Below are 132,341 nucleotides of genomic sequence, written 5' to 3'. Positions count from 1 at the left end.
TCCTCCGGCCGGGTTGCCGGGGCTCCGGGTGATCCGAGCAAACAGGGTCCGACCTCAAACAGGTGGGCTCCAGGCTCGTGCTCGGGGCTCTCGCCACTTCTGCTTGAGGCCTCAACACTTGTCCAAGATAGTAGTTTGTCCTCTGCTCAGTCCTCTTGCCCAGAGAGACGGGCTCGGTGATGCTGCCGCTGCCACCGGTGGATATGTGAAGTTTGACCGCCCCTTTACGCATCTGTGCGTATTTCCATTCAGCGACAGAGGCAAACAGAGAGAGAGAGAGACAGAGAGAGAGAGAGAGAGAGAGAGAGAGAGAGAGAGAGAGAGTTGAGGGAGATGTGGTGAAAAAGCAGGGGAGGAGGGGGTGAGGTAACAAAAGCCCCTGAGTGAGGAGGAGCCAACGAAAAAGAGGGATGAGAGGGAGAGAAAAGGGAGAGGAGATGAGGAGGGGGCATCATCATACCTGAGCAGGAGACCTCCCTCTGCTTCTCTCTCTGTGTGTGTGTGTGTGTGTGTGTGTGTGTGTGTGTGTGTGTGTGTGTGTCTGTGTGTGTGCGCTTGTGTGTGTGTGTGTGTGTGTGGACAGAGAGACAGGGGGTGTGAGGGAGGGGAGGCTTATGTCGCCTCAGTGACGGGCAGTGTTAATAAAAGCCGGGCAGTGGGGCTGAATAGGGCTCTTTTCTGTCTCATTCAAATACCGCCAGAAAGCACTTTCATTCTGCTGATAAAGTAGAGAGTGTGTGTGTGTTTGTGTGTGTGTGTGTATGGTGGCGCGGTGGCGCGAGGGAATGTGTGTGTGCGTGTTTGAGTGTGTGTCCATCTGCATCTGCATGTATTTGCCCTCCCTGTCTCTCCCTCTGTCTCTTTCACTGGCATTTACACTGCGAACAGCCAGACAAACAGACGGCTGGGTGTGCGGCCTGACCGACAGACGGTAAATACTGTTGAAGCCCCCAAAGTCGCACGACAGAGTAGAGATAACAAAGAAAAGAAGAGGAGAAGACAATCCAAATCAAGCAATAATGAAAGGAAGAGAAGAAAAACAAATCAAGCTATAAGTGTGCAAAAGATGAAGGGGGATACAGGTGAATAAGTCAGAGAGGAGATGAGGAGAGACAGCAAAAAGAGGGATAAAGATAGAGAATAATGGTTCTTGGCACCTCCTCTCAGAGATGGAGGAGGGGAAGGACCCCAAAATGTCTCTAGACAAAACATAGAGAGACACAGAAAGATGAGAGATGAAGGTGAAAACAAAAAGAGGACAGGACAAGAAAGAGAGTATTTGGGAGAAACACTTCACAGGGATAAAGTGGAAATACTTGCTCTCAACCGCCCCTTCCTCCTCCTCTTCCTCCTCCTCCTCCTGTTCTCAGGGGCTCGGCTGGAGTTGCATTCCAACGCGTCGCTCTCAATCCCCGTTACTCCCGGCAACACAGTTCCTTGATCTGGTCCCACGTCAGGCTGGGCAGAGGAGGAGGAGGAGGAGGAAGAGGGAAGGAGGAGGTGTAGGTGGGAGCCTCAGGGGGAGACTGGGAGACAGGATGGATGGTACAAGTGGGTTAGAAGAAGGAGAGGGAGGTAACGGGGGTAAGGAGAGATGAGAGGAAGGAGATGAGAGGGAGGTGAAGAGGGGAAGGTGCAGGGAGGAAGGAGTGCAAGGAGGAAAAGACAGTTAAGACAGAAGGGGAGGATAGTAGAAGAAGAGGGGGGAGAAGGAAGAGGAGAAGTGAGAGGAGGCGAAGGAGGTGACAGAGGACACAAGAGGGGAAGGAGAAAGAAGAGGAATGATGGTGCAGGAATAGGAGGAAGAAAGAGAGGCAGATGAGAGAGAGCAAGATATGAAAGAAGATAGGAGCTGGTGAGAGTGAGGGATGGAGGGGTGAGAAAAAGGAGGAGTGAATATGTGTGGGAGGAAAAACTAAGAAAAGGAGATGCAAAAGAGAGAGAAAATTAAGTATCCCCTTTGGTCCTCATTCCTGATTACGAAATTAAAAGTAAAATCACTGTTAAGGATCATTTGCTTCTCTGGAGGCCATTAAAGTCAGATGGGTTTGTTCTGAACTCCCCGGTTTAATCATGTTTTAAAAACCAGAGTTAAATAGAGTGAAAGAGAAAGATGGATAGGATAATAAAGAAGAATGAGAGATGACACAGCACACACAGCTCAAATTATATTTGTGAAGTTTGTTTTAAAATGTTTGCAATACCAGACAGATGGGATGCCAACCGATACGACCCCCCTGAGTGTTTTAGATGATCTGAGGCAGGTCAGAATCGTGTTTTACATCTTAGCTGGGATGACATTGAATGCGAGAGTTGAAAATATATCTACAGTATATCACTTTTTTGCAGAGATTACTATGAATGAATTTAAGGTGTTATTTATAAAATGATCTATAACTCCCTCATTTCATAATCCTCATAAATTTGGATAACTGGTCATTTCCAACCCCGGCTGTCTGAAATCCAACAGTATAGTATTCTTTTAAAAATGTGCGTCATACATAAAAGACCTTTTTTAGCCATGACATCGCTGTGGTTCCACGGATGTCTGCTACTCATTCCACCACTTTGGCCCAGACTGGAATATCTCAAAATCTAATGGATGTATTGGCACAACATTTAGTACAAACATTCATGGTGCCCAGACGATGCACACTAATGACTTTGGTGATCCTTTGGAATTTCCTCCAGTGCCACCATGAGGCTCATTTGTGGTTTTGAGTGAAATGTCTCAACAACTATTGGATGAATTTGGCATGAAATTTGGTACACATATTCATGTCCCTCTCAGCATGAATTGTAATAACAAAATGTTATGACTATAACTTCTGTTCCCTGAAGGAGAGGAATGAGGTACGACACACATATAATATGGGATATCCCGCCCCTGCGTGGCCTGACTGAAGACACCTCTATTGACGCCTTTAAGGCAGATGACCTGTGGTGTGAGGTCCTGCCTGCATATACTGTATATACTCCTGTCACCACAGTCGTCCCTCAGTTTGATAGCTGCTCTTCACTGAGCCTAGCTGTGAGGCGGGGCAACATGGTGTTGTACCTTGTTCCTCTCCTTCAAGGAACAGAAGTTATAATCATAACATTTTGTTCCCTTTAAGTAGACTCACTCACTCACCGAACCGGAGTAAAACCTCCAGTACTCTAGTGCATCATAAACCCAGCAGAAAGGACAGAATGAGCTGACGATGGGGCTGTCACATCCAAACGGTAAAACCATAAATGGTGAAGACCAACTGGTTGCAGCATAGATAACACTCACAGATACCTCTTTAAACAAAGCCCAAGATGTTGCCATGCCCCTGGTCGAATCGCCCTCACACCATGAGGCAACGGAAGTCCTTTGCTTTTGTAAGCCATGGAGATAGCCTCCACAATCCAGTGAGAAAGCTGCTGCTTAGACAGGGCTTTGCCTCTGGCTGGATTGGCCATACAGACAAACAACTAGTCACTTAAACGTAAACTCTGAGTACGGTCTATGTAGGCACGTAGCACACGCATAGGACACAGGGAATGCAACCTCCTCTGCTCCTCAGATGTAAAAGGAGGGGGACAAACGCTCAAGAGCTCAAAAGCCATAGAGTTATAGGCTGCAGGGATAACCTTAGGCTAATACGCCACATTTGGGTGTAACGTAACCTTGGAGCCGTCTGAACTGAATTGGGTATAAGAGGGATGCACAGACAAAGCATGGGGGTCGCTCATCTGCTTTGCAGAGGTCAAAGTGAGAAGCAGGGAAATCTTGTTTGAAAGAAATTTCATATCTATAGACTCAATTGGCTGAAATGGAAGACCACAAAGAGCCTCAAGCACCAACGTCAAATCCCATGAGGAGACGCTGGACTTTAGCAGAAGCCTCAGCAAGCGGACTCCCTTTAAGAAACGCATTGCAAGAGGGTGAGCGCCTGGCATCACTCTATCAAAGCCAACATGACAGGCAGATAGATATTGCTACCGAATAGACCTTAACTGTGGAAAGGGAGAGACTCTTATCCAGCAGCTCCTGAAGGAATGTCAAAACATCCACAATAGAGGACTAAAATGGAAGCACTTTTCAGTCCGTAGTTCGTAGGTATTTGTTCAACACTTGTAGGTCTAGAATAGGACGAGGTCTTCCCCCTTTCTTCAGGGCAATGAAATAACAGCTGTACCTTTGTTGGCCTCCAAGGTGGGAACCACTCATACTGCTCTCTTGTTCAAAAGAGTGTTTATTTCCTCTTTCAGTACTGCTGCTGCCTCGTCTCCAACAACTGTGTTGACTATGGTGGGGCAACATGGTGGTCTCGCCCGGAACTGTGACCAGTAACCGGTGGTAACGGTTCTCTCTACCCATGGTGAGGCTGCGCATGTGCGCCATTGAGGAAGCGAACAGCTAGCCAACTGACCTGCAGCACTGTAGAAGAAGGGCTACAGGTCAGTCTTTTAATTTTATGAAGTTCTTTCCGAACCCAGATCTTTCTGATACATTGAAAAGATAAGAACATTTGACCCTATTAAAGGCCTTTTTGGTGTCTTATGATAGAAGTGCTGTATCTGGTATTTCTTTGTTAGAATGAATAATATTCAATACTATTCTGACATTGTGGAAACCTTGCCTTCCCATTATAAATCCATTTTGATCTTTATTAATGGTATTTGGCAATACTTTTGGTAAACATTTCGCTAAAAACTTACATATTATCTTAAATTCAGAATTTAACTTATGGGTCTCATGTTCTCACATTTGTTAGAGTGTATATATGGTTTTGGCAGTAAAATAATTAAAGCAGTGTTCATAGAGGATGGAAGACTCAGGTGACCAAGTGACTCAGGTCATTCCGAAATGCAATTAAAGCAATTTATTCTTTATTTTCTTATACAGATCAATTGGAAGACCATTTGTTCCCGCCCTTTTTCCTGATTTCATATTATCGATGGCGTGCCCAGTTTCTTCTTTGTTAATTTCTAGCTCCAGATCTTCTTTATATTCATTTGGGATACATGGTATAGGGAGTTCATCCAAAAAACTATTTAGGTTTTGTAAATTAATTAGTTGTATCATATAATTCTTTATATGAACCTCAAAGGCATCATTAATTTCTATAGGATCTACAACAACATGCTTGTGATTGATGCTTTAGTTTCTAAGTGTTTAATATCCCATGCTAATGATTTGCCCGATTTATTGCCCTGTTCATAAAATAAAAGACAAGAAGCAGCTCTGAGACTAGACAACATATTCAGCTCTCAAAATCAGTAAATTGTTTTCCATTTGTGAGTTACTTTTCTCATAAACTTTTTCTTGGAGAGTCTTATATTTTAGATTCCAAACGTAATCTCTCCTCAAACGCCCTTTTTTAATTGAGCCTATATAACTAATAATATGTCCTCTGAGAAAAGCTTTTAATTTATTCCCACTCTCTATGGATGTTGGTGAAGTATTAATTTCAAATAACTCATCTATCTGTTTTCCTTTATATTTTACAAATTCTTCATCTTGTAACCATTTGTGCTGAAAATGCCATCTAGGTGGGTCAATTTTTTATCCACGTATACTGGACAACATGACACATGATCCAGGACCACAATATTATACTAGGGTTTAATGTGCAATTAAAATCCCCTGCTGTTATGTATTGTCCTGCAAATGTTGAGAGAGTAAGGAACAGATCTATAAAAAAGTTAGGATCATCTACAAGTTTACTAAATTAAAATTTTCTGATAATAGAGAACATTGGACTATTAAATATCTCCCTATTGTGTATTTGACTACATTTTTCACTTGAAATGGGACGGTTTTATGAAGAACAGTCATAATTCCTCCAGCCCGGGATGAGACTGGTGCTGTGAATACACTACCCAGCCACCTCCTCCTAATCTTTTTATTGTCCTTATCCAAAGGATGACTTTCTTGTAGGAATACAATTTTGGAGTCTATTTCCTTTATTTTATTCATGACTTGTTCAACTTTTCTAAGCTGTTGCAGACCTCTGCAGTTCCAAGAAACAAAATTAAGATTGGAGACATCTCCAACAAAGAATATTAGAGTACCTTGCAACATGGAAATAAACTTACAGAGAAACATGACAAACCTGGATGTTAGAACCCACATCAACACACTGAACATGAACCCTTTTCTCACTTTCATGGGTGCCACCCAAAAGAATATGCTGCTACCCTTACTTTGACATCAAATAACACTCATCTGCAACATGTGTGATAGGTTTGCTCTAAATCTTTACTTCATGATAGTTTTAACTATTTTGTCCCACATTAAGTACAAAATTTGCATGAAGTGTATGTTTAAGAGCTTGATGTGTAGTATTTTTAGTGTGTGTGTTTTTGCATGCATATTTATACCTTAGAATAGATGTATGTGCTTGATATATTTTGACCCACATGTAAATTACTGCATTAGCATAAAGTGTATATTTAACAGCTTAATATGTGTAGTGTTTAGTATGTGTTTTTCCATCTGTATGTCTGTCTGTTAATATATGTGTGTGCATAATATATTTTTTGTCCCACATGTTAATTAAAACACCAGTATAAAGTGTATGTTTAATATTTCAGTGTGTATATTGTGTATGTTTTTGCATGTATATGTGTATGCATGTCTGCCTATGCATGGATGAGTATGTGTGTGAAAATACTATATGACTGATGTTGCTTCCATGGTGCTAATATATGCAAATTCAAAACACTGGTTTAATAGATTTCGTAATAGTCATTTGTGTTAGCACTGTTTTTCAGGTCACATATATTGCCATGTTCAAATGTTCTACTGTTTTATTGTATGTATTAAGCACCCACTGGCGTATTTGTGAATCTTCTTAATAAACTCTTGTACTTTGATTGGGGTTGTGAAAGTGTAGGTTTGTTCTTTATATGTTACCAACAGTCTTGCAGAGTGAATGACTCCATATCAGATCCCTACATTGCACAGTTCCTGGTGGACGGGGTCAAATTGTTTCCTCAGATGTCCTCAGGTGTATTCCTGCAGCTAAGTCAGAGTAAAACCATGCTTGCTGGTCCTTGACCTGATTGTCTTTTTTAGCCCATGTAGCAGCAATGACTGCCAGCTTGTCCTTGTAGTTGAGAAACGTCATTATTAGTGTTCTCGGTGGTGCCCTGGTGTCCCTCATCGGTCCAATTTGGTGTGCCCTTTCTAAAACAACTGAGGATTGTGGAGTTGCAGCATCCAGTACTTCTGGAATCCATTTTTCCAAAAAAGGACATGGATCCCATTCTTCAGTACCCTCCGGAAGGTTTACCAGTCTCAGGTTGTTCAGTCAAGATGTGGTTTCCAAGTCCAGGAGCTTATCCTCCAGAGTTTTACTTTTTGACTCCAGCTTGTGTACTTTAGCTCGCAGGTTAGCTACCTCATCTTTAGTGCTTGATATTTGTAATTCCACCTGCAACACTCATTCTATGCAACCTCATGGCGTGGAGTTTGACCTGGTGGTTGCTGCTTCACTGGCTGGGAACTCGAGCTTGCAGACAGTGCTGCCCTCTTTAGGGGAGGCAGTGGTTGGTGTCACTGTCTTGTGAGTGCTAGCAGGCTGCTTTGATTTTGCATAAGGTCTGGGAAGGCATCTGTCTGCTTCTTCCTCAGCTAAAACTTTGCTTGAATGGCGTTGAGTGACTAACCAAACAAACCCTCAGCAGACACTGGCTCATCCATGTACATGGCCCTGTCCCTATCTGGAATATTGGAGAGAGTCAGCCAGAGATGCCTCTGCACCATCACCGTGGATGATATCCCTCTGCCAAGGGAGAGCACCACACAGTGAGAAACGCGAGAGAATGTAATCCATGGCAATTCTGACCTTGTTGAGAAGTGCTGCCAGCGGACTGTCAGGGGGCATCAATTTCTCAAGCTCCACCAGACACATGGCTATGTCTGAAGCATGGTGACGGAGCTCAGCGCACGGGTGGTACCTGCCCACACTCAGTAAGTCTTCTCCAGCTGAGTTGCAGAAAACCTGCAGTGACTGGATGGGCGGACTGTGGGGTCACCCACATCATGGTTGTGGGAGGGGGCAAGATAAGCTGCCAAAGACTGCTCAGCTCCATAGGCGGAGGATTGACCAAACCAACTTTTTCAGCTCCATCCAGATCCACATACTGTCCATAGCCGGGCACAGTGATATGGGTAGTTTGTTCCATGTCAAACTTCGAGACAAAGTCAGTGAACATTGGTGGTCTGGTCATTGGCTTGAGGGGAAGGAAAAACCCTGTGAACCAGAACAACTTCTGAGCTGGGGGAGGAGAGGGCCACTCCACCTCCAATCCCTCAGCTGCACGGCGGTACAGAGAGAAAAGGATGTGTCATTGTCCTTTCTTACCAACAGAGCAGTGGCGGTACACTGGCCCAACGGTAAAGCCCCCAGTTCATCCTCTGATAAATCATGCATGTCCACCATCACTGTTGAACTCTGACTCAGACTCAGAATACAGGCAGGGCCTGCACATATATAGACAGGTCATCTGCCTTAAAGGCGTGAATAGAGGTGTCTTCAGTCAGGCCACGTGGGGGGATGATATCCCACTATTTGTACTGGTGATTTGATCAGGTGATTACCTGAAAGGGGACTTTAGTTATCCCTTAGCTTTTCATCTGGCATCATCATCTTCAGGTCAAAATTTTAATTTGTGTAATGCTTTGGTTTATGACCTGCATGTTAGCACGCTGACATCAGCATTTAGCTCAACAGAGCATAGCATAGCATAGCCTTGTTATTTAAAAACATTTATGAGGATGTTGAACAAGCCTAACATTCAACAAGAGCAAACAGTCTGCAGCAGGTTTTCAACCCAATCACAGACTGCACACACTGATTAGCACTCCTTCAAGTAGAGGGGAAGAACTCATCAGTTGTAATGAAAACTTGCAGACTGTAGACTCTTGATGGAACATGGTTACCCTTGTCCTAAGGTCTGTCAAAAATGAGGCAGCTCTCCAAGGAACATCACTGTGTTTGGATGTTGCCACTATAATGTGGGCCATTAAAGCCTCATTTATGGTTCTCCGAAGATACACGTAAACATCTATGCAAACCTACACAGAGAATGGTGTTATGGGTAACTGTAGGTTGCAGAGGTGGTCAACATGCAACCTGCCAAATCTCAACAACGTGGACCCGCCTGTCAAGCAAGTTGGTTGCTGAGTTCAATTGCTGTTGGGAGGCAGGTCTTAAACAGATGAAAACAACCATAAATGTGCTACATACAAGTATAAAAGAAACATCCACATGAAGTTCTCTGAGTGACCCCTGTGCATGTTCTGCAGCCTGGAGAACCATAATTCCAGCTTAAGATGTTGAAAAAAATACAGCAGCAGCTTTGATTGAAAGCATGGCTTCTGCCCAAGGAAATGGACACAGTTTGCTCTGAGAAATTTAAAGCAATAAACAGTTTTAAGCTAGAGAAACAGCTACATTAGGTTGAGTTGGAATCACAAGTATTAACTCTTTGCTTTCAAGCATGTAGAAACATAAAAGAGGATATTTTCACAAAAGGTTGTGTCAGACTATATACAAAATTACTGGCATCCACCTTAACGACCAGTTTTGGGCTACATAATGACCATGATGGGTGATCTAGATTTAAGTTGTGGATGTTGTATGCTTCTGGTGGGGATTGTAATGTGGTAAACCATCTATCTGGTACTCCAAGAGGGTTATAGCAAACAGGATTATTGCGAATAGTATTTATTGATCCACATGTGAGAAGAGTGAGGGAGATAAGAAGGGATTATATGAGATGAGAACTAAGGTTAAGGATTGACTCATCTGGGTTTCGAAGGTCAATATACCAATTCCCTGACTTTAAATTTTATCATGATTGTGCCACAAACAATGACAAGTGTTCAGGCTTACTCTTTCAGAGCTTAAAAAACAGAATTTAAACCATATCATGACACTAAAACTCCCTTGAAACCCAGACTAATAATAGCTCTTTAAGGCACTGTGGCTGACATGTAATATTTAATAACAGGCCCCATATGGTCTATCTGACACATTGCTCAAATTGTGAAAGAGAGTATAATAGAGGAAGAAAAGAGAAGATGGGTGTAGTGAGGATGGAGTTAGGGAATAGAAGATGGGAGAGGGAAAGTATAAGAGCTATGGGGTATGGAGGACAAACTGCAAAGATAGAGTAAGAAAAACAGGAGAGATATCTTGGGTAGGAGAGTTTTAAAAACAAGAAGCAGGTGTGTAAAGACAAGATCAGATGAGGGTTTCATGTTGATGACAGCCACTCAGGTCCAAATGTCAAATGATGTCACTACGTCTATCCAGATCTTATTTTATATCTAAGACACACCCACAGTTTTGTGCGTTTAACCTACTTTATAACCTAAAACAAGTTTTAATCCACAAACAGCCCTTTGAAGAATTAAGAACAGATAAAAAATTCCACACTCTCCAAAGATGTCCTCACGCTCACAAAGACGCACAGTTACTGAAACTACTGATATTGTGTTAAATCACAGATAACTAGGCTTTCTCCAAATTAAATGTATCATGGTGTCTGACATATTGAGTTCTGAATTGGTGAATAAATAGCTTCTCAGTTGCTGTTACAAGCAGAAATATTTATGCGTACAGCATTAAGGGTATAACTCCATATCACTGAAAGGCTGCGAGCAAATTCCATTTCTCTCACATCTTAAATGTCTCTTTAGAGCAGTAATGGACACGCTGGAGTGCCCTTTGCCTGGGTTCATCACAACAAATAGCTTGGTCGCCCTTCACGGATCAAGTGCAAATAGGAGGAATATGGCAGACATAAGATTTAATCACTGTAATGGTCCAATTGTGATTATTTGTAATATCAAACAAGCAGTTGGTAGTGATACTGGCTGTTTTGCTACCCTAATAACCAGCTGGTGACAGCAACACGGATTCAATCTTTTATAATTGAAGGCCTGGTGTTAGGTAGGTGTTTCTGAAAAACACTTTATGGTGCACAGCAAGTGAAGAGTTTTATGTTTAAGGAAATGACAACAGCAGCTTGTTTGGAAGAGACAGAATAACTGGGAAGTTAGCATGAGTAGTGGTAGCAAACATGGATGAAAAGAGAAAGAAATCTTATATCATCAGGCAGTCTGTTCCAGAGAGTGGGCCCATAATGACTGAATGCACCTTCACCAGATTTACTTCTGATCATGGGTACGCTTAGGAGACTAGAGTCTGATGATCAGAGGGTTCTGGAGGGTTTGTAAGCAGTGAGCAGGTCAGAGATGTATTTAGGAGCTAGACCATTAAGTGATTTATAAACAGTGAGCATTATTCTGAAATCTATGCTGTATTTTATTGGAAACCAGTGAAGTGATCTAATTATAGGAGTAATATGTTCATCTTTTCTTATCCCAGTGAGTACTCTGGTTGCAACATTCTGGATGAGCTGAAGCCGTCCCACAGTCTTTTTTGGGAAGTCCGGCAAAAAGGCCATTACATTAGCCTAGGCTACAGGAGATGAATGCATGAACCAAATTTTCAGTATCTGACTGAGACAAGATGGATTTAACATTGATAATATTTTTAGGTGGTAAAATGCTGTCCTAATTACACTTGTAATGTGGCTTGTGAAGATGAGTTCTGAATCCAAGATAACACCTAGATTTCTAACCTGCTCACTGGGTTTCAGAGACAGTGAGATCAGTTTGGAATTGTTCTTCTCTCTCTGACCTCTTGTCTTTGTTTAATTGCAGAAAGTTTTTGGATATTAATATTTTAATGTCACTGATACAGTTTACAAGTTCATTTATAGGGCTGAGGTTATCATGAGAAAGTGAAATATACAATTGTGTATCATCGGCATATGAATGGTAATCCATTATGCTTCTGTATGATGGAACTAAGTGGGAGCATATACAGATTAAACAGTAATGGACCTAGAACTGAGCCTTGTGGGACCCCATAACAGATGTTGAAGTTGCCAGATTTAAAGTTGCCAAGAGACACAAGCCCTGTTTACACCTGGTATTAACATGCATCTCGGGTGATCCAATCACAAGTGGACAGCTTTAAGTATGTCTTTTTACAACTGGCATTAAAATGCGTCTCCACATGTGCCCTGAGTGACATCTTGTGATCGGATCTCACTTCCCTGCTCTATATGCAAATAAACACGGACATCATTGCTGTTCGCAAAGACCAAATTCATTTGTTAATAACCGGCAGGAGGACTGGGTGTCCACTCCGTCCAAAGCTGTGTTCAACAAAAATCAAAAGCCCATCCTATTGATTTGCTCTAGTGCCGCATCGGAATATATATCTATAATTATATATATCTATATCTCTCTATATATATATACATATACAGAGAGAGAGAGGGTTATGTGCAGCGATCTCCCCGCAGCTGCGTCTCTCCATTGAGAGACGTTATACACATTTACGCACGAGACACAGCAGCATAACTTCATTGATTATTTAAATCTCTGACAGGCCGACAGGATCGGTCAGGATCTAATGTTAATAATGTTCTGTTTTCTTCTACACATCCAATAGGTCAGCTGTTACACACAGTCAAGGTTCATACCGTTTGTAGTAAAGCAGCGTCCTCCTGATAAATCCTGAGCTCATTATGTCGAGCAGTGCAGCAAAACTAAAAACTGTCGTTATCAATTTTACAGGACGGAAGAAACTATCCAGTAACGTTAAGCTTCTGAAATGTTTTTTTAGTTAGTTTCTGGTTTTGGTTTAATTTCTATTCTAATTGTCGATTTGAAGAGGGAAACCGGTTAGGGGATAATTTGTTTATCCTGTTATCAAACAAGCTGAACACAGCTTTGGACTAGGAGGCAGCAGTGCAATTCCTGTGCCTAGTCTGCTGGAAAATAGAGGACGTCAGTAGGCGGTCCTTCAATGTGGTTCAGGACACATTGCGTTTACACTACTAAAAGAATGTGGCCAAATGTGGCCCAGACCACCTCCGAATGTGGTCTGAGTGATCGGTTGTCAATCTGTCCTCAATGCGTCTTGGGTGCATTTACACCTGTATTTAGAACTGTCCACTTGTGATCGGATCACCTGAGACAGATGTTAATACCAGGTGTAAACTGGGCCACAGTGAATGTCCTGCCTGTTAGACAGGAGGGGAGCCAGTAAATGACACGACCAGATAACCCAACTGACTTGTCTAATCTACTGAGTAAAATGTCGTGATTGACGGTGTCGAAGGCTGCACTCTGTTCTAATAATACTAAAATGGAAAGTTTGTTTGCAGCACTGTTGGTCTTCAGATCGTTGACTATTTTAATAAGTGCTGCGGTTAGTCCTAAAACCAGATTGATACACATCATACAGATTGCGGAGTGATAGGTAACTATGCAACTGTTTGTAGACAGCCTTTTCAAGTATTTTACTGAGAAAGGGGATATTGGAGATTGGTCTGTAATTGCTAATCAAGGATAGGCCTAAGTTGTTCTTTCTTAGTAATGGTGTAATAATAGTGCAGTTGAGGGAAGACTCTGATTGTAAAGAACTGTTAATATAGTCAATACATCAGGTGACAGGCAGTGGATTACACTTTTCAAAAATTTTGTGGGAACTGGGTCAAGGGGGCAGGTGGAGGAGTTTAGTTGCTCTGTCACCACTTCTAGATCATTATTCAAAATTATACATTGTTCCCACAGTGGTATGATAATATAGGGACAGGGACTGGCCAGATCCATCAGTATATTAAATTGTTAGATTTTTTCTAGTATCAGAAACTTTTTCCTGAAAGAAGGTGGAAAATTCATGGCATTTAATTGGAGAGAAAAGCTCAGCAGGAATTAATCTTGTTGGGTTCAGCAGTTTGTCAATAGTGGAGAATAGAAAATGAGCATTGTTTTGGTTATCATGTATTATCTGAGAAATGTAGGATTGTCTAGAAAGTTTAATTTCTTTTTTATAGCTCTTATAAAAAAGAAATTGGCAGGTTCTCTTTAGCATTGTTATTCTTACCACTTTTCTCCAAGGAGCTTTTGGTGATACAGATACCTTTTGGTTTTTATGGGTGCAATCCTGTCAATAAACATCACATGAAGCCAGGGTAGGAGGCACCATGACAGCATACTGATTGATAAACATACTTATTGCATTTTCATGGAAAAAAACAATTATTTACGGCTCTGATGGCACTGACATGCTTAGGGAGCCAGGTCATACTAAAAACATACAGAAATGGTCTGAGATTGCAACATCTAGAATGGATGTAATTGTAATATTCAAACCCTTTGAGATAACCAGGTCAAGTATGTGGCTTTTTTTGTGAGTAGCTCCTGTAACATGCTGTGAGAATTCAAAAGGCTCTAGCAGATCAGTGAACTGTTTTCTTTTTGGATTATTGGGGTTATCTGTATGGATGTTGAAGTCCCCTGAGATGACAATGCAGTCGAATTCAATTGAAATTTTGGATAGTAGCTCACTAAATTCTTCTAAGAAGCTATGCTTAGGCTTAGGAGGGTGATACAGTATAACTAATAGGGTAGGGGATACAAATTTAAAGATGACAGCAACATATTCAAAGGATGAGAAAGTGCCAAAAGAAATATTATTTGAGGTTAGGTGATCAGCATAGAGGGTAGCAATCCCCATGCCATTTTTATTGTATCTGTGGAAATGTACAAAATTGAAATTTTCAGGTGTTTCTATCAGTTCTTTGTCACCAGTCTCATCCAGCCAGGTCTCAGTGAGCATAATACAATCAAGTTTGTTGGTACATATAATGTCATTAACAATGAAGGTTTTGTTAGATAAGGATCTGACATTTAGCAGTGCCAGCTTTAGAGTGCAGGTGGCCACAGCTGCAGCTGGAAATGACATAGCAGGTTTAATATGAACAAGATTCTCCAAGTGAGGAACCTGATGGCTGATTGGTCTAGGTTACTGCAGTTATGTCTGTTGTATGCATGTGTGGGATTTTCAGGCTTAGAATATGGACTCACTGACCGTTGGATCGTGAATGCCTTGCAGGAGTACAGAGTTCAATGTTCATAGATAAAAGAGGAGATCCTGCATGATCTGGATGGAGGTGATCATGTTGGAAAAGACCTGTCCTGTTGTAGAAGGTGGTGAAGTTGTCCACATAGACGATGTCTCTGTCACAGCAGTAGCCTTTAAGCCAGATGTGCAGTTGCCTTAGTTGGCTAAACTTTACGTTGCCAAAAAGGGGGGAGGTCAGTGGGCCCAATATTATGCACTGTTTGTTAGTGTTCAATATACTGTCTATGAGGTGGACAAAATCTTTTTTAAGTTTCTCTGACTGCTGCATCTTAAGGTCATTGGTGCCCACATGCACCACAACAGCAGAGACAGAAGGGTGATGACGAAGCAGCTGCGGGACAGTAATATTAATGCCCTCAACAAGAGCACCTGGATGGCAGGAAGCGCAGCACCTGTTGATCTGAACATGACAGACCATGGATGACCCAACGACAAGCACAGGGGAAGAGTTAGTATGATTCTCCTCAACAGTACTGTGCAAAAACATCACAACAATTACTGCTTCAAACCAAAGATTGTATATAAAGATGGATATAGCAAGGTGTGACATCACCCATTGTTTATGGTAGGCGCCATCTTTTCCGTTTGGAGCCAGAACCTTCCAAATAAGGAGCGCAGGGTATTTCCCGTCAGGCACTGGAAACACGTCCTGATACCTCGGACTGAAAAGAACGCTAACTTAATGGGAACACTGAGCGGTGCACACTTGGGATAACATTAGCAACTTTAGCTATATTGTGCTAACAGGGCAGGCATCATAATCAAGTAATTAAACTTAAAGAAATATTATGACAGTAATTCAACTCAGTGTGATTCCCGAAGCCAGGGAAAGCAGCAGGTGAGCGAGCTGTCAACTCGATACAGCTGTCAATCAGCGCCCCCAAGGCAGACATCCAAACCTATTATAAGTCCTCAAACCTTATTAACGGAGCAATAATTTCCAAAATCTCCAATAGTTCTGCAGGTGTTTCATGATGAACCAAAGACTTGGGCAATTTAAAATTATGACCTGGTGAAAAGTTGAGGGATCACCAAAGTTTTTACAATTACATGGAAATCCACCCAATAGCTGAGATATTTCAGTTTGGACCAAAGTGGTGGACCAACAGATGAACCAACATTTCCTGGAGTGGCTAATAATAAAAAAAACCCTTTGTGGACTGCTACTTTTAGCCAAGCAATCTGAGGGATCAAATATACACAATATAGAGCATGGCTCTATATTGATCTTGTTTTCCCTGTTTTTCTGTTTTGAGTTTATAAACGTCGACGACTCTGAACAAGACTTATTGGTTGGCACACATGCACTGGCAACTGTTGTAAAAAAGACATAATGTGCAGAAGGCAGCTCTGTACTGTGAATACGGATGTGAAGGTGATGCATCAGGCAGCGCTGGAGCATAACCAAGATTTTACAGCTGTAATCAAACACATAGCAGTCAATGTGGAAAGGAAGGGGAATTTTAATTTCTCAGCATCTGCAAAGAAAAATACGTCTTAGCAGAGTTTGAAGAAACAGAATTATGTATGTTATAGATTTTTGCAGAGGAGGAAGGTCAATTCACCTTCTCAGAAAGATACATTTTGACAAAAGTGTCTGTTCTGCTTCATAATGTATAAACTATAAGTAAAATCATTCTGGAACAATTATGTTCTAAACTTATTTTAATGCTGTTTCTAAATGCATTGATCATACAGGTGGAGTCCTACTGCTGCTTGTGAACTGAGAAATAAAATCTGTAGGTGGTGAGGCTTGATGTTTTCATATAATAAATTTATATCTACTGTCAGAAACGGTCGTTAGTGGAAGATAAGAATAATCATGCGAAGAAAAAACTGATCAAATGTCTTTTGATCATTGCCTTGAGTATTTGATCCTTAGAAGAGCAGGGAGAATTAGGTTTTCTTTTCTTTTTTTATTTGTTTATAATGCAATATACAAGTGATCAACATGAAGACACATATGACACAGCACAAGACAAGAGGGAGAACTAGACCGACAAGAGGGAGAACTAGACCGAAACAAAAGGAAAAAAAAGGCAAAACAGCAGCAATAATAATAACAACAACAACAGCAATACAAACAAACAAAAAAAGTATAATGTTTGGCTTAGATTTTTTTTAATTGTAGTACGCATGTGTGTAGGTATGTGTGTGTGTGTTTGTGTGAGTGGGTTTTCTGTGTGAAAAATATAGACGGAAGAGAGAGCATGTGGGGGCGAGACAGTATTAACCAAAAGAAGAAAGAAAGAGAAAAAGGAAAAAAAATGAACACAGCTACAATGCTCTTGGAGGGCATCTGTGGTTGGGCTTTGAGGACAAAAGGTGCCAGGGTGGATCTGGGGCGGGTCAGGTCAGGACAGCTGGGTCAGGGCAGAATTTTATTTATTTATTTATTTTTATTCAATTTTCCTTCCTTTTTCTTCTTTCTTTTTACTTAAGTTTGTTTGCTTGTGTTATCCTTTTTTTATTCTTAATTTTTAGCTCTTTCCCTTTCTCCTCTTCCTTGCTTTATTTGCTCTCGTCTGCGTTAGGTCGCCACCAGACTGGTAGGAGGTGGCTGGACTGTTGCAGGTCAGATCCCCTCTAGAACAGCCCCCAACCCTACAGGAGGGGTCTGTTCAACCGGTGTCTGAGGAGCAGCTTTCTGTTTGGAGAGGGGCTTAGCGGGAATCAAGTCCTCTGACTCCAAACTGTCCCAAACTAGTCCAGTCCCACAAGCACCCCCAGTCATCAGGGCCCAGTCGGAGGTGGTTGAGATGAAAGGATGACAGAATAAAACATAACAAAAGATAGATAAATGAGTATGCGAACAAGTTAATATAAATAAATAAATGATGTTTAATAAAAAAAATGTAAAAAGAAATTGTAAAATAAAAAGAGAGAGAGAAAGTGAGAGTAGAAAGAAAATGGCCTGAACATAAAGATGCTTGTGTATTGCCGCGCTTGTAAAATGGTAGAAATAAAAATAGTTAAGTATGAGAGAATCAGGTTTTCAGGTTTCCTACAAACTGGCTGGCTCTGCCTGACAGTGTCACGCTCTGAGATTACACGCAACACGTTAATGGAGTAAGAGAAGATGAGAGAGGAGAGGAGGAGAAGTAAGAAAAGATTGAAATAGGCAAGAAAAAAAAATACACAGCAGAAAATGAAAAGTGTGAGGCAGAATTGAACACAACAGAAGAGAATAGGCTGCAATAGAAAGACATGAAATATGAATAGGCCGTTGATGATATTCGCACTTTATCTGCCTGTCAGTGGGACGTCATTGATATTCAGGGGAGAGCTCCCCTTCTAGCAGCACATATCAAAAGACAGTGTTATGATCAATAAATATGCCATGGGAATCAAAGCTTTTTTTCTTTGATAGCATTGGTCATTTGCCCAGAAACTGTTTGGAAGTGGGAGCCAGCTTTGAAGGCAGTCTGGTATGAGTCATTGGTTACATTAACAAGAGAGTAGAAAATCAGATTTTTAACCTTTTGTGGGTCAGCTCAGCCACTGATCCTCTTGTCGCCGTCTCAACGGTGGTGAATGAGATGCCGAGTGGCTCGTCCCCTGCTTAGACAGCCTTGAAAAGAGCAGCTGTAAAATAAGAAAGTCGGGATTGATTGTAAGAAATGTCCATAAACAGCTTGTAACCCTCGACATTTTGATTGATAATACTGCAGTAATAACAAACTGTGTGACATTTCTGAGTTAACCTGTGACTGATTGAGTGTTTGGAGCAGCGTGAGACTGCTGTATAAAATGTCAGAGGTAAGACTGAGCAGTTAAAATATTTCCTGGACCTGTTCTGTGTCATGCTCAGGGAAAAATCATATATCAGCAGAAAAAACCTACTAAGCATTTTAAGAATTAAATAATACAGTTTTATCAGGTTTATGGGGTCCAAAGGCATGTGACAAATTTGAATTCAAGACAAAATAGTTTGAAACCACTGTAAATTTTGCCACAACATATTTTTTTTTTTATTGATTTTGGACCTTCCATGCAGCTATTACAGTTCCTTTTTTGTAAAATATGAGACCTGGAACTAGCTTGAGACATCACAATGAACATGAAGTCTGCTTCAGATTTGTGCCAAAGTTACGTTATTTTTGCGCCCTTGCAAACAAACAAGACTGCTTTGAAAATACATGCTTGGTGATGCATTTAAGGAAGAGCTGATATCAGATATGTGGGAGTTGACTGTCAAAAAAGAGCAAAGATTTAAACTTTAGTTCAACAGTCAACTCGGTTGTAGTTTTTTATAGTAGTTCCTGTTTAAAACTGCACTACCAGACAAGGATAATGTAACTGACAGGCCAAATTGTAAGGGATCTTAAGCGAGATTCAAATGTACACAAGCTGACATTTATAATGTACTGTACTGAATGGGAACAAATGGCTACCTCAAACATGTTTCAACATGTGCTTTGGAAAATTGTTGGCAGCGATGTAGCTTTTACATGAGTGCCATTAACTAGGAATAATGTTAAGATGACAAACCTCCATTTCACCCATCCATTTTCCACCACCTTGTCTGGGCTGTGATGGCAGCAGGTCAAGCAAAGCAGCCCAGACGTCGCTCTCCCCAGCAGCCTGTAGCTTGGTCAGGGGCATCCTGAGAGGTTCCCAGGCCAGATGGGATACAGAATCCCAGCAGCGTACTCCAGGTCAACCTTAAAGTCTCCTCTAAGTTGGACAGAATACCTCCACAGGGAGGCGTCTAGAGGCCATCCTGATTAGATGCTCGATCTCCAGTTTACCAACTGGTTCTTTTGAACAGTTCCCCTCTGAGCCCATTTTGGATGTCTGAGCTCCTCATCCTGTCTCTAAGGGTGAGCCCAAACAGCCTGTGAGGGAAGCAGTGTGGAATGGTCCTTTAAACCCAAAAATAGTCAAAGCAACGTAGCTGTTGAGCAGTGTTGTTTTATGGTGATTCATGTTAAGATTACACACTCTGTCTAACTCCAATCTGTGATTTTATCTTAAATAAATGCTTTTTTGTACAGTCATTATTTTGACTTCTCTGAGAGCCCCTGGCCTCCTCCACCTTTTCTTCACAGATGAACTTTCATCGCAGATAAGAAAAAGAAACATCAAAACTGCAATTATGTGTTTTTTTTTTCTTTTTTAACCCACCACTGTGTCGTATTAAAGACCTTCTGATGTCCATTTCTGAAGAAGCGGTCGGCCTCAGCAGCCGCCTGGCTGCTCATCACACTTCTATTAGCACTGGAGCCAAATGCTGCTGCAATTACAATCACTGTCATGGCAAACACAAGTGGCACAATCCGGGTGATTAGAGTCAGTCTTTGACACACTCTCATGGAAATGCAGACACACACACACACACACACTCAGTTGGTAGTTGTAACTTGGCTAAGTGGATGCTCCATTGCTGTGCTACACTCAGCCACCTGCTGCCGTCTCTGTACCTTCGCTTCAGGCAAGAACATAACAGTTCCTGAGACATTAGACATTAGTCATTAATTGAGCTTAATTGTCTCATTGTTTAATTGTCTGAGACCAACCTAATGATTATGCCGAACTCAAGTGCGCAAAACACCTGGCTGCAATAAACTTGAAGCCAGAGTTTCTTAAGCTAAAGGTGGGGACTGGAAACGGGTCACAGGCTCTCCTTTGCTGGGTCCACATGTGATGAGAGCAGGTAACTTTTAATGAGCCCAGGACATGGCTGAACTGAACTTGCACGGACGGTTTAAAACTTTATAAACACAGATTCAGTGCATATGTCAAGTTAGTGTGTGTGAGTGTGTGACAGAAACATTTTCAAGTTTTGTACTGTTGGTATTTCTGCAAAGTGAGGAAATTTCAGCATATGTTTGTGTTAGGACTTAGTTTTATGGTTAAAATTAAAGTAAGGATTAGTGCTTGGATTATCATTAGGGTTTAGGAATGAATACAGGCATTGTAATTGTCCTCACATCTGTAGTAATACAAATGTGTGTGTGTGTTTGTGTTTGTGTAACCTCTTTGGGATTGTTAAAAACATTGACCTTATTGGCACCAGTAGTCCTCATGGGGATAAAAGTCCAGTCCTAATAAGGAAAAACAGAATTTCTGAGGTCCTGGTTAGGGTTAGGGTTAGGGGATTAGGGTTTGGGTTAGGCTGTCCACAATGAATGGAAGTCAATTGTGTCCTAACAAGGATAGCTACACAAACTCCTGAAGTATAGACATTCACACCCTGACAACAGGGCTCATCTGTCATCACACACACACACACACACACACACACACACACACACACAACAGAGGGAGAGAAAATAATGACCAGCGTATATGTGTGGGTGTGTGTGTGTGTGTGTATGTGTGTGACCCTGGAGCAAAACTCCAATTACCACAACTATGACATTCTTGTGTGGCAGGACAGTGACAGTTGGCTAAAATCTCCATGATTGTTTGGTAAGTGTGTGCGCACACATATGCACACATGTATTCCATTGTTTCAGTTGGCCGTCTCCTGATCCAGGAGACTGCAGCAGCCATTGACAGTCAGATCGGATGGACGGCCATGTTGGAGGGCATGTGGCAGGGTGGCGGTGGGGGTTTTGAGGGTTATTGGGTGGACGACTGCCCACCCTTTGTGCTCCAAATCCGGGGGAATCTGCTGGCCATTGTGGCTCCCTGCTTGTTCACCAGCCAGAGAGCTGAGAGAGGGGATTTCAGCTCCACAGAGCCGATGACTATCAGGGTTTTTTTTTAATCGTCCTCTCTGGGTTTCGCTCTTGCTCTTTTATCCTCTCTGTCTTTTCTCGCTGTCTCTCCGCTTTGTTCTGGACGCAGTGCACAGTCAGCCCCGGCCAGCTATAGTATAGTAATCTGTGAGTGACCCAGGATTTAGGTTTTAGGGACAGCACCTGTGCATGCTGTGGAGCTATGTTCTGCAGCTTCTAATGGTTTTTGCAGGCAGTTTAGTGCTACATTTTTATATTTTGTCTTGGTTAACAAGCGAGACAGAAATAGCGTGCATTCATTTAGACCAGGCTATTTTTGTTGAGTCAAAATCCATGCTTATCCTGTTATTACCTGCACAGCACTGTTCCCCCCTAAAATCATCAGTGTGGAGAAGCCTCTAAAACAGCATGTAGACTGTCAGACATCAGACAAGTCTCAGCTGAAACCAATACTAATGAGATTCTTTCAGGTGGGTTGGCAGTGTCTCAAGGCGGAGAGACGCACCCATTCCAGTAGCAGGGAGAACTGCTGTGCAAATATATTTAATATGACACAATGAGCTTCAAATTTGCTCTCTTCTGAGGTAAAATGAAAAATTGAGAGAGTCCACAGCTTACAATGATATTTGTTTGAAAACAAGGCTTTATACAGGACCTACAAACATTACAGAAATCCAACTTTCATCCTTGGGAAAATTGCTTGCTGCAAAGAACTATTTTGAGGCTCCATTAGTTACTGAAATCTACCAGTACCAGTCAAAAGTTTGGACACACTTTCTCATTCAAGGGAAGGGGAAGGTGTGTCCAAACTTTTGACTGGTGCTGTTTATACTGAATAGACTTTTACAGTACTTGTTTTTGCTGCAAATGCCAAAAAATGTAGGCCTACATGTATATGCAGTATTACTAATGCAGGGTATCACTGTGGTTCACGTTACATAAAGATAGTCAGGAGACATTTACCCTGCACAGTTTCAGTTAAATGGAGACAGTGGCTGTGAAAAGCTGGTGTTTCTTAATGTACACCCTGTGTGCCAGACTTTGTAATGTCCTTCACAAATTCTTCACAACAAGCTAGTGAAGCTCTGTAAATAAAAACTGTGTTCCTTCACATGTGCAGTGGCGTCTGCCGTATAAGGAAATACTCTCTGGAGAAGAGAAGATGTGATCGCTGCTCTTTGGAACTGTTTCTAAACAAACTACTGTGATTGTAATCTTCAGGAACATGTCACCCAGTTCAGTGGTGTGGCTCACTGATGTGGTTTTAATTGTTTTTGGACAGCAGCGGAGATATACAGCACAGAGGAATAAGATATATCAGGCTTTGGATGTGCACACAATATTTGTAAGTTGGATGAGTTCATTGTTGGTTTGGCTCTGTGCATGAGAGAAAATATAGAAAGACACCAGGCTTATCCTTTAATGTGTGTGCAGTTTTTGACTGAGAAATTATCATTTTGTAACACTATCAATGTGTTCATTTTGTGATGCTGGATAGCTACTGTGGCTTACCACAAGTTGACCAACAATAGCAGCTCGAGTGACTGTTTCATAATGCAAAGAGTTACTTGATTCACTCTGAGTATCAAAAATATCACTGAATGGAATCAAAGAGCAAAAATCCAGCAAAACAAAATGGGTTTATGGCAGTATCTATTTGTTAATATTTATGCTAGAGTCACGTTTTAACACTCACTGTATTGTTATACATCAAAATATGTGTGGGTGCTTTAACTCCTAAAGTTGTTTGATTGATGCACTGGGGAAACAATGAAATTTAATGCTCAGAACCTGAACACATTTCAACTTTGGCACTACGTTTAGCTTCAAGTCAAGAGGCGAGAGAGAAGCTCCTAGAGGTTGTATGATGGTTTATAGTTGTTACGCATTACATTTGAACACCAGTTGCCTTGTTAAATTGACCTGCTGGTTTGCTAGCTGCTGATAATACTAACATATAGCTATTTAGGGTCACTTAGGTGGCTGAAACCTTAAGCATGTTAAAAAAAGTTCACCACAATGTTGCAACTCAAAGTTGGAAGCAAATGCTTAAAAAATAAAGGAGATTTATGAACTTCAAAGGCTCTGCAGCTAATAGGGGTGTTCACCACAGAGTTAGAGGTCAAAATATCTCCTGGCGGGGGATCTAAAGCATTTATAGCTTATTTAAAACTTTATCCCAATATGTTGGACATGTGGGGAATAATGTCAGTTGTGAGTGAAGCAGAAAAGCATCTCTGGGGGCAACAAGTTAGAAAACAAATGGTGTATCAGTGCAGATATGTGTGTGTGTGTGTGTGTGTGTGTGTGTGTGTGTGTGTGTGTGTGTGTTTGGTTCCAGTCTCGTGCTGGGCTGTCGCGTCTCTCTGCTCCATTTCCTGTCTCTCTGCTCTGTGGGCTGTCGCAGGGCCCGGAGGAGGGGATGTGGATGTGGAGGGAGATGGGATGCCTGCTCTCCTTTAAAACGAAAGAGACGTAACATGAATCAATTGTTTGTGATGAGGGGATGGAGGGGTTCAATGACTCCAGTAAGCGCAGGGACAACAATTCAAAAGTCCAACAGCAGATATAGTTTTTCATTGGGGTTGTAACTTCTTGATAAAATAAAATATAATCCTGGGAAGACTTGGTGCTAATTTATGAATCTTTTCATGCTTTCGGAGAGTAACAATTAAGCCTTGGTAATGTTTTGGTGGAGAAAATGAGGCTAATGTTATCCTGTGAAGACTGTCTTGAAGCTGGGATTCATGCAGCGACACCAAAATTTAAAAAACACAGTAAAAATTTAACCAAATATCTGCCTTTGAAGAAAAGGAACATTTAAAGGACAGAGGAGAGAAAGATGAAAGGAGAGAGGGAAGAAGGGGGGGGAGGGATAAAAGAAGCAGCAGGGATGTAGAGGGGACTTGAGCATTGAGAAATGAAAATAAAAAGTGTATTGATATGTCATGAGAGAAAGAGTCGATGAAAAGGAAAGAAAGTGGGAAATAAGAAATTCATATGCACATTTTTTGCCTAAGCAATTACATTTCATTGTTTTATGAACAATTAGGACATAAGAAACAACAAATTTCAATGCCAACATCAAATGTCCTCACAGGAAATGGGGTGATGTTTAAATAGTGGAACAGGAAGAAGGGTGTAAGCAAACCCGGCTAAAAGTAACAGTTTGTAATATTTGACCCTGACGATGATCACTAGAAGGATCCCTCCTCTGTTGCTCTTCCTCAGGTTTCTTCCATTTTTTCCCCCATTAAAGTGTTTTTTTTTCGAGAGTTTTTTCTTATTCAAATCAAGCGTCTAAGGACATAGATGCAGGATGTAGAGGATGTCACATCACTGTACAGATTGTAAAGCCCCCTGAGGCAAATTTGTGATATTAAGCTATACAAATAAAATTGTTTTACTTGCATACCCTAAATCTTAGGCTATTTTAGTTTTCTTTTACAGATATATACAATATGAACATCTTGTATTATATATAATCAGACTGGATGTTTCAATTAATTGCTAAGTAATTATTAATGTAGCTGACAGTTGCATTTAAATTTAATTTGTAGAACACATTGTAAGAAGTGAAATGCAAAAGAAGGAAGAAAAGAATGAATAAGGACGAAATAGTTAATATGAAGGAGGGAAGGGGTAGAAAAATAATATGAACAGACTATTCTACAATGGAGAAATAGCAAAACTAGTATGATTAAGGAAGGTTGGAGGAGTCATGAAGAGGCAATACAGTACAGGGAAGCAAACAGGCTGAACTGAAAGTCTCAAACAGTGAATCTGACAACAAAGCAAGCAGAGTACAAGTGAAACTGTGAACCAGCACGAGAAGCCAGCAGGCGAAGAGAGGGAGACAACAAGCAGTGATACATTAAACAAAGAACTTTTAACTGGAAACTGGGGGAGCTGAGGCAGCTGAGGTATTGGTTGTGAGATGTAAAGAAAAAAAGAAGAAAATGGAGGGATGAAAGACACGAAACAGGGGAGCAGTAGCGTGCATGTATGTGTGGATGTATATGTGTGTGTGTGTGTGTGTGAGAGATCCTGTATGAGCCGTGTGGAGCGCGGGCTGCATGGCTGAGCAATTCCTGTCCAGTTGGCTGGTTGTGAGTGTGTACGGTAGGGGGTCCCAGGGAGAGCTTTGATCATTACCGAGTGTGACAGAAGAGTTCTGACAGAGAGGTAACCCCCCCCAACCTAACCCAACACACACACACACACACACACACACACACACGCACCAGCAACAACATCACCATGACCACTAATGTTACTCCTATACACAGGCAGCGGCAGAGATGTAGCAGAGGTGAACATAAAGTCACTTCACCTGCCTTTTCAAATGACTGGGAATCCTACTATTTACACAAAATGTTTTCTTTCTCCAAGTCATTTAGGGCTTAAACTAACTAAACTAAGATGTGTCAAATTCAAGGCATGACTTAAATTAACTTAATTAGTCTGAGAAGCCAAAACATCAAAGATTTTTCATTTATACTGATCTGAAAGGGAAAAAGGTTGGCAAATTTTCACATTTCAAAACATGTTTATCATGATAGAAGAAGATGACGTCGAAATACAAACATATGGCCCTTTTTTTTAAGCGTTTCTAATATTTTGTGGAGTTCTGTGGCACAGAAGTGGAGCTCAACTACATGGCCAAAAATATGCGGACACCCAAACATGACACCCATATGTAATTGTTAGGAGTGTAAAGATTAACCGATTCATATCGGAAAATGAATACAAGACTCAAAGATTCAGCTGCATCAATAAACAACCACAGATCCGAGCCAAATTCTGCACAAAATTCGTTTCAGCTGTCAAAAAACAATCATCCCTAAGTCCCCTTTCTGTCTCTCTCTGCACTGTGCCTTTAGCCTATGTGTGTGTGTGTGTGTGTGTGTCTCCTGCTGGCTTGCTACGCTCCCAAACCACACACCTGCTTCAAACCACCCACCACATTCCCACAATGAAAGAAATGATACTGCCTGTCATTTACATTGCATTTGCAGGCTTCAAAATGTGCAGCAGTATCATAAAATATGCCAGGAGAACTACACATCTTGCTATTAATTTATGAAGGTGATGTGTGTGCTTACAGAGTTAACAAAAGTCAACAGAAACTAACGCTAGTGTTAGCTGCTAATGCTACTTCTAACTGATCCATAGCTCCTCCCGCTAGCCATGAGCTATTTTATTTACAAGGATATGCAGGGATATATACAGTGTTACTGAAAATACCAAATTCAGAGGGATGGCACTGACCTAGACACTGAGGTAACAATACACAGTCAGCAGCCTTTCAGTGACAAAATGCCTCAGCTAAAAAGTTATCCAGTGTATCACTGCCCATGTTTACTACCGTTTGTGCGGCAGAAGACACACTTTTCTGGAGTATTTACGTTTTTGCATTTTAAAAACAATATGAAGGAATCAATCATTGTTTATTTATCACACTTATTCAAAAAGTAGAAATATCAATTCCTAATTGCAGCTGAATCGAATTGTATCAAATTGACTGACTGGAGAGATACACACCCCTAGTAATTGTTGAACAGCTCATTCCAAAACCATAAGCATTAATATGCTGCTATAACAACCTCCAAATCCCTGGAAAGACTTTGCACTAGATTTTAGAACCTGGCTGCAGAGATGTGCTCCCATTCAGCCACAAGAGCATCAGTGACATCAGGTCACTGATGATGGGCAATAAGGCCTTTCTCGCAGCCAGCATTCTGACAATGTGACTGATTTTTAGCAATAGTTTGTCTTATGATAACTAACTGAACTTTACCAACCTTACTTCACACTCATGCCACTGCTATCGCCTGTACAACAGTATAACAACAGTACTCACACTTTACAACACACACATACTTCTACACAAAAACCTTGGTATTTTTCAACCTGGACCCTATTTTCCCATCTTTATATGTCTAAGTGAGTAATGGGGACAATAACTCAACTCTCGCGATATTTCAGAATGAGACTTTTACTTGTGCAAGACTTGGTTAGACACAATAACAAATAGACCAGATCAAGCGAAAGGTCATGAAAAACATGTTATTTCTCTGTAAGGTCCTTTCCATAATGTTGCCAGACACTTATAACAACAATCTGAGCCTGTCCTTGGCAAAAACAAGCACTTTTAGTGAACATACAGTAACGTTGCACAATTGCCCAGAAGGATTACATTGCAGTCAATTTCAAAAATAGTTGTCTCCATTAGTCCCTTAGACACAAAAAGATGGGAAAATAGGGTCCAGGTTGAAAAATAATGAAGTTTCCCTTTGAACACAAATATGCTACTATTTCGTCTGCACACTAATGCACATCCACGTACAAAACTGCACTAATGAACACAGCTGACAGATGAATCAAAATAGGCTGAAAGGGTAATGCTCTTTAATATTAATAAATCCTAGATAAATTTAAAAAAGGCGGTGGCAAAAAATGAAACTGCACAGCCTAAAGCATCAGAAAAATGACCTTCTTGTTGCTGTTTACAATTTGCTAAAAAATAATTTAAAATTATTCTCAGCCTCACAAAGTCTGGTGTTTGTTTTCCAGTATGGAGTGGATTATTTCATAGGTCAATAAAACTGCCCCTGAAAAAGACCAAAAGTGACCCTAAAGGCGATCAAATCATCAGACCCTGTGAAAATACCAGCCCACACACACTCTCAGCCCAATAATAGAACATTAATTTCCCAATTTATTTTGTCTCTAGTTGCCAGCCTGCCAGTCCTTCAGGTGTTTTCATTGAGGTTTCTCAGACACTGAACTGGTAATTAGTTTCTCCAGGCTTTCTGTCTCATAGCCTCTGTGTGTGTGTGTGTGTGTGTGTGTGTGTGTGTGTGTGTGTGTGTGTGTGTGTGTGTGTGTGAGTCACATCCAGACAGAAATCAATTTCAGGCGGAGATCTATCAGCTTTTGTAGCCAGCGATCCAATCACCAAATAATGCATCTGATATCACGCTGTGGAGGTGGTCTGTTCAGGGAATGATTCACTCTCTCTCTCACTTTCTCATTCTCTCTCTCTCCGTCCAATTCTTGTCTCCGCCACCCACACACCTGCAGTACCTCACACATTCTGTCACACACACACATACACACACAGTGAGGTGATGGATAGTATTTGGAAACGCAACTTTAACTCAGTATCATCAGAGGAAAAATCCCTCCTTCAGATTATTTTACACTGTTAGATATCATCAGTCTGAGATGTTCATGCTGCTTTGTCTGCTTCTAATTCAGTTTGTGATTTTCTACATTTTCTCAAAATGGATTGATATCACATGTAACTGCTTTATGTAGCCATGGAAAGAGCAGCGGTTCAGAGTAATAGCATTGTAAGAGCAAGAAGGAGGCTTTTTTTACAAGGTGAGAGCTGCGCCTGCTCTCATTTAAAAGACACACGTTGCTGCTGCATTAAAGCAACTGTCAGCGCAGTTCGTCAATATCTACCTCTCTTGTGAAGGATTTCTCCCAGCCACGGTGTTTGATTTTGTAAGATTGACGTTAAAGGATAACTAGTTTATTGCAACTTGGATCTTATTTTCATCTTACTTTTGATCTTTATTCTTAAAGTAATAATTTTGTAGTCACCAAGTCATTTGCAAAGATCTGGAAACATTTGCTAAAAAGAAATTAGATAGGGAAACAAGCACAATCAGGTTATCCGAACTTATATAGAAAAGAGAAAAGAACATAAACAGTAATATTATTTTCCAAACCGTGAGAAACATCCAGTACAGCTTACAGACCAACTTTCAGGTCCAACTTTGACCTTCCATCATTTCTATTTCTGTAATTGTGCACAGCTTTCCTTTGCAATGAGGGATTATTACCAACATTTAAGGTGCACTCACTTTTGGTTTTACCTCCAAATAAAGTAGCTCAGACCTGGATTAATTGTTAGCTCATCTGACTGCTTGTATTTTTTTCTCCATCAGAGTTTTTTGTTGTGATGCCACTGTGTTCCTATTACTGTGTTCCTATTACTGTGTTCCTGTTACTGTGTTCCTGTTACTGTGGTTATTACAACGTTATCAAAACTGATAGAAATTATTGACAAAACTACAAAAATATGACCTAAGGTGTGATAAAACCATAATTATCCAGTCCATTGGTTCAATATTTTTCTCCGATGAAAAATATCCAAATAGCTACAAAATGGATTGCCATAAAATTTTGTACAGATATTCATGGTCAGAGAATAAATCCTAATGACTGTGGTGATCCCCTGATTTTCATCTAATGCCACAAACAAGTTGAAATTCCTACTTTTTCAACATTTGTGACAACCGTGTGAAAAAACACTGGCTGAATTCATGCTTAGCTGTATCTGATATTCATATAAACACACAATGCTGATATTAATATGCTAACATGCTTAATATTACATGCTAATACTAAGATTTAAATATTGTGAAATTGGGAATTTTAAAAATATTTTTAACAACTGTCTCTTGAACACAGACAGTCTGGTTTGTGTAACACTGATGCAGGTCCACATACAAATTAAAAATATCTGTAAAATGATTTTCTATTATTGAAACAAAAACAATTTTGAAGATTGATGTATGCACTAATGAAATACGTTCTGAAAAAAATAAAAATAAAAAAATAAACCAAAAACTGCGCACTCTTTATGTACACACACCAACAGTATTACCACTCTGCAATGTGTACTTCAGAAACCAGAATGCTTCACTGTGAGAGTGTTAACAGGTTTTCTTCCTGTTCCACTTGAGTGTATATGCATCTTAATGTGTGTGTGTGTGTGTGTGTGTGTGTGTGTGTGTGTGTGTGTGTGAAGGTAAGAGCAGTGTGTGTTTCACCACTTCAGGCTGCTGGAGAGCCACACACATGCATCATGTGTGTATTTTTATGTAAATGCACAGTTTGTGTGTGTAGCCAAGCAGCAACTATGTGTGTGTTTACCAGCTGCATTCACTAACAGTGTGAGTATGTTTGCCATATATAGTGTGTGTGTGCATGTATGTGTGTGTGTGTGTGTGTGTGTGTTAAACACTGATGTCATAATGCATTGAGACAGACAGCCTCTCCCACTGTGACGTCGTCATGGTTACCACATGAAGACACAATGCTGTAAATATCTCTATTTACCATCAGTTCACCACACACACAAATCGTAGACATATGGCATGCACACACACGTACAATTACAGCCACCTTTTTCATTTTCTCACTCACACATTTCACCAAGTGTGACCCACAACATGTATAAACACACAAACACTTTCACACATACAGTCAAAAACAGAATCCGACACAAACACGCACACACACACTTCATCCCTATCCCAACATACTTTATATGTATGCACATCTCTGTCTTACAACAGACACACGATTATCTTTCTATCCCAGTAAGTTATCATTCCCCCCATTTACACACATCGTTACCTCTCTCGCTTCGTTTGCTGCCTGTCTCTCTCTCTCTCTCCTTCAGGAGAAAGGTCAGCTCTCACCAGGAGACCCACTGGCCTGTCAGAGAGAGAGAGAGAGAGGAGAGGGGGAAGCAAGAAGGAGCGCAGTCCTTACTCAGCCGGCTAAATTTGAAAATGCCTTTTACATATGAATATGACGTGTGGTTTCAGACTGTTTTCATGGCAACCGTGGCTCAGGAGGTAGAGCGGACGATCTGCTAATTTCAGGGTTGCCGGTTCAATTCTTGGCTCCTCCTGTGCACATGTCGAAGTGTGAGCAAGATACTGAACTCCAAATTACACCCAATGGTTAGGCCAACGCCTTGCATGGTAGCTCGCTGTAATTGGTGTGTGAGAATGGGTGAATAAGAGGCAAAATTGTGAAGCACTTTGGATAAAAGTGCTAAATAAATGCTGTCTATTTACCTTAAAGATCTCCTACCACACTGACTGCAATGTCTAAACAAAAGGAAAATGGCTGAATCTCTTGTTTTCTGGTTAACAGGCTTGGTAGTTCTACTAGTTAGTAGTGGTAATCACTGTTGTACTGTATCCTCATGATGTGTTTGAGATGGTCTGACATTTCAAATGAGTAGTCATGAAGTGGGTTAGAGGAGACAGAAAGTTGCCCCTGACCATATCTGAACAGGCTTATGTCATCATTTACAAAAGCTCTGTTGTCCTCATCTATACTAAAACAAGAGACAATCATTTTCAGATATATATCCTGGACATTTTTCTCAGGAAACCTTAGTTTTTGGGTGTGAAAATTGCCGGCTTAGTGTGGACGGAGGGCTAAATTTATCCAGAGTGGTGTGTTAGTCACAGAGCAAGGAATGAAAAGAAGTGAATCAGAGGAAGAGCAGCTCTCACATGTTTTAATTACTTTTTTTATCTGTAGAGATTACAGCAGAAATCACCAATCCCCCGGTTACAAGTGTTTGCCACTCTTAAACCAAGACTCGCTTTATTGGAATCTGATCATTTGGCTTACAGTGATAATTTGTCAATTTCTTGTTGTTGTTATACTTTAAATTTGGTGACAGCTTTGGTACCAAGTAGTCATTGCAGTGGCATTTTTGCAATGCACCTCTAATGATCACCTTTCAATCAAATAATGATTGATGAATGAATGATAATGATTATTTTCCTGGATTTTCTGATGATGAATATGAGTTGTTTCTTGATACTCGAAAACTACTGCAAAATACATAATTTCTTGTGCCCAACTTCCCTTAAAATTTAAGGAAAACCTTTTCAGGAAAGCTTACAAAGACATGCTGCTGTATAAATGAATATCATCCATCATTTTAAATGAGACGACTATGATCATTTTACTCAACATGACTTTACCATATACAGACACTAATTGCCAGTTGTAAAGGTTTGATGCTTGTGCGTCACTGCTGACTTCACATGTGATTCATACATCGTTCTTTGCCAATTCCCGTACTGCTCTTTAATTTAATTCCTCAAAAATAAATGAGGTATTTTATGCATAGAGAATCTGATGAAAACCAAAGACAGAATGGAAAACCGTAGAGTGAATAGTAATGCATATGTGGCAATATAATCTAAGCTCACAGGTCTACTTACAAGCTTTTGACCACATCTCATAGTCTTCATTCAGTTTCATCGTGTAACCTGAGTGTGGAACTTTGGTCACATGATGTGAGAGGACGGCTGAAGAAAGATCAAGACCGTCCGAGACATTATCTCCCCCTTATGTACAGTACAACCACCTGTCACCATGAAACAGACGTCCTCACTTATTTTATTGCATATTTTCATAGCACCTTCAACAGTTGCATCTAACTGAGAAGCAATACTGTTCAAGGTAAAAAAGGTTGTCGGAGTTATGTTACTTGTATACATCACCTTTTGTTTTGCCTCTCTACTGCCAACGGAAGTATGTAACGGTGCTTCCTAATGGAAAAAATAAAATAATTCAATAATACTAGTGATACCCTCTAAAGCTGCAAGCATCCTTGACTGTCCTCCACGAAAACTAGACAGGATTTTCCTCTTTTGTCATCCTGCCTTTTCTCCTTTCTCTTACATTTCACCTTGTCCCTGTCTGTTGTGTCATCTGCCTTTAATGAGATGTCTTCAGGAAACACTTAGACAGATAATACTGTTTTGTGTCAATGTGTAGAAACTGAACGCCTGTCTCCTGAATATGCTTTATTTATGTGAGCATTTTTTCATACTTGTGTGTCTGTGTAAACAACAGAATCTGAAGAAAATCTACACAGGCCATTACACTTACTTACTCATCCAAACACACTACAGGGAAGAAAAGAATAGAGAAAAGAATAAGACCTTGAGTCGAAGAGGGAATAAGAAGAATAAAAAGATGAATTTGAAGGTGGATTCGATTCCCTCAGACAACTCCAAGGAGACTGACACAGGTGGAATATGAATGAGGAAGGAGTGTGCAATTGTGTGTGTTGTGTGTAGGTGTGTGTTAGAGGTGATGGGATGTGGGGGGGGGGGGGCGGCCGTGAGGAAACTGAGCGGTGGTCGAGAGACCCGGGGAGTGAGAGAAAGGGACGGCAAGAGAGAGAGAGAAATGTCAATGACAGAGGAAGCGAGGGAAAAGGAACAGAATGGAAACAGAGAAAGTGAAGAGAAAAGAGTGGAAGGGAGGTCAAAGAGCCTGAAAGAAAAACCGATGGAAGGGTGGAGAGTCACACTCGTAAGCTAATGCTGGGAGACAATAAGAGAGAGACAAAAGGAAATTATAGATAAGGGGTAAAGAAAGGGTGCTGGCATTTATGAGAGAGGAGAGTAAGGGAGAGAATTAAAAACTATGAGACAAAAACGGTGGGAAGGTCGTAGAAGGAAAGTCAGACGATGGACGGGAACTTGAAGACCATGTACACAGTAATGCAGAAAATACTCTCCGAAAGTGGTTTAATCTGACAGTGCTGGTGTTTTGGGCTGGAAAAACTGAGCTTTTGGAAAATTCTGACCAATGACTGTCATATGATAAACAGTCATGGCCTTTCTGCTTTTTTGCCAGCAATGTTTAAAAGCCAAATTTCTGTCGCCTCTGATGAGAGACGGAAAAGTTCAACGTAGCGTAATGGAGAAAGTCAGATGGAAAAGCATTGGTTGAAGAGGATGAAAGAAAAGTGGAAGGGTCAAAGAAGGGAAGAAAGAGGGACAGGAAGGGATGGCAAATAAAAGGAGAAAAGAGAAATTGGGGGAAGGTTGGATTAAAGAAAAGAAAATGGGTATCAGAATGGACAAAAAAAAAAGAGGAGAAAGGTCAGAAGAGGAGGAAAAGACATGTAAGGTGACAGGGAACAAAGGAAAAAGACAGAGTGAGAAAAAGGCAGCCAGATGAGAATAAGAATGAGAGAGAGAGAGAGAGAGAGAGAGAGAGAGAGAGAGAGACAGAGAGAGAGAGAGAAAAAGGCAGACAATCAAGAATAGAGCGAGACTGACAGATCGACGGGAGGGAAGGAGGAGGGCGTTGGTCTGGGGATCAAACCGGTCTCAGAGATCATTTGACAGGAGATGAAAAAAGGAGGTGATGAGAAGCGAAACGGTGCAGATGAACAGACAGGGAAGATGAATGCAGACGAGGAGTGGGGGTGATGTGATGAAAGAAAGACAGAAAGAAAGAAAAAAACAGCGGTGGAAGACTTAAGTACCTGTGGTGTCACCTCTGTTGGTGCATGACGCCACTGCTCTGCAATAATATGAACGGAGACAGCGTGGGCCGCGTCAAATCCCCCAAATTTCACCTGTTCTATTTATAACGATATGTGGTTTATTTTTCATGGTGTTTTTGGGCTTTATTAAAGGCTCAGTTTTAGTGCGGAGAGACTGACAAAGCGAGACAGAGACAGGGAGAGAGACAGAAGCCAATGGTGTTCAGAACAACGCAGAGGCAACATTTCCCCACACATTACTAATGAGATTATTTGACCTAAAAATGAGCAAAAAAAACCCCAAAAAACTGGTGTGACAAAACTTTTTGTGACATCTCTTTGCTCAACAGGTTTTCATTCGCATCTTCTTTAACTTTGATTTTCAGTGGTGCCAGTGTCATTTTCAGTGGTGCCACCATCGACAGCAACATCAGTTAGAAAATTATAAATTCATGCTGCATTTTTGAATTATAGATTGATTAGAATAAATTTGGTTAGATTCGGAAGAAAATGTGATTTGGTCATGAAACAATCAAAAGGCAAAGCTTTTAATTTCCTGCAACAGCAGATAGTGAAAATCTTGTCTTGTCTCAAACTTGACAAGAGCAATGACGGTGAGAGTTTTAAGGTGCAAAAGAAGCAACAACAGACTGCACAGGCTGTATTGTCAGTAAAGTAACCCCTTTGTTTGTGTTGGGACATTTTTTGAAGCCTTGAGTTTACCACATCAAACGTTAGGAGACAGAAAATCTATATTTTGGGTAATGGAGCGGAACCTGAGCAGAACTGAGGTGGCACAAGCACAAACAAGCAACCAGGACAGCTGAGTGTGATGAGACAGCTGTCTATCAATGTGCAATTAAGTCTTGTTTCCCTACAATATTCTTAAAAATTTCCATTGAGACACACATCAAAAGCAGTTAAATAAGTGGAGACACTGACTTTGTATTGAAATAATTTATTGACATTCTCGTATTCAAGAGTTTGGGTTTTTTTTCTCCACTGATTTCAACACTGTCACAGTTTTTTAGAGGCCAATAGAAGAGCTGGTGAACTTTTTAACCACAGCAGTTGATTGGATGAAATGGCTTTTATGGGAATTCTGGACTAATTAAGCCTGATACAAGCTCCCAGTCATCTACACCACCATCGTTGTGTAAAGAAATTACACTAATGTGGTACAATCAATTGATCATCATGAAAAAACGATACATGATAAGGAATAATAACAATGCAATTTGTCATGTTTGTTTGCACTTCATATTTTGATGGCAGCACCACTAGTCTCTTATCTACTGAATGTAGAATTTATTGAATGCTACTTACACATTATTTTAGAAATTTTCATTGAGGTGAGAATTTGCAAATGCCTAAATTCTCACTTAAAGATGATTGAAGACTTTTTTTGGTAATTTCTCTTTAGTTCACCTCACACTCTAGTGCTTGTCACAGCTAACTATAGTCAGGTTTCCATCCAAATAGCAAAAACTATTAATGACTTTCCAGAAAATTGACAATGGAAAATGCTAATTAATGCATGTTTCCATCCATTACTGTCATGCAAATATTAGAAGTTGGGCATCGACGAGTGGCACTAATTCTCCAGTTGGGTGCCATTAACCGTTGCAGAAGAGAGTGCAACAAGATGGTGTCATTAAATGAGCACCAGTCAAACCTCAAATGAAGGTAAACCATACCAAAAGCATGATGAAAATATGGTATTTACGTTTTCTTTGTGTATTATTTTAAGGAACATTACAGTCTCCTTATTGATCCACAGATGTGTTGTTTCCATCTGCCTCCTCTTCAGTGGAGAATGTGGATTAAAACAGGTGGATGGAAATGTACTTTCTGTTGACCGAGGCAACCCACAACCCAACCAGTCAATTGGAGTTGCTAGTGCAGTGAAAAGGGTGTGATCCCTCACCTATATCCCACCCGTGAATGCTGCCGGCTGGACATGACTGGCTGCTTGGAGCGGACATGCATGTAACTGCAGTTTCTGGTGTTTTGTTTTCTTGTGATCATAAAATTTCCTGTTTCAACTGCTCGTTACATAAAGGTTGTGGGATGATTATTTGCAATGTCAACATTAAAAAAGGTTTCTCTTTATGTGTTTGCCATAGTGCTGCTTTGCATATATTTATGTTTTAAAATGTATGCCTTCTGTGTGAGTGCAGTGAATGTTGAGTAAACAAAAAAGAGACAAAAAAACAAATACACATCAAAAGCAACAATTTCGAGCAGAAAAATGAGCTGAGACAGTAGAAATGGGCTGGTATCAGACCTGTGGTCTTGTGACGACATGGCACTGGCCTTGAACCATCGACCTACTCTGGTTTGTACAAGGCTTGTTCACTTTTTGACACATTTAATTTCATCTTCACACTGCCATAAAGGTGTGAAGGATGTGTCAATGTCAGCAGAGATTAAGACAGCATGTGTCACTGAGAGCTTAACATACACAGTCAAAATGGACTTTCAACAGATATATGTCTCTAATTAGGCACAATAAATCCTCTGTGATTGAACTCACTTCTGTTGACATGTGTTAGAAGCAGCAACATGAACTGCTCAAACAACAAAAGGTAAACAACGTTTAAATAAAGTTTAATAAAGAACAGTTTATTCTGCCTTTCTTCAGAAGGTGAAAACAGGTTGCTGCTGTTGTGGGAAAAAAAACGTCACATTACAGATTTTAAGGTTTTTCTTCGATCTGAATTTTGTGTGTGTGTGTGATGTTTTATAGCTAGAGCAAGTTTTCTGACCTTAAGGGCTACAAAATCCATTCAGTATCCTTAATAAGATTTCAAAGATCCATGGTCATCAATCTTGAAATAAGCCTGCCTTTCTAAATTTCAGAAAAATTGACTTTTTGAAAGTGCAGCGAACAGCAAGTGAAAAGAGAAGGGGTTCACCTCTGCAGACACACAAAGGAATAGCTCATCACTCTTCTTACCAATTCAATTTAGGGGACAGCTGAGGAAAGACTTCTCTTACTCCCCATTTATTTAACATTTGCTAAGGATGAAATTTGCTGATAACTATGTGATTATGAGCCACCCTCAACTGTCTGCCCTGTCTGTGCTGTAACAGACCTCCAGGACATCCTGTCTGAGACCACTGAGTGAAGGTCAGACGTTACCACCCACAAAACTCGGATCATTCACATTAATCTGTAGAGGCCAGGAAGCAGTGATTCAAGAAGTAGTGACAGCTAAGTGTGGGTGGACTGGTTGTGTACCTGTGCAGGCAAAATAGCAACAAAATGCCCTTTAGTGCAATACAATTACATTTCAGTAACATATAATGTTGCCACTGTCATGGAGGCAATGTTTACAGTGTTGGTTGTTAGTTATCAGGACATATTGAGAATGTGTTTATATATTTGAAGACAGTTTCATCCATGTGCTACAGAGCAAGTGATTAGTTCAAAACAGCCTTGGCAGAGATACAGATGGGTGGAAAATAAAAGGAAAAAACATCAAGTGTCTAGTAGTCTGTTGGCTCAGCGGTGGTGCCAATACAGAGGGCTCCAGCAAAAAATATGCAGCGTTGTCCAGTAAAAAAGTTGAACCAGACTCAACTTTTGCTGCAAAGCAGCTTAAGACCATCTGGCACACATTCCTGGTGGATTACTTTGTAAACTGAACGTAGTATTTCTACTGTTTACTTCGCAAGTTAACCTCGACTGTTGGATATATAGTATAGTATACTATATGATATAGTATGATGACTGTATGATATAGTTGCAATATCCTGATTCTGAGAATTATAAACTCCTCTGTTGCCTTTTAACATCTGATAAGCCTTTAAATTCATGTTACTCAAGCTGGACTCTCTGGATTGTATTTTATGTCTCCTGTGTTGTTATAATGCAGCGCTAACTCCACTATAGAATAATCCCCTGTTTTATACTGGCAAAAACAGCATTTTTATTTTCACAATGGAAGAGAGAGGAGGAGCCAGCCTGGGACATCTTTTAATGGCTTGCCATGACCTCTGACCAACTACAGGACACGTGCAACATCAATGTTCCACTTCTGCTCTCTACCAACAACTATATACATCCAACTAAATTGATAAATATACAAAATTCTCTTCTCACAACACACCTCAGTCTCACTGCCTTCAGACAAATGGAACAAAGATCTGTGTACAGCACTCTGTTGACAACTATCAAAAACTACAGTAATATCTGCTCCACGGCATGCAACTCTAAAACTCAACTGATAGAGTACCAACTTCTGCTTACTACCCACAAACTCTATCAAAAGGGCTTCTCTGACACCAACACATGCACACATTGCATTAGATGAGTATTGACTTCAACATCCTCCTCTGTTCCTCTGGTTTGCTCCAATAGGACAAATGCTGACACAACTGCAACCCTTTATGCTTGTAGCTTTAACTGCTGCAAAGAAGACCATACTGTTGAAATGGAAAGACAGGATGAAAATGTTCTTAACATACTAACAGAACATTCCTGTCTTGAAGAATTATAATCTTATCTCACGCTGTCAGCTCTACAGCAGTGTTGCCAGATCTTGCAAGAGAAACAAGCAGGTCTATGGAAACAAGCCCAAAAGAAGCAACTTGGCTCACCAAAAAAAAAGAGCCCAAAACAGGAGACCTTATCTATATGTATGAATTTATTTTGCTTTTCATAAGCAACCATTTGAATACTAATGTAACCTGTAATTTTACATTTTTCTTTTTAACTCTAAAGACGAACAAAACCAACTGGCTGACAAAAAATGAGGAATGAATAAATGAATGAATGAATGAAAATGAAAGTTAAGAAGTTGCATATAAAGAACTGGCCAAGTGATTATATCAGTGAAGTTAAAAAATATATATCTTGTTGGCCTTTTAAACAATTAAATTACAAATAATGGAAAAAAATCACACATAATGGGCCTTTGATTGGCCATCTCAATTAATGTACGAAAAAACTTGTGTCTTGTCCTTGTCCTATAATAAAAAAAGTACAGTAACAGCAATTCCGTTTTTTTACATCTTCACTTTATTAGACAGGTACAGTGGAGAGAGACAGGATGGGATATAGACAGAGGGGATGACATGCAGCAAAGGGTCTGGGTCAGAATCAAACCCGGGCCGCTTGGCAAACACGGCAATTGTGCCCTACAGTATAACACATTCGAAACTGTAAATCTTTGTACAAGACAATGTGCCACAATCTCTATCTCATTTGGACATTTTATATCTGAAATAACCAGCTTTATCACCTGTGTACCCAGTCCCTGTGTTGTCCTAGTGACGGTGCTGTTATTGTTCCCCTTGGTGTGTTTATTTACTTCTGTTCTCCTCATGTTGTAATTGATTTGTCCTTTTATGTATATTTTGTGTATTTTGATAAAAAATAAACAAAATAAAATAATAAAGAGGAGAGAAAAAGAAGGAAGAGACATGTGAGAAACAGTTAAGGGGAGGAGGTGGAGAGGAAGACAAGAGGATGAGAGTGATGGAGAGTCCACCTGATCGTCTTTTGAGGACCGACTGATATCATTGGTGAACGGAGAGAGAGAGAGAGCGGGGTGGGGTGGAGGGGAGAAGGGAGCAAGAGAGGGGAGGAGGGCGAGTAAAGGGAGTAACGGTTGTCTCCATGGTGAAGCAGTGGTCGTCATGGTTACCCACAGAGCCCGGGTCAGCGGCTCCAGGAATGTGCATGCTGTTTGCACACACACGCACGCACACAAACGCACGCGCACACACACACACACATACACTGGTCATTATTTTCTCTCCCTCTGTTGTATGTGTGTGTGTGTGATGACAGATGAGCCCTGTTGTCAGAGTCACCAAGGGGTGTGAATGTCTACAGGAGGTAAGAAAAGAGGTGTGTGTTTTTAGTGTGTGTCAGAATGAAAAAGAGGCATAGAGTGTGTATTATTTAATCTTTTTTTACTTCCTTTGAAGACTACAAATACATGTTTGCATCTGGTGAATGTGGTTGAGTGTGTGTTTTGTTTGTGTAGGTGTGTGTGGCCGGGTCAAATAGGTTCATAGCAAGGAGGGGTGACAAGACAACTGTGACTCAACTGAAGCTGCCACATGCAGGCGCCTTGCTGTTTGTGTATGTTTTCGTGAGTGTGTGTGTGTGTGTGTGTTAAACACAGCACGGAGCACGAGTTAACCAACATGCACTGCTGTGCTGCCATTTCTGTATCAAAAAACATCCAAATCTTCTTGCGAATGGTGGTTTAACACATGCAGACATACACACACACAACCTTACACACATGTCTCCGCCTCCAGACACGCTCACCCGAGCACAAAATCAGAAGTTCAAGCAAGAAATTCACTCACTATTTTCCCAGCGTCTTTCCACTACATTTAGGTTTCAACCACGATTCACATGGTTACCATGACACGCAGACATGCCACCAACATTTCACACCACACTGCTCTAACGTGCTCTAATGTGTTTGGATGCATGTGCATGTTTGTATCTTATTGATGTGCCTCCCGTTTGAAATAGTAGTTACCTGGATGTAATTCCAGTTCTATGAGTACCTGCACAGCCCTCTAACAGGCTTTGCTATTGGTTTACCCTCCGAGGCTCCGCCTCGACACCCTGAGAAAAGATCTTTACTCACTGCCCAATCAGGGGCTAGCAGGCGCATAGCGCCCTCCCTCTACAAAACCCTAGCACACTTGCTGCTCAGCTCCCTTTGAAACTCAGCAGCAAAGAACTGGGGCCAGCTTGGCTTGTAGTTAGAGGGCTACACATGTACTCATTGAACTGGAGTTACATCCAGATAACTACCATTTCTTTGTCATACGTGCGCCGCCCTCTAATGGGCTTCACTATTTGTTAAAATCTAAGGTGAACGCTGTTAGGGATCAGATGTACTGGGCCAAAACTAATATTAGTCTGAACCCAGCCACACCAAGAAACAGCAGCAGTTCAACGGTCAAGCACCGCCTGCTGGAGGGTCTCACGTTGGACTGCAAAAGCCAGTAAGAGCAGGACATTATCAAAAGCACCACAGTAGTCTGCTCCAGATGAGTTCCCCCTGACAGTGCACCAAGCACTGAATGAGAAATCGAACCAGCAGTCATGTCCCTGAGACACAACTGCACAAAGGTCAAAGTTGAAGACCAGAAGGCAGCCAAACAGATGTCCTCACTCAGACACCCCTGAACCACACCATTGAGGATGCAACGCCCCCAGTGGATTATGCCCTCAAGCCTGCTGGGGGAGGGTGATCCACTGCTTCATCACTCCAGCAGATCACATCACAGACATGTGGCAGACCAATAGCTGGTCGGACTTCCTGAAAACCACTGTGTGCTCCACATAACAGCTGAGCGTGTGCACAGAGCACAGATTATGAAGACGCTCCTCCTTCCCATTGACATGAGGAGGGGGGAAGAAAGCCCTCAGGCGAATAACCCCCGACCTGAGAAGATGACAACCTTAGCCTGATGGACAGATTTGGGCGAAGTTCCACCAACCCCCAAATTATCACTGATAGACATGCAAGAGGGATGCACAGACAAGGCACACAAGTCACCCACCCTCTTGGTCAAAGCAGGGCTAAGAGGGGTGCTGTCTTGAGTGACAGTGCCTCCAGGTTCGCCTGACCCAGTGGCTCAAAAGATGGACCCACTAGGCTGTCCAGCACCATCTGAAAGTCCTATTGGGTAACAAAACAATGAGTGGGAGACCTCAGCCTATAGGTACCCCACAGAAAGTGCTTCACCTGGCTCCTGGCCATGAAGTGGTCGAGACCGTCATGTCCTGCTGTAATCGCTGCTGCAAATACCCCCAAAGTGGATGCAGCATGACCCTTATCGAATAAACCCCTTAGGAAATCTAGGATAACCTGTAGGGGGCACTAACATGTCTCGAGGCCCCTGGCTTTGCGCCAGTCAGCAAAGGATCACCAACATGCCATGAAAACCCTTGAGGTGGATGGAGCAGATGCGTTTTGAATTGTAGAGACCACAGCGGCCGGGAGAACGAAGCCACTCTGTCTCACCCTTTCAACCTCCAAGCCATGAGGCACCATCCCAGACTTGGGCACAAGAGGACAGTGCTCCCTGCTTGATGTAGAGCCATGGGCAGGTCCAGTACCGGCCACGGAACTGCCATCACTATTCGAGCCAGGTCCAGGAACCATCTGGCACCCAGGCTCTCCGGTGAAACAACTATCATGGGCAGATGCGGAGTCTGAACCTTGTGGACCAGTTGCATCATCAAATGCAGGGGTGGGAAGGCATACAGCAGGTCAGAGGGCCAAATCAGGTCGACTAACGCATCCACCCCCAATGGGGAGGGCATCGGTCACCCTCAGGGAGAACCAGAGGATGTTCTCCTTGCTTGTGAGTGGGTCAGACACCGGCCACCCAAACCAACACCAAATCTGTGCAACTATGCCTCCACACACTCCTCTGATAGGCGTGCAGTCATGGTGTGTGAGTCCAAGAGCAGCCCGAGGTAGGGCATTGGTGGTTGGGCTGCAGGGCACTCTTGCTGTGGTTGATGGTGAAGCCTGGCTGTGTGATATGCTGGATTACCAGTGCTGTGTGGGCTTCTGCCTCCTGCCTGGATGTGGTGACAATCAGCCAGTCATCTACACTCACCAGCCACTTTATTAAGTACAGCTGTTCAACTTTTCGTTAACGCAAATATCTAAGGAGAATGGCAGGACTGGTTTGAGCTGATAGAAACACACCAAGCGCCACTCCTGTCAGCTAAGAACAAGAAAGTGAGGCTACAATTTGCACAGACTCACCAAAATTGGATGATAGAGGATTGGAAAAGTGTTGCCTGGTCTGATGAGTCTCGATTTCTGCTGCAACATTCAGATAGTCGGGTCAGAATTTGGCGTAAAATACATGAAAGCATGGACCCATCCTGACTTGTATAAATGGTTCAGGCTGGTGGTGGTGGTGTAGTGGTGTGGGTCTGATATTTTCTTGGCACACTTTGGGTCCCTTAGTATCAAGTGAGCATTGTTTAAATGCCACAACCTACCTGAGTATTGTTGCTGACCATGTCCATCCCTTTATGACCACATTGTACCCATCTCCTATACTTCCAGCAGGATAACACTATGCTATGTCACAAAGCTCAGATCATCTCAAAGTGATTTCTTGAAAATGACAATGGGTTCACTGTAATCAAATGGCCTCCATAGTCACCAGATCTCAATCCAACAGAGGACCTTTGGGATGTGGTATAACAGGAGATTTGCATGATGGATGTACAGCCAACAAATCTGCAGCAAATGCCCAATGCTATCATGTCAAAATGGACCAAAATCTCAGAGGAATGTTTCCAGCACCTTGTTGAATCTATGCCACAAAGAATTAAGACAGTTCTGACGGCAAAAGGGTGTCCTACCCAGTACTAGCAAGGTGTACCTAATAAAGTGGCCAATGAGTGTATGTAGGTCAGGATTCTCACGCCTTTTGCCCTGAGCAGCACCAGCACCGTCTCCACACATTTGGAGAACACGCGTGGCTGGCAGCTCTGTCCTCCCAACGAAGAGCATAGGTTTTTCCTGTGGTGCCCGCAGAATAGAGATGTAGGGGTACGTGTCTGTCAGGTCTAAGGACATCATCTAGCCACCGGCCGGATCCACTCCCACAGCTGTTTGACTGTCAACATGCAAAATGGTCTCTGCACAGTGTGGCTGTTTAAGACATGTACGTCCAGTATCAGTCTCATGCCCACTGATTTCTTGGGCACCAAGAAGTACGGGGAGAAGAAGCCTGTCCATGCCTCCGAGTGGGGGACCACTGAGATGGTCCACTTTTGGAATAGTGCAGCAGGGATGGAGAAAGGCCTGAAGTATGCTGAATGGAGGGGGTTGGTGGCAAATTTGCAAAACATAGCACCTCTGCAGGGTCCTGTCCAGCCAAGTGGAGAGATGGCTGCAGAGAGCTGCATCTACGCAAGCAGCAGGGCAATGGGTTCGGCCAGAATAGCTAAAGTGGCCAAACCCATCACCCTTCCGAAAAGGGCTGGGAAGTAACTAGTGCTAGCAGCGATGCCACCGCATCCCTCAGTTCGTCCCCCAGTGAGCCTTACCCAAGATACTTAAATCATTGTTTGGCTGCCAGTAATAAAATTAAATCATGTCATGAAATTACATTTTCTCATTTGTGTGTACATGTGACAAAAAACTACAACTTCAAAATACAACTTGCACATTTGAAAATGCATAATTACTGCCGGAATTGATTCTATTGTTAATTCTAATGTTGTCATCACCATATGCACACCAATCAAAAATTAAATTTGAAGTCATTTCATTTTAATATGGTCAGTAACTGACTTCCATATCTTACAGGCTGTGACACAGATAACATACAGAGAACACATCAAAATGTGCTGCTGGTATTATGTGTCAATACTTGAAAATATCGGAAATATGAAAATACACACTTTTAAGCCAAACCATGACCTTTCCCTAACCCTAACCAAGTGTTTTTTTGTGCCTAAACCTAACTAGTTTTCACACCATAACACATAATTATTTTTTAACAAGCATGTCAAAATACACTAAGATATTAAGGGAAAAAGTCGACAGAGGTAGCCTAATCTGAACACCTAACCATAAATAATGGCAGTGTGTCATTATTGGTGATCAGACACTGATAATGTTTATTACCTGAGTCGGACTGGCCATCGGGAACACTTGGAGAAATCCCAGTGGGCCAGATGCTATGTAGGCTGCTTGAGCAGCCCATTATACAAAAACAAGAGCGTTGTTGGCCCAGCAACAGCACACCCCCAACCTCCTACCCACCTTTCTCTGACAGTAGGAAATGGTTGAATATTGTTATTATTTATATTATATAGTCTTTGTTTAGGAGTCATACAAAGTCGTATGTATGTGTGCTAGCTTGCTTGACAATTTAACTCGAACTAGAGCTTGCTAGCTAGCTTAATGTAACAGTTAGCTACCAAAGATTTTAGGGAATCTGCCGCAAACTATCTTGTGTTAAAGCTATAGTATCATTTTGTAAAATCAAAACATTGTTTAAGCAGTCTCCCTCCCTACCATCCACCTCACTCTGCCATCTGTACTGTCTGACTGACTGACAAGTGGTCGCTGATCTGCTAGGTAGCTTTTGAGGAAACCCCTTGACACAAAAATGGGAAACCCTGTGAAAGCTCTGATTCTCGCAAGTTCTTACATTACCTCATTTAGGCCTATGTTCTCTACAGCAACAAAGAAAAGGTGTTTTACTCATTGTTTGAATTATTTAGACAGAGAAAAATGTAAAAATACATATACTGTTGAAGATGTGCGAAGTTAAGCATCTCCTGATGACCTATGTCAATTTAACTTCCACGTACAACTGACACTGATAAAAGCTGAGCCAAGTTTGACTATTTAGAGCTGAGCCTGACAAGCTAGAGTCTAGAGCTAAGTCTTAAAATGGCCACCGTATAGAGGATTAACTGTTTTGATTTAAGTAACAACATGGCTGTTTCTCTGGCGCTCAGGCCAAACTTAAACTTTTTCGTAAGAATCTAAGATTGCACAGCCCTCCCTTTAATTTTGATTTTGGGCTATATAATCAAAATGTACTTGACTGGATTCACCGATTGAAGTCACAGTGACAATAGCAGCAGTCTCATTGCAGTAGACCTGTTCAAAATAATGTAGAACGTTAGCTTTGTTTTCCACACAGCAGCCATTAAACCTATAAACCAAGGGGTTACTGTGTTCTTTGATAATATTGTACAATGGATTATTCTTACAAAACCCATGCAGGGCAACTGCAGAATAGTTGGGTTTAGGCAAAGGTTACTAAATTATTTCATGGTTAAATATTTTTAGAAAAGCCAACACTGACTGCTAGTAGGAGATGGGATGTGAATGAGAATCGTTCATCCACAATCATACTTTTTATTCTGCCATATTAATATCATTACTTCCTGCATTAATTGCAATAAAAGTTGGCGTGTATTGCAGAACTGAACTCATAGAATCACTTAATCTTATGTGGCAAACATAATTATCCCACCCCACACACACACACACACACACACACACACACAGTGTTGTGATCTCAGTCAGCAGTGGCACAGCATCTCTTCCTCTCCTCTGGCGCCATGCGCATGCAGGCAGGTTGACAACCATGGAGGAGCCAAAAGGGAAAAGGAGGAGGAAGTCCAATATTAGGACTTTTTTTTCTCAAAAAGTCTTAAAACCAAGTTGTGAAACAAGTTTTCAACTTTACTTTTAGACGTGTTCTTTGCTAGTTTGCTAACTAATCTTAGAGGTACAGTGTGTAGAATTTAGTGGCATCTTGTGGGACAGACTCAGTAGAAATGTTTTAAAACATTATTATGTTTTAATTAGTGTAATAACCCGAAAATAAGAATTGTTGTATTTTAGTTACCTTAGAATGAGCCCTTCATATCTACAAAGGGAGTGGATCCGCCATGCTGCACCTCCATTTTCCTATAGTAGCCCAGACTGGACAAACCAAACACTGGCTCTAGAGAGGGCTTTTCAGAGTTTTTGTGAGTTTTGCGGCCACCGTAGGTTCTCCTACACACTTGGAAGGGGAGGGTGAGGAGAGGGGTATTCTGCTGGTTGCCATCTGCAACCTCATCACCAGATGCCACTAAATTCTACACACTGGACCTTTAAGGTAATGTTGTCCGCCTATAAAAGTTTGCTAGCTGACTAAGTAGCAGCACACAAGCTAAACCAGCATTAGCTGCGCAGCAGCTGCTCAAAGACAGTCAAAAGAACAGCAGCATGTGATTTGTTGACAGTGTGGGGCATTTGAATTTTAATTTCATCAATTGGTATTTATTTACATATTATAAAGTCATACATCATTGTTAAATAATAGATGTTTTCAATATGAACTCGAATATTTTGGTGCAATTTGAGATTAGAAAAAGTTTATATGCTATTAAGGAAAATTTGTGCATTAGATCTACAACTATGGAATGCATTTATTCAATGCCACAGGGGGCAGGGAGAGTGTGGTTGAAGTGAGTGAAGCAATTAACAGAATTCAAACTACTCAGGGATAAAATGAATAATGACAGTTTAAATCTTGGTAAAATGTGAACTTCATGCAGGAAGTATCAGTCACTGAGGCAGAGAGGTAGAGAGAGGAAGAGAGAGAGGCAGAGGCAGACAAACAGGTAAGAGTTTATATACTACAGTCCGGATTCCCATGGTCATGGAAACAGCTTGACATTTTAAAAATGTTTTCCAGGCCTGGGGATGGTATACATGGAAAAGGGCATACATGTCCATAGTAGATCAACTCAGAATAAAAAAGTAATTTTCAGCTGCAATTGCTTTTTTACAAACATAAAATGAATCCCCCTATTTTGGTGGTATCTGAGATTAGAAAACGTTTTTAGGCTATTAAGGAAAGTTTGTGAGTTAGATCTACAACTATGGAATGGACTGCAGGTTGGACCTCTTTTAACATGCTACTAATCAGCGCTAAATTAATAGGAATTACCGGTGTAGATGCTTTTAGTAGTTGTGGTTTAGATACTGTAAAGTTTTAAGACATTTTTAGGAGTGTTTCTGATATTTTGTATACCCTCTGTGGGTACATTTTATCAATATTTTTCATTTTTTTTTAAAGCCAAACCTTTTGTTGTTGTTGTTGTTTGTTTGTTTGAAAAGATTTGAGTGTCCAATAGAGCCTTACCAGCCACATCCAAGGGAGATAGCCACAAGCGCTGTCCAACAGAGTCTTAAAATTTCAGGAGTAGTTGTTTAAGGACTTTCCATGGTTACATTATGCTCCAATGATTAGAGGGGTTTTGTATTTCCATTATATGACGATCTTTATCAACAAAAGTGCAGTTTTTAATGCAAAGGTGGAACCCGCATTTGTTCATGTAAGATTTTAAAACTGAAAGGAAGCAATAGAAAAGTTCAAAGCCCATGCATTTACCAATGCCTCTTGCCACTCAGTCTCAGTGAGTCCCCATAAAGGGAAATCCATAGAGACAAAGTTGTCAAGTGCATTGCGAAAGCAACAGGAGGACAACAGACAGTGTCTGTGCGAAGCAGTTGGTGCAGTTATATTCTTGGCTGGGCAAGGCACAGCTTTCAAGGGACACGAGACAGAGGAGGGTAATCTCAACCAAATGTTAAAGCATCAATCAGAAACTGACCCCATTCTCTGTAATTGGTTTGAGAAGTGAAGCCTTGATTTTCTCAGCCAACAAACTCTGAATGAATTCTTCAGCTTCTTGGCAATACAGTTGTAAGAGACAGTGTTGCAGCTATGAACGCTCAACAATTAGTGCAGTTCTCCCTATAATTGATGAAACACAGGATGTGTCTGGAAAAGAACAGGAGTTAATCTGCATGAGATATGTAGACCATGATTTGGTCCCACATGAAGAATTTGTTGGTCTGTTTCAAGCAGCATTAACAACTGGAGAAAGCATTTGTGCCGTTGCTTTAGATGTGCTCAAAAGGTTGAACTTGCTATTGTCCAGTTTTAGAGGACAGGCATATGATGGAGCCGCAAATATGGCAGGCAAAAACTTGGGGGCACATACACTTATCAAGAAGCAACAACCATTGGCTTTGTACGTACACTGTGTTAACTTTGCAACTGAGGCTGCTTGCAAATCATTGCCTCTGATTTCGTTCTGATTTTTCTGATGCCTTGCAGTGGATCCATGAATTGGACAATCTTTTCAACCTGTCAGGGAAATTCAAGACAGTATTTGACAACATAACAAAATCATCAGAAACTGCACAATACAAACTCTCAAGCCTTTGTGCCCAACAAGGTGGACAGTAAGTCACAAGGCGATTGCCTCGTTCATTGACTAATATGTTTCTGTCTGACAGTCTAGAGGAGATGGCCTTAGGTGCAGCAGTTACATCAACCAAGGCAAATGGGTTGTTGGACAGGTTTCGTGCAGGAACAGCTGTGCTTGGGTCAGAGGTAACGGGAGAGCTGGAAACCTCAACAGGTCTTTCCAGATGAGGACACAAACAACTGGGGGAATGAGAGCAGTGGTAGTGGTAGTTCCCAAAGCTGTTTGCAAAGGCAGAGGAAATGGTGACTTCCCTTGATATTTGGGAAATTCTGATGCCTTGTTTCCAGAAACCACCAAAGTGCCTTTGTGGTGGAGCAGACATGCATGTCCCAGACAAAGCAATTGATTACTACAAAGCAGTGTACTTAGTCTGGATGTAGAAAGTATGGATGTAATTCAGAAGCTTGAGGGAGTTCTCTTTACAGGTCAAATTGACGCCACTGTAGTAGATCAATACCCAGAGCTGAATCGGCATACCCTTAAAGTTAAGTTGCCTATGTTTTGGGTAAGCTCCTGTGAGGAGGCTGCCAACATCCTACAGCAAGTGCCAGTTGAGGGTTGTAGTTTGTTTTGAGAAGTGGAAGCTCTCGTCAGGTTGCTTCTAGTAATGCCTGTGTCATCCACAGAAGCCAAACGAAGCTTCAGTGCCCTCAGAGGGCTCAAGACGTGGCTTCAGTCCACAACGGGACAGGGTCGACTGAACCATGTGGCTTTATGTAATATTCATAATGCTAAACTCAACCTTGTGGATCACAGAAAAAACTGTGAAGAATACATTTCTTTCAACACAGATATGTGTGACATGTTTTGAATGTGTTTGGTTTATAAATGAATTCAAATGAATTAATTTATCATTGATGTAAATAGGTGCCACATGCAAATTTAAAGAGGTTACCTCCCCAAACAAAAGACACAAAAGAGGACAGAAGAGTAAATCATGCCCATATGTGTGTTGACTCAGCAGGGATAATATTAAATGAGAAAAGTTGATCTACAGGAGAATACGTATTTGAAAGCAGTACAGAAGCCTTACTGCATTATATTCCATTATATTTTTAATTGTCACCTGGTGCCTGAATTTTATGTTTTCATTTACATAAATAAAAATATTTCCACCATAAATTGATGCAGAAATGGCACAAATTGGTGCATAAAAAATAACCAGGAATGCAGGAAATAAAGTGCTTGACGCCAAAATTTCAAGGGAGAGGACCCCCAGATCCCCCACTTAATGTGTCCCCCCAATGTTCAAATGAAACCTACGTCCATGGTTGTTAAAATACACCTCCTTAAGGTAAAAACCTACATTTTTTAGCTCTGAGTACCATATAAACAGCTGAAGTGAAGCAAATGATAAGCAGCAGGGGGAAATAGTGAGCCTGACTATCAAAGGATATTCCCTTGATGAAGACCCTGATGTCTAACCTCTAAGTGGACCGGGCGTTGAAGGAGAAAGGAGAATGTCCCCTTTAATAAATGATCTCGCTATGCTCTTTCTGTACCATGAAAAATCAGTTCATCTACACTAACAGGTTTCATGACCCAGGGGCAAAGCAGACCTATTGAAAAGGCTTTGGAAAAGATCATAAATTCATGGACATCAACAGGGGGAGTGGAGCAGGTTCCCCAGTTCCTGGATAGTCTTATGTAAGTCTAAGGTGTTTTGAAGGTCACTGACAATACACAGCATGCCTGGCTAAACCAGCCAGAGTACAACCAATACTCTACCTCCTGCCCTTTACAGCTCTGACTGAACATTCACGAGGGATTTCTACTCCAGTAATTGTTGAATTGTTCACTCACTTTCACTTCTTTTTCACACATCAGACCCTGGGCGTTATTTGTGTACATAAATACTTCCTGTCCTAATTCCTTGATAAAAAAATATTTTCAGTGTAGAAATCATTATAGCTTCAAATTGCCTTTTCATTTTTACCCGTTTAAAGTCAATGTTCAGTGGAATAAGAGAGATATGTTTTTTGCAATTTGTATCGAAGAGTTCAATGTTTGAAATTCTAGTCTGACTTTGCTAGAGTTACTGTACATTAATCAAAGCAACAAACATCTTGCAGATAAGTTTTGTGTGTTTCGTGCATCAGCAACAACTTACTATGTGTGTGGAACTCGTCTGTGGACACCCAATATATGTAGTATGTACAGAACTGTGTGCACATCTGCAGATTGTTATGAAGGATATCAGTGACTTAACGCTGACAGTAAAAACTGAATGGACTCTCTCTCTTTTTTTTCTTTTTATTTACTACATTTGAATCATATGTGTGCTTGTGATTTTTTGAACACAGAGTTTACTGTTTTACTGATGCTCACAACAGCAGCACTGAAACCTCTGGAGTGTGCGGTTATCTAAAAACTCTAAGTTTAATTTGTCGTACAATTTAATGAGATCTGAATTTTTCTGGGTTTTGATGACAATACATAAAGAACATTTACTTAATTTGGGTTACATGGTCTTGTTGCTGTAACTGTGTATGCTTGGTGAACTTGATTAGTGTAGATATGTTGAAAGAAAATCATTTGACATTTTTTGGTATTATTCTGCTAAAACTATGAGCTGATAGTGATGTAAGTAGAAGATAACCGCAGGTTTGAGACTTAAACTCTCTTTTTTATATTTTTTAAACTTTTGACAGCAAAGTCAAACATAAACTTGAACTCTCTTGATCTTGACCCCACTCTGACACGCGACTCTGTGGCCCTACAAATGACCTTTGACCTTTGCAATATCATTCATCATCAAACTCAAACCCTTGTGCATGTTGTGAAAGGCCTTTGAAAGGACCTGAATGGACCTCCCACTTCACCTTTATTGTCATTCCATTCAGACTTGATCTGGGCTCTCAATGGTACGTCGGGCCCCATCTGTGAATACGTTGGGCAACACTGCATGATAGACACTGAAAGGCATTAAATACATCAACACAGACATCAACAGTCTTTCAGAAAATGCCACTTGAGGCTCCTTCAATTAAATTTTGGACAAGGAACTCAAATCTAATGTGTCTTGTGGCGCCTTGATGGCCCCTCTGCCAGCGTTTTTGTGTTTGTTGGGTCACACCGCCTGTCTTCAGTGACAGATATTGTAAAGTATTAAACATGTCAAGATAGATGTCCACACTCTTTGAAACAAAAAGGCAAATCAGGAATTTTAGTTAAATGTCACTCGTGGCGCCAAGATGACCCTCGCCTGTCCTCACAGAAAGATATAAAAAAGTACATCAATGTTATAGTTGAGAACAAAATCACGTCAATCAAAAATTCAATTTTCATGCCACTTGAAGCCCCAAACACATTCTGTTTGTGGTTAGTGGGTCACATTTTCAGCAGTACATACAGTACTAAAAAGGAGTAAATACACACCAATGTAGATAGTTTAATGTTCCCATTCAAATTTTGTGGTGCCAAAGCTACTCCAGTGTTGGCTGTGTTTATTTAATGGGACTGATCTTTTCATTCTCACAGTGTTTGGCCAAGGCACTGATGACAACACCAACTCTGTGTGCCCAGAATTAGATCTGAATCCATTCTGAAGCTGTCACACTTCGTTTACTTTTGTTTTGTCTGTAAGAAATTGGTATAAAAATCTAATAAATTATTTTTCATCTGAAGGTACCAATGAGATTATTTTACCTCAGCATGTCTCACCCTTCAAGAAAATTACCTGAATCTCAGACTGGAGCTTCTGTATTTTGATCTGTTTTTCTCTGTGGCGGCCTGCTGTGTTTGAGGTAAACAACATTCCAGTCCATTTTCAGCCCTGGGAGGAGGGCATGAACCATTAGCTTCCAGAAGCAAGCCCATTCCTCCACTGTCTGTCGGTCTGAGAGGAGAGAGCTGGCAGGCAGGCAGCCAGGCAGGATAGCTGGCTTCCTGGTTCATTGGCTGGATGGCTGGCTGTTACACTCTGCTGGACAGAGATGCAAAAAAGTGGGCATGGAAAAGCTTTGGAGGGTCAGAGAATAACAAATGATACAAAAAGCGTCCTTGTCATTTAAATGAAATTGTGAGTTTTGTTTTTGGTCAGTCTGAAATATACTGTCGTGTACAATAAAAATAAAGTGAGGTTTGCCTTCAGAAGGTAATGATTTGTGTGTTACGCGTTTGAACTCCACAAATCACTCAAAGATGCAAACATAGTCTAAAAGCTTTGCTTTACTTTTAAAACTCATTATCATTTGTATCAGAGAGATTGTATTAAACAGCAGGGACATTCTCTGTGTTTCATTTTTGTCATGCACAACTTGTCCTCAGCTGCATTAATACAGAGCCAGATCAACTGTTTTTTTAATCAACTGATAGAGACAAGACAGAATTTATACAGGCAATGAGTATGATTTTTAACGCCATGTACCACACATGTGAACACTAACTGCTGTCTAATCAAGGAAACATCAGACTCTGTGTGGCCTGTCTGATGTTGAGCCAGAATGAGTTCAAAAAGACTGACTGGTGCAAACTCTTGATCTTAATCCTGATTGAAATCTCGATCTTTACGCATATTTGTGTCCAGCATCAACATATTTAGGGAGAATCACTCAAAAACATCTAACACTGTTGGAAAAAACAGGTATTGCCAACCTTGTACAGTATGTAGGTCCTTGCAGTAAATCTTGCATTTATGGATACATTTTATGAATTGGTTTTTCTTACTCTTGATAGCTTGTGACATTATTCTCTGACATTTCAACTGCTGTATAGGGACAAATCTAACATAGAAGTGGAACAGAGACCAATATCCCCTTGCATACTACCACACGCAACAACCACACACTGCTGAACTCAGCCAGGTCTGGTGCAGGCTCCTCTATGGACCCAACAAGTTTTGGCTGCAGACATGCAGCATTTTCCTCCATAACATCTCCATGGTGAGATGTGTGGTGCACCAATCAGCCAGCTGGCACACAGACACGAGTTACTGAGCAACATCCACAGAGACTTTGGAGCGAAGATGGCCTCTGTGTAACACTACAAAGGCCAAAGAGTGGGTGCTTACACTGAGTGGCATGATGAGTGCCAGTGCGCATTCTGGCACCAACCAGGACTGTTTGTAATCAGAGAATTGTGGCTCACATTGTGACACCAGGCACTCTCGGCCGAGCAGTAAAGAGCAACAAAGCATTTGAATGCTGCCAAAAGTCCCAGGTGACATTTGCTGCTTCTACACCAGGCTGGAAAGGACCCTCCTTCATGTCTGCAGCTTGACTGTTTACTCGCCAACAAGTTGGTTCAAACAATTTGACACATTTCATCTTCACATTTTCATATCTGTCCAAATCATATCTGTCATAAAGAGCTCTATCACTCCTGCACTCTCTTTTCCTTCTGTATTTTTTAAAATAGAGACAGGATAGGTGGCCTTTAGCCTGTAATTACTCACTGATAGACAGCAGGGAACAGAAAGTACCTACTTGACACTGATAACTGGGAAGAGAAAGCTCTCAGTTACAGCTACAACTAAAAGATAAAGCTTTTATCTACATACAGCTCAAACTCCAAGTGCATAAATGCCTAGTTTCTGTGTGAAACTTGAGGAAAAGTTTATCTACTCTAATTACTATAACACACATTTTCTATGATACTTCCTGTATGTCTCCTGGTTCCTATGAAGAGGGAGTGTCTGTAGTCTGCAGTGTCTCCTGGCTCCATGGGGAGAGGAGTGTTGCTGAGCCATGAATTGGATAACTTACTGTAGACTAGACATGACAAAATAAGGAAAAAAAGATTTGCTGCTCAACATCAATAGCTAGTGATTTCACCTGGAGACTGAGCTGTATGAGTTGAAAGACAAGCCCAAAGAAAAATGTTTTCCAGCAGTCCCGCTGTAGATGCCTCAGGCGTTCATATTGATTTTTAGTCCAGCTTTGGATTTCAGCTGCTGACTGTCATAGCATCACTGCAACAGCAGATGCTGATACATTGTCAGGCAGTGTCGGGTGTTCCTTATGCTCCTGAAGTAGTTGTGTTATTCATTCTTTCATGTACTTTGTGATAGTGTGACATTTGCAGGAAGGGGAAAGTTTGGACTGGAAATGGCTTTGCTAGATCACAAAATACAGCTAACTATCAATACAAAATACAACTGCTAATTATACTGAAAAGACATCTGAACCTTGTTTTAACTTGGCTTCACCCTCCATGTAGTATCTCTGTTGCTCCTGTAGCCCTGATGTGCACTTTCATTTTTGAGGAAGTGCATGTCAGCTGTGGTGGAGCCACAGAGCCTCTGCATGTAGCTGCCATGATGCTAATGCAGATGCATAAAGCCGGCTTTAAAGCTTCTCTGACTTGCAAAACAATGACTTGGTCTCACTTCTGTACTGTTGTGGTAGCAAAGTTTAGATTTGGATATGAATGGAAACAGCTTGGAGGTGGAGCAGCTGTGATTTCAGGAAGTCATACTGTTGGTTCACAGAGCTGAACAGACAGACAACAGTTCAATATTTGCTGCATGTATCGCAGTACGTTAGGAATGAGTGTAGTCTTGATCTATTTTGCACAAGTGCTGCAGGACAAAACATATGCCCAGTTATTCTATTGAAATGACCAAATTTCTATGGCCACTGGCAGTGTAACAAATACAAAACCAACCTGGTGAACCTCAGTCAAGGTGACCTTTGGGTGCTTTAAACCAAATAAAAATCTGTTGTATTGTTCACAGATAAGTGGTTTCTGTCTGACAACAGAGATGGGCACAGTGACCAAAACTGCAAATAGCAATAGAGGCTGGGGAAACTGGCCAAACAGGCACTTTGGGGCTGAGCGCTGCTCAGGCTTCATGCTATGATTGTTTATTTCACCGTGAAGGGAATCACTTTGTGCTAAATTTTACAACCTGCTAAAAATAACACGACATGGTGGTTACCCTTAATGAAAAAGCTTAAAACTGATCTTTGTATTTTTCATTGTAAATTAGTTCAAAAGACAGACACAGTTACTGTAAACAGTCCCCTTCTTAAATTTGTCATTCACTCAGCATACGTCAATGTAAGAACCCTTGAACAAATTACATTAAAGTGCTGCTAGTAAGCAGCATCTGTCAGAAAGTTGTGCCCTGTCTGGTTTTCAATCTACTGTTGCTGAGCCTCTCCATGAAACACACAGATGGGACATCGAGTGCCTCTATCTTCAAGTGCTTGTTTCTTAAAAGCCGAGCCACATCTCAAAAATCTCACGGATCGGCTGCTGTTGAAACTGGTGTTTCTCTTTTTAGCTCATCTCTTCTCTTCCTCTGAAACAGCTCATTTCTGTGTTTGGTGTGAGTAAATTTAAATAGATTTCAGACACCTTATCTCATCCCAAAGTGTCTCAGATCTCAACAACAGAAGGGCATGTAGCAGACAATTAACAATTGTTCAGAAGAATCAAGATTTTCAAAATGATGCAAAATTACTGCTTTATACAGTCTGGAGGGGCAATCACACCTACAGACAACGTGTTTTCTTTGGTCAGAACCACAGTGGATCAGTTCACTTTATTGCATTTGTGTTTGGTTTGTTTAGGCCTAAATACACTATTACAAACCAGCAAGTGTTTTCCACCGTTTATCCAGTGGGATTTCTTCTCCCAGTGGTACACAGCATTTTGAAACAGCCTGTTTTCTTCCATTCATTGGGAGTACTGGGAGTAAAAAACCAATATATCCATGGTGAAAACCCAACAGAGCAGTGATGTGTGGAAACACTACAGTGTTCCCAACAGCAACTGATGTACCGTGGAGCATTTTACACCATTAGGGCAAATATTTGAACCATCACTTTGAAACTTCTCTGAGAGGTTCTTGAAGATGTTGCACACACAACTGCATTCATTTTGGTTTGTCCTAGTTTTTTTTTTAATCAAGCCAAGCTTTCAGATATCAGATGATGTAAAACATACATTTCCTGATACCCACAGTCAAAGGTTTGGACACACCTTCCCATTCCCTTAATAAACATCACAGTTCTCTTTTGCTCCGCAGAAGTTACTAAATCTTTACAGTTAATCTCACAGTATTTAGCATTTTTACATATTTGATGACTGGATCTCTCCACTGAGTACTGTATAGTGTTGATAAAAGAGGTTCATTTCCACTGTAATGTAGACAACAGTGGGCACACAACAGTGGTGTTCTGTTGATGTGTACTGACCAACGGAGGGCTTTAATGGTATTAGAGGTGGCCTGTTAATGGTCACATCGCATTAAAATAATGTGAAGGTATTGCTTGTGTGAATGACAGAAGCTACTGCCTTTACTGAAACATTTTCCAAAGGTTCACACATTTTTTGGTAAATGTTCAAAATATCTTCATGAAAGAGCCTCCAGACTGACATTTTATTTTGATGGCATTGGATGTTTTTATTGAATACACTGATGAATATGTGTTTTCAGCCATTCTGGCAGCATGGCTCTATGAATGGCAACCACATTGGTCAAGAGACTGAAATAAACAGTTGTGTTAATATCATAACAGCTATCAGAAGGATTGCCATATGTAGTAGATATTCATGTCCCCCTGTGGATGCATCTGACTTTTCATCACTAACTAAAAAATGTCATTTGTCCAATTACTTAATCGGACAATGCAAAACTATTTCCATTACCCTGAACTCTACTTCAAGTACTAATTAGCAAGTGTTAGCATGCTAACAGGGTCAGCCCTATGTTCCCTCAGCATCAGAGCTGGCCCTTTCATACGCACAAAACATGTTGTTGGGGTCCCTCAAAGGACGGGGGTTAAGGTCAAGGTTAGGGTCAGTCAGACAGACAGTCAAGCAAACAAACAGACAGGGGTGAAAACATTACCTCATTGGCAGAGGTACTGACCATAGCGCTGAGGGAAGTTAGAGCTGAAATAGCTGAAGTTGAAATAAACCACTTCACATTCACTCCAAACATGCTCGGTGTTAATCCTTTTGCATTTTTACTCTGTGGGCCTGTCTGCATCTCCCTCTGTCTGTCACTTTCTCAATCTAATTTCTCAGCTTGAATTGCTGCACTGGCACGACTGTTAACTAGACGAAACAGTGCCAAAGTGGTTTACGAAATGTAAAATTTCTGCCAGTCGTTCTTTCTCTCCCTCTTTCGCCGTTTTTTCCTCTCCCTCCTGTTTACCCCCTGCCAGCTCTCCCTCCCCTCCTCCTCACCCCCTGCCGTCCCGTCTTGAAGACAGCGTTGCGTTGCGGCTCTGTGCTCCTAAAGAGCTGAAACTGTCGGCCGGGGAAGCGGTGAAATGGAAAAATTTAATCGCATTAAGAGAAAAACCTTCTCTTTTCATTTGTAAATTCCAGGGACACGCTTTTTTTTTCTCCACCCTCTTTTTTTTCCTTGTACACCTACCTCTCTCTCCCTGTCCTTACCCCGACACGGCTGCTGAGCTCAGAAAACATCCGCCTAGGCCTCAATACACACACACACACACGCACACACACACACAGAGTACATGTAAGAACACACACACACTCAAGTCCTCACTTTACTTTAGCCGAGGATTTGACAAACCAGGATGGAGGCCTATTGGATGGGTGCACGCACACACACACACACACACACACACACACACACACACACACACACACACACACACACATACACACACACTAATTCCTTTCCTTTTTCCCCTTAAACGAGAGAGAGATCAAAGACCGTTTCACTGGCTCCTCCTTGTTCCCTCCCTCCATCTTGCTTTCCCTCCTCCAATTCTGTAAATGTACCTTAACGGTTTTTCCTCCCTCCTCTTCCTCCTTCCACCCTTCCTCTTTTTTTCACTTCTACATCTTTTCTTCTTCCTCTCTTTTTTGCCATCTTGCTCTCATTTTCTTTTTTCCTTAATTTCTTTTCCCCCTTTCCTTCTTTTGCTTCCTTTCTTTCTTTTTGAAGAGCTGTGTTCCGGTTTCACGTCGTGTCCACATCCGCCTCCATTGTCATTCAGCTCCACAGCAGCCCTACCTCCATGACAGGGACAGGGACACACATACACTCTCTCTCTCACACACACACACACACATAAAGGCACACAAGTTTGCGTAGCTATCCTTGTTAGGTCATTGCATTGACTTGCATTCATTGTGGACAGCCAAACCCTAACCCTAACCTTACCTTAAGAGGTAACAACAACGCATATGCACACGCACACGCACACGCACACACACACATAAGTGCACACACTGCTTCCATGGGGACGAGCCACCTGAAGAGTGCTGAGGATTAACGGACCAGTTCAAACAGTGTCAAGAGCTTTTTCTCTTTAACTCTTCAGAAGAAACCCCCCCCACCACACACATAATACACAGATTGCACCCTCAGAGTTTACTTACAAGATGAGATGTGACAAAAGAGAGATTTACTGTTACAGCATATATATCCAACAGTAAAATTTAACTCATCAGGGATTAAGAGTTTAAGATATTTGCCTTCGAGTTATCACCTTTCAATCTGCAATCTGTTTTTTTTTTTGCAATTATGGTTTGCAGATTTAATTCAAGTTGAATTAAAAACTAAGCTTTTTGTCCTCCTCAAAACCAATCTTGAATTACTGAAGATTTTAATGGAAAACACACAATCATTTCATTGTGGCAGAAACCTTCAAGCAAAAATATATTCAGCGAGTGTCTCATTTGAAATAAAACCTGCTGCCATGGAACTGTAGTCAGTACAGTTTTTTGTATCGCATCTTGATTCTTGTTGGTTGAGATAAAAACACACAATCTGCAATTTCCAGCCTCCAGTTTCTCTCTTTTCTAGTTTTTTTTTTTTTTTTTTTTTGTACATCGGCTCTAAACTGTGCAGCTGGTGTCCCCGCTGAACTCGCTGGTATCTATTGTGTGTAAAAAGACCAGTTAGCTTCACATTCCTACTCGATACTGTCACACTAAAAAGCACAATAGAGGTGCTTTCACACTGCAAATCTTTTAGTTCAGAGCCGCAACGTCAGCCAAACTGTAATACCACTCACTCTGGTGTGTGTATGTGTGTGTGTGTGTGTGTGTGTGTGTGTGTGTTTGTGTGTGTGTGTGTGTGTGTGTGTCCCTGCTCCTCCATTTGCTCTCTCTGTCCATCAGAGGGCGCTCTCATGCAACCAGATCACTCCATGTGATACACCTGAATGTCATCTCAGAAATGAAATCGTGTGTCTTTACAGTTCTGCAAAATGTATGCATGTAGCAGCCTAAAGGCTCAAGAGTGAGCTGACTTTAAAAACTTCATTTTCAGACCTAGAATCTGCAACAATTCTGGCTCCTTTAGTTAAAATGGCTTACTGGCATTCAAACTGTCTGTGATGGCTCTATGTAAACATGACAAGACCATTATGGACTTAGATGCATAATATTTGGCAGCTAATGCACATGAGGGACTTGCAGCACTGCTGGAAAACAGTGGCGAGATCAAAAATAATGATACAAAAGGAAGAAGAGTGTTTTCTGCTGTCTGACAGTTTGCAACAGTGATGGCTTCAAAACCGCTGCAGTTCAACGACTGTTTATAGCTTAATTAATGACCATCATCAGTATGAGGGACCACCGCTACTCAGAAGTCTCATCAGCATTGCACATCAGTGATAAATTTTCATATCACTGCCATCATTTATGAAATGATACAGAGAATTTTCTGTTCCCTATTAACTGACAATCCAACAGTAACCAAGCATAGTTAAAAATAACAAGATGTTAGGTTGTGACTCTCATTTATTGCATATTTGCTCACATGCTGTATGTACACTATGTATGTTTGCTGGATATTTATACTGTAAGCAGTTGGCATGACTGAAAGCTGAAAGGGTGACTGATAATCTGATGATTATTTTTGGCTTTACAAGGGTTTTTTCATTCTTTTGTGCCACACTGCAAGCAGGAAATAAATAAATGAAAAGACATTTTATACACAGATCTGACATGAGAAGAATCTCCTCTACAACTTTAAATTTCCAATATTTCAGGGATTGTTTAGACTGTTTAGATGATGATGATAAAAGACAAATTTATTTGTTATTTAATTATCTCTGAAAAGGGTGTAAGACTGAAATCTGTGCAGGGAAAGTGGAGTGGAGTGAACAGACTGACCCAATGCAGAGGTTCTCTTTTTAATCAAGTCAGTCAAAAGTTCAGTTTATGTCACATTTTACATACTGTAAGAACCAACATCCAATAATGGCTGAACCAAGAACTGAGGTCTAATAGCTGCGTTTTAGCCCTGCAATCACCTCCCACAACCACTACGCATGAAGTGCCTGCTAATCACTGAACACACTAACACTGCGGTCGTATTGAGCACTACAAAAGTAAGTAACTGAAATAAAAGAGAGCATTCACACTGAGCATAAATTACAGCATACTATTACAATGCTAATAGTAACTTTTAATAGTAATTTTTACTGTAAGTGAATGTGTCTCCATACTGCACTATTTCTGTAAATGCTTTGCTGTTTTGAGCCTCAGGAAACATCCTCTGGGATTTCACCAACTTACTGGAGGCCCACACTTTGTCAAGAACATAGGGGAGGTTCATAAATTTCATAGGAGACTCATAAAGACAATTTTATCCACTGCGTTTTCCCAGAGTGCAGTGCATGGAAATGCCATCGTCCATTGTTGTAAATTTAAAAAGAAAAGTGTCTCCAGATGAGACACAAACACGAGGCTGCACTGCTTCCTGTTTGAGTTGATATTTTCAACATTCTTTACATATTTTATGAACGTCTAATATGTACGTATAGTATGTTTCTGATATGTAGTACAGTGGTGATACATACTGTAGTCTGGACAGGGGGATTTACTTTACATCTACAGTAAAAATAGCTCCAGATACACATCAGTGCACATCATATGATGCAACAGTCTTTCATGTGTTGATGGCGCAAAGGAGACTATTGTTCCCTGACTTTAGCCTGTAAGGCAGTGCTTCCTTCTAGGCAAGTTCCTCATAACACGACACCCAGCCAGAGGAGAGGTGCTGTCTTAAGGACAAACTCGAGGAACAAAGGTCTCTTCAGTTGCTTCACCTTCTTTTCAGTAACTTGCAAGCTTGCAGAGGGAGATGAGTGAGATCGGATGAGTGTTTAAAACATAGTTAGCTAATCGTGCACATGCACAACTACAAATATGAAGCAAACACACACACCGGAAAATTATTAAACTCTGTCGACAAGAAAAAAACTGTCTCACAGGAATGACACTGATGACAGTTACAAGCATCTGTAGCAGGATATGATGAGATGGTTGCAACTAAAGTTAACATTATCGATGTTACGTCAGTGGCCACAGCACTGCAGGTGTGTGTTTATCAGTGGTGGAAGATGAGATCTTTTACTTAAGCACTTTGTGCTTTTATCCAAAGTGCTGTACAATGATCTTCCCATTCACACACACACACAGTGCTTTGGAAGGTGCTGGATCGGGTGCAGTTTCTAGCTCAGTGTCGAGGACACATCGACACGAGGACAAGAGGAGCAGGGATCGCTGAGCCAGTCAGCACTTAAGTAATAATAGTGCCATATAAAAATATTCTGTTACAAGTCAAATTCATACATTTAGCATTTAAAATCTAATTAATATTGTAAGTAAGTAAACTGTAAGTAGAAAGTAAAAGGTATTTCGAATGGGTTATCAAACGTAGAAGTAATGATAATGAAGAAGAATTTCTCCTTTCAGTCATTCACTATTATATATTATTGGATTATTACTGATGAATTGATGTGTATTATTAAGAGGTATGAACATCAAAATGTGGTTAAATATCAAAGGTATATCTGCTTTAGACTGTATTATTAAAGTGAAGTATACATTATATTATTTATTTATATTATTATTACTGATGTATTAACATGTTAGCAGCATTTTAATGTCGCGGCTGATTGAGGTGGAATTCATTTTGATTTTTTAATACACTGTTGACCAATCAAATCTATAACAATGCATCATATTTTATAAGATCAACACATGTTTTGTGCATAAAATCTGAAATCTGTAAAGTTACCAATAACTACAGCTGTCAAAAATGTAAGGGAGTAAAAAGTACAATATTTATTTCTGAATTGTAGTGGAGTAGAAAAGTAAAACACTAAATGTTCTGTATATTGAAGTGGTTTGGGGGATTGAAGGGGGAAACATGGACATGTTGCTTTGAGGCAACCTCACACTGACATGCTGGGGCCGAACAGATCCCTGAAATTGACGTGAAACTGAAACGGAGTCTGTGAGTCTTTATGTTACTACTTTTGATATCACCATCATCATCATCCCCTGCTGATCCATTTCCAGGTAGACATGGTCTCAGACCAAAGCGGATGACCTGAAGGTACTGAATATATTTAATATGACTGGTGCACTAGTGTGTATGTGTGGCTCTAATTGTACATGTGTGTTTAACCTGAAAGTATTATTGGTGACCTCTGTATAATCCGCGTACTCCATGTGCTCCGTCTGCTCCGCCTTGAAGAGGGCAGAAGACCTCCTCACGCCAACATAACACAGATGTGTTCAAAATGCAGTACAAGGAAAAACACCTCTACCAGCAACACAAACACGACCATTTATACACTATTTATACACAAGCAAACCCACAGATTCATGCATGCAAGTTCACACATAAAGATCACCTACAGTATAATGAATAATAACGCAAGTACGGAATGAGTGTTGAATGTTTTCATATGTGAAGGTCACCGCTGGTTTAATCGTCCCTTTCAAAAAAAAGCATTTGTGAAACACATTTCACATATTTATTGAATGTGGAATGTGTTAAAAATCCACATATAGGCACATGTGGTCTTTTATTTCAATTTCACATTGAAATAATCACATTTTACTTGTAAATACCTGAATTTCACGTGTTTCTTTTGTAAGGACCTAACCTCCACCTGCTCCAGTGCAGCTGATCAGTGGCCAGAATATCACACTGTGGCTGTACTGAGCAGCATCCAGGTGTGGATGTGTGAAGCTGTTTGAGTGTGTAGCATTCAGTTTGGTCATTTTACCTGGAAACAGAACTGCAAATAAACCAGATGCTCAAAGGTACACAAAGAGATACATGAAATACATCTGGACTGCAATATAAAACATACTGTACAAAAACACTGATGCGTGCAGAGGAAACTGGAAAACACACACAAGCACACGGATACAACACAAACACAGACATAAAGATATGCAGTATTCATACAGTGTACAGCCACGTGGCATGTGGTGGATGCTTTTTATCATGAACTCCCTGCAGTGCTGTGATGCATTTAATTTTAGTGCAGAAGGCCTCAGTGGGAATAAAATAAGAGGTCATAAAATGATACATGAGCATTAGTCAGATGCGGATACTGTGAGGAATGCACCAAACTCCGAAAAAGTACACACAGATATGAATATTGAACAGCCAGCACGCATGAGGAACAAAGAAAGGATGCTAAATATAAAAGACTACATATGTAACATTTTCACTGTAGTAAACCATTGCCACATTATATTGTTATTATAACCTAAAACAGACAGAGACAGTCACAACAAAGGTCTTAATTTTGAGAAACATAAAATGCTACATGCAGCACAAAGAGAAACAAGACTGTGACAGTAAAAATGTAAAGAAAACACAGCAGTGACAAAAGGGGAAAAAAGGGGGAATTTCTAGAAAAAAAGCACAAGAGCACAGGTGTGATTCTTTGACCATGTTATTAGCTATTGTGTGCAGAGACAGCTCTAATGGAAAAAATGACAAGGAACTTAACGGAGAGAGATTGAATGTGAAAGGTATGGAGACAAAATACAGCACTGGGGTGGAAATATAAGAGACAAAATGAAAAAAGACAAAAACAATGAAGGTAAAGATGATGTAGTGAGGAATAGAATATGGGCAGAAATGAGTGCGGTAGATTGAGAATATAAATGTGTAATTTGTTGTACAGAAGCCAGACATGGTGAAGCTGCATATTTGTATTTTTCTGTATTCATAAGTGTAAGTTTTACCAGCCTCTGAGACAAATATAATGTATGAACAATATTTAAGTTTTACCCAACACAAATATAACATAACACTGTAGAGTTATGCTGAGTGACAGTAGGCCATGAACATGATAAAAGTAAGTAATAAATTATCAGGCACTTCCTCTGTATTGGTGATGGAATAGTGTGTTCTGGTAAAATAAATAAATAAATCACTGATGAATATATTAACAGAGTTTCCTCTTGGTTCATTGAGCAGCACAAAGAGCAGCTTCATTTACTGGAAACATGAAAGTGTTTCCCCAAATCTCACTCTAGAAATGTCTGGAAATACCTCAAGACAGTCTCTGGTTCAAGAATTCTACTAAATATAAAATAGAAGAAGAAAACCTGTTGCTCTGTAATGTGGCCGGCGTTCGGTAGTCAATGTCAATGATCGAAAGCAGCAGGTTTAAATTTAACATAATAAGCAGGGTTTTCTCACTGTAATGGACACGTTTCTCCTCCAGTGCAAAAATCTGACTTTTTAACTCTGTTTGATGATGAGATCAAATCAGAGTCCCAGCAGGTTAAAATAACAGATTTCCTCTCCTTGTGTAATTGGCACAGCGTGGTGGCTGTCATGGGAGAGAAGCAGAAAAACGAACTGTGAGATAAAAATGAAGAGAAAAAAAACCATTAGATTAAAAAAAGATAAAAAATTAGAAATGCTTCTAATTATTAATTAATCCCTTCTTGGCTGAAGGGCATAGTAATGAAATGAATTATGGATACATGTAATTAACATTTTCCTAATTGTGTTAACAATCAACTAAATGTGAACTTAATATTTTTTCTCCTACCTTTTTTTTCATAAACTTTTATTCAATTAACAGATTTTTTAAAAAGTTAACCTCTGAATGAATGTGTAACACAGTGGTTCCCAGCTTTTTTTGGTCTTATTTACCCCTTGAGCTGTTTTGCCATGTCAATAGTACCCCCCTTCTGTTACACTCATAGTAAACTTAACAACTGATTAAATTATTTGAAGAACTCCCCCTTAATACAAAGACATTAACACTTATTGTGAGTGAAAAAATAATATTAAGAGTCGCTCATCATCAATCACCTGTGCTTTAATGAGACATTTGAGCTTGTTTGTCTTCCATAAGCTTTGATAGTTCTGTGGGCAGCGTGGCAACAGCTGTCGCCAGGCTGTTCTCCACATTCAGTCTGTTCCTCTGCTTTGTTTTGATGTGAGTCACAGCTGAGAAGGTCACTTCACAAATATAAGTAATCCAAAAGGCAAAAGTTCATTCAATGCATGTTTTCCCAGCTCAGGATATTCCTTTTCAACATCACACCAAAACTTTGTCAATGACTTTTCAGCATGTGCCATCTTTAGCCCACAGTCGGAGGATAAATCCATCAGATTTTCCTGCAGTCTTCCTCACCTGGGTTCCTCACCCAGTCCAGTTTTTCTGACTTTGCTTCAGTGTCATGGAAGTACTGGTTGAAATTACTGTTGAGTTTGGACAGATGTGCTTTCACCATTTTCACCACAGGACTTCTGTCAACATCAGTGGTGGTAAGATGGGTCTCAAGCAGCGGGAAACAGCTAACATCTCCATCCTCACATTTCCTCTCCCATAATTTGACCTTCTTTATGAATCCATTCACTTTGTCATACATGTTAATGATATGTGAGTCCTTGCCTTGAAGTGATAGGTTGACATCATTCAATTTGGTGAACGCATCAGCAAGATATGCCAGATGCGCAACCCACTATGTGTCCTCAAACACTGCCGCGAGAGGGTGCAGATGCTCCTTCAGGAAAACAAACACCTCGGTCTCAGTAGCATTTTGCAATGAGACAGCCAGTGGACGTCAGTATGAAGCAGTAGCTGCTGTCATGACAAAGAGTTTGAAACAGTCTGTGATTCATAGGCCTGGACTGAATGAAATTAATCACCTTAACTGCATCATCCCACTTAATTCCGGGCTCATTCTCTTCCTGGCGATGCAAGACAGTCCATCCACTTTATGTCGGGGTTTACCATCTTCACACGCCCAAGTAGCCTATTCACTCTCCCTGTCATTGCTGCCACGCCATTGGTACAAATGTGACTGCAGGATTTCCACTCCAGTTTGTTGTCTTTGAAAAAGCTGTCTATAAAGTGAAAAAATTCCTCGCCAGTTGTCTTTCCTGTAAGCTTCTTGCAAAACAAAATATGCTCGTTTATGTCCGACACATCTTTATAACACACAAAGGCCAGGAGCTGAGCCTCTCCGCTAACATCAGTCATTTCATCCAACTGCAAAGCAAACTGACCTGCTTATTTCATTTTATTCACCACTTGTCCAACAATATCAATGGACATATCATCGATCTGACGGGACACTGTGTTGTTTGATAATGGAACTGTCTTGAGTGCGTCGGCTGTTTTCTTGTCAATCAGTTTCAGCCAAAACTATGGCTGCAGGGAGAATGAGATCTTCAACGATAGAGTGAGGCTTTTTTGACTTAGCCACAAGTAGCGACACAGCATAAGACGCCTCCAATGCTTTGCTTGACACATTTGTTGCTTTCTTCAGTGTAGCCTTGCTTGACTTGAATTCTGACAGTTTTCAATTGAAGAAGTCATCAGTTTTACCGAGGCTCCCTGAGTGTTTGGTGCTCTGGTGGCGCTGTAAATGGGCTGGCTTCATTGAATTATTTGTCAGGATTTCACCGTACACTGTGGATGTACAAGTGAATCTGTACAAAATACATTTTTCATTGAACTGCTGGTGTTGGTGGGCTTGGCCTCTTTTTTCCTTTTGTTACTGGGCTCCCCTAAATCTGAATCCAGAGTGCCAACAACTGGACGTTTGAGCCATTTATCCATGTTTGCTAGCTGCTGATAGTTGGTTTGCATGCGTGTGAACATGACCTCTTCACAGAGTAGTGTAACAGTTGACACCTGCCGGGGAGGGATCTAGTTGCAGCGCACACGTACCATTGTAGAAATAGGCTTATAAAGTAACTATATGTTCTCTCATCATTTTGGAAATAAATTGTAAATCCCCAATCTTCCCACGTATCCCCTGCAAGCTGCTCAAGTACCCCTAGGGGTACGCATACCCCCGGTTGGGAACCACTGGTGTAACATACAGGGAGACACATACAGGCTTCCTAATATAATGATGTCTTTATTTGCGGAGCTGTGGAGGCGGTGGGCTCAGGATCAGCCTCTGCCCAGACAGACGAGTAAACACAGACCGGAGGCTTAGTCTGAACAGATTAGTCACCTATCACGTTTACCATTCACTACTACCAGTGTAGTGAGGGATTACATACAGTTTGAGGGATAACAGCTACTGGAATAAAAAGGTAACTGGTAATTAAAGACCAGAAATCAGATTACAGACACTATTAAGAAAATGAAATAACTAACTGGAGATTTAAAATAAGATTTATAGGACTTGGACTTCACATGTTCTCTTCTTCTTTTTGACTTTTGGGATCCAAGTTTTAAAAGCATCATGATATTTTAGAGTAATTGTTCTATGCAACAATAGATTTTGAATGACCTCTTTCTTGTATATTAAAATTTTCTTTGAGGCCAACTTCCATTTCTAACTGAGTGGACAATAACGTTGATTCTCTGCTTAAACATGATGGCAAATACAGAAATAAGATTATAAGCTATAAATCACCTTATTGTACCAATAAGAGCTGAAGTATATGAAATGCATTCTGCCAGTATCAACAGCATTTTTCCCCTTTATTTCGTGCGCATGTGCTTTGTGATCTTCTTAGAAACACAGTGATATTTGCAGGACACTGTGCATTCTGTGACCTTTGACCTCCTTAGTATTAGTGGCTTATAATGTTGGTGATCTGGGAGCTTATTCAGCTGCTCCTGGGAACACACTGTGCATAAGAACATCAGTTCAATGCTTAAAATTAACTGAGGTGGCAGTCTGATGGATGAATGTGAATTTACAGAGTGGAGAAAGTCGTTTTCCTCTTTGAAAACCTCAACAGTCTGGTTGAAGTTGTTAAATGTGGAAGTTGAAGGTGGCAGGTATCTCTAATGTTTTCTGACAGATTTCAGAGGGAATGGGAAAAGTAATCAATATCACTGAAGCTGTGATATAATTAGAGTTAAATAGCTGTTACTGGAGATGACTTATTTATATAGGACTCATCATTACTCTGACATGTTTTATCCCTCTGTCTCTGTGTTTTATCACAAGGCAAATTAACTAAATTTAAACAAACATCTAAATCAAATGATTGTGTGACATGTATATATAATAAATATAACAATGAGTGGGGCCAGTTTACTTCATGAGTACTTTTATTTAAGGAAGACTTTGAATGCAATACTTTTATTTGTTAAGGAGTGTTTTTAAATTTTGGTTTCGCTACTTTTTGAGTGAAAGCAGGTCCAGTCAGGATGAAGTGACTGAGGAGGCTGTTAAAAATAAAATAAGATTCATTGATTTAACCATTCAACATCCTCAGAAAGGCAACACAACAACATAAGGCTGCTGTTTCAAAATTAAAGAATACAGTTCTTATTCTTTATGAATGATTCTCTGTCAAAGTAGAACATGTGTAGAAACAAGCTGTCCACTGTTCTGAATCAACATCAAAGCAACAGTCGCACTTATCTTGGCCAACAATTTTGTTGTTTTTGCCATTTTACTATAGATACACAAAGCTTAAACAGAGGGGGCAAAAAGTACAACTGGGGGGCTATAAGCCCCCTCAAGACTCCTGTGGTACCTGGCAGAGTAAAAGGTCTCAGTACTTCTTCCAAACGGTTCACCTGATGTGACGTCACAAACCTTTTGTCTCAGCTGTGATTGGATGTTGTTTAGTGCTTGTTGACACTTCACCATCCTGTTAGAATCACAATCTCTTTATTTTCTAGGTAATTTTTATATACCAGGTATTTATACTGAGCATCCTATCCTTAGCCATCCTATTATACCGTTATATTATTTATCCATCCTAACTATTTAGGAGCAGTGAGCAGCCACAGTCTGACACCCGAATAGAGGGACACCTAGACATTTTGTCTTTCAGGTGTTGTGGTAATAAAGTGGTAACGTCTAAGCCAGGTATTACGGTCACAGTAAACCAACCATAATAGGACAGTTAGTATTATGGCTGCCAGTTTAGACTAGTTTAAATAATTTGACCAATAATAGTTTTTCGACCAGCGCGAGCAGCACACGGACAGTTTGATATTTTCCTGACCTGAGATGTGTTTTGTCCGTCTGTGTGGTATTGTGGTGCCCTGCGCTCTATGCACGGTGAACTGCCGGGAGGAGACGCGCAAATACGCAGCACAAAGCGAGTTGTTGATGCTTTTGTGGAAAATGTCTCAGAACTGCGTCTGTTTCTGCAGCAAAGTCACTCCGCTGCCACTTGATGATTTTATCAACAAGAGCAAACTAAATACTTGCTGTAAATGTGCTGCAATAACGGATTAATGCTTCAAATATAAATGTTATTTTAATTAAACACTCTCCAACCAAAGTCGGCAAAGAAAATAACGTTTAATGTGGTTAAAATATCTGTATTGATCTGTAAATGAATGTGAGTGATTCTTACAGTATCTGCTGTCAATAGCTGTTTATACAGTATGAGAAGCTTCTTCTTCAGTTCATTAAATCTCTGCAGCATCTGGCGCCAGCAGGACTGATATGTGCGTCAGAGCGCAGTGCCATTACGCACGGCCGTTCACTGTGTTTACCTTCATTAAATCAGCTGAAAACGACACCAGGCTGCTACAGTATAACCACACACACCTCTACACACATCAGACTGGTCGGTAATAACTCGATATTCTTCCTTTTTATGAATGACACGTCGGGTTAGCAGCTCATCAGCCTCTTTTCCAACTTTCTTTTCAGCAAATGTAGCGTCTCGTGTTTTATTCTTGAAACACATTGAAGTGTAAATGTTATTGTGTAACATTAATTAAACTATATTACCGTGTACGAGGCTACATTAGCGTTATGGCTGAAACAGCGACAATCTGATCATGACTTTTACTCCATCCAAAACTGGATGTCCCCCACTTCAAAACTTATTCTGACGCCGCTGCAGCAGGTGCTGCAACTATCCGCTGCAACTATTGATTGGTCTCTTATCATACTTGCTATTGTTTTTATATGTCATATTGTAAATTTCTAATGGTGCAATTGGTTAGGGTTACTTGTTGAATGGGATTTTGTTAAAATATATCAAACTGTATTTCAAATTGTAAAACAAACAAACAAAACAAAACAAAACAAAACACAAAACCCCCCCCAAAAAAAAACTAATGAAAGAAAACCAATTAGTGTATTGGTATTTATCACATAATATTCAATCTATTAAATTAATTTCACTTTGAATTGGCCAAAAACTAATGTGATTTCCACTTATCCCTCATTATGGGACAGACTTAAATGCACTTCTTGAGTATAATGTTTAAATCTGCTGCATCAAGTTTAAAGTTTAAGAGCTCTGAACGTGGGAATCATTGAGAGAGTATTGAGTGGTAAAATAATTATATTATCTTATGAATTTACATGATCAGCAATATTCTCTCCCCTTATTTGCAGCAACAGTGTTGCTTTTTGCTGTCATAATGTATTTATATTCTTCATAGCTCTCCATTATAATGACCCGTCCTTCCTGACTGAAGTACGACACGCGATCTGTCAATGTTGTGTGGAAGAAGAGTGAAATGACGCACCAAACGCCCCTTTTATGGGAATGCGTACAGAGCCTGAAGCGGCCTGCGTTAACAAAGAAAGTTGATAACCACCGTTGTGATACCACTTATCTCTGATTGCGAGTTTAGGGTTTGTCGAGCCAGCTCACACAAACAAAGCCTGGGTATGTTGAACTTGCTTCGTCGTCCAACCCTCTGGTGCAGCAGTGAGCGACACTCTGGGACAACAGAGAGCTGTTAGAAAAGGAGGAAGCATCACTCCTGCCTGAAACTGAGGCTGGAAACAGGTGATATGTTTTTTCTTCTTCTCCCCGATTGGTTTAGCGTGTTTAACCTTTCTTCCTCCAGACAGAAGGTTGATATCTGGTTCACAGGCAACATTTAAAAGTACTTCTACTACTACTGGACAGAAAAGAGCATCTCAGAAATACATCACAATTTCAGATGTTACATCAAAATCTAAAGATATGAGATGTATTTCACTTTAAACTGCAATGAGGAAAACTATACTGATAAAATACATATTTGTTCACATAAAATAAAAAAAAATAATTTCACAGTCCCAGTAAAAAAAAAAAATTTTGGACTCTTTAAAAATTGTCTTTAAAGGACGAGTTCAAACTTTTTCAAGTTTAATCAGTCAGGAGCCCAAATGAACATTAAAAAATGTTTGTCTTGCTGTAATCATTCTTCCTGTTCATACTGACCATTAATGCATTTAAAAGTTGATCTGAAACTAATATGAAGCTTCAGCATCCAGATGAGTCAAATCAAGTAGATATCTTTAAACGTTAGTCTTTTTAGTGCCAAAGTTCCTCTTTGTTACTATACTTCCACCGCAGCTCAACAAAGAGGGAATGTGATGCTAAAAAGACTGTAAATGTGGCAGATATCCACTTGATATGACTACCTCAGACTGAAAGCCTCATATAAGCTTCAGATCAACTTTTAAATACATTTTTGCACTAAATGACTGTGTGAACACGCTGTGGATTTTGGCCCCCATCACTTCCATTGAAAGCCTACTTTGTCTTTGTGGAAACCTTCATTGTACTAAGCCTCTCACTCTGATAAACATTTGAACTGACACATTTAATACCGGTAAAGCTTTGGAAGTGTTTTGTATTGTGTTGATATGAGAAGCTATTTGAAATTGAGCTTTTGGGCCGGGCTCTAAACATTGCAAAATTGTTGTTTTTAAGAAAAGTCACTCCAACATCGAACATTTTTGGCCACAAAAATCAGAAAAAAACTGAATGAAATCCTAGAGGGAGTGACTACGTGTCTTCAATGCTACTGGAGAACATGTTTTGGATTTAAAAGCTTCACCGCCTGGGCTGAAACACTGCATGGATAATGGACTTACGATGAAGGGTTTTCTTTGATGGCTTAGAAACATTTTAAATAAATTCAAAAAACAGAATCATGTCAAATTGGTGTTGCTTTGAAAATCAGAATGGAAGTGATCTAACGTGCAGTTTGTGTGTGTTTCAGGGAGTCATGTGGACAATCGTCCTGACTGTCGCTCTGCTCTGCTGCAGCTCTGAAGGCTCCGTGACCTGCCGGAACCAAAACAATGATGAAGTGGACTGGTGAGTGAAAGCCTTCAAACGTTACTGCGGTCAGGACTCTGATGCAGCTTTGTCTTCTTCATCTGCAACTGTGATGCGGTTAGACAGACCGCACTACACCGATACCACCATGTGTTAGAGAGGACAAATTACAGCTGAGTCAGTTGGTTGCAATCTGCAACCTCACCACTAGATGCCACTAAATCTTACACACTGGTCCTTTAAAATTACACAAATGTATCATTATAAATTGAGTTTAATTACATCATTGTATGTAAAATCTTGTATATTTAATCTATATTTTAAGTAATAAAATTATATACCACATATAAAATATTTGATTTACCTTTTCAAAATTCTGTTGTAAAACAGTCTTTTTATATTAAAAAAAAAAATCTAAATTTTCTGTTGAAAATTTTACATTTTATGGTAATTCACAATTACACATTTTTCATGTTATTTTACATAAGACGTGAATTCACAGTGTATTTTAGTAATTTTATTGACATTTTAATGTACAGTATTTTGATATACAGGAGAAATCTGTATTTTTACAGATTTTTCTTTTTTTTTTTTACGTTGAATTACTGGCTGGTTTTCAGCCAGTAATTCAAGCAAGATGGCCAGTCCAAGAAAGGAGATATTTTGGCTTCACTTTTGTGTCGTCCATCTTTATATGTCAATGTCTGAGCCAGACAGAAATATGGGAGCTGTGATGTCAGATCTGCAGACTGATTTCTCTCTTCCCTACTCATTATCAGGTACATCATATACAAGGTGCCCAGACTGCAAAGGGAGGGGTTTACTGGTCTGGAGTATCTCTACGTTGATCCGGCTGGACAGGAGCCAATGCAGGCCATCAACGACCCTAATGGTGTCATAGCAAACACCCTGCGGCCGCTCCTTATGCCCATCAGAAAAATGGTGAGAATCATGTTTAAACTACAGAAACTCTGTCTCTGTTTCCATGAAAAAGAAACCAAACTGTTTAGATCTGATTGTCTGGTTCTGATAATGAGTTGTCTTTGACCATAAGATGTAAATACGACACAATCAAGACTTTTTAAAATGGCATCATAATAACACATTGTGCTCTTCACACAGCAGCTGGACCACAGAGCAGCACAAACAAACATGAGAAGTTAATTACTGTGGAAAAACACATCAATAATATAAACTGACAACACATAAAGTCGGTCCACAGTATAGACATCGGTTCCCTCCACGCCAGTGTTTCCAGCTGTGGTTACGATCCCGTACAAGGAAAGAAGAGAAAAACATAAAAAGATATAACACCCTTCTCGGACTGCAGCTGAAATATTTATTTCACACGTCTAAATGACATCACAGAAGCTTCATATTCAGGATGGTGATGGAAAACAAATGTAATATTTATATTTTAGAGTTGTGAACTAAGCTACACAAAATTAAACCAGGTGAAAAATGAGCCACATACAGAGAGAGACTGGATTAAAATAACTGAGCAGCAGGTGATGTTACACTCAGACACAGATACAGTCTAGTGTTGATATACCAGTGCTGGAAAGTAACTAAGTACATTTACTCAAGTACTGTACTTAAGTACACTTTTGAGGTACTTGTACATTACTTGAGTATTTCCATTTGATGTTACTTTATACTTCCACTCCACTACATTTCAGAGGGAAATGTTGTACTTTCTACTCCACTACATTTATTTGACAGCTTTAGTTACTTTTCAGATGAAGATTTGACACAATGGATAATATAACAAGCTTCTAAAATACAACACATTGTTAAAGATGAAACAAGTGGTTTCCAACCTTTTTGGCTTTTGACATCTCAAAGTATTGTGTAGTCGGATGTCTATGAGTTGTTAACAGCTCCACCAAAACTTCTCACAAGGTTTCATTTCAATAAATGTACAAATGATCCAATATTTCACCAAAAATCAAAGATTAGAGGGAAAAGTCCAAAAACTGAAAACAGATTTGTGTATCAGAACTTTGTTTTTTCTTCTCTCCTCTCCCATTAATCATCTCGTGACCCCTCAGATTTATCTGGTGATCCTTTGGAAGGGCCCGACCTCTAGGTTGGGAACCACTGGACTAAACTAGCTAACTGTATATAAAGTAGTTGAAACTAGCTCCACTTCCAGCAGCTACAACAGTAACATGCTGCTCTAACACTGATGCTTCAGTATTAATAATCTAATGATGTCATATATAATAATATATCAGTCAGAGGAACCAAACCACTACTTTTACTGCAATACTACATCAAGACTACATGAAGAACATAATACTTATGTACTTTTACTGTGGTGGGATTTTTTCATGCAGGATTTACTTGTTATAGAGTATTTTTATATTGCTGTATTGGTACTTTTACTGCAGTAAAGTATCTGTGTACTTCTTCCACCTCTGGATTACATCACAGTCACAGTCAGCACCACAACATGCTGCCTTACAACCTTGTTAAATATTGAACATGATTCTTTATTTGTGGTAAAGTAGGCTTTAAAATGTCGCAGTATCATCAGGCCATCTGTGATCATGTTTCACATGAATTTATGCAACACAAGAGAAGAAGAGGGAGAGAAACGCTCCTCTCCCTCCTGCAGTGGTTCGACAGAAAGCTGACAGTGAATAAAAACTACAAACTTTCTAAACATATACGCAACAAGCTAAAAGCAAAATGTGTTTATTTTAATAGAAACTGTTGGAATTTTACTGCTGGCTACAGTAGATGACATGCTGTGTTGTTGCCCTCCTCAGATTGGCTGCATGCATCCTCACAATGTAAAACATGTTTGTAGAGTAAGTTCATTTAAATGCTGACTGTGTGAGGACACACAGGAGCCAGTTTCAGAGAGCGCTGCTGACACACAGATCACAAACACTGCCAGCATCCTCTTTCACAACCTGCAGATACATCTGACAGCTCCTACAGTCCTGTTGCACACTCATGCATGGGTCACAATTATGGGGTTTCTTTTGATTAGTTTAACACAAAATTAACACCAGAGGAAATGATGTCACATTGCTAGTTGCAGCTTGCATGTTGTAAATTTGGTCCTGACACACTAAGAAAAGCATGTTTCTCAAATGTTTCCTCTCTTCATTTTGCATCTTTCATAGCCAGAAAAATTTGGATTCATCAGCTACAGTGATCAACCTCCAGGATGCAGCGCTAACCCCAGGTTTGGCCACGGTAAAGGTAAGCAGAGAAAGCATCTCTCTCACAGAGAACATATCTTTGAGTTTCATCATGTCTTCAGCAAACACAGAGGAATGAACATCATATTTCTGAAACAAACAGGCTTCAAACACATCAGTCATGGTGTCATGAAATCAAACAATCAAACTTCTCTATCAGCTTGTTCATTAAATATGACAAATAGAGGAAATCTAGAAACAGACGGTCACACAGCACATGTCAGCAGTGTTAAATTAAACTGAAATAAAACAAGAAGTTGAGTGTTTGTGATGTTCAAACTAGAGCCCGAAAGATATTTTGGTTGGCTGATATTATTGGGCAGTGTTGGCTTATCCCAGATATATCATATTGGTATATTTGGTATATGTTGTCTGATATGCACCAATATTCTATTGATTTTTAACGTTATATGCCTATTATATAGGCAGCATTTTATGTGTAATTGATCCTTTCTCTTAGTTTCTCTTAGTTCAGGTTTTATATATATATATATATTGGGTGGATGGTTTAACCTTAACTGCAAAAAGTGGACTTAGTTGCAGAAGACCGCTACTGGCTTCCAGTAACTACAAGTGTTGTGGTGTTTACTGTTGCCATGACAATGAAGGTGGCCTAACTTTAAGGAAGTAGTAACTTTAACCCACACCACCTCTTTCTCTAACTTTGACAGAGTGATCATTTTAATCCAAACCATGATCTTTCCCACAGACCTTAACCACAGTGTTGTCACATCATAAAACATCATTATTGTTTAACAGTGATGTGCAGATTACTGCTGATAGAGGCGCCAGATTAGAAAACACTCCTATGTGTTGTTCTGGAGTCATATGATCAAACCACGTATCTGATTTAATCAATAGGTGAATTGACAGAAATTTTAAAAAATATTTGGATAATAAAGGTTGTCTTTCAAGTACAAATGTTTGATTTGATGAAGAATTGTCTTACGTTATAGTTAATTTAATGCTTTGACTTCCACATGAGTTCTAGAAATGTTTTCACCTTTCTTCACGAGCATTGTTCAGTATTTTCTGATGTTTTATTCACCAAACAACTGATTAATTAATGGTTTAAAAGTATCAGCAGATTAATCTATAATATTCATAATAATCATTTGTTGCAGCTCTAATAATGTTCATATACAACAACTAAATATGTTTATTATGAAACTTAATGCATCTTAAATTTTCTAGTAACATAATGAGGAAATGTAAAGTCAATAACATGTTCACTGTTTCATTAATTTGATGCCAAAATATCTGAACTTGCAGACAACGTCCACCAAGATAACAATGAGCCTCATTCATGATGTTTTCTAATAACTTAATCTGCTAATATAAACATCTGGTTCAGAAAATGACAGGAGGGTTAGAGTTCAGTTTGATATACAGCTAGAAACTATTATTAAATTAAGTTAACTGCCATTAATTGTAAAAAAGGATTGTTTGCCAACAAACTGAATATGATTTTACTTATTCAGTGTCAAAGCATTCAGATTTTTAAGATAATAGAGACAATGAATTCTGCTCTTTGTCTAAAAGTAGAAGCAGGGGTCTTACAGAAGATGAAGTGCTTTCAGTGTGAGTTTGAGCTCAGAGGATTTACACAGATCTGATAACTGCGAGCAGGAGAATCCCAAAGCAGCTTAAAAACTCCTCCTGACTGTTGGGACACTGAATAGTGATCAGATTTGTTTTGTGCTCTCTCAAATCTTTTGTCATCAATATACTTCCATGATGAAGCGTTTTAGTGACACCAGCTGGGGAAACAAATGAGTTGTAAATAAATGTGATTTGTAAGAGAGCGGGATGAGATGTGATGTAAACAGAGCAGGAGCCCTCTGACAGATGTGTGGAAGAATAAATTATAGTTCAGGAAAGTTTAGTACAAGAATTTATTAATTCAAAGACATCAGCGAATGGTTTTCTTATGCTCAGAGCGTGGAGTTGGCCTGGACCGTCAGCTTCTGTTTGGATTAATGGCATCAGATGAGCTGCTGTCTAACTGTTTATGTTCAACAGGAGTTGTGATGGTGGATAAAACCAGTACTGAAGCCCCTGGAGTCTGGCTCCTCCACAGCACACCTCAGTTCCCTTTCAGAAGAGATCAAAATAATTTCTGGCCTCCAAATGGAGAAAAACACGCTCAGACGTTTATGTGTGTAACATTCAAGTACAACCAGTTCGCATCTATAGGTAATGATCTCCAACTTAAAACTTCATGTTTGCAATCTTATTGGATGAACTAAATATTATTTTAAACATGTTGTGTTATATTTTCAGGTAAACACCTGCAGTACATCGGAGCTTTCCCATTTGAATATTATATTCCATCAGACTTTCATCAAGAACTTATAGACGCTACAAACTGGGTTCAAGTTACTCCGCCCAAGCCCTCTCAGCCACTGAAATCAAGAGGAGGTCAAGAGTTTTACAGCTTTGCTAAACAAAAGTCAGAGGATCCAGAAGGTGAGATATCTTCATGATGGCTTCAATCACTTTAGCTAATGTAGAAAATCATATGTCCCAAAGCAAAGTTAGTTTCAGTTTGACCCAGAGAGACCGCTTCAAATGTCTTGTTTTGTCTGACCAACTGTCCAAAGCACAAAGAGATTCAGTTACCACCAAAGAAGACAAATAAAACCATAACATCATCATATTTGAGAAGCTGGAAGCAGCAAATGTTTGACATTTTATGCCTGTAAAATAACCAAAACAATTATTCAATTATCAAAACAGATGCTGATTAATTTTGTCAGTGGTTGCAGCTCTTGTGTGGTGTGTGATGTCAGTGGACTGTCTGTGTAACATGGCTGCTGTGTTGTTGTTCTTGCAGTTGGAGATCTGTACGTCACTATTGCAAAGGAAGTCCACAGTAATTTGAAGGCCCAGACGTGGGGCTGCCAGAAAGACTGTGATGTTTCCTACTGCAAAAAGAATCAATATCAAGTGCTCAATATTATAGCTGTGACTGGCTGGGACACTACAAATGATCATTCCAAGTGGTGTGTAGCTACAGATAATAATCTGCCGTGGATCTGCATCGGTGATGTAAACAGAGCAAAGACACAGTACAAGAGGGGTGGGGGTGCACTGTGCTTTAAAAAAGATCAGACAAAAGACATATTTCAAAATCTTATTGAAAAATTTGAGAGTTGCGCACGAGACAGAACAATGGGCATACTGGTTGACACCAGTATGTGTGACACAGTGCTTCCTGTGGAACAAGAGGTTTGCCGTGGGGGCAATCTGTACCAAGGTTGGAAGGAGGGAGGGGAGGGCTTCCCAGCTGAGTCACCAAGCCATTAGATTTATACACTAGAGGACTTTGAAAAGACTTTTAAAAGACTTAAGTCTGACATCCTCTCATGTCTAAAACAAAACAATGTGTCATAAGTCACTGAGTTTAGTTACAGACTAAGATCTTGCAAAGACTGGGGATCTTGCAGAGTCACTATTTGCAAGACTACAGCTAAATTCATTTTTCCCATCCTGCTCCTGGTGAAATTTATAAACAGAAGCTGCCCTCGTGTGTGCAGTGGTTTGTTCTGAAAAACCAGCCAAAAAGAAAATGTAAATTAATTCATTCATTCAGTTATTACTGAACAACAACTGTGAAGAGAAACAACAGACACTACACACTGATTGTTCCTGTTATTAACTCATTTTCATTAAACAACCTTTTTATTTTCCAAGTGGTGTCTAGGTAACGTTTCTTAGATCATATCAGCTAAGACAATCACATTTCAAAAGGTGTCGTCCTGTACTTGAAAAATGAACAGAGCACTTTCAGCTGCTGTATGTTGGAGTATTTCTGTTTGAAAAGCCCGTAAACTGCATGAAATACAGTAGAAACAGCAGCAGCCTGGATAATTATACAAAGGCAGAAAGTCACAGGTTTAACTCCTCCAACTGGCCTGAAACCACGTGTAAAAAAGTAGTAAATACACTGCAGACACACAGCAGCTGACAGAAAGGGGAGGTCATGCCATGAGCTTCAAAGTTTCATCGTGACCATCAAGCAAATCATGTTTAATTAGGAATTTAGTTTTAAAACACGCACACAAAAGGCAACCATCTACTGCATACTGCTGTTAGAAACTGAGTACAATTAGCTGATAATCATCCTGACCAGCCACCATCAGTAATCAATACACACACACATTATTAGAGTGTAAACCATTAGGGATGTTCTTAATTACTTTATTATTATTTATTTAATTTTGACCGATTAATACTTTCAGTTAAACAATTAAAGCTGGAGTGCGGAGCTTTTGTCTCCCCCTTCTGGCAGTGAGAGTAAAAGAAGGTGCTTGTCTGTGATTGGCTGAGACAGGCATGCAGCTCACTCTTATCTGCACGCTGAATAACAGACACACAGAGAGGGCTGGTAAGAACGGATATGTTTTGACAGTCCACCGGCCCAAAAACATGGCATTTGTCCCAGTATACCGTATGGCTAATACACCACTGGCCATAACCTACTGTTGTGGCTGTAAAATGGCAGATAAATTGCTTTGAGCGTCACACAAACTTCGAGGTTGAGGTCTGAAAAATGTGACCACAACTTTCCGTTTTGTTAACCTGTTGGCTGTTTTTGATCATGAATAAGCCGGGAGCAGAGGAGGAGGAGGAGGTTTTCGTTTCAAGGCTCTCGCCACCAGAGGATTCAATGTGTGTTTTTTGTTCGTTAATCTGTTCATACATTAGAAAGTCTGGCTACAATTTGCTATTATTTTAATAAGTTATAAAATATTTTCCTACACGTGAGATCAAGGCTATTATGCCAGTTATACAGTGCACTCGGCACCGGAGGATTCAATGTATGTTTTCGTTTTGTTAATCTGTTTCTGTTCAGGCATGTGATGATGTGACAATGTGTTAATCCTCATGTTCTGTTGTTGTTTATTCTGCTATTTACACTGTAAAAACCTTACTGTGATTTTTACACTAATTAACTGGCAACAATTGACAAGTAACTTACTGTAATTTATTTTACAGTAAGTTACTTGTCAATTGCTGCCAGTTAATAACTATAAATAAAAACACAGTAAATTTACTGTAAAATAAATCACAGTAAGTTTACTGTATTTTTATTTACAGTAGCAATATTGTAACTGTAAAATGAAACATAGTAATTTAATGGTACTGTACTTAAAATCACAGTAAGGAAATCATAACTGTAAAATGAAACAGTAATATAATGATACTGTATCTACTATTTGAGTAGCTGTAAGCAGCTGTAAAATAAAATACAGTAATTTTCTGTTGCTGTGTATTGGGTTATAGCACCAGACGTTTTGTGGTAAATTAGATTACAGTTATTTATGTAATGCTGTAAACTTTCAAACCACACGTTTAAATTTCATTAAATGAGTGCAGAACCAACTCTTTAAATGACAATTATTTATTAACTGTTGAACAGCAACTACTACATTTTACTTATTACCTGTTTTAATTGTGCACAGGGATTGTGCACCATGTTTACAGAAATCTAATGGCCCTCTTCCATATTGCAGAAATACCTGCACTGAATAGTGAACTGCAGCAATAATATCTGTGGTTCACAGTGCAGATGGTTTTCCTTCAGACAAGACAGCAGAACAAAAAAACTGTAGTAAAAGAGCCTGTTGCCTGCAGCTCTTCGTATACAAGCTCACTGTGGCTGTTTCCTCTTTTACACATCCTCCTTTGCAATATATAAAACTGATCTGCTGAACAAACAGTACAAAACATTTTGCTGTTTAGACCAATGTTTAGTGACCAATAGTGCAGTCTGTTTTGCATTTCTTGTACATGCTTCATAATAAAAGCCATGCAGTGGTACACCAGTGAGAAGCTTTTAATGTGAAGTAGCAACAGCAGGAAATATTTGGACTGCATGAGCTTACTTAACACAGCCTAATTTAACACAGTAAATAAGAATATAGTAAATTAGAATATTTTCTTTTCAGTGTTTCCAGTTCTTATGATTTCTGAAAACATTCTACCATGTCTGTCCTCTAAATATCATTCTGTCATAAAGTTTTAAACTGTATATATTACAAAAATTAGCAAATATTACAAAGACAAAGTTAAAAATCCAATATGTAAAAAGCTTGTTTAAATCTGTAGCCACAGTTAAACAAGTCCTCACGAAAAATAATACTGATGTCACTTCTTAAGCCCACTACAACTTAAAAAAAAAATCAAATCACTGAACTTGATATAAATATATATATAATATAAAAGGACGGAGTTCTCCATGCACAGCCAGTATTTTCAGTCAGCTGCTGGTCGGTTGCAGGAACATGTAAGGTGAAAATCAAAATTAACCACGGCACACTGAGATGGCTTTACTTTGACTTCATTAGGAGCGAACAACGCGTTTCGCCTGTAGCTTCTTCAGGTTCGCTCAGTACAACTGCATGAGTACTCGTCGGTGTGATACATCTGAGTCACATGACTAATTTTCACAGTTTTCATTTTTTCAAAGTGAACATTTTACAAAGGGCATGACAATAAAAATACATATTGCATAAAACATGACATGATTAATGTTACACGAAGTTACAAGAATTACACCATTTTACATAATTAAACTTCACTAGAAAGACTAGTGTGTTCACTGCTGTATTTTTCTACAGTATCATGTTGATTAATGTGTTTTTAGGCCTAATCACAGTATTGTACTGTAAGAATATTCACAGTAATAAACTGTGCAGAAACACAGTAAATTACTGTGGTAACAATTTCCTTGAAATGTTCAGAGTAATTTGCAGGTATTTCATGGTTAATTTCTAGCACATTTTACAGAGAGGGTGGTGCAATTTGTTACAATTTTTTTTTTTAATGGAAAAAAGTGTTAAGTTGGTTTAGCTGATAAGTACAAACTCACTATATTTGGGTTCCTAGTTGTTAATTAGCAAAAAGTCTTAATAAATTACTGAAAATACTTAATACTAAAGTACTGGCATATTATTACTGGCACTAAACATATCGTGAGATGCTCATATAAAGTGCTATTATCACCTTAGACTGTAAGTTACATGGGAGAACAACTCTACACACAGAGATAGTGGTGAGCTGTAGTTGTATTACACAGAAGACAGAACAGTATCACACATGCAGAATAGTAAAGTGTGAGTTAAAGCTTCATTACCAAGGCTGACCCTCTACTTGAGCTGCTGGAGAGGTACCGAGATGTGCTAAGGTCACCTGCTGCTCAGGTGATGTGGAGTGTGTGGCCTGTCTGCTTAAGAGTAGATGTCATGATAAGTGTATAAAATTCGCTTCTCACAACACACCTCAGTCTCACTGTCTTCAGACAAATGGAACAAATCTGTGTACAGCACTCTGTTGACAACTATCAAAAACTACAGTAATATCTGCTCTACAGCATGCAACTCTAAAACTCAACTGATAGAGTACCAACTTCTGCTTACTACCCACAAACTCTATCAAAAGGGCTTCTCTGACACCAACACATGCACACATTGCATTAGATGAGTATTGACTTCAACATCCTCCTCTGTTCCTCTGGTTTGCTCCAATAGGACACATGCTGACACAACTGCAACCCTTTATGCTTGTAGCTTTAACTGCTGCAAAGAAGACCATACTGTTGAAATGGAAAGACAGGATGAAAATGTTCTTAACATACTAACAGAACATTCCTGTCTTGAAGAATTATAATCTTATCTCACGCTGTCAGCCGTACAGCAGTGTTGCCAGATCTTGCAGGAGAAACAAGCAGGTCTATGGAAACAAGCCCAAAAGAAGCAACTTGGCTCACCAAAAAAAAAAGCCCAAAACAGGAGACCTTATCTATATGTATGAATTTATTTTGCTTTTCATAAGCAACCATTTCAATACTAATGTAACCTGTAATTTTTCATTTTTCTTTTTAACTCTAAAGTGTTGAACAAAACCAACTGGCCAACAAAAAAGTGGAACTGGTGGTTGCTGGGTCGGGAATCAAACCCGGGCTGCTTGGCAAACACGGCAACTGTGCCCTACAGTATAACACACTCCAAACTGTAAATCTTTGTACAACATAATGTGCCACAATCTCTATCTCATTTCTACATTTTATATCTGAAATAACCAGCTTTATCACCTGTGTACCCAGTCCCTGTGTTGTCCTAGTAATTAAGTATTAATAAAAAAATAAACAAAATAAAATAATAAAGAGGAGAGAAAAAGAAGGAAGAGGAATGTGAGAAACAGTTAAGGGGAGGAGGTGGAGAGGAAGACAAGAGGATGAGAGTGATGGAGAGTCCACCTGATCGTCTTTTGAGGACCGACTGATATCATTGGTGAACGGAGAGAGAGAGAGCGGGGTGGGGTGGAGGGGAGAAGGGAGTAAGAGAGGGGAGGAGGGCGAGTAAAGGGAGTAACGGTTGTCTCCATGGTGAAGCAGTGGTCGTCATGGTTACCCACAGAGCCCGGGTCAGCGGTTCCAGGAATGTGCATGCTGTTTGCACACACACGCACACACGTGCATACAAACACATGCACACACACACACATGCACACAAACAAATGCACACACATATATACACTGGTCATTATTTTCTCTCCCTCTGTTGTATGTGTGTGTGTGTGATGACAGATGAGCCCTGTTGTCAGAGTCACCAAGAGATGTGAATGTCTACAGAAGGTAAGAAAAGAGGTGTGTGTCAGAATGAAAAAGAGGCATAGAGTGTGTATTATTTAATCTTTTTTTACTTCCTTTGAAGACTACAAATACATGTTTGCATCTGGTGAATGTGGTTGAGTGTGTTTTTTGTCCGTGTAGGTGTGTGTGGCCGGGTCAAATAGGGTCATAGCAAGGAGGGGTGACAAGACAACTGTGACTCAACTGAAGCTGCCACATGCAGGCGCCTTGCTGTTTGTGTATGTTTTCGTGAGTGTGTGTGTGTGTGTGTGTGTTAAACACAGCACGGAGCACAAGTTAACCAACATGCACTGCTGTGCTGCCATTTCTGTATCAAAAAACATCCAAATCTTTTTGCGAGTCGTGGTTTAACACACGCAGACATACACACACACAACCTTACACACATGTCTCCGCCTCCAGACACGCTCACCCATGCACAAAATCAGAAGTTCAAGCAAGAAATTCACTCACTATTTTCCCAGCGTCTTTCCACTACATTTAGGTTTCAACCACGATTCACATGGTTACCATGACACACAGACATGCCACCAACATTTCACACCACACTGCTCTAACGTGCTCTAATGTGTTTGGATGCATGTGCAGTTTTGTATCTTATTGATGTGCCTCCCGTTTGAAATAGTAGTTACCTGGATGTAATACCAGTTCTGTGAGTACCTGCGTAGCCCTCTAACAGGCTTTGCTATTGGTTTACCCTCCGAGGCTCCGCCTCGACACCCTGAGAACAGATCTTTACTCACTGCCCAATCAGGGGCTAGCAGGTGCATAGCGCCCTCCCCCTAGAAAACCCTAGCACGCTTGCTGCTCAGCTCCCTTTGAAACTCAGCAAAGAACTGGGGCCAGCTAGGCTTGTAGTTAGAGGGCTACACATGCACTCATCGAACTGGAGTTACATCCAGATAACTACCATTTCTTTGTCTTACGTGCTCCGCCCTCTAATGGGCCTCGCTATTTGTTAAAACCTAAAGTGAAGGCTGTTAGGGATCAGATGTACTGGGCCCAAACTAACGTTAGTCTGAACCCAGCCACACCAAAAAACAGCAGCAGTTCAACGGTCAAGCACCGCCTGCTGGAGGGTCTCACACTGGACTGCAAAAGCCAGTAAGAGCAGGACATTATCAAAAGCACCACAGTAGTCTGCTCCAGATGAGTTTCCCCTGACAGTGCACCAAGCACTGAATGAGAAATCGAACCAGCAGTCATGTCCCTGAGACACAACTGCACAAAGGTCAAAGTTGAAGACCACAAGGCAGCCAAACAGATGTCCTCACTCAGACACCCCCGAACTACACCATCGAGGATGCGACACCCCCAGTGGATTATGCCATCAAGCCCGCTGGGGGAGGGTGATCCACTGCTTCATCACTCCACCGGTCACAGACATGTGGCAGACAAATAGCTGGTCGGACTTCCTGAAAACCGCTGTGTGCTCCACATAATAGCTGAGCGTGTGCACAGGACACAGATTATGAAGACGCTCCTCCTCCCCATTGACGTGAGGAGGGGGGAAGAAAGCCCTCAAGCGGTTTGGTCAGAATAAGTAAAGCGGCCAAGCCCATCGCCCTTCCGAAAAGGACTGGGAAGTGGCTAGTGCTAGCAGTGATGCCACCGCATCCCTCGCTTCGTCCTGCAGTGAGCCGATAGCGGAGGATGGCAGGGAAAACTTCCTGTTGGGGCTAGGCAAGACCTTCACTTCTCGTAGAACTCATAGAAGAAAAAATACTCACCTGCGGGGAGATTTGACCAGAAAATCACTGCCACAATTATGTTAACCATCTTTCCTTGGAGCTGTAAGGTTAGCCAGGATACGATGAACCCGGTCCTCACCTCCTGTGTCACACACAGTGACAGGAATGGCTGGGCCAACATGGTGCTCACATATGTGAGGAACGGTGGCGGACAGCCAGCCAATGTGCCTTGAATATCCTATTGGCTGAGCAGGTCTGGCACACCGCTGTCCCCCTGTAATCACTTGCTGAGGAAGCAGCCACTGTTCTAGGCCACAGACAGGTTCGCTCTGAAACCTGCCCGGCTGCTGTAGTGTCTTGGTTGCCATTTTGTGTTAGGATGCCATCTTGAGTTGGGGCAGAGTCAAAATGGCGGCAGCTACCAGCACTGGCAGTGCTAACAGAGCTAACAGTGTAAGCAGGGCTGTTAACGACTCAACTTGGGCTTTTTACTCACTGGGGCAACATGTGGGGGAACAGGGACGGCTTTGCTTTGCTTCCACAACAACATCAAATCGCCACTATGGGTTGGGATGGCGTTATTAGCAGCACCACTTACCTGCACATGTCCTACCCAAGACACGCACAGCGTGGAGTGGTGGTTCTCTCTCCCTACCATCCACCTCACTCTGCCATCTGTACTGTCTGACTGACTGACAAGTGGTCGCTGATCTGATAGGTAGCTTTTGAGGAAACCCCTTGACACAAAATGGGAAACCCTGTGAAAGCTCTGATGCTCACAAGTTCTTACATTTCCTCATTTAAGCCTATGTTCTCTACAGCAACAAAGAAAAGGTGTTTTACTCATTGTTTGAATTATTTAAGTCAAGTCAAGTCAAATTTATTTATATAGCACATTTCATGCGGCAAGCGTAAACTCAATGTGCTTAAAAACAAATAAAGATCATACATAACAAATATATTACATTAACATAACATATATAAAACAAATAAGATAAAACATAAAATAAGATGTTACATAAATAAAAACATAAAAACATATAAGACAGTATAGATAAAAAGAAAAAGAAGAAGGTTTCACCCATTAACCTAACTAAAAGCTTGTGAAAAAAGATATGTTTTTAGTCTGCTTTTAAAGGAAGACACTGTTGTAACAGACCTGAGTTCATGTGGTAGAGAATTCCAAAGACTAGGACCATAATGGCTGAAGGCACCATGAGCTGATTTAGTATTTATTCTAGGTATGGTGAGGAGACCTTTATTTGATGATCTCAAGGGTCTATCTGGCATGTATTCGGAGAGCATGTCAACAACATAGGTGGGAGCTAGGCCGTTCATAGCTTTAAAAACCATAAGAAGTATTTTAAAATCAATTCTTTGCTTTACTGGGAGCCAGTGAAGAGAGATTAAAACAAGAGTGATGGGTTCACACCCTCTGATTTTGGTTAATACTGGATAAGCTGGAGTTTATTTGCTTTGCCAGTCCAGCAAAGAGTCCATTACAATAGTCTAGTTGACTGGAAATGAATGCATGAACCAACCTTTCAGAATCAGACTGTGACAGGAAAGATCTAATTTTGGATATATTTCTAAGATGATAAAAATCAGTCTTAGAGATACTGGAAATGTGCTTCTGAAAGTTAAGATCAGCATCCAAGATCACACCCAAGTTTTTGACATGATCACAGGGTTTTACTGATAGGGGAGTTAACAAAGAGTTAATCTGGTGCCTCAAAGCCTTCGGACCTGCTGAAAGAATCTCCGTTTTGTCTTCATTTAACTGCAAGAAATTTTTGGCCATCCAATATTTAACTGGGTTAAGGTGGTTGGCAGAAACAGATATGTATAACTGTGTGTCGTCAGCATAGAAGTGATATGATATGTTGTATTGTTGAATGATGGACCCAAATGGGAGCATATACAAATTAAACAGTAGAGGGCCAAGAATTGACCCTTGAGGGACTCCATATGGAACGCTGACTACATCTGATTCAGAGTTACCAACAGCAACAGAAAAAGACCTACCATAAGGTAAGAGGAAAGCCAGTTAAGAACAGTGCCTCTAAGGCCTAAACAGTTCAAGGCGCTTAAGAAGTATCACATGGTCAACCGTATCAAAGGCTGCACTGAGGTCGAGAAGTACTAAGACAGTAACTTTGTAGTTGTCAGAGCTAATTTTAAGATCATTCACAACTCTGACCAGGGCCGTTTCTGCACTGTGGTTAACTCTAAAACCAGAATGATAAACATCAAAGAAATTGTTATGACAGATACATGTGTAATTGTTGATATACAACCTTTTCAAGAATTTTCCCCAGGAATGGTAGGTTTGAGATTGGTCTATAGTTCTCTAGGACAAATGGATCAAGATTGCTCTTCTTTAACAGTGGTGTAACAATAGCATGTTTGAGAGCTGTGGGGAAGATTCCAGAGAGTAGAGAGGTATTAACAATTTCAAGGACATCATTAACCAAACAGTTGAGAAGACTTTTAAACAACTTGGTGGGCATTGGGTCAAGAGCACATGTAGCAGAGCTTAACTGTTGTACTACTTCTTGCAGTTCATAACTTTGAATGGGAGCGAAGTTGGAGAGGGTGATGGCAGAATGGCACTGAGTGGAAGAAGAGAAGTCACTCACACCAGCAGAAGCCATGATTTTGCTTCGAAGGTTAATAATCTTGGATTTAAAATATGAGGCAAATTCGTTGCATTTTTGTGAAGAGTGGAGTTCAGCAGGTATTGGTCTGAAGGGATTGACCAGTTTATCAATTGTGCTGAACAGAAACTTATAGTTATTGAGATTTTCACTAATAATTTGAGAAAAGTAATGCTGTCTAGATGTTTTTATTTCTTTTTTATATTTACTGAGCAGGTCTTTATAGAGAATATAATCAGCCTGTAATTTGGTTTTACGCCATTTGCGCTCAGATTTACAGCAGGTTCTTTTTAGTGCCTTCACTCTTTCCACATTCCTTCAAGGTGCTTTAGATTTACCAGAAATTATCTTGGTTTTTACAGGTGCAATATCATCTAAAATGTGTGTCACTGAAAGATTAAAATTATTAACTAAATTGTCACACAAAGACAACGAGGACAAATTAAAAACTATTTAGAGCTGAGCCTGACATGACAGAGAAAAATGTAAAAATACATATACCGTTGAAGATGTGCGAAGTTAAGCATCTCCTGATGACCTGTGTCAATTTAACTTCCACATACAGCTGACACTGATAAAAGCTGAGCCTGACAAGCTAAGTCTAGAGCTAAGACTTAAAATGGCCACCGTACAGAGGATTAACTGTTTTGATTTAGGTAACAACATGGCTGTTCCTCTGGCGTTCAGGCCAAACTTTAACTTTTTTGAAAAAATCTAAGAATAACAAGGTCGTCTCTCCATTTTCCATCCAACAAGCTAATATGTTCTGTGGTGTACATAAGCATTACAGCTTCATGGGACTACTAGCATAGACATATATACACATCTAACATCAAAGGATTACATATTTTTAACCATCTTGGGGGAGTATTTATCCAAACTGAAGGGTCTAGGGTTATGCTGTACAAATTTGCACAGCCCTCTCTTTAAGTTTTGATTTTGGGCTATGTAATAAAAATGTACTTGACTGGACTCAACGATTGAAGTCACAGTGACAATAGCAGCAGTCTCATTGCAGTAGACCTGTTCAAAATAATGTAGAACGTTAGCTTTGTTTTCCACACAGCAGCCATTAAACCTATAAACCAAGGGATTACTATGTTCTTTGATAATATTGTACAATGGATTATTCTTACAAAACCCATGCAGGGCAACTACAGAATAGTTGGGTTTAGGCAAAGGTTACTAAATTATTTCATGGTTAAATATTTTTAGAAAAGCCAACACTGACTGCTGGTAGGAGATGGGATGTGAATGAGAATCGTTCATCCACAATCATACTTTTTATTCTGCCATATTAATATCATTACTTCCTGCATTAATTGCAATAAAAGTTGGCGTGTATTGCAGAACTGAACTCATACAATCACTTAATCTTATGTGGCAAACATAATTATCCCGCCACACACACACACATACACACACACACGCACACATACACACACACACACACACACACACACACACTAATTCCTTTCCTTTTTCCCCTTAAACGAGAGAGAGATCAAAGACCATTTCACTGGCTCCTCCTCTGTTCCCTCCCTCCATCTTGCTTTCACTCCTCCAATTTTTCCTCCCTCCTCTTCCTCCTTCCACCCTTCCTCTTTTTCTTTCACTTCTACCTCTTTTCTTCTCCCTCTCTTTTTTGCCATCTTGCTCTCATTTTCTTTTTTCTTTAATTTCTTCTCCTCCTTTCTTTCTTTTGCTTCCTTTCTTTCTTTTTGAAGAGCTGTGTTCCAGTTTCACATTGTGTCCACATCCGCCTCCATTGTCATTCAGCTCCACAGCAGCCCTACCTTCATGACAGACAGACACACACACACAAACACGCACAAGTTTGTGTAGCTATCCTTGTTAGGTCATTGCATTGACTTCCATTCATTGTGGACAGCCTAAGACAAACCCTAACCTTAACCTTACTTTAAGAAGTAACAACACACACACACGCACACACACACATAAGTGCACACACTGCTTCCATGGGGACGAGCCACCTGAAGAGTGCTGAGGATTAACGGACCAGTTCAAACAGTGTCAAGAGCTTTTTCTCTTTAACTCTTCGGAAGAAACCCCCGCACTACACACATAATACACAGATTGCACCCTCAGAGTTTACTTACAAGATGAGATGTGACAAAAGAGAGATTTACTGTTGCAGCATATATATCCAACAGTAAAATTTAACTCATCAGGGATTAAGAGTTTAAGATATTTGCCTTCGAGTTATCACCTTTCAATCTGCAATCTGTTTTTTTTTTGGTTTTTTTGCAATTATGGTTTGCAGATTTAATTCAAGTTGAATTAAAAAGTAAGCTTTTTGTCCTCCTCAAAACCAATCTTGAATTACTGAAGATTTTAATGGAAAACACACAATCATTTCATTGTGGCAGAAACCTTCAAGCAAAAATATATTCAGCGAATGTCTCATTTGAAATAAAACCTGCTGCCATGGAACTGTAGTCAGTACAGTTTTTTGTATCGCATCTTGATTCTTGTTGGTTGAGATAAAAACACACAATTTGCAATTTCCAGCCTCCAGTTTCTCTCTTTTCTAGTTTTTTTTTTTTTTTTTGTACATCGGCTCTAAACTGTGCAGCTGGTGTCCCCGCTGAACTCGCTGGTATCTATTGTGTGTAAAAAGACCAGTTAGCTTCACATTCCTACTCGATACTGTCACGCTAAAGAGCACAATAGAGGTGCTTTCACACTGCAAATCTTTTAGTTCAGAGCCGCAACATCAGCCAAACTGTAATACCACTCACTCTGGTGTGTGTTTGTGTGTGCGTGTGTGTGTGTTTGTGTTTGTGTGTGTGTGTGTGTGTGTCCCTGCTCCTCCATTTGCTCTCTCTGTCCATCAGAGGGCGCTCTCATGCAACCAGATCACTCCATGTGATACACCTGAATGTCATCTCAGAAATGAAATCGTGTGTCTTTACAGTTCTGCAAAATGTATGCATGTAGCAGCCTAAAGGCTCAAGAGTGAGCTGACTTTAAAAACTTCATTTTCAGACCTAGAATCTGCAACAATTCTGGCTTCTTTAGTTAAAATGGCTTACTGGCATTCAAACTGTCTGTGATGGCTCTATGTAAACATGACAAGACCATTATGGACTTAGATGCATAATATTTGGCAGCTAATGCACATGAGGGACTTGCAGCACTGCTGGAAAACAGTGGCGAGATCAAAAATAATGATACAAAAGGAAGAAGAGTGTTTTCTGCTGTCTGACAGTTTGCAACAGTGATGGCTTCAAAACCACTGCAGTTCAACGACTGTTTATAGCTTAATTAATGACCATCATCAGTATGAGGGACCACCGCTACTCAGAAGTCTCATCAGCATTGCACATCAGTGATAAATTTTCATATCACTGCCATCATTTATGAAATGATACAGAGAATTTTCTGTTCCCTATTAACTGACAATCCAACAGTAACCAAGCATAGTTAAAAATAACAAGATGTTAGGTTGTGACTCTCATTTATTACATATTTGCTCACATGCTGTATGTACACTATGTATGTTTGCTGCATATTTATACTGTAAGCAGTTGGCATGACTGAAAGCTGAAAGGGTGACTGATAATCTGATGATTATTTTTGGCTTTACAAGGGTTTTTTCATTCTTTTGTGCCACACTGCAAGCAGGAAATAAATAAATGAAAAGACATTTTATACACAGATCTGACATGAGAAGAATCTCCTCTACAACTTTAAATTTCCAATATTTCAGAGATTGTTTAGACTGTTTAGATGATGATGATAAAAGACAAATTTAATTGTTATTTAATTATCTCTGACGACACATGATGCACATTAAATCTCAGGATGAACAGTGTGTCTGAAAAGGGCGTAAGACTGAAATCTGTGCAGGGAAAGTGGAGTGAACAGACTGACCCAATGCAGAGGTTCTCTTTTTAATCAAGTCAGTCAAAAGTTCAGTTTATGTCACATTTTACATACTGTACGAACCAACATCCAATAATGGCTGAACCAAGAACTGAGGTCTAATAGCTGCGTTTTAGCCCTGCAATCACCTCCCATAACCACTACGCATGAAGTGCCTGCTAATCACTGAACACACTAACACTGCGGTCGTATTGAGCACTACAAAAGTAAGTAACTGAAATAAAAGAGAGCATTCACACTGAGCATAAATTACAGCATACTATTACAATTCTAATAGTAACTTTTAATAGTAATTTTTACTGTAAGTGAATGTGTCTCCATACTGCACTATTTCTGTAAATGCTTTGCTGTTTTGAGCCTCAGGAAACATCCTCTGGGATTTCACCAACTTACTGGAGGCCCACACTTTGTCAAGAACATAGGGGAGACTCATAAATACAATTTCATCCACTGCGTTTTCCCAGAGTGCAGTGCATGGAAATGCCATCGTCCATTGTTGTAAATTTAAAAAGAAAAGTGTCTCCAGATGAGACACAAACACGAGGCTGCACTGCTTCCTGTTTGAGTTGATATTTTCAACATTCTTTACATATTTTATGAACGTCTAATATGTATGTATAGTATGTTTCTGATATGTAGTACAATGGTGATACATACTGTAGTCTGGACAAGGAGATTTACTTTATATCTACAGTAAAAATAGCTCCAGATACATATCAGTGCACATCATGTGATGCAACAGTCTTTCATGTGTTGATGGCGCAAAGGAGACTATTGTTCCCTGACTTTAGCCTGTAAGGCAGCGCCTAATAGCGCCATATAAAAATATTCTGTTACAAGTCAAATTCATACATTTAGCATTTAAAATATAATTATTATTGTAAGTAAGTAAACTGTAAGTAGAAAGTAAAAGGTATTTCGAATGGGTTATCAAATGTAGAGGTAATGATAATGAAGAAGAATTTCTCCTTTCAGTCATTCACTATTATGTATTATTGGATTATTACTGATGAATTGATGTGTATTATTAAGAGGTATTAACAGCAAAATGTGGTTAAATATCAAAGGTATATCTGCTTTAGACTGTATTATTAAAGTGAAGTATACATTATATTATTTATTTATATTATTATTACTGATGTATTAACATGTTAGCAGCATTTTAATGTCGCGGCTGATTGAGGTGGAATTCATTTTGATTTTTTAATACACTGTTGACCAATCAAATCTATAACAATGCATCATATTTTATAAGATCAACACATGTTTTGTGCATAAAATCTGAAATCTGTAAAGTTCCCAATAACTACAGTTGTCAAAAATGTAAGGGAGTAAAAAGTACAATATTTATTTCTGAATTGTAGTGGAGTAGAAAAGTAAAACACTAAATGTTCTGTATATTGAAGTGGTTTGGGGGATTGAAGGGGGAAACATGGACATGTTGCTTTGAGGCAACCTCACACTGACATGCTGGGGCTGAACAGATCCCTGAAATTGACGTGAAACTGAAACGGAGTCTGTGAGTCTATATGTTACTACTTTTGATATCACCATCATCATCATCCCCTGCTGATCCATTTCCAGGTAGACATGGTGTCAGACCAAAGCGGATGACCTGGAGGTACTGAATACATTTAATCTGACTGATGCACTGGTGTGTATGTGTGCCTCTAATTGTACATGTGTGTTTAACCTGAAAGTATTGTTGGTGACCTCTGTATAATCCGCGTACTCCATGTGCTCCGTCTGCTCCGCCTTGAAGAGGGCAGAAGACCTCCTCACGCCAACATAACACAGGTGTATTCAAAATGCAGTACAAGGAAAAACACCTCTACCAGCAACACACCAGACCATTTATACACTATTTATACACAAGCAAACAGACGGATACATGCATGCAAGTTCACACATAAAGATCACCTACAGTATAATGAATAATAACTCAAGTACGGAATGAGTGTTGAATGTTTTCATATGTGAAGGTCACCGCTGGTTTAATCGTCAATTTTGAAAAAAGCATTTGTGAAACACATTTCACATATTTATTGCATGTGGAACGTGTTAAAAACCCACATATAGGCACATGTGGTCTTTTATTTCAATTTCACATTGAAAGAATAACATTTTACTTGTAAATACCTGAATTTCACGTGTTTCTTTTATAAGGACCAAATGGATTTCCTCATTACTGCTGCTGTAGTGCCCTTGGGCAAGACACCTAACCTCCACCTGCTCCAGTGCAGCTGATCAGTGGCCAGAATATCACACAGTGGCTGTACTGAGCAGCTTCCAGGTGTGAATGTGTGAAGGTGTTTGAGTGTTGCAGGAAGTTATGCACTCAAAAAGCTTTATGATTTTATGAGTTATTATTATGCACAACTCCAACATGAAATTATTTGTCCAGCTACATAACTCATATTAGAGTAGGTATAATTATAGGGAAATAGTCCTCCTTGTTGGCAACACAAGAGAGGTCAATTAAAATTATGATTGTTATTAATTGTAATTATGATTTTCCGAGGGTACAGATCTTTTGAGGTTAAGTGACTTAGATGTAAGCACAAGAAAAAACAAACAAGTCCACTTTAATTACATACACATTTATTTCTAATACTACAGCTACAAGTACTAAACACTACAACATTTTACAAACAAGACACAAGAGGGAAAGGGAAACTGGTACACAAGGCTATGACTAGTGAATGATTCGAATGCATGATGCAGAGTTATCTATTGGGTAGTTGGTATGAGAAACCTGATAAACAGATGAGATGTTACCTGAGAAGCAGTGAGTCAAATCAACGGTACAACGGCATAGTCCTGAATTGCCAATTGAAGTTACAAATTATGAAAGCACCAGGGTTTAAGTAAGACAATGAAGGTTTTGTACAAACTTGCTTGCTCCCTGGGGTGACTTCTTGTGGAGAATGGAGTCCGATGTGCTGGGGTGAGAAGCTGGAGTCTGGATCTTGTAATGATGAGTAAGTCGGCTGATCCGGAGTTGAAAAGTTCCCATTGGAGGAGAGCTGGTTCATGCTCTTCTAGGCTTGATCCTCAACTCATGACTCTAGACTTTTGAGGTTTCAGCTCCAATTGTTCTGAATCACATCTTCAAACTAGCAAAATGCAAGTTTTCCACCGGCATGGCAGAAAGCAAGAAGACAAAAGCAAGCAGCAGCCCAAAAAAGTAGCTCAGAGTCTCAGATAAGACACTGTTTTAAAGTTTCGGTCTGCCTGCCCAGAAGGTGCATCCAGGCCAATCTCAGGGGTTGCAGAGTTCTGGGGGAGCAGAGTCAGTCCCCTCCTGTCCACAGACAGGTGGGTACATTTCCTGAATGTGGTTATTCTTCTAATCAAAGTATGTATTATCATGGATGATGGGATTATGTTAGTGGTACATTTCTTGGCTTTAAGGCAGTGGAATAAAAGTATAATCAAAGTACATAACAACACAAATTGTGATATACACAACCTGCAATATTAATTGTCCTTAGACAAAATCTAAAACTACATTCGTAAGTCCATGGGTTTTACAGTCCTCTGTTCTCTTTGCTCTGACTGTAAACAGCAGGGATCCATGCCATTTGATTGTGTGTGTCCAGGTAAATGTCTACGAGTGTCTGTATGTCACTGGAACACGGCATATTGTGCAGCATGTCTTGTGCCTTATGCTGGTTTGCCCAGTGATCAGCTCTTGGGTTGGTCATTCAAGTCCTGAAAGTCAAAATCCACAGTGGGATTAAAGTTGGTGCCAGCTTGTCTCTGTGTGTGACTGGCTCTTAGAGGTGAGTTATAATAGCCAGTGGTCGGGGTCATTTATACAAATGGTACTATCAATTCACACTGGGGTGTGAATTGGTCTTCCCATCTTGCTGGCTCTTGTAGCTTGAAGGATCAAAGGTGGTTTTGTGTCAGTGGTCTGGTTTGGTGACCATGCAGGAGAGAGGGGTTCCTTATCTGATCCTTTGTTTCCACAAGGTTGTTTAGACGGTCTGGTCAGTGAGGAGTTTGGGACTCTCAGTTATATATTATTGGCCAGCATTCCTGGGGCATTGAAGGAAGAGCTGGTCGGTTGTTTGAGGCTTGTGCTGTCTGCCTTCGAAACATGCAGGGACTTTACCCTACAGTGTGTAGCATCTAGTCTGGTCATTACCAGGAAACAAATAGAACTGCAAATAAACCGGATGCACAAAAGTATGCAAAGAGATACATGAAATATATCTGGACTGCAATACAAAACATACTGTACAAAAACACTGATGCGTGCAGAGGAAACTGGAAAACACACACAAGCACACGGATACAACACAAACACAGACATAAAGATATGCAGTATTCATGCAGTGTACAGCCACGTGGCATGTGATGGATGCTTTTTATCATGAACTCCCTGCAGTGCTGTGATGCATTTAATTTTAGTGCAGAAGGTCTCAGTGGGAATAAAATAAGAGGTCATAAAATGATACATGAGCATTAGTCAGATGCAGATACTGTGAGGAATGCACCAAACTCCGAAAAAGTACACACAGACAGTCACAACAAAGGTCTTAATTTTGAGAAACAAGACTGTAACGGCTACAAGGTAAAAATGTAAAGAAAACACAGCGGTGACAAGAGGGGAAAAAAGGGGGAATTTCTAGAAAAAAAGCACGAGAGCACAGGTGTGATTCTTTGACCATGTTATTAGCTATTGTGTGCAGAGACAGCTCTAATGGAAAAAATGACAAGGAACTTAACGGAGAGAGATTGAATGTGAAAGGTATGGAGACAAAATACAGCACTGGGGTGGAAATATAAGAGACAAAATGAATAAAGACAAAAACAATGAAGGTAAAGATGATGTAGTGAGGAATAGAATATGGGCAGAAATGAGTACGGTAGATTGAGAATATAAATATGTAATTTGTTGCACAGAAGCCAGACATGGTGAAGCTGCATATTTGTAGTTTTCTATATTCACAAGTGTAAGTTTTACCAGCCTCTGAGACAAATATAATGTATGAACAATATTTAAGTTTTACCCAACACAAATATAACATAACACTGTAGAGTTATGCTGAGTGACAGTAGGCCATGAACATGATAAAAGTAAAAATAAAAGAATTTGTGATAACTGTGGAGTTAATTTTGATAAAATATTTTTGTCAATATAAAACAAAAGTAATGTCCTGTTAAATAAATTATCAGGCACTTTCTCAGTATTGGTGATGGAATAGTGTGTTCTGGTAAAAAAAAAATCACTGATGAATACATTACTGCCCAACTAAACTTAGCTACAACAGCTTTAAGTTAAAGATCCCTGCCAGACATTGATTAATACACATAAAATACTCTGCTTGGAACAGTAATGTGTGTCTGATATGGTTTTTACACACACAAAAAAGTATAATTACCACTTTAAATTCCATAATCATCCACTACTTCTCCCTTATCAAAAATTCAAGAATCTGTGAATATGTAAATATTTTTAATTTCAGAAGTTTAATTGCTGGACACAAGATGTCTCCTACTTCACTGTAAAGTCCATTCTCAGTGTTTGTGCACGGGAGGTTTCAGGTTTCTACATCACACTTGTGTAAATTGAATATTGGTCCAGGATTGGCTCCATACTAGTTGTGATGTCACAAATCAGGCTCAAGCCCCCCCTAAAAATCAGATTTTCAATTAGCACAGAGAAACTTTCCCCCTTTAGCAGATGAATGTGAATAAAGTCTTTTAGTGTCAAATTCTGCACATACATCATTCTGCACAGTGAAACTCAGACATCCGACTGTAGGAACAAGAAGAAAAACACATTTTTGACTAGAGGGGCACTTTAATAAATCTAATATTTCAGTTTCAGGCTGTTGTGCTCTACAGGTCACACGGCGCTCAAGCTGAACAGCAAACATAACAACAAACATATTGTGCAAACATTCTGCAGCACAGAGCAGGATTAAAGACAGTGAAATAAAAAGTTATGATCCTGCGTCTAATCTTTCAGTTATTTTAATACTTGGTAGATTCGGATGGTGACTGAAGAGCCAAAACTGTTGCAAACCTGGTTAATTGTTGTTTTAAACAAGATAGAAAACTAACATATTGTATATCAGAAAAGTATTCAAGAAAGTAATATAGGAGGAAGAGGAAGCTATGCAGAAAAACATGCTGGTGATGCAACAACAAGGACAGTATATGAAAAATGAAGGATAGATGAGTGTAAAAGAAGAGAGCAGAAGGAGAAAAAGAATAAGGATAAAGAGGGAACAGTCAACCCAGTCAACGCTGGTGTTTTTTGTGGCTGAATCCTTGAAAGAAAGGTCAAAAAGAAAACAACGGAGAGTCAGGTGTGAAAGAAAAGAGATTAAGGAGAGAGGGATTTGGGAGGGAGGAAAAGAGCAGAAGGGGGAGGAGGGCAAAGATGAGGAAAAGGGACTTAAAATGAAGAATTTAAAAAATTACAGCTAATTTAAAATATTAGAGATAAGCGATGGGAAGAAAGGTGACTGAGAGGCAGAGGAAGATGAGAGGAAACAAAAGAGGAGGAAGAGAGAGGCTGGAGGAGGAGGAGGAGGAGGAAGAGGAGGACAGGTGTGATCCTCCACAGCTTGGGTGTTTGTTTAGATAAGAGCAGCAGTGGTAGAGCAGAGGATTATGGGATTACGGTCAGTGTCGTTGGTCATGTGAGCTGGCGTGGTCTACACTGACCCCGCTTACCTTCTCACAGTAAGGAAGCTTAGCTTGGCTGTGAAGGTAAGGTCACCCCCCCCACACCCTCCCACACAGACACACACACCTGCCCACCCATCTTTCTATCTCCTGGACAGACTTTAGACGCCTCCTCTATCTCACTTTAGCCACCTTTTTAAGCCTTTTTTTCTGCCTTTTCCCTCTTTTCTTCCCAACTTTCCCACTCTTTCTCTCTTTTTGTCAGCCTTCATCTCTCTTTTTAAGTCTCTCATCTATTTCTGTCTCTTCATCTCCCTCCCTCCCTCTCTTTCTCTATCTCTCTCTTCCGGATGTTAGGCTCCTTCTCGCTGCATGTTATACATGCTCAGCTTATCCATGTCCTCGCAAATCCAGGAGGATTCCTATATTTTTCTGTCTGGAAGAGTAAAGAATAAAACAGAAGACAGAGGAATAAAATATCTTAATATCAGGAGCAGAAACTCTGATAATGTCCAGACTGTGAGGAGTAGATACAGGAGCAACCTCGGCCTCGGTAAGTTTGATTGTCCTGACTGGTACGGCAGTAGTTAATATAATATTAATTCAATTTGAGTCATTTTTTTGTTTGGTTTAATTTCATTCACACAACGAAAATATATATAAGTATAAATTTAAACCTATTTAGCATTTATAAGCAGTATAAGTAATAGAGTCAGTGAATAAAATAAGTGATAAAGAAAAGACAAATACTGTATATTCAGCATAAGTAAGTATAAAGTACAAAATACAATGTTAATAGGTAGACACTCAATAGATTTACAATTTAATTAGTTGTTGATGACAAAACAACAGAATGGATCTCTCTAATTAAATCAAACACATTGGTATTGTTGTTCTGTTTTATTCATGACGTCTGGTCAAGGACTAGCCTGATAATTCAACTGAATTACCATTTTATTTCACACCATTATTCACTGAGGAAATGTGATATAGAGTCAGCAGTTCAGAGGTCTGGAATCAGGCCAGTCAGTGCTATTAATAAAAAGGGAAGAATGGAAAAATGCCTTTTCTTTTTTTTTTCTAAAGAAATCAGTAATTATTGTCTCCAACATGGAAAAAGAAGATTTCTCAAGTCCTGAGACTATAATTGCACATAACTGTATAAAAATCCTAAAATACTAATCCTAAAATATAACTGGTAGCTGGATGAGTTGTTATGCTAAATTTTGCATGTTTAGCCAATAAACAGACAGCAAGGTTCACTGCTTTGAGCATCCATGAAATTCTATTTACCTACCAATGTTGTGTGAGACAGCTGCGAACATTTTAAAACCTCAGCATATAAAACTGAAACACTGTGCATGGATATGGATAGCAGTAGGAGTTTGCGGAGAAATTATACATTTATTTTTACTTTTTGACAATTACCCTGTGATGCAGAGACAAACACCATGTTTATGTAAATAGATACTGTTCATCACAACTTACTGAAATGTTAAAGATACTTTTGGCATTTGTTGTTAGTCAAGTTCAATATTTGGAAATAGATACAAAAAATCATAATTAATTAAAGCAAATCATTAATTTTTAATTAAATGAATGTGAATAGTTCTTCAAAATATTGCATAACATTTGACATAATTATTTACAGATACTGAAGCACTAAATATTGAAAATGAAGGCATGTATGTAACTGCAGAATATTTTGACATGAAACCTTTTCTGTAGCTACAGCAGGCAGTTCTGAAAATGTTGGAAATTGTTTTCCAGTGATTTGCAAAATTTGCAGACCGAACCGACACGTCTGATTTATCAAAGGTGATGACACCTTGTGTGAATTTTATAATGTTACATTTTTATTCAGAACAGGTCAAAAGAGTTTTGATTTAACTCTGGTTATGTTTGAGGCAATATTTTGTGATGTTGTTTTATTGAATTGTGTAAAAATATGATTGAAACCATAAAACATGTTTGGTATTGAATCTTTTATAACACCACAACATGTTGATATCAGGATGACAGCTGGGAGAATACAGTTGGGAAAACAATTCTAAAAAAATAATGTAGAACAATAGTCATAAATATTTGATAAACTAATGATTATTTTCTTTATAGATTAATCTGATGATTATTTTATTTGTGAATCAATTGATTGCTTTGTCTATAAAATGTCAGAAAATAGAGAAAAATATCAATAATTAATAACTTTATAATTTCATAAAGCTCAGGGCGACGTCTTCAAATGTTTTTTGTCTTGTCAGATCAACAGAATAGTCCAAAATCCAAACATAGTCAGTTTACTATCATAACTGACACAGAAAAGCTTCAGATTCTCACATCTGAGAAGCTGCAACCACAGACTATCAAAATAGTTGCAATAAATTTTCTGTCCATCGACTAATCGATTAATCGACTAATCGTTGCAGTTCTATATCGGATATAAACTTTGTGGTATGAAAATGATTTTGATGTGTGGAAAAATGTGTCCTCTTGGTGGTGACAGCTCAGGAGAGGTCAGGGGTCTGTGGAAACCAGGGAAACTGCAGCAGCTTGTCAAGGCTCAAAGTGCTAGACAAAGAGAAATTATGAGATGACGGTGACCTGACTGACACATCGACTGACATTGTTGTTCTTTGGCTCCTCTGTGCAAAAACATAGTTTCAGTGAGTGAAAGTGGGAACGATAGTGAGTCCTAATATTTTGACAGTCACTGGAGCCAAACTTTCTTATTCTGAGTAAACAGAAGCAACTATCACCTGCCTAACTATGTCCAAACTGTTTAACAATGCAGTTAACATGAACATATAATACAGATACTCAACATACACTGTTCAGGAAGACTGCTGCTTTGTGTCAGAGCTGCTGAAAAAAGGACGGCCAAAACCTCCAGCAGCAACAGCTTTGCCAGATGACATGTAAAAGATACAAACGAGTCCCAAACAAAAACTTTAGACAAGCATATTTTGGACTTGTCTATGATGATAAATGCACTATAACTCCTTAACACTTAAGCCACCTGCAGTATGTGATGTTGAACAGTGACTTGCTGTAGGATGGCTGTGCTGCTTCTTTTCTGGGCATCAGATTGAAGTGACGCATGTATCGTCCTAATCTCAGCTGATTTCCCCTCCTGATTGGATCCTACCAGAGTTTCTTTGTCGTTCATTGAGCAGCACAAAGAGCAGCTTCATTTACTGGAAACATGAAAGTGTTTCCTCAAATCTCACTCTAGAAATGTCTGGAAATACCTCAAGACAGTCTCTGGTTCAAGAATTCTACTAAATATAAAATAGAAGAAGAAAACCTGTTGCTCTGTAATGTGGCCGGCGTTCGGTAGTCAATGTCAATGATAGAAAGCAGCAGGTTTAAATTTAACATAATAAGCAGGGTTTTCTCACTGTAATGGACACGTTTCTCCTCCAGTGCAAAAATCTGACTTTTTAACTCTGTTTGATGATGAGATCAAATCAGAGTCCCAGCAGGTTAAAATAACAGATTTCCTCTCCTTGTGTAATTGGCACAGCGTGGTGGCTGTCATGGGAGAGAAGCAGAAAAACAAACTGTGAGATAAAAATGAAGAGAAAAAACCATTAGATTAAAAAAAGATAAAAAATTAGAAATGCTTCTAATTATTAATTAATCCCTTCTTGGCTGAAGGGCACAGTAATGAAATGAATTATGGATACATGTAATTAACATTTTCCTAATTGTGTTAACAATCAACTAAATGTGAACTTAATATTTTTTCTTCTACCTTTTTTTTCATAAACTTTTATTCAATTAACAGATTTTTTTTTAAAAAAAAAAGTTAACCTCTTAATGAATGTGTAACATACAGGGAGACACATACAGGCTTCCTAATATAATGATATCTTTATTTGCGGAGCTGCGGAGGCGGTGGGCTCAGGATCAGCCTCTGCCCAGACAGACGAGTAAACACAGACCGGAGGCTTAGTCTGAACAGATTAGTCACCTATCACGTTTACCATTCACTACTACCAGTGTAGTGAGGGATTACATACAGTTTGAGGGATAACAGCTACTGAAATAAAAAGGTAACTGGTAATTAAAGACCAGAAATCAGATTACAGACACTATTAAGAAAATGAAATAACTAACTGGAGATTTAAAATAAGATTTATAGGACTTGGACTTCACATGTTCTCTTCTTCTTTTTGACTTTTGGGATCCAAGTTTTAAAAGCATCATGATATTTTAGAGTAATTGTTCTATGCAACAATAGATTTTGAATGACCTTTCTTGTATATTAAAATTTTCTTTGAGGCCAACTTCCATTTCTAACTGAGTGGACAATAACGTTGATTCTCTGCTTAAACATGATGGCAAATACAGAAATAAGATTATAAGCTATAAATCACCTTATTGTACCAATAAGAGCTGAAGTATATGAAATGCATTCTGCCAGCATCAACAGCATTTTTCCCCTTTATTTCGTGCGCATGTGCTTTGTGATCTTCTTAGAAACACAGTGATATTTGCAGGACACCGTGCATTCTGTGACCTTTGACCTCCTTAGTATTAGTGGCTTATAATGTTGGTGATCTGGGAGCTTATTCAGCTGCTCCTGGGAACACACTGTGCATAAGAACATCAGTTCAATGCTTAAAATTAACTGAGGTGGCAGTCTGATGGATGAATGTGAATTTACAGAGTGGAGAAAGTCGTTTTCCTCTTTGAAAACCTCAACAGTCTGGTTGAAGTTGTTAAATGTGGAAGTTGAAGGTGGCAGGTATCTCTAATGTTTTCTGACAGATTTCAGAGGGAATGGGAAAAGTAATCAATATCACTGAAGCTGTGTTACAGTCAATGAGGCGTTCATGTGTTAAGATGTAATGAGAGTTAAATAGCTCTTATTTGAGATGACTTTTTATGTAGGACTCATAATTACTCTGACATGTTTTATCCCTCTGTCTCGATGTTATATCACAAGGCAAATTAACTAAATTTAAACGAACATTTAAATCAAATTGTTGTGTGAAATATTCTGTCTTGTTTACATACTGTAGTTCTATTGTAGACAAGTCACTGGCAGTTCAGGTGTCAAACTTTATCAGCATGTTATTTGTTTAAACTGAATGTCTCTGCACATCCATGCTCCACCCACGCTGGTGTTTTCACTTCACTGGTGCCTGATTAGAAATCTTCTCAGGACTGCGTGGGTGTGTACAGAGGACATTTCATTGACATCCGTCTTTCTCCTGTCAGTTATGTTGCCCTTGTTTATGGTGGTTAAATGTCTTTTCACAGTTGTGTATTTTAGTCTATTCAGTGTTATATGAATCCCTCTCCATTTTGAATTGTACTTTGTCTCCACCAGACACTGGACACTTCACATAGCGCAACTTTTAATGGCTTGTTAGAGCGCATGCAGCTATCTCTGCTGTTTAGATCAGTTGCCACTGCTAACAAGCAATTGCTGGACTTTTTTTTTGGAAAATATGAATGCTACAGCCCCTTGTTAACACCAGAGGAATGTGAAACAATATGATACAGTAGTAAATATGACTGTAATCAATCTACAAAAAGTAATAATGTAATCTGTAAAGAAGATGAGATGCACAGAAAAAGAAAAACTGAAAAAACAAGCTGAGAAACATAAAAAACACAGACACTTCCAAACAGGGCACATAGGGTCACTGAAGAGTATGAGTAGATTTTGGAGCCTAGTAATGGACAGTGCTCTTTTACTGCCATGATAAAAATACCAAATGAGGAATATCTTTTGGAAAAATGGTGTTCATGCATCCAGCTGGGTTCAAAGACTTGGAGGATCTATGCCTAGGAGCACTGATGTTGTTGACGTTCTTCCTTTAAGTTGTCACCCATCTGTAGATATCAGTGGATCTGTGTGTCTGTCAGAGTGAGATGGGGACAGCAGGATTTATGTTTCGGTTTTCATATGTTACACTATAATTCAAGGTCTTACACCATGAATTTAGATGAGTCTATGAGACTAGTCTGTTGGTTAAATTAGCCTTTAACTGTTGTTTCTCTGTTAGGAAGACTTCTTATTTAGGCTGAAAATTCTTAGCTAAAAAAAAAACCTGCAATGAAACGAGCCAAATAATAATACAGGCAACGACACAAAACGGCCAAACTCCTATTCTGAATAAATAAGTTGATATGTCAGAAGTTTTTTCAGTCTATGATTTATTCAAACTTAACAAAAGGCTACAAGAGATAATATTTTCGTCTTCTTTTCTCTTACAATGTTGGGTACCTGTCCGTTACATGTAACACATCAAAAATATACCCTGACATTCTCAATTTTATTATTGTTTTTATTATTTTTATTATTCTTCAAAACTAAACCCCTTCTGCAGTGCCTTGATACTGTTATCCCCCAATTTGCATGTTTTCCATCATCTCTAAATTAAAGTTGGATGATCCGCAGTGGAATAAACTTCACAAATCATCTTCAAAGTGCCTCTCTGTCAGTTTTCCTGCCTCTGCTGATGTAATTGGGTGTTAAATTATTGATGCAACCTGAGGCAGTATTTTAAAGTTGTAGGTGGTCTAACTAATTGTTGTTTTGTTTAAACTCCTAAAATCCACTGTGAGTCATTTCTTCATCTACTCCCTATGGTTTAGTGCGACACAGAAAAACTGCCAAGAAGTGGCTGGTACTGAGAAAAACAAGGAGAATATTGATGTGTTTCTTTCTCTGACAACATATGAAACTATTTGTATTTGCCTTAGATGAAGGCTTACAAATGATGATTAGCATTAAAACATCTATCTTTACTATTGTGTACAGCCCTGTAAACAATCCATAACCATTTAAAAACCCCGACCTCAACTGCGTCGTCCGTATCGTGCATCACTGAGTGTATCAAATATTCATAACTACACCAGCTTTCTTCATGAAATGTGCGACCGAGGGAACCCATGAGAAATCAGTGATCTACACCCGCTGAAGGCTGGTAGAGAAGATAAGAACATTTTAAGAAAGAATTTTAAGCTTTTAAAAAAGACACTGAAATGACAAAACAGAGTCTGGTTGAGTAAAAGAGTAAATTATCAGGAGACTCTAATTAACTCTTGCAGGCTTACAGTAAAACAATGGCAAACTAAATCATGGGGCTTTTGTTTGAATTTTGTTTGTGGTGTTTTTTTGAGATACAATATCCCAGTAACTCAGGATAATCCACACACTTCACGCTAAAAAGTTTACATAAGGACCATTTCTTCATTAGAAAGTGGCTCCAATGAGCACAAAATGAGAAAATATGTTTTTGTAATTATATGTACTGATCTCTTGATGTTTTGTTAAATGACATCAGCAGCAAATTATATACCCTTGATCATGACTTTGACCATATCACATAACAGACCAATGAGGTTTTGATTCCTGCTGTGTGTTTTTTTCAGGAACATGATTGGCTGTGAAGGCCTGAAGGGGTGAGAGCCTGAGAGGTGGCTGCTCCAATGGCGTGGACCAAGCCACGGCCGCATCCACACCCAAATCCAGAACCAAAACTGACACTTTATAATCTCAGGACTCACACATCAGCCACAACTTTTTCATCAGCCAGTATTAAAGCCCAGCCTCCGGTTTTACTTCCCCTCCTCCTCCTTCTGTTTGCTGCCTTTGCTGACCTTGGTACGGCTGGTCCACCACAACCAGCTCGCCCCCCTCTCCTGTCTGGACAGCCTTTTATCATCTTCTGGGGTATTCCTGACTCTTCCTGCTCCAGTCGGCCTGATCCTGGATCTTTTGGGATGGAACGGGAGGGCCGTGTGATGGTCTTTTATGAGGACACACTGGGGAACTACCCGTATTTTGTAGACCGAGACACAGCGGTCAATAGGGGTCTACCACAGCACACACGGCTGGAGAGCCACCTTCAGAAGACGCAGCAGGACTTGGAGACAGCTTTACCTGCCCCAAGGTACCTTGGGTTAGGGGTCCTACGCTGGTCAGAGTGGGTCCCCCAGTGGTCAAGAAACCGAGAGAAGCAGGCGATGTATCTTGAGGCATCAAGGAACCTGCTGAAGGCTTTCTTTCCTAGCTGGACCCCGGAAGAGGTGGAGAAGTGGTCACAGGTAAGAAAGGTTCAGGGATAGAGGGGATAAACAAGGTAGATGGTAGCAGGTAAGAACAGCTATGGAAGAAGAAACAAGGGAGAAAACAAGTCTGCAAGAAATTAAAAGAAAGAAGATAAATGACCAAACATGAAAAGGAAAGGGGGATAAGGGAAAGGTTGAGGGAGCATGGATGAGATGGAAAGAAAACTTTCAAAGTTGCTGACAGATGGTGGAGTGCACAAGGTGCTGAAGGGGAAAAAACACTTCTAAAATGTTTTTCTTCTTTAGTCAAGAGAAAATCTTTGATGGTAAATGCAAATATCCACTTTTTACAAGGACTTAAATGTGATCACTAAAAGCACCACTATGGTCCCATTTACTTTGAAGTATTACATCAAAAAAATAGTACTTATAGTATATTGCCAACGATATTTAGAAGTTATGACATGAGCATATTTAGAGAGGTACCAAAGGAAGAAATAGATGGCGGGAAAATAAGGAAGCAGTATGGCAGGCAGGGGGAATATGAGGGCTCTACAGCAGAGGGTGAGGAACAAGAAGAGTTATATACAGTATATGTATAGTATGCAAACACAAAACTGATGATAAATGTGAATTCAGGTGATTTGGAAGAGATGGAATAAGAGGGCCAAGATAAACAGAGATTGTTGATTTGCGATTTGATTGGACTGTGTTACACTAAAGTACAGGTGTGGAATATGAATAAAATCTTCTATCTCAGGATATGGGCATGGATATCTATTGTATATAATTTGTGGGAAAATTCAGTTGAGAAAACATTTATAGATAAAATAACCAGATAGTAATGTCTGGTTTCAACTAATGCCGTGCGTTACATACCTGACATACCTCACTATAATGTAAGACCAAGAAAAGCAGTAAATTATCACGTTTGAAAACCTGGAAGCTTCAAATGTTTGGCATTTTTGCTTTAAATTTGCTTAAATGATTAATTGATTATGAAAATAGTTGCAGATTAATTTTCTTTCAATCGACTAATCAATTAATCAACTAATTGTAGCTCTACATAGTGCCTGTCAGTGAAGCCCTGCTCACTGATTTGTCACAATATTCCCAATGGTGTCATTTTAACCAGAGCTCACTTACTCTCTCACTATCGTTATATTCCCCAAGTGTGATTATTTGGTCAATACATAAACTCTTCACTGAAAATTTCAGGTTTTTAGATCACAGAAATAAGAAATGTTCAGGGGGGGACTGAAAGCTGACCTATTGATCTCATCACAGGTGGACTTTGAGGCGGCAGCCCAGTCAGTAATGATGGAGACTCTAAGGGAGGTCAAAAGGTTAAGGCCCAAAGCATTATGGGGCGTCTCCCCTTACCCCAGCTGCTACACCGGTGACCCCACCCAAACCATGTTAGCCAATTACACCGGCCAGTGCCCTGCTGCAGAGATGGCCCTTAACGACGAGCTCCTGTGGCTATGGAAACGATGCTCTGCCCTCTACCCTCTCCTCACTCTGGAGAAGCTGCAGGTGAGTTACGCCAATCTGTTGTTCTTTCGTGTTTCTTTTCACATTTTTGTTTTGGGTTATAAGCATTCTGAGAGTTTACCATCTGTTCATACCCTACACCTTCTTCTGTTTATCATAATTAATTTGTGCAAATAAAATAAAGCTAAACCTACTATACTAATATAGCTACATCGGGAGAATAATAAACCAATCATAAGACAAAGAAAAAATGGTCTTTTTAAAAGTCAATGTCCTCAAAAGTACTTAGCAGGATATAAACAGAAACTGAAACTGTGCGGAGGAAAGTGAGATCAAATCACAGAAAGTTGTGGAAAGTATTGTCAAACTCAAGCTTGTCCCTTGAGCAGCTCACAACATCTACAAAACTGCAGGAAAACAACTCTCAGTTTAACACTGAAAATCAAGTGAAATGAAAAATGCCATGTCTGGTTTAGTAGTTACAAAACAAAAAGTTAAAAGTTAAGTTAGTTAAAAGTTACAAAACATCCAAAAAACAACAGAGTTGCTTGTATCAGACAGAAAATCCAGTTTCAATTCTGTTTCAAGTTGCTTCAAAGTACAAAAAAATAATGAGTTGATTGTAGCACTTCACTGTAAACCAAACAGAGTTGGTATTTTTACAGGGTGGAACCTCTGGAGCCAGGCTTTATTTGTCCAGTCAAATCAGAGAAGCACAACGAGTATCATCTCTGGCTGGAACAGCATTTGATCTTCCTGTGTTCCCACTGGTCAAGAGCGTCTACACCTCAACTAATACTTTCCTGTCACAGGTGAGATATAAACGTATGTCTGGTATTCCAGTTAGATGTATTACAAACATATTTCAACTTAGAAATGACAGACTGGTACTATGTGGATGTACCTATAATGTGAAATGTACAATAATAGTGTAAGATTTTTGATAAATTGGCACATTTTTTCCTTTATTAACTTTTTCCATTTTTGAATTTTTGATAGTTTGGGGGTAATATGGTTTTTGCTGCAATATGTATGAAAATAGTGTGAGACTTATGATACATCAGTACTTTTGCCTTTAATTTACTTGTTGTCATTTTCTATTTTTGACCTTTGGATAGTTTGGGGCAATATGGATGTGACTATAATATTTTATGTATGACAACATTGTAAGATTTATGTTGAATTAGCATTTTTTGTGTCATTTTCTATTTTTCTAATCTTTCACTATGTTTTCTTCAGTTACTAACCTGTATTGCAATGTGAATGCTTTGGGTTAGCTCATAGCATATAGTTGAAGATCGGACAGACTGAAAGATCGTAAACTAATAAATATTCCAGCAGTAAGTGAGACAGTGTGCCGGAGTTTTTCTTATTTTTATCATTACATCTTAAAAATGTTGAAAAGACTTGATGATAAGGTATAACAAGCAAAGAGGAAAGACAGAAGAGACTGAAAGAGCTCTTGTTGTATTTTAGCACTGATTATATCCTAGTTCCTAAGTCTTATTTTGAGGTTTTATTCGGACAAGGGAATAATCATAAAGGTTGAAATGTGTTTTTCTTGCTACTGCTCGGTCCACGTTTGCACGATCAGATGTATGATTTGTGGTGAAACATACCGAGGTTTCATATAAAAATTGTAATAGTGTGTACTGTATCATACTATGAGACACATCAAGAGACACCTTCAAAAACAGCATGCCGTGTTTCCCTGGAAAACAAACAAAAAAAAACTCAGTGATCACTTTTTTATACTTTCTTTGTACATTATCTATTTACAGGCAGACCTGGTCAGCACCATCGGAGAGAGTGCTGCCATGGGAACAGCCGGAGTTGTCATCTGGGAGAGAAGTGAAACTAAGACAGAGGTACACAGCTATAAATTTGCATAAATTGCATACACCCATGAATCAGTCTTCACATTTAATCACACTTTTTTTACTTTATAAACATAGCTTATTATTTTACTTTCTGGCCCTGATTAAATCTCAAAATGTTGGTTTGTGATGGAAAACATTTTCTTCTTCAACATAAGAAAAAAAAGCATCATCTTAACTTTACAAAGGAAATGTAAACTGTCTATTTTATATCATATTGTCTGTCTGTCCATTTCCCAGCGGGAGTGTCAGGATCTGGCAGAGTTTGTCCGTAAAGTCCTGGGACCTTACTCCATCAACGTAACCACGGCAACTCGACTCTGCTCAGCCTCCCTGTGCCAGGGAAAAGGTCGATGTGTCCGTCAAAATCCAGGAAGTTCTGCCTACCTCCACCTCCCGCCCCTCTCAGAAGTGGTGGAGAAGGTGACAGAAAAGGTGAGAGAATGTAATTTTAAGTAGATATCAAGATTCATATGCGCTGGATTTAGTGTTTTACTGTTATTATTACAAAATTATTGTGCAACAGCACAACCACTTCTACTATTAACCATAAATAAACCTGTTTAACCTTGGTCAGAAGGACTTGTTCTGTCCTTCATCTAGCAATCTCAACATCATCAAAACAGTTTTTAGTCATAATGCAAAGCCTGAAGAATGTAGGGACAGATGACACAGGTCTAACTTACCATTTTATTAGGTACACCTGGCTAAAACTAATGCAGTCTAACACAACTGCCCTGCAACACATCCTACCCTTCATGAGGATTATAATGTTTAACTTTGGTTCTGCTTTTGATAGGTGTTGATTCAGCTTAATCCTCATTTTGGAGGCTGGTGTTTCTGGCACCTTTAAAATATATACTCTCATTGACATAAATTGAACAAAACTGAGGTTTTAGCTATGTGTATGTGTGCATTATCTGAGAAACAAGATGTACATGCTTGTAGAAAGGTTAATAAACAAGTGAGACTGTTGAGATATAAAAGGCTCCTACAGTGGGCTGAAAAGATCAATGCTCTGCAAAACTTGTCTGATTGCCTCTTTGACTTTCCCCCTTTTCTGCTACTGATTCACAAAAGTTCTCAACTTATGATTTCTCTGTGTGGAAAGTTGAAAAGAGAACAACTCAGTTTGAGTCATGACTGATAAAGACAACCAGGTGTGACTTTATAAAACAGGAAAGAAAAGAAAACAGCATGGAGTCCAGTTGCCTGAGGATCTTCTGTGTTTAGACAGCAAGAAAGCAGAGAGGAAAACTATAGTTAAGACACAACAGAGAGGGATCCAGTGGAGTTTGATCCTCTGCCAGTGTACACAGGAACGCTGTGCTTCTCTGGAAACACTCATTAGTTTTTGCAAATCTCAGTATGGGGCTTTGGTAATATTTAGATGTCATATAAAAGTACAAAAAACACTGTTTGATGCTGTTAACAGCAACAGTTTGAATTTTAGCAATATTATCTAATCTGAAGTTTTCAAACTGATATTATAAATTGTTTTAATATATCCCATGAAAATTAAGACAACAGCATTTGTCAATATCAACATTATTTTCTTCCCTCTCAGGCAGAGGCAGCAAAAGCCACAGATCAGCCGGACACAGATGCCAAACCAGCTGAACCAGACCCAGCTGAGATCTGGAAGAAAGACTTCCAGTGCCAGTGGTACAAGACTGCAGACAGGGACGCTTCAGATCAGCAGTCCCCCAAGGACGGGGCTTCTGTTGGGGGAACAGTAGAAGAAAATGCTGGTGATGTAGTGGGGACTACAACAGCCTCTACAATAGCTTCAATGACAAAAGGTGCCTCTGGGACTGAGTTGAGGGGAAGTCCAACGCCTACACTGGCAGTACCTACAGACTGTGCTACAAGTCTGCTGAGTTCCCCAAACCTAACTGTCCTGCTGTTGCTGATGGCTGCAAGTTTCTGCCTGGAACCTTAAAATATGAGCTAAACCAGCCTTCACCTGCAAGGTCGGACCTATAACTGCAGTTATGCACCCTACTGAAGTGCCCTTGAGCAAGACATTGAATCCCTGCTAGCTTGCGGGAGTGCTGCTCTGTAGCTGAACATGACCTTTGACCTCCTTATGAACATACTGTCACGTGGGGATCAATGGAGTATCAGAGAAAAAGACAGGACAACAAACTATTTCCAGCACTGGAAGTCCAAAACTTTTCACTGGATGTGCCAAGAGACAGCGGTACAAACACTTGTCACTTTTTCAGTTTCTACTGGCTGTGTTTAAACCTTTTAAGAGTGAGCTTTAAAAGAACAGAAAAGACAGCACAAACCATACTATAGAGGTTCCAGAAAATCAGTTTGTAAAACCTGCAATGAGGTTTGGTTTTTTTTTTGCACATTTTGTTTAGTCATTTACTTGTCAGTGCTTTGTTTTGTGGAAATTACTTCTTTACTTGAAGGCCTAATGAACCCAAAAGTTTCCCCTTCCACTGAATATTTGCATTTGGGTTAAAGTGTCGGTTTACCCAAATTACAGAAATAGCAAATTCATAGTTACTATTTCAGTAGAAACTAGTTCCAATGAAAATTGTTGACAGTGCAGTTGATTACTCAGAGTAAGCAGGACACTTTGTGGAAAGAGATGTAATTTTTCAATGCTGTGAGCACCATGAATGAATCAACATTAAACAAAACAAATACCTCCGTATGGTTAGATACCAGTAGTGGTATCTAACTGTTTTTTATTTTTTTGTAATGTGGGTGGACCGACTCTTTAATCTGCCTTAAAGAGCTGTTGACTGTAAAGTTACTTTTTATTAATCAGTCTCAGTTAAAAGTTTTAGAATCACATCATATAAATGTTATTTCGGACATGCTGAGAACAGAGTTTTGGGACAAACTTTGAATACTTGTGATCTCTGAGATTTTTGTTTGGCATACACATTGCTTACTGGCAAAGAAATCCAGGATTTACATTGATGTCTTCTATCCAAAATGTTAATATCATCCTTCTAAAAGCATATCTCCTGAACTAGAGCACATTGTGTCTGAGCTCTCTGGTACCCTCTACCTGTGTCCCGGGTAAATTGCACTGTTGAACATGAGCTCATTCAAATGACTCTGAAGAAACGTGTTCAGAGAACACAGTACTTTGGTCCATGATAGGCATTTTTATAAGTCAATGTGGTTTATATTTGCTTTTTTCCCTGTCCAATTACTTCAGTCCTCCTTGAGGCAGTATACTGTAAAAAAAGAAAAAAGAAAAAGAAAAAAGACTGAAATGTTCGTATTTGCAGCTGATGTAAATTTATTTGTTATTTTTCATTAAAATATACACTCAAGACGAAGGGTATCTAAATCATTTTTTAGTTACAGAAAGAGATCGTATGTACACAGGTGCATCTGATTGTACAACAGAAAATGAATCAAACAATTATATATATTATGAACAACAAAGTGACATTTCCTCTCATATCTCCATGTCGAGGATCCTTCCTTACCTCGACAATCTACCAAGACTCCCAAATGTTTGTTGTTTGGAAATGTGAGGCCAAATTCATCCGTAAAAGAGTATTTAACCCTTTTCAGCCATGGAAAAGTACAAGTAAAGTTCAGTATCACCACGGGGACCAGAATCATTACAATTACACACTACTGCCAGATGATACTTTCAAAACACTTTTTAAAACTATGGATTTTATATCAGATTTAAGCATCAATATTGCAGCCAAGATTAAAATTTGTACTTAACTGCTTGCAGTATTGCTCCAGACAAAATATCTCAAAATCCACTTCAGTAGTTGGTTTGGATAAATCATAAAATAGAGTGCGTGCTGGACAAGTCTGAAGTGTCCGAATCAAGAAACAGATCACAACACCATCAACACTACTCAAGCCTACTAACATATTGCCTGCCGTCAGTAATAGGTACATGTACGGGTAATAGCATAAAAATCTAGTACACGTACAATGATCTACTACAAGGCTACCCACCAGTGCAACAACAGTAGTACCACAGTCTCCTCATTAAATTAAGTAAAATGCTCCATGAGAGCAAATGGCTTTAGGTTGGTAAAGTATCAAGTTACACTGCAGTCATTCAGTGTTTGGTGCTTTTAATATTCAGTAAATTAATAAATACTCACTTCATCATCAATTAAATGTTGTATGAGTCCACCTCAGTTCACATCCAAGGGCAGAGTGCATCCAGCAATGTCTCCCAGATTTAATTCTCCTCGGTTTATACAAAGTGTCCAATCTTTTTAATGATGAAGACAGAAAAATGAGGACATGCTGCACAGCAATTTAACTGTTAACTGTGTAATTTCTCTGAGAAGCAAACCTTAACTTATTTGGATCCAATTTAGAGGATTTTTCTCCTCCAGGAAGAAATGTAGTCAATGCAGAATAAGTGAAGAGTTTTGTTCTAAATTACGGTATCCACCATTTCCCAAGAGTAATATTTACATTTACAACCAGGACCTTGAATATATTCATGTGCGGTTGAAGATTAGCAGCTCACTTAAGTCCTCTGCTGGCAAAATGCCAACAACTGTTCTTCTAGAATAGTTTAATGGATTCATAATATGTTTTTAAACTGAGTCCGTGTAATACAGATTTCATTTCTTTAAATATGCTGAACAGAAACAGAACCAAAACAATCCATTTAATGACACTTTGAGCAGTTTGTCTGCTACTTGCATGCCTGGAAATTAAACCATTTTCTCGACAACATCTTGGACTGCACTGACACAGAGGAAGCAAGTGAGATTTTAGCCTGAATAACAAATGGCTGATGGTAGAGAAATAAAAGTAGAGAAGCAGACCTGTGAGTGAAAGTTTGAAATTTTAAATTGATGGACAGTCTGAAAGAGTAGAAAAAGTGAAACACTCCAATTTCCTTCAACAAGTACCTTCAAGCAGCATTTGAGCAACATGTTTAAACTTGTAAACATTGTGCTTAAACTATTCGGTGACCAAAAATCTGGTTGTACAGGTCAGTTCCCAGTGACGCAGAATGTATGCATGCTGCAAAAATGAAATAAATAAACACAAAAAAAGACAGACAGACTGACACACGATTCTCACGTCCCCTCGTTTAGCCTGCAGTGAAAGAATCTGATCTTTGTTGCATAAGATTAAAAAATAGACTTTCTGTTCCTGTCCAAAAGTCACCATCTTCTGAGCAGTTCATACAGACAGCTCCATAAGCGAAGAGAGAGACAGAGAGAGAAACATCGCCCACATGTGGTGAGGAGAGATTAGTGCAATCTGAACCAAGCGGGCTGGACGGATAATACCACACATTTCCTCCTTTGTCTGCAAAGTAGAAGAAGAGGGCGTCTATTGACACCTTCGGAGATCTGTGTGTGTCTGTGTGTTCGGGGCACTTGACCAAGTGTCTCCAAAAAGAGTTAATCTGTGAGATTTTATTACACGACAACTTCATTAGAGGAAGTGAGATTGCTTTAAAAAAAAAAAAAAAAAAAAAGCTCAGCCCCGAGAGCGAATCAAGCGCAATTAATCTGAGATCTCACTACACAAACACGGTCATCTTCAGATGATGAACAAGCAGAGGGACTATGAGCGCCAATCACCCAGCATGCCTAGTCGCAATGTTTCCAGGAATCCGGAGGTGCACTTAATCTTCGCTGCAGTGTGTGTGCGCTACCTGCAGAAGGGTGGGGTTTACTTGCAGACAGCCTCGTGGGATGTGCTTGATGTTGGATCTTTGCAGCTGGGATGTGTGTTAGTACCGCAAAGCCGGGGTTACTTGCAGATCGCCTCCAGAGCATCCAGGGTTCGTTTGATGTCACGGATTTGTGCAGCCAGGGTGTGTATGGGCTGCATGGAACGATCCAACTCCTCGCAACGAGCCATGAGTGTGTACATGCCCTGTGAGAGAAAAATATAAGGCAGGCACTGAAAAAGCTGATCATATGGACCTCGGCTAAATAAGAGGTGAATAAATAATATGATATGATAAGCCCACTGCGGCCTTGATGCAAGATTTCTTCTCATAATCTAGCTGAAATGCTTTGGTGTCCTAATAAAGTTTTTTTCTTCCAGGTTTGTTAATGTTTTTTCTACAAAGTGTTAACAGTCTGGTTTTAAGTTTACAAGCTGTAAAACACATTCTGGTAGCTTGTATTCCAGTAAAATTACCCCTTCATAAAATGAATATAATATTCAAAATAATCAAAGTCCAACTGAAATCACATTTAATCAAAAAGTCAAAAATAATGTTTTTAAATGTATTGTTAATAGTTTTGTATTATTAGAATGAAGAAAAGTGGTCACAAATATCACAAATACTCCTTTTTGTCAGAGGTTTGTTTGATTGACATTAGCTGGCAGGCTACTTGTGCTACATCGTACAGGACGGAGATGAAGTGAACTGCTGTAGCTATAAGTCATGAACAGATAGTGTGTCACTAACAGGGATTTTGAAGAGCAACGATCAAACCAGCATCTAACCGGACTGAAGTGACATTTTCAGGTATTACATGCAGCTTAATGTGCTGCAGCTGAACAGCTAATTAGCTATCTAGCCTGCTATCTGACGTTAGCGGTGCAATGTTTGTTTGGTGGCTCATTCAACAAGCACAGGTGCAGGACAAGATGTGTGCTCATGTTTGTAAGTTATATAAGAAGGAGACTTTAGCAGGAAAGCTAAGGTGGGTTGTTGTTCTGAGTCTGTGTTGTGTAGCAGGATGCTGTCAGGCTCAGTGTGACCAGCTGCTCGGCCTATGATAGAACGGCGCATTATTGCTTTATTCAAGATTTGATTTCCTGTATCTAACAAGGACTCCATCTACCTGAGTGGATGAAGGAACGGTATTTCATCGAAATATTGGACTAGGGGGCACAGTCATGAAATCAAAGAATTCAAAATATACATTTCTCCACTTTGGTTTCTGATTTTTTCTGAAAGGAGAACATAGAACAGTGAGTTACAGAGCAGATATGTATGCTGTAGTAGACAAACCTTAAGGTAATATATGTATCCAAGAGGATGTAGTTGACAACAACACAAAATTTGGACAAACTGAAAAGTGGAATCTGTAACCCATGTTCAGGTAGAAGTCTCTAATTCATGTTCTGGTGGTCTCACTTAACCTGCTCTTAATGTTTTATGATTTCCTACATTTCCCAGAATTACCACCAACAACGTCCAGAGAATGGACATGAACTTGTTGCTGTCAAAGGAACACAAACACAAACACACACACACACACAGGTGTCACCTTTATACTCATGTCCACAGACTCTCCCAGACTGTCGACTGAGTCTCTGTAGGTCTGGATGTAGCCCACACTCAGAGCTGTCATCTGGATGAATGGACAGATGGACAGAGAATAATAAAATATGGGTGAGTAAAACAGTGGAAGTGAGAGAGACAGCAAGAGAGCAAGAAGAGACTGCTAGTGTCAGACAGTAAGAGGCGGTGTGTGCATACATGCATTTACATTTCAGCATAATACGCTCAGTGAAATGATACACCTCAACGTGGATCATAAACTGTGGCAGTTAAAAACAGAAAGAACTGATTCAAGACTCACATTCTGGATGGTCCCATTGAGGCTCCGCATCATCATCTCCACACTGTGCGCCACTTCCTGGGTGTGTCTCTGAAGGTCCAATAGGACGGCAGGATCAATGGGTGGGATATCCGCTGGTCTCCGTGACAACCCCCGGCCACCGTAGATGGGACCTGAACAGTCCGCTGGCAAGAAATATTTCTGAGATTAGATGGATAATATATAATAGTAGGGCTGCAACTAATGGTTGTTTTCTGTTGATTGTTCTTCTGGTTAATCTATTAATGGTATAATACATTAAACAAAGTGTATAGATTATATTTAAATAATTTAAAACAGATAAAGCAGCAAATTTACAAATTTGAGAAACTGGAACCAGCTAATGTTTGTATTTTTTCTTGATTAATGAGAAATGAGTCGTCAAAATTGTTGGTTTTCTGTGCAATGACTAAAAGACAAACTATTTGAGCACCAACAAACACACACATGTTCAGACAGACCACCCAAACAGTCAGAGTGATGCAAACTTAGCTCTTTATGCACAAGCTAAGAAACTGTGGTAATTGTGAAAAGAAGAAAGCAAACTAAATAAAACACACAATATATACAAGAGTAACTGAAGAATTATTCTCATTTGAAGAAACACGTCCTCCATTAAAAAGACAGTCTGCACAAATTTAAACAAATTATGGCACTTCACCAAAAGCACACTTGTGCCTCAAGTCATTAAATCTTGAAATATACAAAAGACGGCTGGCTGGTGGTCCAAAAGAAACAAGTTTCCATCTCTGAAAATGATTCCTGTTAAGCTGCAGCAGGACCTCAGTTATAAATTCTTTCAGTCTAAACAAAGTCTGTGAGTCATCCATCCTAATTGAATCAGCAGGTAGAGGGAATGAGCTGCCACAAAGGGCGTATTGACTCTGTTCCTGTGTTTAAATTGAGTTGCCAGTTTAGCTGACACTGTAATCCGGAGGGGTTTATCTCTTGAGTGAACAGCAGCAGTTCAGGAAAATTTGGCAAGACAGATGGCTGCCAATGCAAACACTGGACGTTGTTTTTCTTGGATGGATTAGGTCACCCTGCTGAACTTTAAGAGATGATTTACTTTCTTTAATAGTTGTATTCATGTAACCTTTAAGAAAAGAGCTCTATTTCAGTTTCAGTGGGGTCTTTCAGCAAAGTCTCTGCTGTGTCGTTAAAACACTGTCTGAGTCTGAGGTTAATTTAATCAGCCGTGAACGAGTCGGACTATGGACAGAGCCAAAGTGTGAGTCTTCATCACATTTTAATTATTTAAAAATCTCACCCGGAGAGAAATGAGACAGCTGGTTGGGATTCAGTGAACATACCTGTGACTTTCTAATTCACCTTCACACATCCTCCAAAGTGCACCGCACTATACGGGAAAATCAGCTCATTTTAAAAATAATGATGTAGGGAAACAGAAATATAGCCGTGATTATGATGTAGCATTACTACAACAGTGGCTCCGCAACCGGTCTTTGCAAAATGAGAGTTAAAACTAAAACCAGAACAGCAAGAAAAAGATTGGGTTGAGAGCAAACACGGCACCAGATAACCCGTCAGATAGCTACTGAAAAGGTTGCTGATCAGCATTTTTGCTTTTGTGGCCGACTGCTACGTCCCTTGTGTGACTGATTCCTGAGCAGATAAAAGACGCAGTTCAGAAACTTGGATATTGTGTTTATATATCATGAACTATATGTTCATTATGTAGTAGTGTTGAAACTATTGGTTGCATTATGTTTTCACTGTCATTTACATCATTACTATTTTATATCTTCTTCTCTTCGCAGTATGCTATTATTTGCTGCAGCAACAACTGAACTAAAAACCTTAAGAGTCATTTTCCTTCAATATATTCAACCAAATAATGATGAAACAATGACAAAATATGATAAACTTGACTTGTACCACAATTATTTATGTTAATCATGTTTTCAGAGCTTCCACATGCTACGATAAAGAAATCAAAGAATCTGACTTGTCCTCACTACAAACATAAACTGTAATCAAGTTAAAATATACTCTATTAATATGCTATATAGTAAACTTAAGCTGTGAAACTATTAAAACACAAATGAAACCACAAACAGTAGAAATGGATAAATACGAAATGAGAAAAATCAGATGAAAAACTATTTTAAACTTAAATAAAATAAAGTGAATCTTGCCCAGATCAGAGTAACACTGCAGGTTGTTAGATGACGTACGAAAGCTTCCATCAGTTCATCATAGAACAACAGACAAAGCAATTAATTTGCTAAAGATAGTGCACTCCATTACTTTTTATTTGGACATGACCGAAGCTATGCATAAATGATGAGCAGCGGCTGTCTGGGCCCGTTAGCCTCTGCAGGGGGAAAAACTGGCTGTGAATCTGACTGCGAGTCAGACAGCTTGCACTGCAGTTTCACCACCACTGCACATAACAAGGCTACTAACCTGCTGAAATTCCTAAACCTCTTCATGCAGAGGAAAAATACAAACAGCCCATCTGTTAGAGCCTCCTGACCCTCAAATATAACGCAGTCATGAAAGCAGTCTACATGGATGCACTCTGTTTGCACATACTCTGTATCAGCACACACAAAAACACACACACACACACACACACACAAATCCAGTTAAGGACTGTGGTAAATTTCACTTTAAACGTTGAGTGAAACTTCTACTCATCGTGTTGTGACTTGCAGTATTTATAAAAGAAAATTCAACTGATTTGTTGAAGTTTGCTTCAACTTCTTACTCACAGTCACTGCAGTCCAGACTGGGCTTAGAGCTCATCTTGATCTTCTGCTCCAGGTTCTTGGTGATGAAGTTAGTCAGGTCTCCCTCGTGGCTGACCGTCCCCTCTAGCTCCAGAGCGGAGGAGATTGTGGCCCGTCGACCCTCTGACTGGCCTCCTCTGCCCCCTCCCCGGGCCCCCGAACCACCTGTGGAGAGCATGCCAACATCAGCTAAATAAGGTCATAAAATACTGCCAGTGATTACTGACAATTTAAATATGGAGGTCCTCCTTTATGTAGATACAATTCATTTTTTTATTACTTTACATATTATGTGTATTTATCAATTCAGGCAAGAAAGGAGAGGACGAATGAGACAAACTGCAATAAAAATCTGTTCGACCTCCACATGCTTGGCTGATTTCATCCAGGCTTTTGCTGTCCTGCATCCCTCGGACGTTGCGGACCCAAACCTGGGCCATGACATGGGGAGGGCAGGGGGCGTCATCTGAGGGAAGAAGAGGAGGTAGAGGAGAGGAAGAGGAGGTGCTGGGACCTGGCGCTGAGGAGGAGTAGTGTCGTAAAGACTAAAAAAGCAGGTGAGGGGGTGAATGAAGAATGGGGAAGAAGATGAAGGGAAGAAGAGGTTAAATTACTGCTTATTCAATCATATCAACAAATCATTATGAAACCAGCCTGAGAGCTCATCAACTTGGGTGTCGTATCTTTACGTCATTCGCATTGTCTCTCCGTTGACTTTGTATGCAATCCTGCTGCCTCTAAAATATGCCTTGCGTTCTGTCTGAACACGGTTATTCCCATCACGCCTTCTACTTTAAACACAGCCTAATAAAGCTAATAATGTTTACAGTCCTCTCACCTCCACCTCTTTTCTCCCTTCTGCATGCTGATGCCTCCACTTTTTTTCATTCTTCTCATCCTCCTCCTCATCTTGTTTCTCCTTCTCTCCATCTTCCTCATCCTCTCGGCTTTCAGTTCCTCCATCCTGAGTCTCCGCTTCTGTCAGCTGCCTGTATGCGGCGGCAGGGCCCCCTTGCTGAGATAGGTCTTTGGCGTGTGCTTGGTGTGGTGAGTCCCACAGCAGAGCTGCACCAGGAGGCTCAACAGTGTTAGAGGCCTCAGGAAAGTCTGTGTCTTTGGAGCCTGATTCAGAGTCTGCTGTGCATGTAGCTGCAAGGAGGGAGGGGTCTGTCACACAAGGGGTGTGTGATGATAAACTAGTTGTTCTCTCATTATTGTCCATGTCTGTGTCCAAGCAGCCTTCGCCATCATAAACTCTGTTTTCCCCGCCTACATGGTTCTCTGTGTGTCCGAGAGACTCGTCCTCTGATGCCTCCCCAGGACAGGGCACTCTGCTCCCCCCACATTTAACTGAGACTGGAACGTGAGGGCCGTTTTCCGAGGAGACGGGTGTCACAAGCCCGTTAGCTGTTTCTGGCACTTCTGTGCCAATCACAGGGGAGAGACTCATCCCTCCACCTGCTGCTGAAGGAAGAGAGGATGTTACAGGAAACCTATTAGAGGAAGTGACTCTTTCTAAACCCATATTTAATCCTTCATTAATTTAGACTGTTTCATCATATACCCACAGGGTTTTAACATATACTACTGCTTACTATAGATGAAACTATGTTTAATAAAGAACTTTGCCCTTAATAAAATATGTATCTTAAGACCCTGAAAACTTTCTTCTTACAATGAGATATCAGGTTGACATGAAAATAAAAAATTCTGCCAACATTCAAAAGGTTTTGATCATTTCACATGAGAAATGTTGAACTTTTTGTTTTTGTCTGTGCTCAGACTGGTTTGAGTGGGTGGGTGGGGCTCCACTGGAAAAAAGTGATGTCACAAACGTACGTGCATTAATGAAATAAGTAGAAATGCTGCACACTTATTCCAATGTAATCAGTTAGGACACATTTCTGTCCTATCCATTTGACCTAATGAAGATCTGTGATGTGTGTTAATTGCTCTCCGTCAACCCACAAAAGTCTGTGCATCAGGATTTAGCTTTTTTCCAAACTTAGCCTTGGTTTATAACATTTTGGGATGGATAGTAAATATTATAGAGAATATTACACCTCCGATGTATTTTAAACAGCATTTTGGGGGCTTTAAAGTTAGAATGTTTTCCTGATTTAGATCAGAAAAATATCATTTGTTTGCATTCAATGCCAACATTTAATAATCAGTACTCTAATAACAAAGCACTGATACTCAAGTATTGGGATTTAATACAGAGCCCTAGATGAGGTACATCTTCACATTGATGCAAAAATCCTGTAAATCCATTTTTACCATGAAGCAGTCCTGCTCACTGATATGCAACATTTCCAACTATAGTCGAATATTACAAGCAGAGATATTAAAGGGAGAATTACTGTGGTATATGGAAAAATGTTTGACAGTTTTTATTACTATCAAACATTTTATTATTTCATTACAAATGTTTATTATCTGTCGCCCAACCCTAACCACGGATATCTAATTTCTCATCAAACCATCAACAAACAAGAATACTGTGGTTGTCTCTTAAAGGAGGTGACTGGGCTCAACAATGATTGTAAAGCAGTACAACTCAATTTCACAGCCTCATATGAAGATCTGGATGTTGAATTTGAATGTTTCATCCTCAGTCTCCACATCTGAACCTGAAGTCTTCACCTTGAGGGTGTTAATGTGAAGACTGTAATTGAAGCTAAATATGTACTCAGTACAAGCCTTTGTATCTTTCGAGAATATTTGCTATTGTGCTCATAATATCTGTCGTTATATGGGACAGCTGTGATATTTATTGTTATTGTTATTTTTCCTGAAGCGTGAAATGACGTAATATTAGGTTAACACTAGCTTCAACACTTGGCTAACTTTGTTAGCGCTAGCTTGTAGTCACAAGACCTGATGCTGAAGTCCGTGAACACAGAGTACGCTGCAAAAAAGAGACAAACAGCATAAAAAGAAATGAAGAATAGATAAATAACTGCTTGTCAGCGTTGAGGAAGTGGATGTGGTCTTGTCATTAGCCGCCTTGTTGACTGCTGTTAGCGCAGCAGGCTAACGTTAGCATTCAGGCCTCTGACTCACAATGCGTTTTATGCTGTGACACGGTTACTTCACGAAGGCTATTTAATGTCATATATATACTTATCTACTGATAGATTCACATTAAAGGTGTTACTGAGCTCAAATGTGTGAAAGAAACACTCACCAGTGCAGTTTCTGTCCTGAAAGATGCAAGCAACAACCGAGTCCGACCTGAAAATCCTTCCGTGCGAAACCCAACAGAAAAGTTCCGCATTGCAAAAATAAAATCGTCTCAAGATAAGTTACTAAAAACATTAATGATGCCAGCTTTTTTCTGATGACATAATGATATGTAATAGAGCAATAGATGTATTTAAATAAGTTTGAAAACTCCTTGTTGCTCGTTTTTTAAAATTTGAAAACAGTGCATGCTGTTGTATTATAAATATAACCAACATATTGAAATCGTCACTTATAACGTGTGACAATAATACAATAACAGAAAACAATTAGGCATCATAATGAAATAAAGATAACATAGAGGACATGACTTCACTTTCAGTTTGTTGATACAGTCAACGTGGTAACTAGACAAAGTGCAAAGCTAATAATAATAAATAAATAGAAAAATAAAAGGCAGGCAATAAATCAATTTTTTTTTAAATCTTGGAGCATACTAACTGTTTGTGCACATTTCTTATTGTTTATAAGTTGACTCAAATAAGACTCAAAATTCTTTCTAAATTCAAAAAGTTCACACTAGAACTTTTTATGGATATTAAATTTTCCCAGTGAAATTAATAGATTGACAGACCATTGAACTTTATGGTTTTTGCTTTCTGCATATTGAGCTGATTGATTGTTTTTTTCTCCAATTACATCATCACAGTCCATGCTGCATGTATCTCTGTTCTCCCACAGATGGAGACAAACACCACAGCCCCTTAGGCTATAAAGATGAATACAAGTTGCATTCTGGTGGAGGCAGAGCATCCTGGTGGGCAAAAACACAGGATGATCAGGGTTCAGGACCCCTTGGTAGCAGGCAAGCCTGAAGGGTTCCTTGAGCTAGACACTAAACCCCTTTCAGGCAGGCAGCTGAGTCTGACCTCTGACCTCCTGGTAGGAGAATGAAAAGGCAACAGAAGAATTTCCTCAAACAAGTCATGAAATACTGTAAGTGTTTGTCAACGTTGGAGATATTCTCTGTCTTTCATGTTAAATAAAAACACAGTTTGACTAGAAGCTGTTTCTTTTGTACAACTTTTACAGAAACCACATAAGACCCAAGAGTCAGAGTGCGGTGGTTTGACTTTGTGTATAATCTTTATTGGCCTCATGCAGCCACTTTGCACTTTGTTATAAAATAGTGGTATTTCATCTGAACATCAGAAAACAATGGAATCTCTGGATGGAAAACTATTTGTTTCACTTAATAATACTGCACACACCAATCATTCTTGTGCTCAACTTTGAGGTCTCAGTGATTACATTGTTTTGTTTTAGATTTGTTTGTTTTTTTGCTATTTATCAGTCTTTTAGGATGACAAAATGAAATTTCACTAATAAAACTAATAAAACAAGCACATGTTCAGAATTAAATTCAGACACTTAAGTACGATGCATTGAAGTTACGATTAAACAAAACTGCAATTCTGCAAAATGCATCAGTTGCCTTAGAATCAATATAAATATAAATAACAACAATTATCCAAAGTTTTTATGGACATTCAAATGTAATTATGGCAAGGTTCAAGCCATGAAATACTCCGTAAACAAACTAGTGAATCAGTTCTGTTGGCAACATGATATCAATCAATTTCCCACAGTTTTTGGTTTGGGGAAGGATAATGATCTGAATGATAGTGATATAAACATAAGATCCCTTCTTTTGACATTATCATCGTCAGATTGTTGACTCCGACTGTTGACTCATAATTGCCATCATTTCCAGTCCTCATCTAAATAAACGTGTGTGCAAAATTGAAATCAGGACAAGATTCACACACTTGTGTCTGTTTTAATTAGCTGCTGAGCTGCTGTTCCTCTTTTGACTCATGAATTAATTTGAGAAAATGTGTTTTGGAAATTATTTAAACTGATGGTGAAAGGACTGGAGAGGAGGCTTAAATAATGAGAAGGCCTCGGTATAACATTTCCTCTACAGTGGAAGCCGGGCCAGCGTCTGTGGCTTTTAAAACCCTTGAATGTGGTCAGTAAATGACAAACACTGCTGCAGAGGAGGAGAGAGGATTCAAAACCACACCATCACCACATCTAAAGATTGTGTAAAATCTCTAATCTACGCCAGCCTTCCAGGCCAGCTGCTCCCTCTCTCTCGTTGGGGAATCGGCTGTTTTATCTCATTTGTTCCCCCTCCAACTCTCTGCCAAACATCAAAGCCTGAGACATTTACCTAAAGACAATTAGACCTCTGAAGTAAGCCAGTAGTTTCCACAGTATCCCAATAGAGGACTCAATAACCACCATGACCCTCACCATATTTTCCTTTTCTTTCTAAGGAGATTACTGTCAGAGAGAAGTTATTTTAAATGACAAGTAACTGCCACGATAAAGGCAACATTTAGGAAAATGAAGGATACAAAGCAAATTGAAAGCACGTGCCTCCATACAGATGTGGTTTTTTGATCGTAAAAGCTGGTGACTTCATGATGCACACTGGCAACCAAAATGACAATGAGCACCCCGATAAATCACATACTGTATGTGACTTGTATCCTAGTTCAGTAGCAGGTCGGCCGTGTGCTTCAGAGGACATGAGCTGAACAAAAGCCCTCTCTTCCTCCTCAAATGAGACAGTTTATCTTCACAGAAACCAGAAGTGATGCTACATTTGGGTGCTTCTTGATTTGTCTAACTCAGATTATTTAAGCCTCATATTAACTTTAAAAAGTATATTTGTATGGAACAAGGATTGTGGATTTTATCCCCTATTGATTATATTGGAGTCACACTACAAAGGTATCTCTTCAGGTCAGTATGGAGAGGAGGAATGATCAGAGTAATCAATAACTTTCATCATGAGTGAGGCATGTGAGTATTGTATTATGAGAGACTTTAAAAAAGAAATCCAAACATATCTTTCAATAGGAAGGTTCATGCAATGAACATGTTCAGGCTGCTAATAAACAGTAGGAATTGTGTTCCTCTCATTAACAACTGGCTTTCTCATTGCCTCAAAGTAATTTTTCACTCGACTAGACAAGAATAGGCAAGACTAGATTAGATTAGACTCAACTAGACTAGACTGAAGTCTGCTTTGGCCCTCACAGTCATTGCTACCAGTTTATTTTAATATATTATCTTATTTTATTTTGATTGGAACTCTGAGATTTGGTTTTATAAAAATATACTTCTGTGGGTATTTCGAAAACCAAGACATGCTTCATCATTTATATTTTTAGATATTTACAGTCTTGTGCTTACGTCAAGGAGAAAATGATGGGCTTTGAAATGTCTGAAAAATTGTTGCAGCAGGTTTAGAAGAAAATGTTTTCATCCAGGATGCTCAACCGGAAGATCCAGTGGTTAGAAGTCAGAGGCAAGACATCATGAGGGAAAAGCATCTGTTGGGATACATGCATGTACGACAGACAGCAATGATTTCCTGAGATTAGTTTAAGAATCAGAGAAGTGTCTGGGGCAGTTAGCTGTAAATGATCTTAAACCTGAGCAGGCCGCTTCATCCAGTATGAGAACTTTACTGAAAGGGACACTGTGGTGAAGCGCTGAAACCTTTTATTACACCTAAAAGGCGCTTTTATAAGCAAATTGATGAAAATAAGACTTTCTGGTCTACTGAGCAGTGGGAAAAAAAGTCAAATGGGTAGATGAGTCATTCTGTGGCAAATGCCAAAAGCGTCTCTTCCTGAGCGCTTGTTTCCTACGCTAAAGTGTTTGGCAGCTCTGTGATGGTGTTTGGGGCATTTTACTAACATGCTGTATGTGTTTCTTTTCCTTTGAGTCTTTCAGAGGGAACGGAAAATGCCCATAAATATAACGCCATTTTGAGTCACCATGTTTACTTGTTGAAGTATTTCTTTCCCGCTTTGAGTGAAATCTTCCAGAATGAGAAGACTTTCAACCCCAGAGCAGAGCTAACAGCAGATCAGTTTGATGATCATTAAAAAAAACCATAAACCATTTATCGCGACCCTCCCAATCACCAAATCTTCAGCCAACTGAGACGTCATGCGAGATCAGAGATCCTGAGGTGACACCAGAGTTGATGTTTACTCCACCACAACAAATGACAGACTTTCTCACTACTGACAGTTTCAGGCTCTTTAGGGTTTCATTCAAGTTTCATTGCAATTTGTGGTTTGACTCACTCCCTCATCATCTTCATGAGGTGAAAGATTGATGTAGAAATTTCAAACTAGCTTTCCATTTAGTTGTTTGCACCCAAACTCACCACAGCAGTCCTCAGACTACCCACACTGTATATTTGGGTCTCCGTAAATCAAAGAGTATGGTCTTGACCTGCTCTGTGTGAAAAGTGCCCTGAGATAACTTTTGTTATGATTTGGTGCTGTATAAATAAAATTGAGTTGAACTGAAATTGAATTGTATATGACTGGCCCTGCAAGACTAGTGATATGGTTGATAGAGTTTATTCAGCTTGGAGAATATTCAAAATCAATTCCTGCCCAATTTGACTTTGATCATCTGTTGTAACTGACAGAGGTGGGAAAAAAAAGTTTACACACACCACAGTTGTTCACTGTGGTGCTTCATGATAACGCTACGCGTGTCAAGTGATTTTGTTGTGTCATGCTTCACCTAAAAAACCAGATGAAGAGTCTTTATCCTTGCTAGCGGCTGTACTTGGACGCAGCGGTGCACTGGGCTAAATACTCGGTAAACATGCTGATGTTTAACATGTTCACCTTATTAGTTTAGTGTGTCAGCAGGATGTTTATATATATATATATATACATATATGTATATATATTACAACCTCTTGACATTGTGCTACATTGTTAATTCATTAAAGAACTTCAGTACAAGTCAAGAAGTTGTGATATGTACAACAAGCTTGCAAAGCTCTGTAAACAGAATTCCTGCACAAGTGCAGTGGCATCTGCCTTACACTGAACTACTGTCCAGAGACCGAAAATCGCTGCTATTAGTCTTTGGAGCCATTTGTAAACAAACTATTTTAACAGCTGTAATCTTTGTGGTGAACAAACATCAACTAGAGCAACAGTGTGGCTCATTGACATGTTTTTAGTAGTTTTTGGGGGAAAAAACAGCAGTTTAGGCCACAGAGGAATAAAATATATCAGGCTTTGGAATCACACACAATACTTTTAGGTAGGATTAGTTCAGTTTTGGTTTGGCTCTGTACACGAGATTGTTGACAGTAAGAAAAATATAGAAAATTGTCAGTTAAATCCTTTAAGTCAGGGAACCAAACTGTGCACTTTAATGATTTTTACATCTGTGTTCTCATTACTTACACACAAGGCACAGACATTTTGAAACCCAAACTTAATTTACAATTTATTCACAATTTATTTTAGAAAATCCTCTATAAACCAGAGGGTTTTCTTCATTTTTGTCAGTACATACAAGAACATCAAAATGTTTCCGTCTGTGGCTAGCATGTGAATGTTAATGCTTAGAACAAGTTTCCACTACTCTAAAACTTCCAGAGTATTTTATATATTTTGCATGGCCTCAGTTGGCCAATCAATCAAAAAGACAGTGTATTTATTGAAATGAGTTTGCAGAGCTGGGTCGTACCCATGGGTCATATTACAGTATAATGGGAAAGTCTATACATTATAATTATAATTATGGAATCCCATCTTTACTTTGTTGGACAGCAGAACCTTGTAGGAAACACTGGAAAAGGGATGTCTCATTCCTAACAAAATACACCACAGCAAAACACTAATTTACTTTTAATGCATGGTTTTCTTTTTTGCTGTGATATTCTGACCAATCATCCCCTCAAGGAGATGCTTGTCCATGATTATGCTTACAAAGTGCATCTCAGAGGTATATAAAAAAAAGAAAAACTTAAAGCCACTGTTGCTAGCTTGACCGGAGCCTGTCCCGATTGGAAAGTATCGTAGCGCACATCCATAGCAATATAAACAAAGAGCAGTATAATAACTGCAGACGCTCTCGTTACCTCAAGGGTTTGGAAACAGTGAAGCATGTAAAGTGAAGGTTGTCGGGTATCCGGCACGATTGGAACGTATCTTTCAACCATCACATTGCTCAGCAAAACATTCCAGTTGTTTGACATTTAATGAGAAAGTACTGCATGTGGTCACTTTGGCAGAGACAGATGGTGGTTTGTATGGTATGTAACTGTTATGGAGTGAAGACAGTGATGGACAGTGTGCATGAAGAATAATGTAGCTGGAATGGAGTGAATCCCTGGAATACAACTGTGCAATGATGTGTGTCCAAACCTGGTTGTGTGCATTTGTGTGTGTAGAAATATAAATGTTGGATATATGAGATGGTCTACCTCGCTGAAAACCATGTATCTCCAAAATGTTGTTTTATACTAAAAAAAAGCCCTGACTATGAGCTGGGAGAGGGTTTACATTATTTGGCATTATTGAATCTTCACTCTACCTTGAAAAACTACTCATCCTTTGAAAGCAGATGAGTCTGTATAAACCATTTTAAGATCCTAATATCACTGCAACATCAGTTGCTTATCTTGCAACATGAGTGCATAAAACAGAATAGTCACATATGAAATAGAGAAAAATCCTGCATTTTTACCATGTTTGTGCCCAAATTTGGTCCAGTATCACTAAATCTGACTTTTTGACAATGAACTACAAAGAGTTACCTTCCAGAAGAGACCAAGATCATGACCGAAATGGTTCAACCTTTTCATTTTGGGTATGTCATTGTCAGGCTTGTGCACACAAAAGGGCGCTGCTTGTTCAGCACCCTGGTGGCCTCAGGGTTAAGTCGAGCATGAACTGCAATGTTCCTCTAGCTGGTTAACTTTCTTGCATATCATTCCCCATCTCTCTCATTTCCTGTCATATGTCTACTATCAGTTCTCTT

The 132,341-nt window shown here is 39.7% G+C and overlaps 3 protein-coding genes across 6 annotated transcripts; 2 read left to right on the top strand and 1 right to left on the bottom strand.

The window, feature by feature from the left end:
- Positions 1 to 53,268: 53,268 nt before the first annotated feature.
- Positions 53,269 to 125,534, bottom strand: borcs6 (BLOC-1 related complex subunit 6). Of its 4 annotated transcripts, none has more exons than XR_006403414.1 (8): positions 125,461 to 125,534; positions 123,109 to 123,731; positions 122,632 to 122,815; positions 122,253 to 122,435; positions 119,497 to 119,660; positions 119,182 to 119,265; positions 117,606 to 117,829; positions 53,269 to 53,539 (listed from the first exon to the last, which is right to left on the bottom strand). XR_006403414.1 is itself a non-coding variant. In XM_044351280.1 (7 exons), exons 2-7 carry the CDS (start codon positions 123,718 to 123,720, stop codon positions 117,704 to 117,706), a joined length of 1,353 nt encoding a protein of 450 aa, XP_044207215.1. In that variant the 5' UTR covers positions 123,721 to 123,731; positions 125,461 to 125,534; the 3' UTR covers positions 117,032 to 117,703. The 4 variants fall into 4 exon arrangements, 2 of the variants coding, with proteins under 2 accessions (XP_044207215.1, XP_044207216.1); XR_006403413.1 differs by lacking the exon at positions 53,269 to 53,539 and adding an exon at positions 103,897 to 104,099; XM_044351280.1 differs by lacking the exon at positions 53,269 to 53,539 and having other exon boundaries at positions 117,032 to 117,829.
- Positions 73,737 to 81,870, top strand: LOC122982262 (deoxyribonuclease-2-beta-like). The gene is made up of 7 exons (XM_044351448.1): positions 73,737 to 73,828; positions 74,569 to 74,731; positions 76,927 to 77,005; positions 79,027 to 79,200; positions 79,288 to 79,473; positions 79,841 to 79,918; positions 81,863 to 81,870. The coding sequence occupies exons 1-7, from the start codon at positions 73,737 to 73,739 to the stop codon at positions 81,868 to 81,870; spliced, it is 780 nt and encodes a 259-aa protein (XP_044207383.1).
- si:dkey-72l14.3 (Glyco_hydro_56 domain-containing protein) lies at positions 107,918 to 117,451 on the top strand. Its single transcript, XM_044351282.1, has 6 exons — positions 107,918 to 108,635; positions 109,887 to 110,135; positions 110,759 to 110,905; positions 111,875 to 111,961; positions 112,211 to 112,405; positions 113,538 to 117,451. Exons 1-6 carry the CDS (start codon positions 108,018 to 108,020, stop codon positions 113,910 to 113,912), a joined length of 1,671 nt encoding a protein of 556 aa, XP_044207217.1. The 5' UTR covers positions 107,918 to 108,017; the 3' UTR covers positions 113,913 to 117,451.
- Positions 125,535 to 132,341: the final 6,807 nt, after the last annotated feature.

The sequence above is a fragment of the Thunnus albacares genome, chromosome 5 (genome assembly GCF_914725855.1).
Source record: "Thunnus albacares chromosome 5, fThuAlb1.1, whole genome shotgun sequence".
Taxonomy (NCBI): Eukaryota; Metazoa; Chordata; class Actinopteri; order Scombriformes; family Scombridae; genus Thunnus; species Thunnus albacares.
Note: the sequence above shows the minus strand (reverse complement) of the source record. Positions and strands in the feature narration are given on the sequence as shown.

What these genes read in the sequence shown, in the direction of transcription:
- LOC122982262 (XM_044351448.1), top strand. Translation starts at nt 73,737, where the DNA reads ATGTGGACAATCGTCCTGACTGTCGCTCTGCTCTGCTGCAGCTCTGAA. An exon ending in CAACCAGTTCGCATCTATAG is followed by an intron (nt 79,201 to 79,287) that starts GTAATGATCTCC and finishes TTATATTTTCAG; the next exon opens with GTAAACACCTGCAGTACATC. An exon ending in AAAGTCAGAGGATCCAGAAG is followed by an intron (nt 79,474 to 79,840) that starts GTGAGATATCTT and finishes TTGTTCTTGCAG; the next exon opens with TTGGAGATCTGTACGTCACT.
- si:dkey-72l14.3 (XM_044351282.1), top strand. Translation starts at nt 108,018, where the DNA reads ATGGCGTGGACCAAGCCACGGCCGCATCCACACCCAAATCCAGAACCA. An exon ending in AGGTGGAGAAGTGGTCACAG is followed by an intron (nt 108,636 to 109,886) that starts GTAAGAAAGGTT and finishes ATCTCATCACAG; the next exon opens with GTGGACTTTGAGGCGGCAGC. An exon ending in CTAATACTTTCCTGTCACAG is followed by an intron (nt 110,906 to 111,874) that starts GTGAGATATAAA and finishes ATCTATTTACAG; the next exon opens with GCAGACCTGGTCAGCACCAT.
- borcs6 (XM_044351280.1), bottom strand. Translation starts at nt 123,720, where the DNA reads ATGAGTCTCTCCCCTGTGATTGGCACAGAAGTGCCAGAAACAGCTAAC. An exon ending in AAGGGAGAAAAGAGGTGGAG is followed by an intron (nt 122,816 to 123,108) that starts GTGAGAGGACTG and finishes CTGCTTTTTTAG; the next exon opens with TCTTTACGACACTACTCCTC. An exon ending in CTGTGGACATGAGTATAAAG is followed by an intron (nt 117,830 to 119,181) that starts GTGACACCTGTG and finishes TTTCTCTCACAG; the next exon opens with GGCATGTACACACTCATGGC.